The sequence below is a fragment of the Musca domestica genome, unplaced genomic scaffold (assembly GCF_030504385.1).
Source record: "Musca domestica strain aabys unplaced genomic scaffold, Musca_domestica.polishedcontigs.V.1.1 4, whole genome shotgun sequence".
NCBI lineage: Eukaryota > Metazoa > Arthropoda > Insecta > Diptera > Muscidae > Musca > Musca domestica.
Window position 1 is genome coordinate 18,207,859 of NW_026712328.1, and position 139,897 is coordinate 18,347,755.

Sequence of the window (139,897 nt, forward strand, 5' to 3'; positions counted from 1 at the left end):
AACTTTAAATACCAAATTTGAAACAATTCCGGTGAATGATGTCGCTACAATCATCAACATACCGAATATAGGGGGACTATATACAGTAAAATCGCTATAAGTTTATTGCCGGATTTCACAAATCGGAATATTAGAGCAGGGACTTTATATTGCTTTTGGAAATATCGCAGAAAAATGCAAAGTTACTAGTTTCAGAGGGACGACACGAATGTATATGAAATGAAAACGGGGACCGATAAAACTTCTTCAATCTCAATCATCGCAAGTTTCAATTATCTATCTTAATATTGCACTTTCTATTACGATCTTAAAGGATGGGCGGGCAGACAGACGGTCGTCGTGTTATCGACTATAATTTTTCTGTCTGGGTTCCCAAGAAATATTTTGTAGTGTAACAAATTGATGGAGAAATAACTGACCTCGATTATGTGTTTGCAGATATTAAAGATAATTTAAGTTTGGCTGTCCCGAGCCCTAAATCAAAGCTTTATACCTAAAGAAATCCTAAATGTTACTGGCCATTCCATAGGAAAATGTTGCATAGACTTTATAATAAAAATAATTCAGAAAACCATTGACATGCAATTTTTGGTAGATTATGTTACAGCCATGTGGGTAGAAATGGTGACCATGTCCTTCAAGGCTCTTAAAATAGGTCGGTATCTGAAATTTTTGCAGTAGGTTTTAATTCTATTGATAATTTACTACAGATACTGTGAACGAAAACCAAGGATATATAAAACGGTCAGTAACGGACGGACGAATTTAAACCATTCAGAATGGTATCTTCTAAGCAAAGGATAAAATTGCATAATACGTCAATGAAAGTAATGTTTTTACATGATGTCATATATTTTTATACCCTCCACCATAATATGGAGGGTATATTAAATTTGTCATTTGTTTGTAATACCTCGAAATATATATTCAGACTTATTAAGTTTGTCATTCCGTTTGTAATACCTTGAAATATATATTTTAGACCCCACAAAGAATATATATTATTGATCAGCATAAAATTCTATTTCGATTTATCGATGTCCATCCGTCAGTGGAAACCACTCTAGCGAAATGAAGTAGATTGATAAAATTTTACTCAAATGTATATTATTTCCGCAGAACTTTTGGTATTAAAAATGGGCCATGTTCAACGTTTTGGTATAGCCCCCATATAATGGTACCTCCCGATCCTCATTTTTTTGATGATTTTAGTGACATTATATACCGAAATTGTTTCAAAATTGGTATTTGAAGTTTGTAATAGATACTACAGCCTATGACAGAAAATTGTCTGTGCAGGTCCTAGTTTTCGTATAGCCTCCATATGATTCAGCTACATTATTCACAGATTTTTTTTTCAATTTTCGCATTTGAATATTATAATGGCTTATAACAATATTTGCCTATGTAGGTCCAGACAAGGTCGTCGTATGGACCCTAATATAACGGCTACATTCGATATTTTAAGATTTTAAAACAATTTTTAACGGATTTTATTTTATTTTGTTTTTTTTTTTTTTTTTTTTGAAAATGTCCGAATTCGTTCCAAATGGTGAAGGGTATTCAAAGTTCGGCGCGGCCGAACTTACAGTTTTTATACCCTACACCACATAGTGGTAAGGGTATTATGTCTTTGTGCATTTGTTTGTAACATGGAGAAGGAAACGAGATAGACCCATAGTTACTTTTGAGAACCTTCATAGAATCACTTTCTGAGTCGATTTATGCATGTCAGTCCGTCCGTCCGTCTGTCCATGTATTTTTGTGAACAAAATGCAGGTCGCATTTATTATCCGATTGAGATGAAATCTTTTAAAAAATATTTTTTTGGCCCAAGAACGAACCCTATTGAAATTGGTGAGAATCGGATCAAATTTAGATATAGCTCCCATATATATCTTCATCCGATTTCGGGTTAAATGTGCACTAAATGTCCACTATCAGTCCAAATTACCTGAATTTTGGCACACCCAACCGAGTTCGGCCTAGAAGCAAGTATATCAAATTTGGAGAAAATCGGTTCAGATATAGCTATAGCTCCTTAAGCCTCTTACATTCGTAATATGCACTCCACAAGAATGATATTTGGTACCAGATATAAGATACAGCCCAGAAATAGCTGTTTGTAATTTTATCGAAATCGGTTCAGATTTGGATATAGCTCCCATATATATCTTCATCCGATTTCGGGTTAATTGACCACCAAATGGCCAATATCAGCCCAAATGGCCCGAATTTTGGCACATGTGACCGAGATTAGCCTTAAAGCAAATACAACAAATTTGGAGAAAATCGGTTCAGAAACAGCTATAGCTCCCATATATATGTTTTATCCGATTTGGTGTTTAAGCCTCTCACATTCGTAATATGCACTCCACAAGAATGATATTTGGTACCAGATAAAAGATACAGCCCAGAAATAACTGTTTCTAATTTTATCGAAATCGGTTCAGATTTGGATATAGCTCCCATATATATCTTCATCCGATTTCGGGTTAATTGTGCACCAAATGGCCGATATAAGTCCAAATGGACTGAATTTTAGTACATCGGACCAAATTCAGCCTAGAAGCAAGTATATCAAATTTAGTGAAAATCGGTTCAGATATAGATATAGCAACCATATATATGTTTCATCCGATTTAGTGTTTTAGTCCCTTACATTCGTAATATTCACTCCACAACCGTGATATTTGGTACCAGGTATTAGATGGAGCACAGGAATAGCTGTTTTAAATTTTACCGAAATCGGTTCAGATTTGGATTTCTGGTTATATGTGCACTAAATGGTCAATATCAGCCCAAATCACCAGTCTAGAAGCTAATACGTAAAATTTGGAGAAACCCGGCTCAGAGATAGCTATAGTTTGTAAAATGCACGATAGAATTAGATAGATTTTGATTTTGTACCAAATATCACATAGAGCTCTGAAATGCCCTGCATAAACCTTTTTAGGAGAGCTATACTAAATATGCGTAGTGGTGTAGGGTATCATATAGTCGGCCCCGCCCGACTTTTGAGCTTTCCTTACTGGTTTCAATTTGACTTTTTATTTTGAATTTTACATTTTGTAACATTTTGTGTTTTGTTCCTGAAAGTGAAGAAAAGTCTAATTACACAATAATATTGTGGTTTGCTACTTTGATCCTAAATCTAAACATCTGTGTGGAACTTATATCAAAAAGTGGGCCTTCTAATTTTCTGTGGCAAAATTACATCCAATAAGAATAGCAGCCCATTTATATATGGGGCCATAACTATACGGTGTCTCATATGTCTCTGCAATATCAAACGTCGTAAGTTTCAAGATCCACCTAAAATATTGCACTTTCTATCATGACCTCAAGATACTGTGTTCCCAACTTTTTCTTTTTTATACCCTCTAGCATTCTATGGATGGTATGTTAGTTTTGCCGTTTGTAACTCCTCGTATTTGAAGTTCGTAATGGGTACTATAGCCTATGACAAAAATTGATGTTAGTCCCTATATAGCGGTTTTCAATTAAGTGGTAGTTTTCGGATTCTTTTTTTTTTTTTTTTTTTTTTTTTTTTTGAATAATTTCAATTTTCTTCCAAATTTATTTATTTATTTTTTTTTTTTTTGAAAAATTTCAATTTCAATTTCCTTCCACATGGTGGAGTGTACTCAGCCGGGCCGAACTTAGATGCTTTTGAACTTTTTTTTTTTTGGTGTAACAAACATTTTTACCCAACCATATATTGAAGACATAAAAGATGAATTAAGTTTGGTTGTTCCAAACGCTATGCCCTAAATCATGAGGTGAACAAAACTTAATACCTTGCAGCATGATTTCTAATCGTTAAGAATTGAAAGTTACATTTCATTTCATTGGGAAATGTTGACATACAATTTTTTGCGAAGGTTAACTTATAAGATGTGTTTAAAAAATGGTGATCACGATCTTCAAGGCTTTGAAATAGGCTGGTGAAAGCAATTTTCCCATTAGGTGTTTATTTCGATTTATAATATACTAATTTACTAGAACGAAAACTCCGAACTCTTTACCGCACATCCATGTCCAAAATGGTTTCCCAAATAAAATTCTTGTAATCTGTAGACATTTCTTATATCTAAATACAAATGCGTAACAAAACTATTTGTAAAATTTGTATTCTGCCCTTCACTATATTTACACTTCAGTTAAAATTTACATCTGCATTAGACTCCGCCACTTAATCTTCAATGAAGATGAATATAAAAAGTGTATCGATTTACTGTTTCTTGTTCAATTTGTCAGCTTATCGAATACTTCAAGTTAATTGAGGTGTAGAGAGTAGGAATCTTGACATTTGCAACTTTTTCTGAATGTTCTTGAAAGTTACTTGAGTGGAAAGCAATACTGTTGGCAGCATCACAAATCCCAGTGGTAGAGAAGAGACGTTCAATGGCTATACGAAACTTGAACGAACAAAAAAGTAAAAGAACTTTAAAGTTTTAAAATGATTTAATTATTGTACATATTGCCAACAGTGTACACATTTTAATGTGCAAAACTTTTCAATCGATTACGTTGAGAATTTAATACGATTGATGTTCACTTTGTATACATTACAATATTTATTTTTAATTTCAATAATACTATTTAGTCTTTTATAATATTTTTTATTGCTTAATATTTATTTTGAAACAAACAATTACAAAAAATATTATTTTAAACGTCAATAAAAATATTATTTTAAACTAAGATTACAATAAGGCATATAAAACACGAACATCTGATGTATTCATCTAATTGGAACGAAAGCACATACTATCCTAACCCTAGCTGAACCCGGTGCGCTTCACTGCCCCTTTTGATTTGTATACATTTTGATTTTTTTGCATTAGTTAAACAAAAAAAGAAAAAACGAGTTCAAAATTTAAAAAAGAATTATTGTAATACTTTAATTCCTAAACAAACAAATACCTCGGTCTACCAATGCGTGAAGCTGACCATGAAAAAAGCAGGAACATGCCAAATATAGTCCGCATATGCGAAGGGTTTGTCCTACGGATTTATTAATTTCATAGCAAATGGCAAGCGAGTTAGCAACATACTTCCCCGTAATAATCGTATCCTCAATTAAATTGTTGTGTAGTTTGTTACTGTTTACCTTTGCAAAGGCGTTGTGGGTCAATGCTTCTTAATAAAATCATATTTCAATCTGAACCAATTTCAATATAATTTGACAAAATTTATTTTTACCAAATTCCGTCACACATTTCATCCATATTTCATTGAAATTGGAGGTACGGATCAAATATATGAAATCGGCCGAGAATATATTTGGGAGCCATATCCAAATCTTAACCGATTTCTAATTTATTTTTCAGATTTATTTTTGTAACCAAATTCCGCCAAACATATATATTTCAATATAATTTGGCAATTTTTTTTTCGTCTCTCTGTCCGTATTTCATTGGAATCGGACATACATATAGCATTGGGTGCATCAAATATGTAAAATCTGCGAAAATATATATAGGAGCTATATCCAAATTTAAGCCGATTTGAATTTAATTTGGAAAATTTATTTTTGTACCAAATTTAGTCACTCATACCGAATTTCATTGGAAGCGGCAATACAGGGTGAGATAAAAAACTGCAACATATTCAAACGCCATAATTTTTAAATTTTTTTAAATTTAATTGAATGAAAACAAAAAATGTTGGAAATAGCATCGAATTTTAGTATAAGTTTCGATTTGTTCGAAATGGTCACCCTTGGCACGAATTATGGCCTTCAAACGGCCAATGATACCGTCACGTGCTGCCCGAATGTTGCTCTACTGTATTTTGGACCAATCCCGGCGAAGCGCTTGCTTGAGGTGATCGATACTTTGGTATTTTTTAGTTCAACCCTGTTTTCCAAAATAATGCAGACACAATAGTCCAACGGATTGGTATCCGGAGATTTTGGTGGCCATTGTGCGCTGGAAATGAAGCTAGGAACCTCATTATGTAACCATTCTTGGGTGGCGTGTGCTGAGTGCGATAGTGCTGAGTCTAATAATTTATTCAAATGGGATGGAATTTGGTACATACGACCAAATTGAGTCTAGAAGCTAGTATGCCAAATTTGGTGAAGATCGGTTCAGATATAGTTATAGCTCTCATATATATTGTTCATCCGATTTGTTGTATTTGTTACCCATTTGATGCAAAATTAATTTGAAATCAGATAAAGATATATATGGGAGCTATATCGAAATCTGAACCGATCTCGATAAAATTTGGCAAAGATATTTCTGCGCTGTATTTTAAATATTTGTTGTTACGGAGTGCATACGGAGCCGTGCTATATCAGTCTCTTTGACAGAATAAGACTCTAGTGAAAAGTTTTAATTTTATGTATATCCCTTGAAAATAAGTTAAGAATGTGTTGTTTTGAAAAACAGAGGAAATAAATTTGAATATTTTCAGCTATATGTGAATTTTTGATTTTTGAAACGATTTTAATCATGTGAATAATCTTTACGATTTCAAATAAACTAATCAAACGATCGATGTTGTTATTGGTATTTTATTATTTTTATGTATAGAAGATGGTGCTTCTTAGTTGTATATTTTTAAATTTCATATAACTACCCCATCTTCAACATGTTTTATAATGTAAGAAATTTTGTAATAAACTGCACCGATACTCTAGTAAGAAGCGTCTCATCTTGTAGCAACTAGCGGCGACTAGCAACTAAAAAGCTGTCAAAATGCATATAAAAGCAGATGGATCATAATTTTAGTCGTCCATGTTCTGAAATGTAAATCTGTGAAGTTTGTATAGGATATTTGTGCATTGAGAACTTTACGAGGTTAGATTGGAAGAACTATCCAGAAGTATAATGATCTATAAGCTTTTAGTTTTGGAAGTTCAGAAAGGTAGAAGTTTGTGAGTTCTTGAATCATTTCCGAGTTATAAACTGTTCAATTAGTATTGATGTGGGATAATAACGTAAAATGCGGTAGTAATGCTATCAATAATTCTGATGTTGAGCAGATGGGAAATTTCTTCTCACTATCCATGTTGCTGACCTTTTTTTGTAAATGGGTTATAACGGTCCATGTTTTGGTATAGCCCCGTATAAAAGTACTAACAGATATAAGGTTTTTATACCCTAGACCACACTGTGGTCAGAGTATTGCCTTTGTGTATTTGTTTGTAACACAGAGAAGGAAGCGAGTTGGACTCATAGTTATTTTTATGTTCTGTGTAGAAACACATTCTGAGTCGATTTAAGCATGTCCGTCCGTCTGTCTATGTATTTTTGTAAACGAAGTATAGGTCGTATTTATTACCCGATCAAGATAAAACTTTGCAAAAACATTTGTTTGGTCCAAGGACGACTCCTATTGGAATTGGGGATAATATGATTTAGATCTAGCTTTCATATATACCTTCGCCCGATTTGCCTTTTATTGTGCACCAAATGTGTAATATTAGTCCTAATAGGATATAATTTGGCACATATAACCAAATTTATCTAGGCACAAGTAAACAAGCTCTAAGTTCGGCTGGGCCGAACTTTGAATACCCTCAACCATTTGGAACGAATTTGGCAATTCTCAAAAACAATAAAATCCGTTAAAAATTCTGTTAAAATCTTAAAAATACCGAATGTGGCTTTTACATTAGGGTTTATACGACGACATGGACCTTTTGTCCTAAGCCATTACAATTTTTAAATGCGAACGTAACAAAAAAAATCGATTATTAATGTAGCTAAAATTATCAAAATACAGAATATCAGGAGGTACCTTTATATGGGGGCTATACGAAGACGTGGACCTGCACAGACAATTTTCTATCACAGGCTGTAGTATCCATAATGTCGCTAAAATCAACAAAGTAACGAATATCGGGAGGTACCGTTATATGGGGGCTATACGAAGACGTAGACTTGCACAGACAATTTTCCCATTTTCCAATACTATAAGTCCTGCAGACATAGTATACATTTGAGTAAAATTTTATCAATCTATTTCAATTTGTTCGGAAGCTAGAGTGATTTCCACAGACGGACAGAGGGATAGATGGACAGACTGACGGACATTGCAAAATCGACATAGAATTTTATGCTGATCAAGAATATATATACTTTATGGGGTCTAAAATGTATATTTCGAGGTGTTACAAACGGAATGACAAACTTAATATACCCCCATACTATGGTGGAGGGTGTAAACATATTCAAATATAAATATAGCTCCCGTATATATTCATCCTCCGATTTGTTAAATTCCTACACTATAGCCATAATATGCACGCCGTAACAACAACACTCGTAGAAATATATCATATAAATCTCAGAAATACTTTTGCCAAATTTTGTCGAGATCGGTTCAGATTTGGATATAGCTCCCTTTACATATCTTAACTTGATTTCAAGTTTATTGTGCACCAAATGATTAATATAAACTCGAATTGAATGGATTTTGACACATACATATGTTTCATCAGATTTTGTATTTTACTCCCTCACACCCGTAAAATACTCTCCACAACAACGATTTTTGGATACAGCATAGAAATACCTCTGTCAAATTTTGTAGACATAGGTTCAGATTTGGATATAGCTCCCGTATAAATCTTCACCAGATTTCACTTTATTATGCCTAAAAGACGTAATAGTAGCGCAAATAGGATGGATTTTGATCAATAATACGCATTCCAAAACGATCATATTTGGTATGTTTTTTCTCTCATAAATTCCCCATAAAGCGTTTATTCCTTATATGTAGCTCTACTATATATGCAAAGTGGTGTAGGGTCTTATAAAGTCAGCCCAGCCTGACTTTGACCTTTCTTTACTGGTTTTAGGTGTTTCAGTCACTATTGAAACCCGAATTTGCTGTACACTGCACAGTGGTCGAGGTTGTATGGGAACAGCGGCCAAAAATACTTTCAGTATAGATATCAAAATGAATCTTTGGTTATGGTACCATGATGGGATAAAAATAAAAAATTTGACAAAATGGATATGGTCGGTGCATGTTTTGGCATGGTCCCCCTACAACGTACCTCCCGAATAAGAGTTATTTGACCAATTTTTGTCACATTTCCACACAAGTTATTTGACATTTTACGTTCTAAAAGGTAAAAGAATAACCCTACTGAAAATTATTTGGAACGACCCGCCTTCAAGTAGAGTCCCCCTGTAAAGGTACCTCAAAAAAAGAAGTATTTTTTATACAAATCAATTCCAAGTTTTATTATTTTCACATTTTTTGTAAACCAAATAAAATAACAATTCAATATAAAATTAAATAAAAGTTGTAAATGGATATTTATAAATTTGTGCTATTCAAGTAAATCAAATACAGGTTTTAATAATATAGATTTTTATTGTTTGGTAACATTCGTTGTTCCGTTATGAAAGGGTCAGAGCTCAGAAGAAGACGGTTAATAAGGCCTGTGTTTGTTGAAACACGAGAATTTTTTCGGGTATGATTTAGTCGAAACTTTTTTATATCTTTGTTTTTAGATTCCGCGGCCTCCTCCGATAATTCCCCAATCGATACCATGGCATATTTTATAATGTCGGGTGCATGTATTAAAATTTTATGTACTGTGGGTGGAAGATAGTACCATGGATATCTATTAGTTAGCTGTTTAGCAGTTTCCAATGCAAAGATCTTAAATTTTTCGACATTAATATTGTACCCAGAAGACAATACCTGTAACAATATTGAACACCTCTCAATTACATCCTTATCAATCCCTGTTATCTCCGCAGATAAGCTCACATTTTTGAAAAATCCTCTTGCAGTATTCCCGTCGTTTGAAGATCCACTGCCTCCAACTTTTGGCTTATCTACAATTAAGCCCATTTCTTCTCGAAATTTCAATTGGATTTTTTCTTTTCTGTTTTGGAATTGATTTTTTTCTTCTAAGTTAGACCTAATTTGCCATTTTTTAATTTCTAATCTGTAAGACAAATGAAGAAAGTACTCAAAAAATCGAATATATGCATGCAGAGGCGATAATCCAAATTCATAACTATTTGTTTTAACCTCTCTTTGTAAACAGGCTTCAATGTTATTCATTATTCATTCATTCATTATTACATACCTTACCATCCACCATAGTAAGCTGTAACTTGTGATCAATGTGTAATATTTCATCTTTTCTGTTAATAGTTGTAGGATTTAATAGGCATATTTTGCCTTTGAAGTACTTTTCTTCTTCAATGGATAATTGAGTCGATTCTTTTTTGAATTGGAATCTAATAGGCCGACAGTAGCGGGTGGAGGAGGGCCGAGGATTTTTCCAAATTATTTTAGAATTCTCCGTTCCTTCCGGGTTTATAATTAGTTGAAGTGGGACATACGATGTTACAAATAAACTTCTATCATCGCAATTATTATTTTCAAACTTCTGTTTGTACTCGCTATGACCCGTACTTCGATCGAAACCCCATTTTCCTATTAGTACAAGTCTATTTGTTGGGACAACCATAATTTGATCAATTACATCGCTTTGCAGTTCCATTATACGTGAAGCGGTGTGATCTAGTAAGCTTTGTAATTCAACTTCTGCACTGGAATCATTTACAATTATTACTTCGGGATAACTCTTCTTTTTTTCTTTTAAGATACTGTCATAACTCGGCAAAAATTCCACATCTATTTTATTGTTTATGAAGCTTCTTAATAACAGATATTGGTGTTTTGTTAGGTTTGCTTCTACCATTAGCGACATAACTTCTGTTATATTTGCTGGCAAAATTGTGGGTGACTTTGGTTCCATGACAACTCGCAAATCTTCTGCAGCGGACACATTTGTTTCCGCCAGTTCAGCTATTCTCCTGCGTTTCGTTCTAGACGAGGACTCTTTAAGACTCAATCGTGGACGTCCACGTTCTCGTTCTTCCAAATGAGAATCTGAATATTTTTTTCTTAATAAAAAACATTCATATTCGGAAATCCAATCAGAATATTTTTCCAACACAGTTCGTTTCACGCTATGAGACTTTTTCCAAAAGTCTGTTATTTTTTTGCAGTTATAACTTATGCATTTTTCAAATTTATTTTGATTGGTTAATAAATATTCCTTTTCAATGCTGAGCTTTAGAGTGTCATTCACCAATTTTACCTTTTCAGCTGCTGTTCCACGTGTTGAACTCCAAATATCAAACATATGTCTTCGCGATATTTGACACTTCCATGAACAGCCTACAATCCGATCAAAATTAAATACAACAAAAATTAAACGCATAGAAAGTGTTAAATAACAAAACTGTAACACAACAACAATAAGACAAACAACAAAAACACATTCTATGTCACTAGCACTATAAAACTGACTAAAATTGCAGCGAAGTCACTTCAGTATTTTGGGCATAACATACAAATCTGACAAAAGCTGAGAGTTAAATTAGCATTTTTTGAATCTTAGGACCATTACTAACAGCGTGAAAAAAATCGCTTTGGAGGATTCAGGGGGGAAAACAACTAATACTTTAACTGAATTTCAAATTTATTGTCAAAATTAATCTTAAAAGCAAGTCAAACCATGACCATCTTCTCTATAATACACAACTACTAATCACACAAATTATTGCACCAAAAATAAGTCAATACCTTGCTTTTCAATAATTATGCCAATATTTGTCATTTTGAAATGTATTTAATTTTGTAACACAGTTCTATTTTCACTTCACTTTTGCACTGATCCCACTGATAAAAGCAACTCACAACATTTTCTCTTTTTTTACGCTATTCCCGAAGTGGACCGTTAGAATGAAGCCATGATTATTATGTTTTCTAAAAAGCTTAACCCCTTAAGAGTTCATGTGTACACATTTGACAATAAATATCTGATTTTCATTTTTTGAATTTTGGCCAATGACAGCGACCACTGTTCACTGGTAGCATATATTCCCATTATGTAAGAAACATCCTTGCATAGAATTGTCAATATAGATTTATGTTTTCCTAAGCCCATAAAACGATATCTCCCTATAATCGATATTATTATGATTTTAACGACATTATCCACCGGAATTGTTTAAAATTTCGTAATGAATGCTACTGTCTATGACAGAAAATTGTTTGAAAATTTGCAAATTCCTTTTAAATTGTGAAGGACATTCAAAGTTCGACCTGGCCGAACATACTGCTTTTTCACTTGTTATTAGTTAGATCGCATTGCTTATTTTTTTCAAGCATACAAAATTCTAGAGGATATTTGTTGAAGAGCGGTTAAAACATTCTACACTGTTATATCATCCTTATTACTATAAGTTTACTAATTCCGACGGTTTTTGTGAATATTTTTTGGACTTTTAGAAAACGTTATCCCTTCGGATTTCAATATTTTCATATGCGCTGTGGCAAAATTGTTTTTTTTATACTCTCCAATATAAAATGGAGGAATATTATAATTGTTTTTTTTTTTTTTCATTTGCAACACCTCGAAATATCCGTACAGTTACATGTATTCTGGATCATGAAAAAATTGTTTGTTTCTCCTTTGAAATTAACTTAGTAATGTGCAATTTTTGAGCCAGTGTTCTCTAAAATTGGTCGGAATCATTTCTCACAGGTCAATGTTGGTGAGATTTGGTAAATGAATGGAATGGCACTGTTCTGTGCCGAACAAGTTTCATGACTATAGCAAAGCTATGTTTCATCTTTCACCAAAAAAATCACCAAAATAAAATACATTGGGAGTCCCATTTTCCTTCGCATTCACTTTCGTATCGTTATAGGGAAACATAGCCGTAAATTTTATATAACACTAGCTGAACCCAGCGCGCTTTGCTACCCCTTTTGATTCATTTTCAAAATTCAATTCAAAATTTTAAAATTAAAATAAAAATTAAAAAAAAAATATTGCACTACTTTAATGCGTAAATAAACAAAAACATTAGAAAAGCAGTAACATGACATACATACACGAAGGGTTTGCCCTTCGGATTTATTTATTTCATAGCAAATACCAAGCGTGCAGTAAACTGCAATTTTTTGAAGTTGAGTGGCATTTCTATTGCAATTAGTGAATTCGAGATAGCAACATACTTCGCCGTAATAAGCGTATTTCTGATCTGATCAATCTGATCCGATATAAATATAATTTTAAAAAAATTACTTTTACACCAAATTCCACCACACCTTTAATATTTCATTGAAATTGGTGCGTCAAATATGTGAAATCGGCCACACATTCTGAATTTCATTGGTATCCGTCATAACATCGGTATCGGTTTGTTGCACAACATGTATGAAATCAGCCGAAATATATATGTTAGCTATACCCAAATCTCAACTGATTTCAATATAATTTGGGTGCCTCAAATTTGTGAAATCGGCTGAGTATATACATGGGAGCTATACTCAAATCTAAGCGTATTTGAATATAAATAAAATCGGTCGAAAATATATATGAGAGCTATATCCGAATCTGAACCGATTTTAATATAATTTAACAAATGTATATTGGTTTTAATTTTCGCTACACATTCCAAATTTCATTGAAATTAGAGATACATAGCGTGTTTGGTGCATGAAATACATGAAATCGGTCGAAAATATATATGGGAGCTATATCCAAATCTGAACCGATTTCAGTGTAATTTGGGAAATCAATTTTTTAGATAAAATCTATCACACGTTTCAAATTTCATTGAAATTGGGGATACATAGCGTGTTTGGTGCATCAAATGCTTGAAATCGGCCGAAATATATATGGGAGCTATATCCAAATCTGAACCGATTTCAATATAATTTGACAAATTTATTTTCGGATTAAATCCCGTCACACATTCCAAATTTCATTGGAATCGAACATTCATATTGTGTTTGAGGCATCAAATGAACGAAATCGGTCGAAAATATATATGGGAGCTATATCTAAATCTGAACCGATTGCAATATAATTTGGCAAACTTATTTTTGTTCCAAATTCCGTGACGTATTCCAAATTTGGAGACTGTATCTTCAACCAATCAATAGATATGTGCATATAAAATCTAAATTTTTGGGAGGTACCACCGATTCTGATGCTATATCTCCAGTTCCAAGTGGAAATTCAAAAATGTATATAGCCTATGTTACTTTCAGGCGATATTGCAGTATATATGGAAATTTTCAGGAAAATCTATTCAGCGGTTTTCGAGTCCATAAATTACAAACAAACAAACAAACAAACAAACAAACATACAAACATTTTCCTCTTTTATAGATATAGAAGAAGAAGAAGAAGATATATAGATTTCTTCTTTTATAGATATAGATAAGTACTAGCACGAACACTTAAAGTTATTAATATATTAGAAACAATATTGTATTTACACAATAAAATGGGCAGTTATCTGGACCTACACAGACAAATTTGTGATAAAGGGATTCTTATCTATTGCGAATTTAAAAAAAATCGCTAAAATGATCAAAATACCAAATGCCTTGCAATACCCTTATATGGGAGCTGAACAAATACGATGGAAAACACGGCTTTAAATACAAGAAAATAACAAACAAAATATCAGAAGGTATCGTTATATATGTGCTATAGGAAAACGTGAACTTACATAGGCAAGTTATACCGCAAAAGGTATAACCTAATTAAATACTAAATTTAAAAAAAAAATTGGTGGGTAAGTATTGCGAAAATCGTCAAAACACCGCATTAGTTGCACGAAAGACAAAAGTCGGGTAGTGCCAACTTTATGATACCCAACACCACTATGAGTATTTACTAGAGTCGTGTATTTACATAAACGTTCATACTGGCAATTTAGGTATTCATTGCGTATTAAGGCTTTAGAACGGTTTAAATTTGAAATCGGTTGATACTAACATATGAAAGCTATATCTTAATCAATTTCCACTAAACTTGACTGAGGTAAATGTATGTTTCATATGTTCTCTGCAACCAAATATCGTTGCTATAGAGTGCATGTTATAAGTTTCAGAATGCTTAAATATTAAAAAAGATGAAACAACTTTATTTGGCCGAATGTATGGGCCTCGATGTATTATTCACATAAAATTAGAGGGTAGTATGTTAGAGGATAGATAGAAGTAAATTAGAGGATATATATCCAAATCTTGTTGTGAAGTGTATAGTACGGATTCGGGGGACTTAGATATAAAATCGGATGAAATATATATTTGGGACTTATAGCTTAATCTTAACCGATTTTCACCAAATTTGATATAATTGATTCTAGGAGTCAATGCCAAATTTCATCCCATTTGGCAGAGGTATTTCTCAGCTGTATATGATATCAGGTACCAAATGTCATTGTTGTAGAGTGTGGGTATTAAAACGCTAAATCGGATGAAACATACATATATGAACTATATTTTGACTGATATTCGGCGCACAATAAACGAGAAATCGCATAAAGATATGTGTTGGAACAATACACAAATCTGAACCGATCTTGATAACATTTGGCAGAGGCATTTCTGAGCTTCATCTGATGTCTGGTAAAGGATATCATTGTTGTGTAATTTGTTTTATTTTTGTTCTTTTTAATCAGCAAGTAGTCGTATATAAATTTTTGAATGCACATAAAATCAAAATGGTTAGTTGTTTTATATATATTTTACATATGCTAGATGATATTTGATATGCAATCCCACTGCTCTTAGTGCTTATTCTCCACTCTTCCTATATTACCTCCTTAACCCAAAACCTAATTACAAATCCATATAAGTCAGTTGTGTTATTTCTATAAAATGTATACAAATTACAAAATAATGAATAAATTTTTTTGTTATTTGTATTTCAATGGAAGTAAATAGGAAATCCTCGTTGCCATAATGTTCATGAATTATGAAACAGCCACCGAGTGCACTGTGACATAATATACTTTTTTTCTGTCAGGATTTGGACAAAATAAAATGTATACAACTAAGATATTTACAGAGTAAAACCAATAAAAACACACTCACACAGACAAACCAACTCCACTTTAGAGACGTTAGATGAATGCAAAAGATTGACTGTGAACGTAAACTGGTTCCCGCAAAGACTTCCGACAAAAAATTTATTTATCGTTCACTTCCGATTTTGGGCGACATCAACATCATCGGCAGTTCGGCAAAGGCAGGCATTGCAAGGAGCAAGTCAAGAGGTTTCCGTTACAAAATAATCGGACAATGGGACGCCTGCGTTTTTATTGCCTTTGACAGTATGGCCGAAAGACCGCAAAATTTTAAAAACTTTTGGATTTGAAAACCAGTTACGAAAAGATGTTTACTTTAATTAGAGGCACTGTGCCTGTATGGAGGCCACACATTTTCGTCCGATTTCCAGATACAATGTGAAATTGGGGAAAACTTACAAACAATTGGCATGGCAGTGGCTTTTGGTAAGTTTAGCAAATTTACTGCTTGCATGCCGTTTTTCGATGGCTTTCTTTTTACCCACAAACTTTCAAATATTTTTTATTTTTTACTAGCTTAATATTTGATCCGGTCGAAAGTGCAGCAGGTTTTCGCAACAGTCCATGAAGTTTAAGTTCAACAACGACTGTTGTGCCGCCTGTTGCATAATCGTCTCCAGAGAAGTTGCGTCCCCCACTTACCGGGAAACTGTGAAAAGGCGTCAAATTTTATAGATTGCATTGTAAAGTGGTTTTCCTTCTTCTTGTTATGAAGTAGCTAACAAATATTGTAGATATATGGCTGATGTTATAAGGAAGCCATTTATGTTGTGTATGTGTTTATGAGTGTTGCAAATAGATATAATTTTTAATCGCTAAAATTTTCTTATAAAGTTCAGTTTTACGAACACATATATGCACAAACAATTGTGTGTTCCACATAAATTAGAAACCACCACACCGGCGAAATACAAATCTACACCAACGTATGTCATTGTCATAAGTTCAATTTGGCCGTTGCATTGCTATGTCACACTCCAAATAATTTATCGTTCATAAAAAATTGAAAAATTTAAACTTTGCAAGACTAAAGCAAATCATAATCAAGATAATTTGCAGACAACACACATAGATATGAACTGTCCCAAAAAAATGTTATTGGTAGCCTCCTTATAAATACAGAGCATTAATAAAAAATTCCAACTTCAGAGGACCAAAGATATTTGTAACGTTGTGTGATAAAATATAGTTCTAAATATGGATATTTCCATTTAGGAATGAAAGTTCTGACGGACTATTTAAAAGCATGCCTCCGTAAAACATACCCAAATTTGTACAAAAAAAGAAAAACATGCGTTAAGTTCGATCTTTTAATACCCTCCACCAAGTGATAAAGGGAACCTTTTAAAAATTGAATAGTAGGGATTGAATAATGGATCATTCTCCATTTTTGACCGTGAAATCAATTAGTAAAAATGCTTCTTAAGACCTAACCTAAATATGTGAACTACATCGTCAAAATACCGAATATCGGGAGGTTATATGAGGGCTATACGAAAAGTGGACCTATAGCGTTAATCTGACAAATTAAAAAAACGTAGGACATAAGTAGGACTAATTTCCAAAATAAAACTTGGAAGGAAAAGTGAAAAGTCGGGCAGGGCCGACTTTGTGATACCCTACATCAGAGGGAACTAATATATGGGATTTATATCCAATTCTGAATCGTTTTAACCAAATTTGGCGGAGAAATGTTTATCTTTTATTCCAAATAGCATTGTTTTGAAGTGATATTGGCCATTTGGTTCACAATTAACCCGAAATCGGTTGAAGATATATATTGGAGCTTTATCCAAATGTGAACCAAAGAAATATGTATTGTTTGGAAAATTTAATCTAAATCGGACAATAAATGCAACCTAAATGTTGTTCACAAAAATACATGGTAGACGGACGGACATGCATAAATCGTCTCAGAAAGTGATTCTACGGAGATCCTCAAAAGTCTATATCGCTTCCTTCTCCATGTTACATACAAATGCACAAGGATGAATTTTGGGAGAAATGACTACATTTACGTGAAATCCACTTATAACAGTGATATTCGGAACAAGATATCATTTACAGGCGAGCAATATTCTTGACAATTTTTCACAAAATTGGTTCAGATTTCGAGATATCTCCTACATATACCTTCGTTCAGTTTCAAGTATTTTGTTCGCCAAATGTATAATATAAGCCCAATTAGTAGATATTTGTTATTAAATTTAGCCTAGATTTAAATATTACAATTTCGTGAAAATCGGTTACATATGTTTCATGCGTTTATATATCTAAGTCCCCCAAATCCATATTATACACTCCATAACACGAATTTTCAAGGTGTTGAGTTCTTCCTAAAAACACCTTTGCCAAGTTTTGTCCAAATCGGTTCAGACTTGGATATATCTCCCACATCAAAGACGCTAGATTGTTTCATCCGATTTTATATTTAAGTATTATGATTTTATATTTAAGTATTCTGAAAGTCATAGAATGCACATACAATATAAATTTGCCTCAGTCAAGTTTAGCGATTAAAATATAGTTTTCATAGGTTGGTATAAATCGATTTCAAGTTTAAACCTCTCTAAAGCCTTCCTATGCAATAATCAAATTGACAATATGAATGTTTATTTGTCCTTCTTCGCCTTCCTTGCAGTTTACTCCTTATCAGTTATTAGCGGTTGGTGGCAATTCGGTAAGTGCTTATATCCTACTAGCTGAACCCGGTGCGCTTCGCTGCCCCTTTTAATTTTATATGCATTCAAAATTTTATTTACGAACATACGTTGGATAAAGAAAAACAAATTTAAAAAAAATAAATATTGCACTAATTTAATGCGTTAATAAACAAAATCATTACAAAAGCAGTAACATGACATGCATACACGAAGGATTTGTCCTTTGGATTTATTTATTTCATAGCAAATACCAAGCGTGCAGGAAACTGCAATTTTTTTTAAGTAGAGTGGCATTTCTATTGGAATTAGTGAATTCGAGATAGCAACATACTTCGCCGTAATAAGCGTATTTCAAATAAATTCTTGTGTTATTTTTTAGTGTTAGCCTAAGGCGTTGTGGGTCAATGGTTCTTATTAAAATCATATCCTAATCTGATCCGATTTAAATATAATTTAAAAAAAATACTTTTACACCAAACTCCGCCACACCTTTCATATTTCATTGAAATTGGTGCGTCAAATATGTGAAATCGGCCGAGAATATATATATGGGAGCTATATCCAAATCTTCACTAATTTCCAATTAATTTATCTCATTTATTATTATAACCAAATTCCGCCACACATTCTGAATTTCATTGGAATCGGTCATATATATCGTGTTTGGTGCATAATATGTATGAAATCGGCCGAAATATATATGTTAGCTATATCCAAACCGCAACTGATTTCAATATAATTTGGCAATTTTTTCTGGTGCCAGATTTTGTCTCTCGCTTTGGGTGCATCAAATATGTGAAATCGGCTGAGTATATAAATGGGAGCTATAATCACATCTGAGCGTATTTGAATATAATTTGTCAAATTTAGTTTTGTACCAAATTTAGCCACTCATGTCGGATTTCATTGGAATCGGAAATACGTATCGTGTTTTGTGCATCAAATATGTGAAATCGGCGGAAAATATATATGGGAGCTATATCCAAATCTGAACCGATTTTAATATAATTTAACTGATTTATTTTCTAATCAAAATCCCGTTACATATTCCAAATTTCTTTGGAATCGAACATACATATCGTGTATGGTGCATAAATTACATGAAATCGGTCGAAAATATATATGAGAGCTATATCCAAATCTGAACCTATTTTAATATAATTTGACAAATGTATATTTGTTTTAATTTCCGCTACACATTCCAAATTTCATTGAAATTAGAGATACATAGCGTGTTTGGTGCATCAAATACATGAAATCGGTCGAAAATATATATGGGAGCTATATCCAAATCTGAACCGATTTCAATTTAACTTGACAAATTCATTTTGGCTCCCAATTCCGTTACTTATTTTAAATTTCATTACAATTGGAAATACATGTCGTGTTTGGTCCACCAAATACATGAAATCGGCCGAAAATGTATATGCGAGCTATATCCAAATCTGAACCGATTTCAATATAATTTGGGAAATCAATTTTTTAGATAAAATCTATCACACGTTTCAAATTTCATAGAAATTGGGGATACATAGCGTGTTTGGTGCATCAAATGCTTGAAATCGGCCGAAAATATATATGGGAGCTATATCCAAATCTGAACCGATTTCAATATAATTTGACAAATTTATTTTCGGATTAAATCCCGTCACACATTCCAAATTTCATTGGAATCGAACATTCATATTGTGTTTGAGGCATCAAATGAACGAAATCGGTCGAAAATATATATGGGAGCTATATCTAAATCTGAACCGATTGCAATATAATTTGGCAAACTTATTTTTGTTCCAAATTCCGTTACGTATTCCAAATTTGGAGACTGTATCTTCAACCAATCAATAGATATGTGCATATAAAATCTAAATTTTTGGGAGGTACCTCCGATTCTGATGCTATATCTCCAGTTCCAAGTGGAAATTCAAAAATGTATATAGCCTATGTTACTTTCAGGCGATATTGCAGTATATATGGAAATTTTCAGGAAAATCTATTCAGCGGTTTTCGAGTCCATAAATTACAAACAAACAAACAAACAAACAAACATACAAACATTTTCCTCTTTTATAGATATAGATGACATGTTCATGTTCAAATATATGGAAATAATTTTTTGTGGGGTCTACAGGGTTGCCAATATTCGACGGACCCATCTGACAACGCCATAACTTTTGACAGAGATGTCACATCGCTTAATGACATACCGCGTTTGAAGCGTCAGTCGAAGCAGATTTTTACCATGAACCAACACACGCGAGCGCTCTGAAATAGTTGAAATTTACATTCAACAGAAGACGTCAATTGTGAAAACTCAACGTTCGACTGATAAGGCTCTTTCTAATCCGAAGATGCCATATAAAAGTCGAGCAATGCGATCGGCCGAGAATATCGCTGCCGTACGGGCCAGTGTTGAGAGGTCCCCAAGAACATCCCAAAAACGCCGTTCTCAGCAGTTGGGCATGGCTCGGTCCACTTTACAACGGATTATTCGCATTGATTTGCATTTGTTCCCGTACAAAATCCAATTGACGCAAAGAATGTTGCTTGCGGACAAGCCTCGTGGATTAGAATGTGCCCAAAGGGCCCAAAGGTCCGTCGAATATGGGTAACCCTGTATACAAATTAAACAAAAATACGAACTTAACAAAACATTATCAAAATTATTTTGTAAAAGCATTAGTTTTAAAATCATATATAAATAATCCGACTACAATAAAACGTTCAGTATTGTACTATTGTCGAAGTTATCGATACGATACTAGGCGTATAGAGACTTTAACAAATCCATCAATGGTCAATACAAATAATTAATATTTAAATAAGTCCAAAACATACGTATGTATGTCTCTACATATACATATGTATGCCATAAAATGACTTCTTCATTTCACGTATTCTACCCCACTTCAGTTATTTATAAAGTCGTATTCATTCAAACATATAATTATAGCTTTGTTCAAATGCCATACATTTGAATTTAATGTGGACTGGTGGTTGGTTTGCTGGGCCATTCAGTATTTTCAATATTGGAATAATTATTAAAGGTATAATTTGTATATTATATTGGAAATACATACATCATAAAGTTCACAAACCAGCAACATGCATATGTATGTGAGTGAACTATATATAAAAGTTATGAAATATCAAACGCCTACAGACAACAGCAAATTGAACTGATTTTCTGGAATTGACTCATTAAAGGTCAAACACATTTTAATGTCAAGTACACTGGAAATATTTATTAATTAGCTTATAACAAAATGAATGAAAATACCTTGTAAACATTCTTTAAGTTCCACAATGGTAATATGATTTATTACCAATTTTGACATATTAAAGCGGCAAATGCCAATTGGTAACTAAATACATACAGGGTTGCCCATATTCGACGGACCTTTGGGCCCATTCCAATCGACGAGGCTTGTCCGCAGGCAACATTCTTTGCGTCAATTGAATTTTGTACGAGAATAAATGCAAATCAGTGCGAATAATCCGTTGTAAAGTGGACCGAGCCATGCCCAACTGCTGAGAACGGCGTTTTTGGGATGTTCTTGGGGACCTCTCAACACTGGCTCGTACGGCAGCGATATTCTCGGCCGATCGCCTTGGTCGACTTTTATATGGCCTCTTCGGATTAGAAAGAGCCTTACCAGTCGAAAATTTTTCGTATAAACGCTTAATGGTGTTCTTAGAAGGCGCACTTCTCACATTTTTTTAATGTTTTAAAAGCACGTTGAGTTTTCACAATTGACTTCTTCTGTTGAATGTAAATTTCAACTATTTCAGAGCGCTCGCGTGGCGTGTATTGGTTCATGGTAAAAATCTGCTTCGACTGACGCTTCAAACGCGGTATGTCATTAAGCGATGTGACATCTCTGTCAAAAGTTATGGCGTTGCCAGATGGGTCCGTCGAATATGGGCAACCCTGTATAAGTTTATCAGAAGTAAAGAAGGATAAACAAATTTTGATATTAGACGACTTAAATTAATTTCAATGCTGCACATCCAACTTCTTGTTGTAGAAACTAACTTCCATCCTAGATGGCTTGTCCTAGATTCTTTACAGTCTCAGACATTATCTTACATCATCTTACGGCCTGTTTCTATATTATGATTGGAATGTGAATTTAAAACAACAACACCCATTCCTTGGATGTTTTTATACCCGAGCCTATGCTGTGGTACAGGTTATTATGTCTTTGTGCTTTTTTATACCCTCCACCATAGTATGGAGGGAATATTAAGTTCGTCATTCCGTTTGCAACACATCAAAATATACAGTTTAGACCCCGCAAAGTATATATATTCTTGATGAGCATAAAATTCTATGTCGATTTACGGATGTCTGTCTGTGGAAATCACTCTAGCTTCCGAACGAAATGAAGTAGGTTTATAAAATTTTACTCAAATGTACATTATGTCTGCAGGACTTTTGGTATTAAAAATAGGGCATGTAGGACACCGTTTTGGTATAGCGCCCATATAATGGTACCTCCTTATTTTCGGTATTTTGGTGATTCAAGCGACATTATTTACCGAAATTGTTTCAAGTTTGGTATTTGAAGTTTGTAATGGATACTGCAGCCTACGACAGAAAATTGTCTGTGCAGGTCCACGTTTTGGTATAGCCCCCATTCGGTATTTTGATGATTTTAGCGACATTATTTACCGGAATTGTTTCAAATTTGGTACTTGAAATTCCTAATGGATACTACAGCCTATGACAGAAAATTGTCTGTGTAGGTCCATGTCGTCGTATAGCCCCCATATAGCGGTACCTCCCGATATTCGGTATTTTGATGATTTTAGCGACATTGTTCACCGGAATTGTTTCAAATTTGATATTTGAAGTTCGTAATGGATACTACAGCCTATGACAGAAAATTGTCTGTGCAGGTCTACGTCGTCGTATAGCCCCCATATAACGGTACCTCACGATATTCGGTATTTTGATGATTTTGGCGACATTGTTCACCGGAATTGTTTCAAATTTGGTATTTGAAGTTCGTAGTGGATACTACAGCCTATGACAGAAAATTGTCTGTGCAGGTCCACGTCGTCGTACAACATAGCGGTACCTCCCGATATTCGGTATTTTGATCATTTTAGCGACATTATTCACCGGAATTGTTTCAAATTTGATATTTGATGTTCGTAATGGATACTACAGCAATGGCTTATGACAAATGTTACCTTCGTAGGATCATGCCGTCGTACATTTAACAGAATTTTTTTTTTTAAACTTTAACAGAACTTTTAAAGTATTTAAGTTTGTTTTGGAAATTGCCAAATTCGTTAAAAATAGTAAGGGGTATTAAAAGTTCGTCTCGGTCGAACGTACAGTTTTTTTACTAGTTTTTTCTTTTTTTTTTTGTAATATGCAAAAGGAATCGAGATAGACACATATTTCTTTTAGATGATATTCATAAAATCACATTCTGAATCGATATATGCAAGTCCGTCCGTCTGCCAACGTATGCAATATAAAAGTTCCATTGTTCGATTATGAAATTTCTCAAAGATCATTTGTTTGGCTCATTACTTTATTTTATTTTACACCAAATGCGTAATATACCGATAAAATTTAGCACGAACAATCGAATATATCCTGTAAATATGTTTGTTAAATTTGGTGGAAATCGGTTTAGATATAGCTATAGCTCCCATATGTATTTTATTCATCCGATTTCATATTTAAGTCTACACATTCGTAATATTCGCGCCCTAAAAATTATATTCGGTATAAGATTTCAGATACAGCCGACAAATATCCTTAACATCGGTCAGATTGTGATATAGCTTCATATCTACAATTTTGGCAGAGACTACCAAATTTAGAATCAGATATTTCAAATTTGTTAAAAATCGGTTAAGGTTTAGCCATAGCTCTCATATATATGTTTCATCCCATTTCACCCAAATCCGAATAATACACTCAATAGAAAAGATTTTCGGTGAGACACAAGAGATACAGAATCTAAAACTAGTTTTGTCGAAATCGGTTCAGATTTGGATACATCTGTCGTAATTAATACATCAAGGACGCTACATTTTTACAATTAAGTTGTTTTATCTGAATTTATATTTAAGTTTTCCTTAAATCATAACATTCACCCCATATCAATGATGTTTGGTGCGAGATGAAAATTTAACTCAACAAGCAATTCCGGGGCAATACCAACATCTTCCAGAGGATTCTTATGACAGTTTTTATGTAGCTTTTTATTACTAATTTTTTATTTCACTATTATTATTTTTCAGACATTATTATGTTTTTTTTTTTTTTTTGCTTATCTGATCTTATTTCCTCCTTATATAAAAATTGTATACCCTCTAAGGATAATACGTCGTTTGGACTCACTTGCACAACTCAAAACTCTCAACTTCGCGCAAATACACATTCTTACTGAGACTGTGCAAAACAAAAAATAGTTACATGGAAAATTCAGGATATTATGAAAGTAGAGGTAATATTAAAAGTTTACATAGCAAGGTAACCTAAATAGAGGGAGAAAGTTCCCCCTCTTCTACATTTCTTCAAATTTTTGGATTAAGATTTCTAAGAATCCGTTGATTCTAGGAATATAGTGTCTTCGCTTCTTTACCCTAAAGCTCGACAAAGGGGTATTTTTGGTGCTACATTGAAAATATGCTTAACAACTCCCTTCAAACGGGATAGTAGCAAGTTAAAATATTCTTAAATAAATATTTTATTATTATTATCAAATGAAATTATAAATCACCAAAGAAATTAAATCTCTATTTTCACTGTATATTAAAATAAAATTTGCATCCATGTTCTCAAGAAAACGGAAACATTCCCTTTTTTTATGAATTTTTCCTTTACCTATTTTGGAGATTACTATAAATCTCTGAAAAAAAATGTACATCTAGGTACAATAGTCTTTTTAAGCACATTATATTTGAAATGATTATTTGATTTTTAGATATTTAATTCGACCTTTATTATTATTTATTGTTACAAATGTAAATTTAATAAAAAACGAGCTCGAGGTCTTTGTTGTTGTTTAATTATTTATTATTTTCGATATTTCGTCCTCCAACGGAAGACATCATCAGGAACAATACTGTTTAAACATATAACAAAATTTTACAAAATATCGCCAAGCTTCGACGCCGACCTTGTGTTGTCGCCATCTGTTTTGTCACTGCAGCATTCTCTTATTGTATTTTGTTTATTATACCCTCCACCAAAAAAGGTATGGAGGGTATATTAACTTTGTCATTCCGTTTGTAACTCATCGAAATAATCATTTTAGACCCAACAAAGTATATATATTCTTGATCAGCGTAAAATTCTAAGACGATTTAGCCCTGTCCGTCCGTCTGTTGTAATCACGCTACAGTCTAAACGAATTAAGATAGGAAGCTAAAATTTTGCACAGATCTCTCTTTTGTCTGCAGGCAGGTCAAGTTCGAAGATGGGCTATATCGGTCCACGATATCGTATAGCCCCCATATAACGGTACCCCCCGAAATTCGGGATTTTGATGATTTTACCCACATTTTTCAACGGAATTGTCTGAAAATCCACACAAGGAGTTCCTTGTCGGTACTTTATACCTCGGCAGAGAATTGTCTATATAGGTCCACAATATCGTATAGCCCCCATATAACGGTACCCCCCGATATTCGGTATTTTGATGATTTTACCCACATTTTTCAACGGAATTGTTTTAAAATCCACACAAGGAGTTCCTTGTGGGTACTTTATACCTCGGTAGAGAATTATTTATATAGGTACACAATATCGTATAGCCCCCATATAACGGTACCCCCCGATATTCGGTATTTTGATGAATTTACCCACATTTTTGAACGGAATTGTCTGAAAATCCACACGAAGAGTTCCTTGTGGGTACTTTATACCTGGGCAGAGAATTATCTATATAGGTCCACAATATCGTATAGCCCCCATATAACGGTACCCCCCGATATTCGGTATTTTGATGATTTTACCCACATTTTTCAACGGAATTGTCTGAAAATCCACACAAGGAGTTCCTTGTGGGTACTTTATACCTGGGCAGAGAATTATCTATATAGGTCCACGATATCGTATAGCCCCCATGTAACGGTACCCCCCGATATTCGGTATTTTGATGATTTTACCCACATTTTTCAACGGAATTGTCTGAAAATCCACACAAGGAGTTCCTTGTGGGTACTTTATACCTCGGCAGAGAATTATCTATATAGGACCACAATATCGTATAGCCCCCATATAACGGTACCCCCCGATATTCGGTATTTTGAAGATTTTACCCACATTTTTCAACGGAATTGTCTGAAAATCCACACAAGGAGTTCTTTGTGGGTACTTTATACCTCGGCAGAGAATTATCTATATAGGTCCACAATATCGTATAGCCCCCATATAACGGTACCTCCCGATATTTGGTTTTTGATGATTTTACCCACATTTTTCAACGGAATTGTCTGAAAATCCACAAAAGGAGTCCCTTGTGGGCATTTTACCTCCTCATAATGAAGTGTCTATATAGGTCCACGATATCGTATATCCCCCATATAACTGTAACCTCCGATATTCGGTATTTTGATGATGTTAGCCACGCTTTTCAATGGAATTGTCTTAAAATCAACACAAGTAGTTCCTTGTGAGTACTTCACCCCCTGAGAGAGAATTGTCTATACAGGTCCGCGATATCGTATATCCCCCATATAACGGTACCTCCCGATATTCGGTATTTTATGATTTGACCCACATTTTTCATCGGAATTGTCTGAAAATCCACACAAGGAGTTCCTTGTGGGTACTTTATACCCCGGCAGAGATTTATTTATATAGATCCACGATATTGTATAGCCCTCATATAACGGTACCCCCGATGTTCGGTATTTTGATGTTTTTAGCCATATTTTTCAACGGAATGGTCACAAGGGGTTCTTTGTATACAAGGGGTTTTTTGTGAGCACTTTACCCACCGACAGAGAATTCTCTATATAGGTTAACGATAACGTATAGCTCCCATATAACGGTACCCCGCGATATTCGGTATTTTGATGATTTTAGCCACATTTTCCAATCGTATTGTCTGAAAATCCACACACGGAGTTCCTTGAGAGTACTTTACACGCAGATATAGATTTGTCTTTATAGGTCCACTATATCGTATATCCCCCCATATATCGGCACCTTCCTATATTAGATATTTTAAAGATTTTAAAAGAATTTTTATTGGATTTTATTTTTTTGAAAATTTTCTAATTCGTTCCAAATGGTGGAGGGTATTCAAAGTTCGGCCCGGCCGAACTTACTGCTTTTTTACTTGTTTTTCTAATCACATGTCTGTAACTCTGTGCTAGATTCTCTGTGTCTGTTTTGTAGTTTATTCGTTGTGATGTTGGAGTATTCATTATGTGTAGAGTTTCCAACATAAGTCGCTTTTGGTAGTTGTTCTCGCACTGTAGCACTCTCACTCTCTCTAATTCTGGATGATGTTGTTCGGTGGCACAGTGGGTAGAAAGTGCTGTTTTCTGTGTTGTTATTGATGATCTGTTTTTTATGTCTGATTTGTGTCCGGATAAACATGTTTTTAATTTGTTTTTTGTTGTCCCGATGTAATATTTTTGGCATTTTTCATTTTCGTTGCCGTTGCATTTTATTTTGTATATTAAATTCGATTTGTCCATAGTGTCTATTCTTGGTTTTAATTGAGTAAATAGTTTTTGTAACGTATTGTAGGTTTTTGGTGCAATTGTGTAATTGTTGTCTTCATAACATTTGGAGTTTTTAAAGCGTTCGGAAAGTCCGGGTATATAAGTGACCGATTTATAGCATTTATTTTGTTTTTCCGTAGTTTCTCGCTTTTTATTATTGTTATAGTATTGATTTATAAAAATATTTATGGTTTTTAAAGGGTAACTGTTTTTAGTCAATACTGATGTTATTTTCTTTATGTTTTCTGTATGAAATTCTTTGTCGCTAATATTTAACACGCGATTGATAAAGTTCGATGCAGTGTTCATTATTGTTGTCTTTGGGTGTTTCGAATGAAAATTGACTAATCTCCCCGTTGCCGTAGGTTTCTGGAACCAATTCGTCCGTATTGTGTTTTCTTTCCTTGTTATTAATAAATCTAAGTATGGAAGTCGGCCATTACTTTCTTTTTCTATAGTAAACTTAATGCGATGATCGTCGCTATTGAATGTTGTCAGTAAATTATTTATTGCGCTTGATTTAGTAATTCCAAAAAGGTCGTCAACGTATTTTGTCAGGATCTTAGGTCTAATATCACAGATTTCCATACATCTATCCAATAGTTCTTCCATCACAATATCGGCTACTATCGGAGATGCTGCGGATCCCATGGGAAGACCTTTCCTTTGTTGATTAAAGTTATTCTTATATCTAAAATAACGGTTATCACAGATGCAAAATTTAAGTATTTTTATAAATAAACTCTTTGAGATTTTTGTCATTGGTTCTAGCTCTTTCCATTTTTCTTCTATTATTTTCAATGCTAGTTCGACTGGAACGCTTAGGAAAAGGGAAACCACATCGAGTGAAAAGAAGCTCTCGTCATCCTGAATATTTGTTTCCTTTATTCGTTCTTTGAATTCTTTGGAGTTTTTTACATTATATTTTGAGTTAATCGTAAGTTGATTAAGTATGGACGTTATATACCTGCATCGTTTTGTTGAAGGTGCATTGATTGATAAGCATATGGGGCGGAGTGGATGCCCTTCTTTGTGAATTTTAGGTAAACCGTAAATTCTCGGGGCAACGGCCGTGTCTGTTTTCATATTTTTCTTTTCCCTTTCATTAATAAAACCATTTTTAAATAATTCGTCAACTAGTTCGTTGTTTTTCTTTTGTAGTTTGTTTGTAGGGTCCGAGCTTACTCGCTTATATGTCATTATGTAATTTACTATTATATCCATCTTTTTATCGTAATCTAATCTTTTCATGGCGACCGTTGTATTGCCTTTGTCTGCTTCACTGTTAAGTGATCACGTTTCCAATCCAAGTCAAAATCCCCCGTCATACTACATTTTTTTGGAAATCTGTCAGAGAAAGAATTATTGTACATGAAATTTCATTGTGAGTCTCTGAACAAAATAAATTTGTATATTCAATATGTACAATGTGAAAATATCATCAGTTTTTATACCCTACAACACTATGTGTTGGGGGTATTATAAGTTTGATTGGGCCAGAATTTATGTAACACCACGAAATATTGGTTTCCCATATAGGAAAGTATATATGGATCTTCCTAGCTCGCCGAGCTGAGTCGATCTAGCTATGTATGTCCGTCCGTCCGTCTGCCCGTCTGTCCGTCTGTCCATGTTAATTTGTAATCACTCTACAGGTCGCAATTATGACGATCTTCACGAAATTTAGAATGGAGGTGGGGCTAGGGTCAGAATAGAACCCTATTTCTTTTGGAGATGATCGCATAATATTTAGGGGTTGAAATGGACCAAAAACTGAAAAAATGTCGGATTTTTCAGTAGCTATACAGGTCGCAATTATAGACCAATCAACGCGGAACTTCGCATGTAGCTAGAGTTTAGGGCGGGGAAAAAGCCTACCAATTTGGGTGGTCATCGGATAATATTTAGCGGGTAAAATAGACCATATCTTTTGTGTTGAAAAAATTCAAAATTTTTCATTAAACCGCGAATATTTTAAATCCCGGCGAAATCAAAAAGCCATGACAAGGTTACTTCTGACCTTTACATTGATGTTAACATCCATCAAATCGGATATGTAGCAAAATATGTGCGATATATATGTCTATCAAAGAAGATATGCTTGAAAGATCTCTTATATGTCGAGAACGGCTGAACTGATTTCGACAGTTCTCATTAATTCCAAATGGCCTCTTGGCAGGAAAGAAAAAACGTCTAAAAAAGTTGCATAAAAATATCTCTCTAAAGATGAAAATATTGATTTAGTAATATTTTCTCATACTTTTTCAATTTTGTCATATTTTTGGCATATTTTTTCATTTTGAATGAAACATTTGGTAATATTTCTACAGCTAACAAAACTAAGTAGTTATTATATCAGGATATCATATACAGATCGCATTTATGGTCCGATCCTTATGAAATTTTGCATGGGGATAAGATGAGGGTCAGAATAGAAGCCTACTCTTTTTGGAGATAATCGCCATATATTTAGGGGTTGAAATGGACAAAAAAACTGCAAAATTGTCAGCAAGTCGTAATTATTGCTCGATCCTCACGCGCATTTGAATGGAGGTTACCGGACATTGCAAAAGCCAAATAGTTCTGGATGGCCATCCAAAAATATTCAATGTATGAAATAGTTTGCCAACTTTTGTAGACAAAATACGAAAATATCAATTCCAGTGACTTTTTGGAGAATTCACAAATACAGGAAAGACGCACTTCTGACTATTTCGTTAACGCTGATTTCGTTGAAGAATATTGTCAAATGTCTGTATCTCATATAGACGCGTTTCAGTCAAAAACCAATAATAAATGTTAATCTTTTGCCACTTCTGAGAGATTATAGGTCTTTGGGAAATATTGATTCCAGATCTTGGAAGACCATTTACGTGCAACATCTACCAATAAATTGGAAATGAGCAAATTAGTTTAAGTTCCTATTATTCGAAAATTAGAGAACGAAACCTGATGGTTTTCTTTTATTATTTGTCACAATATCTTGTGGAATTCTTTCGAGTATCTCGCCTATATAAACTGTATTATTTATTTTAGTGTTGTAGGGTATTCAACGGTCGCCCCGCTCGACTGTAGCCTTTGCTTACTTGTTGTTAATAAAACACCTTGTTTCTTTCTGGGAAATTTAGCACTTTTTCAATTCACTGCAAATGTTCTTATAATTTCACTGTACAATTGCCAGTCTGGGTTGTGAAAAAAATCAAAGAGAACTGGATAAAACTCGTTTGTAAATTAAAAACCAAACGATTTTCGTGTTCTTATCCCAAACATTTTAAGGCCCTAAAATAGTTTTGGTCATATACAATATCAATTAAATATAATAGAAGAAATTATTGTTTTTCCTTTTTAAGATGTATTTTATATTTCATTTATGTTTTAAACTTTTTGTATAAATGTTGACATTTTACATATATATTTTTGTATTTTTCTGTTTGTTTATTCAGTTGGAGAGTCACTTGTCAAAAAATGTTTGTTGTTTCCATTTTTCTGTCGAAATTCCAATTCGTGGACAAAAAGCGTACATCAGATGAGAGAGAAAACAAAATTTACTTGTGTTTGAATGCACATACGCCATTCAACATTATATCTTTCATTCATAATTTTCAGTCTTTCTAAAAAAGTATAAAATTTCATTAAATTTTTATACCCTCCATCATTCTATGGAGGGTATATTTATCTGTCATTCCGTTTGTAACTCCTCGAAATACTCATAATAGACCCTACAAAGTATATATATTCTGGATCAGCGTAAAATTCTAAGACGATCTAGTGATGTCCATCTGTCTGTCTGTCTGTTGTAATCTCGCATCTCTCGAACGAACTATGACAAACATTTTTGTATGCAGGTCCACGTCTTCGTATAGCCCCCATATGACGGTTTTCATTTAAGTGTTAGTTTTCGATTTTTTTTTTTTTATTCTTCAAGTTCTTTCGAAATGGTGGAAGGTATTAAATGTTCGGCCCGCTCTAGTGGTCAGAAGTGACCTATTAATGCATTTGTGATTTGGCTGGGATTAAAAATATTTACGGTTTAGTGGAAATTTTCGTATTTTTGTACCCTACACCATAAGGTGGTCAGGGTGTTATGTCTTTGTGCATTTGTTTGTAACAGGCAAAAGGAAACGAGATAGACCCATAGTCCCTTTTGATGATCTGCATAGAATCACATTCTGAGTCGATTTATACATGTCCGTCCGTCCATCTGTCCATGTATTTTTGTAGACAACGTACAGTACATTTATTGCCCGATCCAGAAAAAATGTTGCACAAATAAATTGTTTAACCCAAGGACGAACCCTATTGAAATTGGAGATAATCGGTCAAAATGTATGTAGAAATACGCCAATAAAAGATGAAACTACTTACAATTTATTACTAATAGTAACTTGTGTTTAATTTCATTGCTATTCAAAAAAAAAAAAAAAAAAAACTCTGGGGAGTTCTTGTCGTTGCCTCTCTCAAAGCATTCCCCCACTCCTCTAAGTTAAATAGGGGCTATTCCAAAAGTAGACCGACTCCAAAGTTCTCTATCAAATTGCAATAGGCCAACATTCTATTATTTTTAATGCTAATTTCATGTACTTTCGCACAAAGTCCTATAATATCAACAAACAAAAAAAATTAAAAAAGGAACTGTGTTACTTTAAATTACGAATCGGGTTAATTCGTGTACATAATTCTGAGAACGAACAACGTAATTGAAAGTGCGATGAGAAAATAGCATTAGGGTCAGACTTAAAGCCTATTGTTTTTGAACATGTACATTTAGGGGTTAAAATGGATCAAAAAATTGAAATTTTCTGACTTTCCAGTCGCTCTGCAAGTCACAATTGAAAACCAATCGACACGGAATTTCGTTTAAAAAGATAAGTAAGGCAGGGAAGAAGTTTAGCACTTTGAATGACAATTGGATTATATTTAGCAATAAATTGGACCACGACTTTCGTGTGAAATAGTTTGAACACCAAACAATACTACGGATTGGGTAAATATTGAGCAAATGCTCCTGGTCAAGGGCTCTATGACATTATTTCAAAAACGAAATCTTCGAAAATGGATTTGGATATAAGGGGGCTTCCAACATATTGTAGTGTCGGCCCGCGCGACTATAGCTTTTGCTTACTTGTTTATATTTTATGTTTGAAATTTTTAAATCATTGTCACTATAAATACGTACCCCCATCATTGATACCCTTACTGTATACGATTTCAATCGATCACGTAGCGAAATAATCTTTTTTCCAGAAGTATATGCAAATATGTTTGAAAAATTGTCATTTCAGTCTAGGCCGCTATGCCTACGTAATTGGTATTGTGTGCACTGATAGATTGAATTATATTTTATCACGTATGTAGTACTATACAAAATTGTTTCGCTATCATCCGATCTTTAACATTACTCATTTAAATTTAATAAAAGAAAACTATGATATGGACTACGATTTGTTCACCCTATTCTATTTGATAACAAAAAACTAAAATCTTTTCCAAAGAAATATATAAAAATAAAATATTTATTAAAATTACGTTAACATGTTAAAATTATGCATTTTAATTAAAACCTTCAACTTTGACATTTAACATTTCACCACATTCAAAACTATTTGCCACCTTTTGATTCACGCTAAATGAAAAAAAAAGATTTATCAAAACAACACTTGAACCACGGAGGGAAAGTTCATTATCACCATGTCAACAGGGCAGGGTACAAAGTGTCTAATAAACTTACCGGCCAAACAAAATGTGTTTACCAATAGCCTACAATGTGTTGTTGTTGTTGGCAATTATTGTCGCTGTGCGAACATATTCCAATTCCAAAATTGTTATTAATGGGGTTTTCGGGTTCATTGTAGATAGTTAGTTTTCTAATAAAGCATACGCATGGGTAATAAACGCACATACCTACGAATAAATATACACATGGTCCCGTCTGTTTTGAGTGTTTATTCAAGTGCGTTTGTTGTTCTTTTGCGAAACACTGATTCAAGGACATTGCTGTATAATGTTTTAGCAATAAAATAAATGATTTTAGCCCCATACATGTATGCTGTGACCAAATTTTAATTTGAAGCAATAAAGCAGCGTGCCACATGTTGTACGTGCCACATGTTGCATACCATCATTATTTAATATTCGACAGAAACAAATTTTCATTTAATGACATTGTTAGCGGGAGGAATGGGTTTTGCAAATAATTATGATGATTTATAGCAAAAGTTTTATAGCGGAGAATCAATTAAAATTTTAAATGAGGATGCGTAATGTAGACATGACTTACTACATAGTGTGGCTGAGAAACAGAGTATTCTTGATATTGAATATGTTAAATAGATTGTTGTACCTGAAATTTGTGGAAAAGCAAGTAATCTTTTTTATATACATTCTGCCATAAATAATCATTTAATTATATTAAATTCACGATAAGCATATGATTCTAAGATATTTTATACACACCTATCTGGTTGTCTGTGAGAGATCACTTTACCTTTTGACTAACAAGATGACTAAAATGGTTTCATGACTTCAAGTTTTAAGGGATTAAAAATGGGATAATTCGGTATGTAGGGTTCCTATTAAGTTTATCATTTGTTTGTAAGTGCCTCGAAGATTTATCAAAACCGTATTGAAATTTAGTGCTTCGAAGATTTATCATAACCGTATTGGAATTTAGAACTCTTAGCAAACAAATAATGTTTTGTAAGAAATTGTTAGAGTTGCTTTCGAAAATATTTTCCAATGTTTTCATTTCATCGTGGTATAGAGTATCCAAATATCGGCTTAGACAAAGTTTGTGTCAGTGTTGGGTTATTCAAGATGGAATCTGATATCCTGAAAATACTATTGACGATTAGAAGAAATACAACATCAAGATATTGGTTCTACCAGTTTTCGAGACAGACGTACTGAGTTAGAAAAATTGGCAAGCAGGTTCTTCTTAGGTTCAACATATATAAGAGCACGACAGTGTCAGCATTGTTACGGATCCTTATAAACCGAAAAACTCATTACAGGGTAATGTAAACTAGATAAGAGTTCCGTGGGTTGTTAGAAAACGCCAAAGACACAACCACATAGAGTGACAAAAGGCTATTCAACTTTCAAGAACCTACAATAGTAACAGGAATATGTAATTTTACAGTACAAAGATATCTAAATGTATTACGTAGATCTGAAGCACTGTTTTAATGTCCGAGGTCTTCCAAAATGTTTGTGTGCCCAAGGCTTTAATATACCCTCCGGAATATTTTCGAGATAATATTCGACATTTATTCTGATGCCACGGTCGATGAATACGAGCGGAGAACGACCAGCAGTTGTTAGGGCGGCCCACACCATCACCATGGCCGGCGCATGAGTTCCGGTGGCCAACCGAAGGTGCACATTTTCAGCTGACCGATAATTTTGTTTGTTTACAAACTGCTGGACAACGAATGTTTACTCATCGGAAAAACCAAATTCGGCAGTTCTCCACTTTCGGCCAAGCGAAGCAACTCTTTAGCTCTTTTGAGTCTAAAATACAATATTAACAGGAATATGTAATTTTATAGTACAAAGATCTAAATGTATTACGTATTAAGAAACACTTATGGCATTGACCATTCACATTAGGACTAGTGAGTACATTAATATCCTTCAGAATCTCCTAAGAGATCTGCCGAATTATGCCCAACTGCAATGAACTTTGAACAACATTTTTAGTTAAATTTTCGAAAAGAACATATTTAAGACGAGATGCCTCTGATGGGCACGTTAATGTATTGTATACGGACGGGCGTTTCAGTTATTTTCTTAGAGGAAGCCAACGTATCTGCCAGAATAAAATTTTCGGAGACCTGTAACAGAGGTTCTGGTCCATTTAAAAGCTTGCATTATTCTCAATCATCATTGTGTATCAACCTCTATTCTTGAAATTAAACCAGTAAAACAAAAGATTGATGGCCGAATATATGATATCTTACATTAGTATGCAGATTAAGTAGAGATTCGGGTAAAAAATAAACATCTGGACAGTTTTGTGAATATACCAACCATGGACCTGTTTTGACAACCTATCATAGCTTTACACCTCTCGTATCAAATAAAGTTGTTATGTATTGTATGGTAAAACTTTCATAAGGATTTTATTAAAAAATATATATCAGAGCAATAGATATATGGGAACAGAGTTTCGCCAAATGAAAAATTCGGATGATAGTGTAAAAATCCATCCAACTTCGGGTGATATTAAATATTTGGTGCACAATAACCGTGAAATCAGAAGCCATCTCGACAAAAATGTTGGAGAGGTATTTCTGAACTGTATGAGATATATCTTGTTGAGTGCATATTACGAAAGTGAGGGAACACGGAATCCGATGAAATATATACAGCGTGAGATAAAAAAACTGCAACAAAGTCAAACGCCATAATTTTTTTTAAATTTTATTGAATGAAAGCAGAAAATAGCATCTAATTTCAGAATAAGTTTAGATTTGTTTGAATTGGTGATCTTTGGCACGAATTATGGCCTTCAAACGATCATTGAAACCATCACACGCTGCCCGAATGTTGATCTGCGACATTTTGGTACATTCCAGGCGAAGCGCTTGCTTAGTGCCAACTTTGCTTTCCAAAATACTCCAGACCCAATAGTCCAACGGATTGGTATCCGGAGATTTTGGTGGACATTGTGCGCTGGAAATGAAGCGAGGAACCTCATTTTGTAACTATTCTTGGGTTGCGCGTGCTGAGTCCTATTGGAATGTCCGAGGTCAGCGGTCAAAATGTTTGCGTGCCCAATTCTTTAATACACCCTCCAGAATATTTTTGAGATAATATTCGGCATTTATTCTGATGCCGCGGTCGATTAATTCGAGCGAAGAGCGGCCATCGGCTGTTATGGCGGCCCACACCATCAATATGACCGGCACCTGATTTCTAGTAGCCAACCGTAGGTGCATCACTATCGCACTTACATGCTTGAATTCCACCACGAATAACATTTTTTTCTGGAAAATTATCACCAAAATGCTTTTGTACGCTTATAAATAATATAATGAGCTGTCACTGGAATAGTTTTAACAGCTGTCGGAGGTGTGGCTTAGAAATTACAGCAGTCTGAAATTGATTGCAGTTTTTTTATCTCACCCTGCACAGTGGTGTAATACTTACTTATTTTTCTAGCTAACATCATATTTTTTCATTTATTATTGGTACACTTGGACGCAAAAAACATAATTCATCCGGGAATAGCCAGGTCGTAAGTCAAAGAACATTTCGATACGTAACATATACAGCAAATCAGAAGTCAAATATTAAAAGGTAAAATAAACTTTAAGTACCCTCTACCATATGGAATGAATTTTGAAATTTTCAAAAAAAAAATCCGATAAAAATTATGTTAAAATTTTAAAAATACCCAATATAGCCATTATATTGAGATCTTTACGAAGACGTGGGCCTGCATAGGTAACTTTTGTCATAAGCCGTAACAATATGCAAATACGAAACTTAAAAAAAATCCTGTGAATAATGTAGCTAAAAGCATGAAAATACCAAATGTATAGGAAGGTACCGTTTTATCGGGGCTTTGCGAAGACCTGGACCAGCATAGACAATTTTCTGTCGTATACTGTATTTCTTTAATTCTTTGGTTCCTCTTCTATTGAGCTTACGATCTCGCCACTTGGGTAAAAAATGTTTTTTATCATAGAAGTTATTTTTAAAATAACTTCTGGGGAGAATATCCCAGACAAAAAACAAGGGAACTGATGAGGATTGGTGGCTCTTTCCGAAACCTAGGTATTCCCTGCCTTACCCCCTGGTAAACATTACCATCGTTCTCCACTAATAAACAAACGTTGTTTTTATAAAAACAACAATAAAGGGATAAAGCCTAAACATTTTGCAACAACAGTGATTACATATATATACATTGTTATATCTAGAAGTTTTATTTCGATGAGTAACGAACAGAATGACGAACTTAAAATACCCTCCATAAGGTGTAGTAACATGTTTAATATATTTTATTTCATATTTCCTGTGTGAGTAATCAACATTCATTCAGAAGACTAGGCCCATCTACCGGTCGTCTGCCTGGCTGCTGCGCACTATAACTCTGGAGGAGTGTAATGGTATCGTTGTAAATCGTAATAGTTTCGAATTCAAAGATAGACCACATTTGTCCACTCCCATCTTACAAACACCAATTGGAAAATATCAAAAAATATAAATCTTGTTTAGTTTAAATTTAGCACATCACATTATTTATATGCAACTTAGGTCTTATGCGAAAATCGACAATGCCAACAAATTCAAATGGTAACGTTTTTATTTTACATTTTACATTAGTTCCAAAATACCAAAATCATTACAATATCAGGAAATACATTTTTATTTTTATATAATTTTATTCGTCAACATATCTGATGTACATATTGAATGTAATCAATTAATGATATTTTTACTTCTTGAACTTTGATTTCATCTTTTGAAAAGAGACATATATCCACTTTTCTGAAATATATATGTACATAAATTGATCATAATAAAGTTTACACAACAAGGTGTTGAGTAGTGGCCTGATTCGAAAATGCATGTGTCTGTAATTAAAGCTATCCTGGAATTCATTTCAAAATAAAAAAAACATTCACCACAGAAACACCAAATTTCAATGATGCAACAAACTGTCATGGCATGGAAATTTTTGGATAAATGGATGCGGTTTTCCTTGTGGACGAATGTTATGAATGCATGAAAAGAAAGAAATCAGGTTTCTGTCTTAAGTCTTTTGTTTTTCTTTTTCTATTTCTTTCAGTCATCCGAGCGTATTTTTTTGGAACCCAAAGTGCTTGTACCAATGGTAAATTTTTGTTCGTTTTTGACAAATTTGCACAAAATAAAATCATCTAGCCGTTGAACACCAACATATACGCGAGCATGCAATTGTACTATATCGAATCAATTGATGTACTTGCCGGGTGGGTTAGTATGTGCACAGTCTTGTATCCATTTGTAGCTTTAATGTCTTGTGGCTTTGCTTAACTGTATGTATCTGTGTATGTACGTTTATATTACAACACTTGTAAACCTCTTAACATAAAACATGACACATGCTCCAACAAACACACACATGCACACCTGCATTTTGACGCACTCGACAATAATTTGTATCCAAGGAAACTGTCTAAGCAAATTTTGGGAATGAAAAAATAAAAAAACTTAATATACATAAATAAACAAACAAACAAAAAGACGTTAAAAGTAGGCAAAAAATTAAAAATATTTTATTAAGAGCAGACAGAGATGAGGTTGTAAACTACAATCATCAACAACAACAATAACAAACTCAACAAGTCATAAAGATCATCATTTATGGTAGCGGGAGCGCAGTTGTACGGGGCCTACTTTATAATTAGTTTTCAATATTTATTTATTTTATTGAGTCATGAAATAATTGCATTGAAATAAAATGTAATTAGACTCATGTAGGTCTATTCGCATAGCGTAAATTAGGAATCGATTTCATGAGAATAATAATAAAACGTTGATACAGTTTATGGCGTTGGAATTGTATTCTTTAAATAAACAAATTTTTAGAAGTTATTTCATTTCGATATTCACAAAATCGTAATCAATACAAATAATTAATTAATTATTATTTTCGTTTCCAAGACTTGTTTTCTAGAATTGTTTTAATAACAATTCCGAAAATTTCTGTATTTACTGCTATTTGAAACATTTGTATTGTTAGCTTTAATATCTTACAATTGTTTTAATTTTTTCATTAATTTTCGTTATTATAGGATTATTTTCACAGTAAAGCCAATCCAAATGCATTATCCTCAAAGACTCAAAATTTATGTTGCAGTCACTGATTGCTACCAACATCATGATTTGATCCAGTCAAAGGGAATGGTCACTTTGCTTTTAGAGTTTTTGATATGACGACTTTGGTGAAAAGTAAGCTCTTTTAGTGTCGAGCATCACACTCACTTATTATTTTTGGAGATTTGGTGTTAAACATGTTAAACTTCTGTGGTGCGGTATTTCTTGATCTCTAATTTTATCACATTTGCTGGCATTTTTAAATTCTCACTTCACGTGGTGAAAAGTATGACCGTCGAATTTTATAAAATGTTCATGTTAATATCAGTATCTCAAGACGTTGCAGATTTCTAAAATGTACTGGTATATAATACTGTGTACTACAGAAAATGGAAAATTGGAACATCGATTTACATCAACATATCTTCAAGTAAAATATGCTATTCTTGTAGTTGGTCAACTTTCAGTGTGCAAGGAATATATATATAGACTCATATATATGATCTGATTTTTCCTAAACTCTAACCTCATGCGAGATTTCGTATCCTTTGGTTTTTATTGGTGACCTTTATAACGGCTGCAAAATCAGGAACATTTTTAGTTGTTGGTCCATTTCAACCCCTAAATATATTGCGGACATCTTTGAAAACAATAGGCCTAGTTCTTAAGAGCCTAACTCTACCCTAAAATTTTCGTGAGGACCGGACGATAATGGCAATCTGTTTATAATAACCCCACCCTGTAAGGTGAAAAAATATTACAAAATATACTCTTAAATATTTTAAGTCAAATTGAAAAAATCGCATGCGATAAAAATATGAAAAAATAAAAAAATACTACAAAATCTTTATTGGTATATTTTTAGCTGATTTTTTTCGATTTTCTTCTTTTATGCCAAGAGGGTATTCGGAATTGACAAAATTTGTCAAAATCGGTCCAGCCATTCTTGAGATATAAGCATTCTAGCTACCATACCCTTCCTTGGTATGTATACATTGTATATATTTCGCTATATATCTCCGATATATTTACTATCGGCATCTATGTAACGGTCAGAATTGACCTGTTCGTCTATTTCTGAATTCGCCGCGATTAAAAATATTCGCGGTTTAATAGATTTGATTTGACTTTAACACAAATGTCATGATCTATTTCACCCACTAAATATTACCCGACGACCATCAAAATTGGGAGTCTTCTGCCCAGCCCTAAGCTCTAGCCTCATGCCAACTTCCGCGTCGAGATCCTGTCATAAGCTGTAGTATCCATTACGAACTTAAATACCATATTTGAAACAATTCCGATGAATAATGTAGCTAAAATCATCAAAATCCCGAATATGGGGAGGTACCGTACCGGTATGGGGGCTGTACCAAAACCTGGACTCACATGACCCATTTTCAATACCAGAAGTCCTGCAGACATAATATACATTTGAGTAAAATTTTATCAATTTACTTAATTTTGTTCGGAAGCTAGAGTGATTTCCACAGATAGACAGGCGGACGGACATCTCTTAAACGACATATAATTTTATGCTGATCAAGAATATATATACTTTATGAGGTCTAAAATGTGTACTTCGAGGTATTACAAACGGAATGACAAAGTTAATATACCCTCCATATTATGGTGGAGGGTTAAAAATCACCTAATATTCAACATTAAAGGGGCCTCAGTATTTTCTGTTAATCTACTCACTTTAATTACAAATCCGCCTGTGAATATGCGCCACACACTAAATTTAGACGCGTGCCATAAACACACTCATTAACGTGTGTTTGTTCGATTTTCAGTTTGTACATGTGTGTGAGTCTAAATTTTCAAACATTTTTCGCTTTGTGGTGGCACGGTAAACAGATTTTCTTTAAAAGACGCTGATTTTGGTGGAAAATCGTTCAAATGCTTTTTAGACATTAAACGATCAACAACATCTTTAAAACGACTCAATTGAGTATGAACTCAATTTAAAAAGACAGAAAACGAAACTAAAATATTAAAGTCTCAATATTAAGAGATTTTGAGTGTTGGCTCCCCTCATTCCAAAAGTGTTGTAAAGAAAGTGAAAAGAAAACACACAGAAAAAGACTCACTCGAAAAAGCTTGGGATAGGTTGAGCAAAGTGAAATACCAAAAACATAATTTAAGCCCAATCATTGTTGCGATCATATGCCGCCGGTTTGAAACGGTAAAAGTCGTAACGACAACGTCAAACGTAACGGACGTGTTGGTAAGCGCGTAGACGTCGAACAAAAGAAACGAATAATTGTCGATAGTTAAACGGAAATTACAAAAAGAAGCGCAACAGAGAAAAATTAAAAAATAAAGCAAATATAAATTTAACCAAAAATCAAGCCACAACACAGAGCAAACACAATGAAGGTGAGTATTTGGAACAGGATACTGCAAAAGAAACGGACAGAAAATCCGAGAAATAAATAAAAAACCAATTGATAAAGACCAAGGAAATACCAAGGTGCAAAATAATTGTTTAAACAATCCCTATTCCCAATGTCTGATCATGGATACCAAGAAAAATCAGTGAAAGTGAAATGGTGATAATGATGTTTTAAATAAATAACACGACAATGACATTGTGCGTATGTCACGAATGTTTTTATTTACTTTAACTAAAAACTAAACAAACTGTTTATGCTGCCAACTTGATGAAGAAAAGTGACAAAAAATCAAATTCATAGAAGAAAAAGAAATGAAATAAAAATCCAGAAAGAGAGACCACAAAACTTAAAACTTTTGTTATTGACTTAAGCGAAAATTGAAAATAATCATTGATTTTCTGTTTCCATTCAACATTTTGCCAACATTCATTTCATGGCTGAAAAACAAGTTCAAGTGCATTATTATGTTGTTGAGGTTTTCCATTTCCTTTTGCCTCTTTCTCCTCTTCCTCTTCGGTGGCAAAAATGAAAGAAACAAAAAAAAAACAAGAAATTGCAACTCCATTAAATATGGATTTTATAATGGACGAGTTTTGGTCAGGTACATCAACCCGTTTTGTTGCATTCACCATCATCATCGTTATTATCATGAAGTGAACGCAATGGTATTGGGGTTTGCTCTCTGTTTTGTCTTCTGTCTACCACTTTCCGTTTCATTCGGCCACTCAACAACAACAAATATCAACGTGAATGTGTAGTTCAAATGGACGTGAGTGGTTTAGAAATTATGTAATGCTACCAATTCCAGCTCAGTTGTTAGCCGATGGAGAAGAGACCCTCCGATAAGCCAATGCAATCGAATTTCATGACTAAAAATTTATGCAAAATAAAAAAAAAAAACAAACAAAAACTTCCGAAATATTTCAACAAAAGAAGACCAACAAAGCGTCAGACGCATAGTGTGCAAATAAAAAATTAAATAAACACCGGTTTTAATGTTGCAATATTGAATGAAATACCCAAAAGTGATTCCAAATCCGTTACTAACAACAGATGATTCAGATTATGATCATTGATTGAAATCATCAGCTGTATTGTTTTTGATTTCCCGCCTTAAAACTAGTTCGTCTTTATAGCTTCCATTCGATATATGACATCAATAAAATGTAAAAAAGGTGTATCTTAATTATATTAATTTCAGTATTATAAAAGTTTTGAATTTGAAATATAAAACCTAAAAATAAAATAAAATATATCTCAAAAATGGAAAATGTTTCGAATGGATCGAACGTATTTCTATTAAAACTTTTGCTATATTGCTACAATTTGGTATTATTACATGATCGAGCAAATGTCGAATGACAATTTATTATGAATTCTTATTACCTTCACAAAATACTCAGGATGTCACATTATTTAAAAACTGAAAAATATCATCAAATTTCAACTTATAAATGATCCTGCATAAATTACCCATCAACTAAACAGCTAATTAAGTACGTTTTAACCCAACAATTCGTAACACAGAGAAATAATGTCTCTGGCTCCGAATTTGAAGTGAACGTCCGTCTGGTGCAAAATCAATCAATATTTGCCCAATTAGACAGATATATCGGACTCAACTAAGTATTGACTACCCATTTTTTTACGCATACTGAATAATGGAGAGTATAGGACAGGATATAGTTGGTTTAAATGGCGTATGTTGCAACTTCCATAGCTTTAATAATGGTATTTCGCATGAAATTTCTTAGTTCAATTAAAGTAGATTTTGAGCGTGCACATTACAAAACAAGAAAAAAGCTGTACGTTCGGCCCTCCACCATTTGGAACGAATTTGGCAATTTTCAAAAACAATAAAATCCGTTAAAACTTCTGTTAAAATCTTAAAAATAAATCTTAATCATAAATAATAAAAATGTTGATAAAATCAAAATACCGAATATCGGGAGGTACCGTTATATGGGGGCTATACAAAGACGGGAGGTACCGGAAGAGGTGGACCTAAACAGACAATTTTCTGTCTTAGGCTGTAGTATCAATTACGAACTTTAAATACCAAATTTGAACCAATTCCGGTGAATAAATTCGCTAAAATCATCAAACGTTATATGGGGGCTATACGAAGGCGTGGACCTGCACAGACAATTTTCTGTCTTAGGCTGTAGTATCTATTACGAACTTCAAATACCAAACTTGAAACTATTCCGGTGAAAAATGCCGCTAAAATCATCAAAATACCGAATATCGGAAGGGGACAATACCTAAACGTGGACCTACATGGCCCATTTTCAGTGCCAAAAGTCCTGCAGACATAACATACATTTATGAATCTACTTCAATTCGTTCGGAAGCGAGAGTGATTTCCACAGACTGACGGACGGTCGGATATAGCTTAATCGACATAGAATTTTATGCTGATCAAGAATATATATACATTGTGGGGTCTAAAATGTGTATTTCGAGATGTTACAAACGGAATGACAAACTTAATATACCCTCCATACCATGGTGGAAGGTATAAAAAAAATATTTTTTGTGGGACACAACATAATTGCAACATTTATTAACACTGAGAGTAGCTTTCCAACAAATATGTTAATTAGAATAATAATAATTCTATGGCCCAAATGGACCTCAAAATAAGTACAGGGTGAGATAAAAAAAACTGCAACGAAGTCAAACGCCATAATTTTTATATTTTTTTTCGGAAACAGCATCCAATTTTAGAATAAGTTTAGATTTGTTTGGATTGGTCACGTTTGGCACGAATTGTGGCCTTCAAACTGACAATGAAGCCGTCACACGCTACCCGAATGTTTCTCTGCGATATGTTGGCCCTTTGGTATTTTATAGTGCCAACCTGGCTTTCCAAAATACTCCAGACACAATAGTCCAACGGATTGGTATCCAGAGATTTTGGTGGCCATTCTGCGCTGGGAATGAAGCGAGGAACCTCATTTTGTAACCATTCTTGGGTGGCGTGTGCTGGAGGCGATGGTGCTGAGTCCTATTGGAATGTCCGAGGTCTGCGGCCAAAATGTTTGTGTGTCCAAGGCTTTAATACACCCTACAGACTATTTTCGCGATAATATTCGAAATTTATTCTGATGCCACGGTCGATTAATAGGAGCGGAGAGCGACCATCACCATGGCCGGCGCATGAGTTCTGGTGGCCAACCGAAGGTGCACATTTTCAGCTGACTTCTTTGGCAAGTAAAAAGGATCATTTTATTGGTTTTCTCATCGGAGAAAACATTCGAAGTAACTCTTTAGCTCTTTTGAGTCTATTTTCTTTCTGTGGCGGTGTAAGTTCTTGCACTTTTTGTTTTTACCCCGAGCTCATTTTTTAATATTAGCCGAATGGAATATTGCGATATGTTCAGCTCACGAGCAATTTTTCGGCCATTGCGAAACAATATAATGAACTGTCACTGGAATAATTTTAACAGCTGTCGGTCGAGTGGCTTGGAAATGACAGCAGTGTGAAGTTGGTTGCAGTTTTTTCATCTTACCCTACTACAAAAAAACTACTTATTTGTCGATTTTTTTTGTGGCTAGGAAAAACAACTTATTTTGAGTGGTGTGCCATTATTTAGATAATGGGTTAGTAATCCGATTTGTAATCAATACTTTTGCTGTATTAAGTTTAAGTTTGTCGAAACTTAAATAATGAAAGAGGTTACAATTTTCAAAGCAAACGAATGGAATTTAGCATAGATGTTTGTAGCATTTGCAAGATGTTACGGGCTACATCGATCCACTCTTTTGGTGTAGCTATCACTACTGTTTTTCAGTAGTTTAAAGGCTTTGGCCATTATTTCTAATTAACTCAACTTTAATTTCCGTTTCGGTTCCTCAGTGTTGTTGTACAGAACTCACCATTACTTTTATGTCCTCCGCCGTACGATAAAGGGTATATAAAATTTCTCATTTGGTTTGTTATTAAACAGTCATAAGTCGTTATAGCGATGTTCATTTGTCACATGTTATAATGACGCTATCTTTCGAACGAATTCATGCAGCCACCTATAACGGTACATATTCGGATTTTTGATGATTTGAGCCGCAATCTCCAAATAAATAGTCTAAAATGTAATTTTCGTGACAGAACATTGTCTATGTTGATACATGCATGGAACAATCATAAGGTAGGGTAGAGCTACCAGCTGATTACAATTTTTTTCTAAGTGTGTCAGACTTCTTATTTTGTATGTATTTATTACTTTGAAAAATAAAAACAAAATATTTTCAAAATTAATGATTGGAAGACGAGTACATTGCGGGACGCGCATTGAAGCAACTCGCCAGTTTTTCCATATAATTGAAATATCATGTTTTGAAAGAAAATGCAGGCATTTCATTAATTTTTCGCGCTGCTTAACTGATTTAAAAAATGAGGAAAAATATTAAATAAATAAAAATATTAATAAATGAAAACAACAAAAACAAAACAACAGCCTCAGGGCTGTATTTCTGTAGTTCTACCTCCTTATTGAACCATGGGTGCATGTGTTTCTATAACCCCAATTTATCAGTTTCTCCCGTTAATCGGTATTCTTTAGATTAGATTAAGATATAGCTTACATATTTTATCTCTATCCAATTTACAGATTTTGACATTTTCTGACATAATCTTAGATATCAAGTACTTTAAAATTCTTCTACCGGCTTCTACCCGTGAACTCCAACCTCTTGTAAAAATGTCCGTTGTTTGGTATATTTCTGTGAACTGCAAAATCACGAAATAATTTCGAATTTTCCACATCCAATATTTTTAGTCTTGACATACATTTCGGCCAAAATATGCATATAATGCGATCTTCTGAAAGCAGGACAAAAAGTCATCTTTTGTTTTGAAGTTTTAAATTGCGAACCCCATTTTCATAAGAACGTACTTTAATATTGATGTGTGAATTGGCCACAAAGTTTTGAATAAGAACATCTATCATTCTGTTTGTAACTCATCGAAATAATAATTCTAGACCTAACAAAGTATATATATTCTTAGCCCTGTCCGTCCGTCTGTTGTAACCATGCTAGAGTCAAAACGAATAATGATAGGATAGGCAGGTCAAGTTCGAAGATGGGTTATACCGGTCCTCTATATCGTATAGCCTCCATGCAACGGTACCCCCTATATTCGGTATTTTGATGACTTTAACCACATTTTCCAACGCACAAGGAGTTGTTTCTGAGCATACCCCCTAGGAGATTATTGTCTATATAGGTCCACAATATCGTATATCCCCCATATAACGATACCTCACTCACCTCACCCTGGAAGAGAAATGTCTATCTAGGTCCACGATATCGTATAGCCCATATACAACATCTGGGGACTACAGCCTATGACAAAAAATTGCGTATACAGGCCCACGTCTTTGTATAGCCTCCATATAACGGTACCTCGCAATATCCGGAACTTGATGATTTCAGCGACGTTATTCACCAGAGTTGTTTCAAATTTCGAATTTAGAGTTCGTAATGGGAACTGCAGTCTATGACTAAAAATTGGCTGTGCAGGTCCTGGTCTTCGTATAGGCTCCGTATATTAGTACCTCCCTATATTCGGTATTTTGATGATTTTAGCTACATTATTCACCGGATTTTTTTTTTTCAATTTTAGTATTTGAATATTCTAATGGCTATACTCTATATTTTTAAGATTTTAACAGACTTTATAGTGGTCGTTGTCTTTTTGAAAATTTCCAAATTGACACCAAATGGTGGAGGGTATTCAAAGTTCGGCCGGCCGAACGAACTGCTTTTTTACTTGTTAAATACTTTAATATTGGTGCGTAAAATGGCCACAGATTATTCATTCATTTCTGGCGTAAAATTCAAAAAATTATAAGTTCTATAACAATTTTTAGTAGTTTAGCATAGAAACAACAAGACTGTTGCTTTTCTCAATAAAAATATTTTTCCCTGAAGATGACTGTCGAAGACAGTCGAAATATCGGAAAATAAAAATCAAAATTATAAAAAGAAAACACTGATGTTTTTCAATTGACCTTAAGCCAAAATAAAGTTAATAGGAATTTTTAGTTTTGCAAGGTATCACAAAAGGACTTATTGACTCCAAATGTTCTGAAACGTTTTCGTCGAAAAACATTCAAAAAATATCGTTTATAACCATAACAGCTACTGACTTTAATAAGGCTGAGGCCTCGCTACCATAGACGTATCAAAATATATATTCACTTGTAACTTATTCATATTTCTTAGAGTAAGAAGTAATTTTTTAAAAATTCGCAAGAACTACTAGAAATTGTAAGAAAGGCAATGTTTCCGATTACTGTTTTAAATGAGTACCTTTGTGGCCAGGCAGTAAAGTAGAGAGGTAAACGCTGTATATTAAATGGAAAAAGTTCCCACATTTGTAGCAGATATGTCAACATCAGAAAATATCCGGCTATTGTAAATGCGACATATACACATATCCCACAACAATCACCTGGACGAGCAATTAAAATCAAACATTAATTAATATTAAATAATTATTTCGCTCAGCGGATACACCAAATTGCATAGTAGGAAATATCAAAACAAACTGTTCGCTTTCGTATATGCGAACGAGGAGAAAACTCAAATCCATCCATTAACTGTTCGTGAGGTTTTAGTTGAAGTGCAAAAAACCATAGCATAACCATATGACAAAATAATAAACAAAATATGTTTGTACGAGTATGTAAATAACAAGACAACCAACCGGGTACACCACCACCAACCACTCCCTTAACAAGAGAAAGCGTTCACAAAACAATGGACGAAAGATGTAAAAAAGCCAATTCGATTAAATTAACAGATGACGTCTTTATTCACACATTCCGGCTGAAGCGATGATTTTAGCTCCACCTACTTTAAAGACAGCACCTACTCAAGTTGCTAGAAATTATTTTTTTATCATTAAACCGACTGAATATATCTAGCCAGCGGCCAATTCTCACGATGTCAAATTAATGTTGTGTTAGGTTAGTATCTTAAATGGGTACCCATAAGAGTTTGTACATTTCCGTTGACAACGGGTTCTTGTATAGGCAACAAGCTGACACATTTTGGTTGCTTAATTTAAATTTATGCAGTAGTTGGTGAAGATTGGAGATGAGAAAGAGAGGAGGAGATAAAACTCACAAAAATAAAATATAGACTAAACCAATGACCGGGTCATTTGTAAGTCATAACATTTTTGTCATTTGCCGTTGACCTGTGAAATGCTAAGTTGACATAATCGCGTGTCATAACAAATGAACGAGAGGAAGTGACCAAATAATTTGAATGACAACACACATACACCCTACACCAAGTGTTTAAGGTTGAGAATTCATACCAAAACAAGTAAGCAAATGCTACAGATGTGCGGGGCCGCTCAACAACACAACAATATGTTAAAAATCTCCTTATGTCCAAATCCATTTTGGAAGATTTCGCTTTTTGACCATGGAGATTTGTCCAATATTTACGCACTCCGTCATGCTGTTAGTTATAGCTAAATATAATCCAATGGTCATCCAAAATGCTAGACTCCTTCCCTGCCCTTAACTCTCTTCTCATGCAAAATTCCGTGTTGATTGGTTTCAACTGTGTGATCAGGAAATTTTTTCTGTTTTTGGCTCATTTGAACCCCTAAATATTTTGTAAGAGGCCCCTCTGTATCCCTAAATTTATACTCATCTATATTATTTGCTTGTCTACGATATTTGGCTACATTCGTTAACGAAATCAGCATGAAAAAGCCAGAAGTTTGCCATTTTAGTATTTTAGATTTCCCATGTTTTTCGTTTCGGTAGAATGGAAATGTTGGTATTTTTTCACACAAAGGTAGTAGCGCACTCTACTCGATGTCCCAAAAATTACAAAATATACATTTCAATTTTATGAGTCAAACTAAAAAAATCGCATGCGATAAATAATATGAAAAAAAAAATAAAATAACACACACAAAATACTACAAAATCTATATGAACATCATTGTTGGCTTCTTTTTATGCGATATTTTTAGATTCTATACTTTTATGCCAAGAGGGCATTCTAAATTGAGAAAATTTGTCAAAATCCGTTCAGCCATTCTGAGATATAAGCATTCTAGCTAACTTTTAACATTATATATCCGATATATTTACTATCGGCATCTACGTAACGGTCAGAATTGACCTGTTCGGCTATTTGTGATTTCGCCGCGATTAAAAATATTCGCGGTTTAATGGAAAATTCGACTTTTATTTAACACAAATGTTATGGTCTATTTCACCCACTAAATATTACCCGAAGACCATCAAAATTGGAAAGCTTAAGCCCAGCTCTAGGTTCTAACCCCATGCTAACTTCCGCTTCGATTGGCCTGTAAATGCGACCTGTAGAGCAACTGAAAAATCAGGAAATTTTTCAGTTATTGGTCCATTTCAACCGCAAAATATTATGCGATCATCTCCAAGAGCAATAGGCTTCTTTTCTGACCATAACCCCACCTCCATGTAAAATTCCATAATTGCGATCCGTAGCCTGATTATAAGTAAATGCATGACCTATATAGACATTTTTGTAAGGAAAAATTCTACCTTATTTGAACCCGAAATGTCCAATTGTGACACATCCGAGACACAATCCCAACTACTGTGCCAGATTTAAGAGATCTACATTATTACATTAATATTGTAATAATAATAATAAAATCCATATATTTTGCAATTTGAAGAAATTTACATTTTTTTACTAAAATATACTGTAAGGTGACATTTGCTGTTCTTAATATCCTAGCAAACAACGAAAATAAACTATATGAAACGTTTACAATAGTTTCGTTACGTATTTTCTCAAAGTACGAAACACCCATTCTAAAGTGCGATACCCCACAACACTACAATATAGTGTGATACCCCACAACTACTACTACAAATATTGGAAAATCTCCTCAGGCGGAAAATTTTAGTTTTTTTGTCCATACAAATCCCTATATATACATCTTCAAAACTATATTCTTCTATTCTGACCCTAACCCTAACTCCATGCAAAATTTCGTGAAGATAGGACGATAACTGCGACCTGGATATAATACCCTTAACGTATAGTGTTGTAGGGTGAAACACTGTTACAAAATATAGAAATCAAAATTTTAATTCAAATATGAAAAAATCGAATGCTATAAAAAAAATTATAAAAAAATATTTACTTCTTAATATGGATATATTTGTGCGATTTTCTTAGATATTATTCTTTTCTGGCAAGTTGGTAAGAATTATCCAAACCAGTTCAGCGGTTCTTGGCTTATAAGCAGAATAACTAACATGAATTTCTTGTACATATCGATTGTATCTATATCCTATATTTTTGGTATCAGCACACTGTTAAGGTCAGAAGTGACGATTACATAAAAGTGATGATCTATTTTATCTGCTAAAAATTGTCCGATGACCAAACAAAATTTTAGGATTCTACCCAGCCCTAAAATCTAGCTCCAAGCTAAATTCCGTGTCAATTGGTCTATAATTGCTTTTTTTTTTGTTTTTGGTCCATTTCAACCCCAGAATATTTATTGACCATTTTCAGAAACCATAGGGTTTTATTCCAACCCAAACCCCATCCGCATTCACAATTTCGTGAAGATCAAGCCAAAATTGCGACCTGTAGCGAGATGAATAATTAACACGGACGGCCAATACTTCGAGGTGTTACATAATTTTTGGTCAAATCAAACTCATATAGGGTTTTAGGGTATAAAAAGGGACTATATTTTGCAATATTTGCAAGCGATTCCATGCATATTAACTCACAGTCGAAGTACATTAAGGCCATCGTATTGTTTGTGAATTTCTTGCACTGAATTGTGATTTGGTTTTGTTTAAAGTAAAAAATGATTGAAAAACTTTAAAGTTTCGTGACCTCGTGTGAAAGGTACATGGGTTCACAAATTTATATAGCTTCCACAGAAACCTATTTTGCTGAAATTTAACATAAGTGTAAATTTAACAGGGTAACGAATAGATATGCCCTAAATTGTCAACATCGGAAATATTTTTGATATAGCCCCATACAACCGTTCACCCGATTTCAAAATTTTGACGAAATGTTTCAACAGATTTTGATGAAATATGGAATCTTTTTTTCTTGCAAAATATTATAAAAAACTACCAATATTTGATATATCTCTCATATTATTTTCCTTTACATTTGAAGAATTAAAAGGTTTAACAGAAGTTTTGAAACATGACTAGGAACCAGAAATGCAGATATATGCAGGCGAAACCAATTTTTTCCTGATCTACTCTCCTTTTCAGTATTAAGAGAAAAAGGTTTGATAGTAGTCCGGTATAAACAAGGAAGTAAAACTCAACCTCTTTTAGCACCATACTGTAAAGAAAGACTTTAAGAGATTTGGAGATATTTGCTCCAATTAGAAGAGAAAATGTTAATATGCCATTGAGTGAACAATATTCCCTTGGTGTAATATCCCTTTGGGGTAATTTACAATGTATACTTTAAGTTTATTTAATATTTCCATTTGTTAATTTATAATTAAATGGAATTTAATTGTCTTTTGGCTTATGTTAGTCCTACCTGTACTAGTTTAGCTAGACACAAATCTTTGGGGAAAAACATTTCTTAGAGAGCAGTATCCTACATTAGGACAGGTTTTTGATGTACAGCTACCAATTATTTAAAAAAAGCTTAGTAATCCGATGCCCAAAATATATATAGAAGAAGACGAAACAGAACAGTGGTTAGAAAAAAACACAACCAGGTGTTGTGAATTCATTACCCATTTAATGTCAAATAAGGTAAGGGCGCTAAACTTTCATAGAAGGTCAAACAAGACTGTTGCTTTTCTCAAAAAAAAAAAAATATTTTCTAAAAGATGACTGTCGACAATATCTGAAATATTGAAAATAAAAATCAAAATTATAAAAAACAAAACACCCATCTTTCATTTGACCTCAAACCAAAATAATGTTATTAAAAATTGTAAAGATATTTATGTTTTGAATATTTCCTTTCTCTATGCATGTAAATATCTTTAATATTTTCACACCGGTGTTCTAATTTATATTTTAACTTTAACATCAATCCCAAATAAACATTTAGTTTTCAATAACTGTCCTAAATTGTAAAGTGTACTACAGATTCGCCCTATTTCACATTATAACATTGCCGACCAGCCATTATGATAATTCAATCAAAAATAAATAATATATGAACCCAACTTTTTGAACTCTCATATGTCTTTGACACAAAGTGGCGCACAATTTTGGATTTATTACATAAATAAAATATGACCATTTTTAGCTTCGAATGATTTGATTTTGACACACTAATTATAACATGGTAAATTTCCATTTTCACAGTAGCATGTCGAACGGACCGCACCACCCATCAAAGAGAAACGTGGAAATTGTTTTGAATTTTTCAGGGTATTACCCTGATTGTCATTCTATTGAAAGGAAAATCCAAAAATATTTGCATGCATTTCCAAACGGACACACACATACAGCAACAATGGAAACATACGAAAGAGAAGATAACAATCGAACGAACCACTTTGATTTCAATATTATCTACTGCGATAAATGTTCAATTAAATGCTTCGCTTGAACTATGGAACCATCGAACCGTAAATTTGTGTATATTTTTGTGAATTCATTCATTTTCATTGTTATGAAATTTTAGCATACCTCTATGGAGACCATGTGTGAATAGATACATATAAAAGTATGTTATAATAGCATATTTTAATAAGGTTATTTACAATATATACAAATACATAATTCTGGCCCAAACAACTGCATAATAATATATTAGTCTGGAAGTCAGAAATTAAGTATTTATTTAAATGCAATTTGGCAACACAATTCTAATAATGTTGAATTTGTCTGTGGGGTTTTTTATACTCTCCACCATATGCAAATATTACTTATTGTGAAATCAGTTACCTTTAAGTATTGTCCTAGACAATTATCATAATAATTTGTTGCTCATAAAGTTTAATATGTTGTTGAGATCTTCAAACTCTGTGGCAAACATTATATGAGCGCCTCATTTATTCTAAATTTCACATTGTAGCTACCCGGGTTGCAAATGTGACCTTAAACATATATAAAATGAGGCAGTAACACTTATTGTTAAAACTATTTAAGGTAATGGGAACAGGAATTTCATTTTGTAGCAGACTCAATTGCTAATTGTGCAAAATACCGACCATCCAAAAATAAGCAGTAACAAGTAAAAAAGTAGCTACGTTCGGCCGGGCCAAACTTTTAATACAATTTACAATTCGCAAGGGACTTGCAAAATATGAAAAAAATCCATTGTAAATGCCGCTATAAAATTTCGAATATCAGATTTAACGTTTAAATGGGAGTATAAGAAAACCTGAACTTTTACAGTCAATTATCTGCCAGAGAAGGAGCTGTCTATAACACCAAGTTTATGATAATTCTGTTGTAGCTAAAATCACCAAAATTAGGAATATAAGGAGGTATAGTAACATATATGTGAGCTATACGGAAATGTGGACCTGTATAGGCAATTTTCTATAATAAGAGGTAGTACCCAAATACCAAACCTGAAACAAATCCGATGAAAAATGTTACACAAATCATCAAAATATCTGGAGGTAAAGCTACATGGGGTTTACACTAAACCGTAAACCTATACAGCCAATTATCTGCCAAGGATGGTGGTGCCTATTACGAACTGCAAATACCAAGTTTGTGATAACTCCGTTGAAATGTATGTATAGGCAATTTTCTGTCATAGGAAGTAGCACTCATTACGAACACTTAATTCCAAATTCTAAACAATTCCGGTGAAAACTGTGACACATATAACCAAAATTCTTTCAGACCTAAATCTGCCCTAATGTTGCACAGAGGTATTTCGGCGCATTCCTGGCGAAGCGCTTGTTTGAGGTCATCAGCACTTAGGTATTTTATAGTGCCCACCTTGCTTTCCAAAATACTCGAGACAAAATAGTCCAACGGATTGGTATCAGGAACCTCATTTTGTAACAATGTTTGGGTGGCGCGTGCTGAGTACGATGGTGCTAAATCCTGTTGGAATGTCCAAGGTATGCGGCCAAAATGTTTGCGTGCCCAAGGCTTTAATACACCCTCCAGAATTTTTTTGCAATAATATTCGGCATTTATTTTGATGCCACGGTCGATTAATACGAGCGGAGAGCGATCATCGGCTGTTAAGGCGGCCCACACCATCACAATGCCGGCGCTTGAGTTCTGGTGGCCAACCGAAGGTGCACATTTTCAGCTGACCTCTTTGGCAAATAAACATGATCATTTTGATTGTTTACAAACTGCTGGACAACGAATGTTTTCTCATCGGAGAAAACCAAATTCGCAAGTTCACCACTTTCCGTCAAGCGAAGCAACTCTTTAACTCTTTTGAGTTTATTTTCTTTCTGTTGCGGTGTAAGTTCTTGCACTTTTCGAGCTTTACCTCGAGCTCATTTTTCAATATTTGCCGAATAGAATATAGCGATATCTTCAGCTCACCAACCATTTTCCGGCAACTGCGACACGTTTCGATCAAGTCCATTCTTTACTTTTCGAACAATTTCTGCTCATGTTGCTGTTTTCTTACGTCCACTTCCTTGACGTCAGGCTACGCTACGAGTATCACGGTAACGAGCGATGGTACGAGACACATTTAAATGCTGGCATGCTCTAAGGATAGCCACTTGTGGTTTTCCAGCCAAATATAAAGGAATCACAATATCACGCTTGAATTCCATCACGAATAACTTTTTTCTGGAAAATTCTCACCAAAATGCTTTGGTACCCTTGTACACAATGTAATGAGCTTTCACTGGAATAAATTTAACAGCTGTCGGACTAGTGGCTTAAAAATGACAGCAGTCTGATGTTGGTTGCAGTTTTTTCATCTCACATTGTATATAATTGGTCGTTAGTGCCAAATTCCACCCAATTTTACTAATATTACACTATTGGTGCACAACAAAAGGCAGATCGGACGAAGATATATATGGGAGCTATATCCAAATATGAACCGATCTCGATGACATTTGGGAAAAGTATTCATATTCTGTATTTCATATACTTTCCCAAATATCGTTGTTACCGAGTGCATATTACGGTTGCGGATTACAAAAATATCAAATAAGGTAGACAATATAAATGGGAGCTATATCTGAACCGATTTAAATCAAATTTGGCATACTTATTACTAGGCTTAATTTGGATGTGTATGCAAAATTCCATACTATTTGGGTTAATATTACACATTTGGTGCACAATAAAAAGCAAACCGGACGAAGATATATGTGGGAACTACATCCAAATTTTGACCGATTATCTCCAAAGTCAATAAGGTTCGTCCTTGGGTCAACCAAATGACTTGTTGAAAACTTCATCTGGATCGGGCAATATATGCGACCTGTACTTTGTTTTCAAAAATACATGGACAGAAGAGCATGAGAAAAGCAGGAACATGGTAGATTTAATCCGCATACACGAAGAGTTTGTCTTTGAGATTTATTGACTTTCATAAGGAATTCCAACCGAAGAGGAAACTGCAATATTTTCAAGTTAAAAGGCTTTTTGTAGCTACCGACTTAGACTCATTTAAATTGTGGTGAAGTTCTCTTTAGTGCTACCATTTATTTTTGTACCAAATTCCGTCATATATTTTAAATTTCATTGGAATGTATCTGTATCTGTAATAGATATGTGCATATAAAATCTAAATTTTTGGAGATACCTCCGATTCTGATGCTATATCTCCAGTTCCAAGTGTAATTTCCAGAATCTATATAGTCAATGTTACTTTCAGACGATGCTGTAGTATATTTGGAAATTTTCAGAAAAATCTTATCAGCGGTTTTCGAATCCATTAATTACAAACAAACAAACTTACAAAACATTTCCCTCCTTTATAGATATAGATGTTGTATACGGAATGATAAATAAACTAAAACCTCCGTATTATTGTGGGAGTATAAATACAAAAGCAAAAGGATTGAAGTAGCACTTGTGAGAATTTGAAAGATTTCAATCCTATTGCATTTGTGTTTATACTCCCACCATAATTTGGAGGATTTGTCATACCTATCATTTATGAAGACCATATTGGTTATATGATGACCATATTTTTCTCGCCAGCTGTTGACTTTTAATGTAAAAAGTTTTCCGAGGTCTTACAAATGCCTTATCTTACAAATCTTATACAAAATATGCCCTATTTATATTGGATAAATATCCAATTATATTATTATTTAATATAAATTAGAGCCCTTGGGTAAATTTTTTATGCAAGTGATGCTGAATGCATATTACATGTTTTTTTTTTTTTTTGGTATTTTCTGCAGAAAATTGAAAAATTACCAAGATTCTTAAATTTCTACATCATTTCTATATGTGCTATTTATATATAGTACCAACAATTATGACGCATTTCTGATTGCGTCTGACAAAAAAATAAACGGCCGCCAATCATTTACAAATAATAAAGGAAAGGGGAATGGTGATATAGACAATTTATTAAGTCTTTGCATGAAAATTTTCAATTGTGTAACAAAACGCTCGTTAATACTATTCAAACGAAACACTTGTCATAATTTTAATGGCACTCATACAAATGCGGTTTTTACAGGCATACATATATTCGTACAATTAATATTTGTCGTTGAGTGTTTCGCTATTTGGCAACAAGAAGTATACCCAATGCAAAAGTGCTTCTTGGTTACATTGGCAAGAGTTTAAAATTGAGTCAGGCATGAAAATGTATTTGAATATGGACTTCGGATATAATGATTTATACATACAATGTTATACATACAATCTGTTATACATACAATGTTTAACATTATGTGCAATGTAGATATTTCTAGTACTAATTACTTGATAGATCTTTTTCATTGAATTTTGCGGAAACAATGCAATCGGATATTGGTTGTGTGTTTGGAATAGTATTTTAATTTAATGAACGTTTAATTTGAGATAACTAAAAGCCTTTAATATCCCCTTTTTTAGTATTTATTACATTTATATAATGAAAACTATTTTGTAGAGGAAAGCTAAGTTTTTGTAAAGAAGCAAAATGTACAACACCACCATGCAGTGGAAGAAACTTATGATAACTTGGCTTTGCATACATAATGTGATCTCTATAGTGATTATACCACTCTGGATGTTTTGAGGTGTTATAGATGGTACTAAAAAATCAATATATCCCTACAAGTTTTTCAAGTTCCGTCATATTCAATATTAATACCTACGATTCTTCAAGTTACAAAATACATGATTTTTTTGAAAACAATTTGAAAAAATCTTCAAAATACCGAATATTAGGAGTTATACATATTTGGGGGCTATACGAAGACGTGAACCTGCATACGCATTTTTTGTCAGAGGCTGTAGAACCTATTACGAACTTCAACTTCGAAAATTGTAATAATTCCGGTGAATAATGTCGCTTATATCATCAAAATACCGAATATCGGGAGGTACCATTATATGGAGGGTCTACGAAAACACGGACGAACATAACCCATTCAACCTGCCTACTGGCAAAATATACATGTATGCAACATGTGATTAAAAAAGACAGAAGGGCATCGCTAAATCGACTTAGAATGTTACGCTGATCCAGAATATATATGCTTTTTAGGGTCTAACACGATTATTTCGAGGAGTTACAAGCGGAATGATATGTGAAGTGAATATATCCTTCATAGAATGGAGGGAGGGAACGGTTCCGCGCAAAGAGAAATGTGGTATTTCGGAAATGGTCAAGGCCTGGGGGTATACTAAAGATATGGTTTGATATTGGCGTTATAATTGAGCAATGTCCAATTAACATGCTCCTTTTCTTATTCAGGTAATGGCGTCCTCATTCGCCGTACCAAATATGGATTTATCAACATAGTCTGTCAGCACTAATTATCTCTGGTCATCACCTAGGAACGAATGTCAGAAATCATGAGAGATTCAAATCCAAATCTGGTCAATATCAAATCTCGTACCAACTGTTGACATGCACACGTTAAACACCTCCAACTTTGCATGTCCCCGCCTAACAATTTACTTTCATACCATTCATGTGAGGAGAGAAGTACAAAAGGGACACTAACTCATTCATATAACAGAACCAGTCTAGGAAATGTTTACAACGTTTTTCTAAAATAAAAAATGCATCGAATCTTATCATTAAGCACAATATTGGCAACGATAGACGTTCATTAAATTTTCTCCTTACGCACTTCAGTGATAAAGATTTAAAAATAATAATTCACATAATTATTAATTAATTCACATTATTCTCAAGCTATAAACTTTTGAAGAAGTTGAGATAAGACAATATATTTATTTTTTTGAAACCCCTTCGACAGAATCAGCGCTGTAAAAGACCGTTAAAGAGCGTTACTAGGAAATGGGACCTATTTTTGGAATAATATTTATATAATGTCTTTCACAAAGTCAATTTAAAACACCGAAAAATTCATATTTGTTTTTTTTTAATGTCATAAATTTGGCAAATCTAAATTTCACTTCAACTCAAACACTTGGCATACATCCCAGGTTTAACGCATCACAGACAACAATTAATGACTAGCTAACTGTTGAAAGCCTTTCTCAATGAATTTCAACAGAAATTCGCTCATAATGTTCTCTACGTGACTGAACCAGTTAAAAATGTCATTCCATCCACCTCTTCACCCACCGCAATGCATTTACAACGACAGACATTTAATGACATAACGATGACGGAGACACTTTAATTTGTTAATAAAATTCAGCATTGCAATAGCAACAATGTTTTTAACTCCGCTTCTTTCTTTTTTTTCGTATTTTTCAGTATTTACAGCTGTTACTGGCGCTGACACTAACGTTGCCTCTGCTAACACACACATATCCTGCAGCCGAGGAAAAATCTCTGCCCCTGGACGACGTTGGAATTGTGGATAACGATGAAGCTGCCAGTGCCAAAGATTCACAACTGCAAAAACGCTCGGGCAGCACTGATTATGCGCTACATTTAAAATCCGGTTTGCTGTCTGGTCTGGGCCATGCTTCTGCCTCGATAGCATCCAGCAGTTCGGGGGGTAGCAGTAGCGGTGGTTATGCATACAAACCCCATGGAGATGGACATCATGTAAGATTATTATTTTTTTTTTCGGTTTCATTTGTAAATGTGAAACGTATGAACGAACCAACGAATGACATGTTAATTCATTTTGTTCCACTTTTTTTGGTTTTCTTTCTACCATTGCCAGATACATGGTCATGTTGAATTCGATCCATGGTCTTTGAAAAAGACAGTCTTGAACACCATTTTCCAAGCGGTGAAGGCGATTACCGGCGGTGTGACAGCTCTTAAGGGTCAACTGATTAAGGGCAGTGGTTATGCTCTGAGTGCCAGTGGCAATTTGGTTGCAGCATCCGGTGACAAGGTTACCGATGTCGGCAAGTACATTATTAATTCGGCCCAATCCAAACTGCACCCCATACCCAGCGGCCATGGCGGCAGCAGCCACGGTGGTGGTGGCGGCGCCTTCGCTAAATTTGCCTCCCTATCTGGTGCTTCGTCCGGTGGCAGCAGTAGTAGCGGCAAGCCATCTGGAGGCGGTCACGTTGTGCACACTGAGAGTAAGTAGAAGTTTTGCATAATTTACGAATGAAAAATGAAGGTAATTAGAAATCAATTTAACGCTAATTAGAAATGAACGGTATTTAGCATTTTCAAAGAATTTACACAGCAGTTGAGATTTTTTGAGGATAATTGAAAAATGTTTGCTCATGCAGAGTTGACATCATTTGTGAGGAATTTCTTTAAGGAATTAAATTTAACAAAAAATGTGACATTTGAAAGAAAATATAGCACTCTCATGTACAGTAATGTGTCATTCCATGTTCCGACATGAAATGATGGATGTGTTGGAAAAGATACAAATATATTCATTAAAAGATTGATGTGAGCAGACAGGAATTTTTTTCTTAAAATAGATATGGTTTGTGGTTGTTTTTAAAATAATTTTCGTTCCAATTTCCAAAAGAGTTTTTTGAACGTATACATTCTCTTAAAAATTAACAATATGACTAACAACTTTCGGGTGAAAGCCAATTCCATGCCAATATGCCAAGAACAAATTAATAATGAAGATTTTAAATGGTTTCCATTTTCTTTTATTTATTATTGCAAAGAATATAAACTAGAACTAATTATGTTAAAGTTTGAAACTGTGTAGAACTCACATCATTTATAAATTTGATGAACATATGACGAATATACATGCAAATGTGACTAATGTGGAATAATCAGAATCGATTACCGGAATGAAATTGTAATTTTTTAACTGTCTGTCGATGTTTTGACACAACTTAAGATAATAAATGATTTATCCATTTTTTGACTGGATAAAAATACGGAAATTGTATTAAAATGTGTTTAAAGTCCATCCAATTTATGATATTGAAAATTAAATTTTTAACTGTAAATTTTCCTTTTATGGACATTATTATGATGCTGGCAGTGAACCCACGTAAGAGTTGCACCCGATTAAAGGTACAGAGATTTTTTTAAACCTACACCACACCGATCAGTTATCATGTTTTTGTGCATGTATTTATAACATGGAGAAGGTAGCGAGATATACCCATTCATTTTAATGGTCTGCATAGAATCACATTCTAAGTCGATTTCTACATGTCTGTCCGTCTGTCTGTCCATGTTATTATGTTTTTGTGCATTTATTTATAACATGAAGAGGGTAGCGAGATATACCCATTCATTTTAATGGCCTGCATAGAATCACATTCTAAGTCGATTTCTACATGTCCGTCCGTCTGTCTGTCCATGTTTTTCGTGAGAAAAATGCACATTTATAATCCGATTTGGATAGCGTTTTACACAGGCAATTTTCAAACGCAAGGACGAACCCTATTGAAATGTGAAAAAATCGAAACATCGAAATCTTGTTCGGATATAGCTCCCATATGTATTTAAACTTCGTAATGGGTACTATAACCTATGGCAAAAAATTTCATATGCAGGTCCGCATCTTCGCAAGCCCACATATAACGATACCTCACGATATTCGGTATTTTGATCGGAATTGTTTTAAATTTCTCATTTAAACTTTGTAATGGGTAATACAACCTATGACGAAAAATGATATATGCAGATCCAAGTCTTCATATAGCCCATATATAAGGGTACCTCCCTTTATTCGGTATTCTGATGGTATTCGCGACATTATTCACCGGAATTGATTCAAACTTCGTATTTAAGGTATTAATCGCATTAATCGGTACTACAGCCTACAAAAAAATTACTACAATTACTTGTGCGCCACGTCTTCGTAATGCCCCCATATAACGGTTTTAATTTGAGTAGCATTTTTTGACAGAACCTTTTGCAAATTTCTTCAAAACGGAGGAAGGTATTGCCTCCGTCAAATTCGGTGAAAATCCTTTTGAAGTGGAATATAATTCTCATATATTAGTTTCTTTCGGTTTCAAATTATAACTACTATGCATTCAAAAAAGTTTAATTGTTGGTATGATCTACTACTATTAAATTCCAATATAAACTGTTTTTGTTACGGGTAGCTGTACTAAATATGCATATTGGTGAAGGGTAGCAAATAATCGCCCAGCTTTCGACCTTTCTTGTCTGATTTAACCTTTTTTCACAGTCGTTGCTATTTCACATAACGGCTCCATGTAATTTCACTATATTGGATGTACTTACCAACGAATAAACTGTTATGTTCTCAAAAAATATTTGTATAGCCACAATAATGGTACCTCCTGATATTCGGTGTTTTGAGGGTTTCAGAAACAATTTCCAAATTTCTATACACTGAGAGCTCAAAATGAACAAGTAAATAGTATTTACGTTCGGCGGGTACAAACATCTGATATCCTCTACCATTAGGGAAAGAAATTCGTTTTGTCGAGCCTTCGTATTCGATCGTTATATATTGTTTCTGGCATAACAATTTAAACAAGATAACCTAATGGATATAAATCCAAATTAAGAAAACATATCCCATTATTCCAAAATAATTTGTTTGTTGAAAATTTCTTGAAAAGAAGGGCAAAGGCCATTAAAATACCAATATGAAGAAGTAGCGGTATATATTTAGCTAATAATACGAATCCATTGCAAACAATTCCACCAAATATGTTGCTATTATCACAACACCAAACATACGATACACAATTATATGTGGGTTATGCCGGAACGTGGACCCATCTGTATAAATCTCAGCCAGAGAGAATACTACCCTTTAACTACTTCATATATGGAATAATAGGGGCTAGAATTATCGGGTATACCATTTTATAGAAGCTACACGAAAATATGTTCCTATCAAAAACAAGTAAAAAAGGAGTGGTGTCCGGGCTCAATTTTTGACCAAAAGTTCAGACCCAAAATGCATGTGTACTAAATTTCAGCACTTTATCAAGCCTGACAGATGGACGGACGGACATGGCTAAATCGGATAAGAATTTAAAACTGATCATGAATATATTTACATTGTTTGGTCTAAAATGATTACATCGATGAGTTACAAAAGTAATGGCAATCTTAAAATACCCTGCATATAATGGTGGATGCTGTAAAATATTTTTCAGAGGGATTAATTCCTGTAAAGAGACCACATATCGAATGTCAAACAATTCCATTGAAAAAACAGCAATATACCATTAAAATACAGAATAATTAAGGTTCCGTAATTGGATACTATGAGAAAACGTGGAACGATCTAAAATTTTTTCCAGATACATCATTACAAACAACACAAACATTAAGCAAACAATTTCGCAGACTTATGAACCCACAATATGGTTAGCTTCCAATATATAGAAATTTTACCTCAAATATTGTATCTTATAGTTTCTCGGTACATTCTGACTAATGACGTGTTAGAAGTGTCAAAGTCAAACCAAAGTGCTCTACATTTTTCAAACCATTCAAGCCATCCATCCATACAAACCAAAAAGTATTACAGTAAAAACAGATAATTTCACGACATTTTAGGACCTGCACCTAATAGTTTAACGACACAGTTGTTTCATCCAAGTTAAAAAAAATGTTCCTAACTTTATTTCAAATTGGATGATCCGTTAAAAATTACTACCTGAAGCAACACCCACAAGAAGCCTACTCAAATATTTGAGACACAATTTTTTGATTGTATAAATTTAGGTGTTTAGCAATTATCTCTACTTGTCAGAACCTTTTAATTGAAACTCAATTTATAATATTCTGATATCATAAACAGTACTACCTTTAGAATACTATTCGATCTCCTTACAAGAATTAAGGATATTAAGAGAAGTTCTAAGGATATGCAGACATCTGATATTTATATACACCCAACAAAAAGTACGCTTCTTTCAATAATTCCAGTGCCAAAGTTTTGAAAGATACATTGGAATAAATTTTTGTTTCTCACATGACAAAAAAACATTTCATCATCCCAATATAATAATTTGTTATTCCGAAAAACGTTTAATGACCCATGTTAGGAATAAAATTTTATTTATTTACCACTTAAGACGTTGCGTTCCGCCAAGCAAAGCTGTTCATAAACTACTTTATGGATTTCTTCTACTTCAGCTGCCTTGGTTGGACGGTTGGCTTAAAGTCTTACCAAACATGCAGTGTCCGTAGCACACTTGTTTCCTTACTTGTCAAGAGAATGCTAAGCTCCATAGCTCCATGCCGTTGGTCGCACTGAGTACTACGCTGTTGTTGCTTATTTAGTGTGATGTACATTGACCTAAACAAAACCACATCTAATGATGTGCTGAGTTTGGTGGAGCTATACTGGTGCTCTAGCCACCACATTAACAGAAGTACGAGCATGCTGGTGTCGTTAGATTTCAATGACAACTTTCCAATCGATGACAGCATTTTGTGGAGAAACACGCACACACATTTAAATTTCTAGTTTGGAACATGCTGCAATAGTTCGGTGTTTTTTTTTTTTTTTTTTTTTTTTGTCCACTCTTGATTGCTAATACGTAATAGGGTCCAAATATGGTGGCTACTGGAAATACTATTTTTCTTAACTAAATATAAAAAATGAATTTGGTATTCTGTTGTTTAGTTTAGTAGTATTTAAGGAATAATACCCTTTTCATGGAATATATGAAAATTTTCCATTAACAATATTTTATCACGTAATGTTAGTTAAGTTATTTTGTGTTTCATACAAAATATGTAATGAGTTCACTATGATACACATCCTTTCAATACACTTCCCTTGAAACGAAACGAATAAGATTAAGCGATTTCATTTGAAATGTGAGTGGGAAAATTTAATTTGTTGTGAACAAAAGCTGTTGTGTGGTGAAACAGGGAATTCAAATGGAAAACATTATCACGTTTTCGTTTGCTTTAAAATTTTAATTCATTGTATTTTGAAACAAAATTTTAAAATTAAATAATATAATAATATAAATTGAGACATTCAGAATATTACACTACAGCATATTTTTATACCCTCCACCATATGTAGTATGGAGGGTATATTAAGTTCGTCATTCCGTTTGTAACTCATTTAAATAATCATTTTAGACCCAACATAGTATATATATTCGTGATCAGCGTAAAATTCTAAGACGATGTAGCCCTGTCCGTCTGTTGTAATCACGCTACAGTCAAAACAAATTAAGATAGGAAGCTAAAATTTTGCACAGATCTGTCTTATATCGAAGATGGGCTATATCGGTTCACAATATCGTATAGTCCCCATATAACGGCACCCCCGTCATTCGGTATTTTGATGATTTTAGCCACATTTTTCAATGGAATTGTCTAAAATTCTACACAAAGAGTTCTTTGTGAGTACCTTATCCCCTGGATGAGAATTATTAATATAGGCCCACGATATCGTATAGCCCCGATATTCGGTATTTTGATGATTTTGCCACCTTTTCTAATGGACTTGTCTGAAATTGCACACAAGGAGTTCCGTGTTAGTACTTTGTCCCCGGAAATTGTCTATATAGGTCCACAATATCGTATGTCCCCCATATATCGGCACCTTTCATATTCGGTATTTTTAAGATTTTAACAGAATTATTAATAGATTTTATATCATTTATCTTCAAACGATTTCGGATTAATTGTAGACCAAATGGCCAATATCAGTCCAAATATCTGAAATTTTGGAACATCCGGCCGAATTCAGTCTTAATGAAAATCGGATTACATATACCTATAGCTCCCACGCATGTGTTTCATCTGATGTGGTGTTAAAGTCTCTCACATGCGTCATTTGCACTTCACAGCAAGGATATTTGATACCAGACATCAGATGCAGCTCAGAACTACCTCTGCCAAATTTTATCGAGATCGTTTCAGACTTTCATACACCTTCGATAGACATCCTCTTTAGATTTTACGGTTATTGTCCACCATATATGTAATATCAGCGCAAATTAGATAGATTGTTTCACATTCAACCGAATTTTTCTATTTTGTGAAACTCGGTTAGGTATACCTATTGCTCCAATACATAGTTTTTAATATAATCCTTATCGAAGTTATGTCATGCTCTATTCAGCAATGTTATTTGGTACTAGAGGTACAAAAGCCTCCGTCAAATTTGTTGAAAATCGATGCAGAGTTGGATATAGTTCCCAAATTGTAGGTATCATATAGTCGGCCCGCCCGACTTTTCACCTTTTCTTACTGGTTACTGGTTCATTGACATGAACCAAATAGGACTTTGACCTTCTGGTTGGGAGGTAACGAAAGAAATTCGAAATCAAAGTTTGATAAAAATATTAAACTGCACCAAGTCTATACAGAATCGGAAATTCTGTTCAAAACTTATCGTTCGCATCAGCTAGCCAGGAAACCCCAAAGAAAAATAATCTAACAGTGTTAAATAACACGATCTTGACGGCCAATTTTGCTCTCCAAAACGCAACATAACACAACCGGGAAATGACTGATGTAATAATTGAATTGTTTCTCCGCCTGTAAGACACGTGGTGCCGTCTTGTTGAAATCACATGCAATCCACATTCATTTCTTCAATTCTAGGCAAGAAAAACCCGGTTATCATTTTACGATACCGAATTAATTGTTTACGCATGACCTGCCTCATTTTCATAAAAAAAAGGTCCAATGAATGCTCCAGTCCAAAAACCTGACACGTTGAGGATGCATTTCTTCTCATGAATCAATCGAGGACTTTCTTCGCCCCAAATGCGACAATTATGCCTATTGACGAAGCCATCAAAATGAACGTGGGCCTCGTCACTGAAGATAATTTTATCGGCAAAACAGCATTTTCATTTTGTCTCTCCAACACGCAATTAACGAACTCCCTTCGCTGTCCACGCTCCATTTTTACTAACTTAGTACCTTCTACTATCAAATTAAAATAATTGTTCAAATATCAGATAATGACACTTTGCCAAAATTTAAAAATTGCGTTCTATTTGGCACACCATTTATTTAGCGGGTGAATTTTGGTGAAACTATTGTGTAAAAAAATTCCAAAATTGCTATTCAACCGCAAATCTTTTTAATACTGATTGTCACTTTCCAACGAAATCAATATAACATTATTGCTGACATGCTGATTTCCTTGCATTATATAGTTTGAAATCGAAGCACCATAAGCTCGACGGAAGCCGTAAATGTAAGGCAATTGTCACGAAATTTGGCATTGTCTTGCGGCTTTGATCATATTCGAACGGAGAAATTTAATAATGACCTCAAACAGAATTTTTGAATTATTTTAAACCTTTAAAACCCAAACCTAATATTTAGAATGATGTTTAAGTAGTCCATTTGTGTATTCCAATATCTCGAGGGATTCGTTCATTTCAGTTCAAAGGATGTGTTGCTGTAGTGCTGAGCCCCGCCCGACATTAGCCTTTGTTTACTTTTTTTAGTTCTTATGATCATTAATGTTTTTTCCACAAACAAAATGATAGGTAATTGACACCGTAAATATGATAAAATAATAAAGATGTAAATCGTCCAAATTTGGATTCAACGTTTACAATAAAAATTAAAATGTTGATTTTTATTAACTGCCATATTATCTAGTGGAGTATCTCTCCTATCAGTGACAGTTAAAAAACATTGAAAATTGTTAAAAACACCGTTATATCATAAGCGCTAATTGAGTACCATTTAGAGGTATCCTTACATGTCACACAACACCTGTCACAAAATGTATCGAATCGAAATCATAACACTTTCATCAGAAAACAATTGCGATTTTCAATGGTGTTAAAACTTGCCTTATTTGCAAATCTTGTAGTTCAGTAGTTATGGTAGCATAAATGCAGCCGCTGTTTAAGCCGACAAAAGTTAATAGACCTCCAGAGTGTCGCCTCGGTTAACCGCAATTAATTGATTCGCCATAAAGCGCTGCATTGTAGCAGATTGTGAAACATGGACATATCCAATTTAATAATGAAAAATCCCACCAGTTTATTGAAAACTATAAAAAATTGTCGGTAATTTATTTTTTTCTGCTGGTTGTTGGAAAATTTCATGTATACTCCTGTATATAATAGGCACACAACTACAGTTCACTTCAAATGATAATACGAAATGAATACATACTTCCAATACATAATTGCATTTTACTTGCTATGACTCTTAAACGATTCGTGTTTTTTTATAACTTTAACATTTCTTTGTTTTGTTTTTTTTTTTTTTTCTATCGATAGGCATAACCTCTTACGAGATTCCAAATGGACACAGCAGTTATGGTCCACCATCGAAACCACCAACTTACAGCAGTGCCACACATCAATATCTGCCACCATCGGGTGGTGGTTATGGCGGTGGTCATGTCGCATTCGAAGAGCCATCCAGTAACTACTTGCCAACAGCCTATGGACCAGATGGTATGTACAAGAAAATGGGAATGCATAATTTTTCAATGACTATTTCCTTTTTTGGATTTGTGGTAAAGGGTTATGGTGATTGGGTCATTGTACTACAACGTTTTAAACGATTTAATAATTTTGTATTTTTTAATATAAACCTCAAGAGAATTGATAATTATTTAAGTTTTATTATTCATAAATAATTAAAAATATTATTTAAGCATGTCATTGAATACGTTAACAATAGGGGTATTCATGAACACATCAAGATGAACACATGAGATGAAATTTTCCACAAATCATCAGTTGTGATAATCTATCCAAATTTAAATATAGCTCCAATATATATCATTTATTTTCAATTTTAATTGTACGCCGTATGTGTAAAATATTTACTACCGAATTCAGCCCACAAGCAAATACTTAACATTTGGTGAAAATCGGTTCAGATATAGCTATAGCTCGCATATATTTGTTTTATCCGATTTTAGGTTTCTTGTTGCAGTTTTTTTTATCTCACCCTGTATTATTTGGTGTTTAAGTCCCTCAAATTTGTAAAATGTACGATAGAAAAATAATATTTGGTACCAGATATCAGGTACAGCCAAGAAATAGCTTTTTTTTAATTTTATAAATATCGGATATCTCATGGGGCTTAGAAATTGCAATATAAACCTTTCTTTTACGAGAGCTCTACTAAATATGCATAGTGTTGTAGGGAATGATACCCCGCCCGACTTTTGAGCTTTCCTTACTGGTTTTCATTATGTTCCTTTCAAATGGTGGAAGGTACTAAAAATTTGTAACCGCCCACCTTTACTGTTTTTTTTTTTTTTTTTTTTTTTTTTTTTTGTGTAATTAAAGCTTTCTTATATTAGTTCCTTCTGATTCCAAATCAAAACTGCTCTGATACCGTCATGCATATTGAACAAAAGGTTCATAGTTGGTATGATATACTTCACATAAGTTCAGAAAAACGTTTATTTTTTAAAAGTAGCTTTTCCAAATTTGCATATTGTTGTAGGGTATCAAATAGTCAACCCGCCCGACGTTTGGCCTTTCACATGTATAATATGTGTAAAACAATGTAATAACAATAATTGTCCTATATGTAGAACTGTGTAAAATCTTCAGGTTACCCATCCTAATTTAACATTCTAATTATTTTTTAGAATTAGAATTATCAAAAATTGAAACTATAAACCCTTCTTTAATCTATCACTACTGATCTATGGAAGGAATGGATGGAAAGTGCCGTCCAATGAGTCGATAATTCTATCATGAATACCCTTAATAAGCAATAGCCTTATGTAAGTTTGTATACACATTTGTATGTTCTGTAAATATTATCGTAGTTGTAAGTCTTCCATTAAAGTAAAATGCAATACATGGCGACAATTTATTGCAAATGTGTACGTTTTTTGTAAATATTAAATTTGTTATGTACATTTCCCATGGCTTAAATTTTACCCATTGTAAATGTTTTTTTTTTCTTCTGCATAAAATATGTAACGATAATGATCATTAACCATTTAATTATTATATCAAATTTTCATTGATTTCATTTGTATATATGTATTGTGATGTTATTTTCCTCAATTTCATCATCGAAGCTGTCATCATCAGTTTCAAACACAAAATATCGTGTGGAAAATAAACGTAATCATGATGCTTCATATTGCGGTCTAAACTTATGTATTTCGTGTATCCGGCAACGGAAGAAGAAAACTTCCGTTGCAGTCGAAAACACATTTACCCCGGCTGCAATTGCAATCTTGTCATAACTGTCAACAAAATGATGCCTCTGTGAAAAGTAAATCATTTATTACTCAGCTTTAAATTAAAGCTACTTGGCGCCCTAAGAGAGGCCTTTAAGCTCATTGTGGAGCAGAATTAACTTGTGTCATGTATATTGATTTCACATTTAACATTTTGTTTGGATATGTGTTTGCTAACGTTCATATCGGAAAGATTGGGAATATTGTGAGTATGCGAAAACGTTGACGTGTAAAGACACTTTTGTCCATATACCACCTCCATTTAGGAAGCTAAAGTGATTTAACAGACGGACGAACATGACTAGATTTCCTTACAATGTTATGCAAATCAACCATAATAAAATCAAAGAATAAAGACAGAATAAATGATGTATAAAAATTAAAAAGTTTCAGTCTAAAACTCATACATAAGCCGAGATAATGGTGGATGATATGGGTAATAAAATGGAAACAATAGCAGAGACTCTAGGGCTTTTGATGGACACACATATGGGGTTTCAATCCAAAGATGGCACATTGACCATTCCAAATCGTAATTAGACCTATTCTAACAAATGCCTCAGTAGTCTAGTGAACAGATATGGTCAATAAATGAAATACTAAAATATTACAGAAAACCCAAAGAATGTACAGCTTAAGCATTTGCGGTGCAATGAGGACAACACCAACTAGGACTTTAAAGACGATTTTATATGAACACCCAATAGATATTCAGATAAGGTATGAAGCGGCCGTCACGGCTATAAATCTAAAGCCGCGTCACGTCTAGACTCAAAGACAAGAGGAAACAAGTAAAAAAGTAGGTAAATTCGACTTTTAATACCCTCTACCATTTGGAAGGAACTTGAAAATTTTCAAAAACAAACTTCCGGAAAGTACCACTTTAATGAAAACTGTTATATGGAGACTATACAAAGGCGTGGACCTTATACAAAAAATTTTGTCATAGGCTGAAGTACCCATTACGAACTTAAATATTACCGTTATATACGGGCTATACGAAGACGTGGACCTGCATACGAAAATTTTTTCCACAGGTTGTAGAAATCATGAAATCTCCAAATACGAAATTTTAAACGATTCCGGTGAATAATGCTGCTGAAATCATCAAAATATCGAATATCGGGAGCTACCGTTATATGGTGGCTATACGAATTTTATACAAAATGTTTTGTCATAGGCTGTAATACTTTAAATATGAAGTTTGAAAAAATTCCGGTAAAAACTGTCGCTAAAATCATGAAAATACCGAATATCGGGAGGTACCGTTATATGGGGGCTATACGAAAACGTCGACCGATATGGTCCATTTACGAACTTAGCCTTTTTACTGGTAGAGTATGCATGGATGCAAAATTTTAGCCTTCTATCTCAATTCGGTCGAAAGATGGCGTGATTATAACAGACAAACAGACAGATGGACATCGCTAGATCTTCTTAGAATATTACGCTGATCCAGAATATATATACTTTGTAGGGTCTATTATAAATATTTCAAGGAGTTACAAACGGAATGACAAAGTTAATATACCCCCCATAGAATGGTGGAGGGTATAAAAAAGTGTTCTATTACTGGGTAAAAAAGAGATTATTGCGGTAACAGGCATCCTTACGGGATACCTGGGCCTACAAGCTCATTTTTACAAGGTAAGATGTGCATATAACAGCATAGGCACAGCATGCGCGGAAGATGGAGCTTTTTCTCTGTCAATACCCAGCGTTTGCAAACATCAGATCCCAATTTTAGGGTACACCTTCATACTAGACATTAAGGTACCAAGGGAATAGAGTCGATGTATATTGTTTTTTGGCCGCAAAGAAATAACAATGTTCAAAGAGTGGACTAATCCCAATAATTTTGTCGAAAGTTATCTCAAGAACAAACAGGACAAACACAGGCACGGATCCGGATCTGGATCCATATTTTTCAGAAAACTACAACCCTAGAACAACATTTTATATTTTGATACTATTTTTTTAATTATGTCATGTAGTCATGCAAAATGATTATCCTTTTTCGTGGAAATTGGCTTATATTTACGCCCTCTGTCGTGGTATTGGGAATTTAGGAAATATTTAAAAAATTATATTTCTTTTCCAATGTCTGATTATATGATTGACATTCAGCATTGAATATTTTTGTGTTGGAATGGAAGATTATTCTATATTTTCTATAACCATCAACATGGCAGGCTTTATCCCAATGCAAAACTCCGACTCAGTTTGTCGAGATAAGATGATTTGTACCTTACATAATGCGTCTAGGACCAACATTTCGAGGTGTTACAAAATGTTTGCCCCAAACATACTTAAAATATCCCTCACAACATATTGTTGCGGGGTATAAATATTTCGATTTTTTTTTTTTTTTTTAATACGCCTTCTTGCTGATTTAATTTTAATTAATTAATTAAAATAAATTAAATGTTGTAATTCGACAAGAATATTGCATGAATCATTACCACGCTGCAATTGAATCTTTTGTTCTGTTTGAATGTTATGCTTTTGTTTTCAACAATCAAAACCAATTCGTTTCATATCTTTACTGTCTGTTGAGATCTCTTCCTGTCTTATACATTGTTCAAATTGTGTTTTTAAATGTTTTACCTCGAAAAAGGCCTTTTCTCAAATGAGTAACAACTAACTACTTCCACAATGCACTCAAATGTTGTATGAACGTCAGACGTACGTATGAAAGTGAAAGCAATTGTAGACATTGAAAGACTGTGCTTGTGTCTACAGTATAGACTGCCGGCTATTAGCCTGTCTCTCATTGGATGCCTTACCAATGTGGCTCTCACCAGAGTAGCTCACTCTGCGGTAGTTAAACGAAGAAGACGGCTGAAATACTCTACTCTTCAACTTGGCTACTTGTGAATGTTCAGTTCAGTGACGTATGCCACCTTACGTGTAAGCATTGTTCGTGCTTTGCCTCAGTGAATGAAGAGTGGTGCCAGATGCAAGACTCTCATTTATTGTGCGGCTGATTTTAGCGGTTGTCTGTTAATTTGCTTTGAATTCGGTTTTTTTATTTTTCATTTGTTTGTCTTTGGGTGTGTATCGCTAAGTTAACTGTTAAATTTTTGTACAAAAATAAATTTATAGATTGTTTAAGCCATATGTGGCGGTTTAGCCCCATTGAAATTCGGCTAACAGCGCTTTTTTATAATTCATTCGTTATTGACTAATCTCTTGTCCGCCCGTCTGTCTGGTCGAATATTATGCAATTTGTTATTTGTGATTTCGTTTGGAGTTTAAATTTAATCAGGCATTTCCTTGTAGATTTTTGTGTTTGTTTTTATTTAGCGCGCTTTAAGTTATAAGACATGTGTAAATTTGTTACATCATAGCCGTGTGTGAGGGACACACATGCAAAACTTAGAAGACCTTGAAATTATATTTCAAAGAATTTTAATATATTCATGACTGGGAATTAATAAGAAAAAATTGTACTATGTGATAGGTTTTAAAAAATAAAAGAAATAAACACATGTATAAGCAATTGTTGTTAAATTCTGCTGATAGCGTAAATATATTTTCCTTTTTTGATTCTCAGCTCGAATTACAAACAGTGATAAGAAATTAAAAATAAATAAGTTAGATAAGTATATGGTTATTTTTGTTAACTTTGTATGGGAGGTTCCAAAAGGAGTTAAACGCATTTCGACTAATTTACATTTTCAACCAGTAAAGAAAGTCTTAAAGTTGGGCGGGGCGGACTTCATGATACCCTGCACCACTTTGCTAATTTAGTAAAGCTCCACATAACAATTAAAAGTTTTTATGGGAGTATTCAATCATACACGCCATGATTATAATTATAAATTAAAGTTCAAAGGACTAAATATGCCGAAGCATTTGTATATTTTAAATTCGGACTGGTATTGCCCATTTGGTGCACAATTTATTTGAAAATGGATAAAGCGATATATGGAGCTATATCCAAATCTGAACCGATCTCGATAAAATTTGGCAAAGATATTTCTGAGCTGTGTTTGATATATTTCCCTGAATATCGTTGTTACGGAGTGCATATTACAGCTGTGGGTAACGAATACAACAAATCGGATGAACAATTTATATGGGAGCTATGGCTATATCTGAACCGGTCTTCTCCAAATTCGACATACTAGCTTATAGACTCAATTCGGTCGTAAGTACCAAATTCCATCCCATTTAGGCAAATATTAGACGTTAGGTGCACAATACAAGGTAAATCGGACGAAGTCATATATGGGAGCTATATCCAAATCTGAACCGATCTCGATAAAATTTAGCAAAGGTATTTCCGAGCTGCATTTGATATATTTCTCGAATATAGTTACTACGGAGTGCATATTACGGCTGCGGAGGACAAAAATAACAAATCGGATGAACAATATATATGGAAGCTATAGGTATATCTGAACCGATTTAGATCAAATTCGGCATACTTATTTTCAGGCCTAATCTTTATGCGCAAAATTCCATACTAATCGGTCTGATATTAGACGTTTGGTGCACAATAAAAGGCAAATCGGACGAAGATGTATATGGGAGCTATATATAAATTTTTACCTATTATCTCCAATTTCATCATGGTTCGTCCTTGGGCCAAACAAATGGTTTGTGCAAAATTTCATCTGGATCGGGCAATAAATGCGAACTGTACTTTGCTTACAAAAATACATGGACAGACGGACGGACGGACATGCATAAATCGACTCAGAATGTGATTCTATGAAGATCATCCAAAGGGCGATGTCCGTCCGTCTGTCCGTCAGTATGTTGTAATCACGCTATTTTTCGAATGAATTGAGATAGAAGTCCAAAATTTTGCACACATTTTTATTTTTCCAGTAGCCAGGTTAAGGTAAATGGGTCATGTAGGTTGACGTTTTCATATAGCCCCCATATAACGGTACCTCCCAGTATTCGGTATTTTGATGATTTTAGCGACATTTTTTACCGGAATTGTTTCAAATTACGTATTTATATTTCGTTATGGAAACTACAGCTGTGACAGAAAATTGTCTATCCTGGTCCAGGTCTTCGTATAGGCCCCATATATCAGTACCTCCCTATATTCGGTATTTTGACGATTTGAGGTACAATACCCATCGAAATTGTTTGAGGTGTGGTATTTGAAGACAGAAAATTGTCTATGCAGGTCCAAGTCTTCGCATAGCTCCGATATAACAGTACCTCCCTATATACGATAATTTTGATGATTTTAGCTACATTATTCACCGTTTGTTTCAAGTTTCGAATTTGAATATGGTAATGGCTTATGACAAACAATGCCTATGTACGTCCACGTCGTATAGACCCCAATATAACGGCTATATTTGCTATTTTTAAAATTTTAACAGAATTTCCTAAGGATTTTATTTTTTGAAAATTTTCAAATTCGTTCCAAATGGTGAAGTTTCTTCAAAGTTCGGCTCGTCCGAACTTGCTGCTTTTTAACTTGTTTTCCTCTTGAAATGATGCCCTTTAGTGGTCAAGATATCAGAAGGAGTCGATCGATATACATCATCTTTGCACTAGCATTAATGTTGACATGTTAAAAAAAATTGGAATGTGCATAGTTTGAGGCGAATAATTTTGCAATTATGGGTTGTTGTGGCTTTTACAAATATTGTGTTTTATTTAACATTCATCTTTTTTTCTAATTTGTTGTACTTTTATTTATGAATTTTTTTCTCTATACCTGGTGTTGGCATAACTGTTGGAATACATAAAGTTTGAAGAATGTCGGCAATTATTTTCACAATTTTTGGGATTTATGTTAATTGAAGGAAGATACAGGAAGGGGTGTGTCGATATTATTCATATCTCGATCTAATTAAATAAAAAAAAACAACTTATTGTGTTTTTATAAAGTTTATTTGACATAATAAGACTCCAGTACAGAATTGTATTTTCCTAGTTTCCTTGAAATTGAGCAACCTTTCTTATTGAGCCATGTAAGCACCTATCTTCGAGCTTGATCTAAGTTTGACAAGCATATTACAATGTGAAAAGTTTGGACCAAAATTGATACACCCTTTGGAAGTTTTAGCCAGCCAAAGAGACAGGTTTTGATTTCATCATCACAACCATTTCATTATACCCTCAGCCATATGGCTACAGATGAGAATTTCATTAAGGAGATTTTGTGGATCTAGAAATGTCCGCCTGCTTGTCAACTTTCGAAGGAGTCCGATGTGATTTGGCCCAAGCTAGATGCATTTCTGTCTAAGGTTCAGAATTTTCAATAAGTATTGGAAATAAGTAAGAAATGTTTTCAATCACCTTATCTGTCAATACCTCCTTAAACCATAGATCTTGTGTGAACATTGCACTTATCGACACACTCCTTCTGGTACCTCCTCCCACAAAACTATGTAGGTCCAGTCTTTATAGTACGTTCTTGAAAGAAGGTACATATAAATGGTCAAATGCATAGAATATATATTCTCAATTGAAATATTGAAAAATTCTGGCAAATATCTCAACATCTCATTCGTGTTCAGATGTAAATAATTTTTTGTAGATGTAAGACTTGAAACAACCCTCTAAGCAAGCAACAGTTGTACAGTGAATAGTGTGTTCAACTACAAATCAAAAGACTGCCAAATCAATACCTTAGTACCTTTCTTGAAAGCTATTTCAAAAGAGTTGCTACTCACTGAACCAAATTTCCTCACATAAGTCCTAATGACCTGAATTTTGGTATATCTAACCAAATTTAATTTAGAAGCAGGTACATCAAATTTGTAGAAAATCGGTTCAGATATAGCTATAGCTCATATGTGATTTAAGTCCCACACATGCGTAATATGGACTTTACAACAATGATATTTGGTACCAAATGTCAGATATATCCCAGAAATACCTCTGCCAAATTTTATAAGGATCGATTCAGAATTGGATATAGCTCCCATATATATCTTTAACCAATTTCTGGTTAATTGTGCGCCAAATGGTCAATATCAGTCCAAATGACCTGAATTTTGACATATCCGACCGAATTCAGTCTAGAAGCAAATACAACAAATTTAGTACCCCAAATCGGTTCAGATATAGCTATAGGTCCCATATATATGTTTCATCCTATTTGGTTTTTAAGTCCCATTCGACAACAATGATATTTGGTACAAAATCTCTTATAGAGTTCAAAAATACTTTTGCCAAATTTTATCGAGAACGACTAAGATTTGGATATAGCTCCCATATATTTCCTTAATCCGTTTTAAGTTTTAATGTGCATATAATGGCTAATATCAGCCAAAATGGAGTGAATTTCGTGACATACGTTTCCATTTTGTGGAACTCTCCCTCAAATGTATTTAAAATCGATTCTGAATTGGATATTCCTTCTATATATTAGTTCCCTCTGAAACCAAACTATAACTGATCTAAAACCAAATATTGGTAGGTGGTATGATCTACTTGAAATAAATTCTTTTATTGCGGGAGCTCTACCAAATATACACAGTGGTGTAGGGTATCATACAGCCGACCCCGCCCGACTTTTGAATTTTCCTTACTGGTTTTCAAACAAATTAACGGTACAGTATTCCAATTGGATAATAATTACTACCTGTAATTTTATTACAAAAATATATGAACAAACCGACATACGGATATGGATAAATCGACTCGGAATGAGCTTATAAGGTCATTAAAGGGATGTATAGATTTAACTCGTTTCCTTACAACATGTTACAACAAATGCGTTAATACCTAATACCCAGTATGGCGGAGTGTATAGAATATTCATGTTATACCCTCAGGCATATGGCTTTAGATCGTGTCTCATCGAAATAACGGTTGTAGAGCCTGTGTCAAAATTTGCATAGAAAATAATCTTTATGTTTGTGTCGACCCACTCCATAAAATGCGAAATAGGCATTCGAATTTCTTTAAAATTTTTTTTCTTTACAAAGCTATGGTGAAGATGGTAAATATGGGTGCACTATTTTCGGTACCTCCTACATAAACTTTGTATATCTCTTTCTCTAAATCAAAGATCTTATCATAATATTGGTAATAAATATCTGATTTTCTTTAATGTTGCATATCATATCAATTGAATTGGAACACGTTGCCCCAATATATATGGTACCTCACGAATCTCATAAAAAGTATAGTCGATATAGTCGAAATCGGGCACGTTGTACTATAAATATCAGAGTTAGTTCGGATAAAAAGTGGGTAATACATAAAGGGTCACCATTTTGAATAATCATAATGTAAGTCAAAATATATTTTAGTAAACTGTCGGCAAAAAGGGCTGATATTTTTAAAATTTTCGTAGCATTAAAAATTCACCCAAAAATATCATGAATTTCACTCTGGTGTAGGTTACGCACACATTTTTTACAGCATATAAATCAAAGCCATTATATATTTTCTAAAATCTCATTAAACTAAAATTAAATAAAAAAATAAAAAAGATTTTAGAGTTATTTCTCTGAATATATTCAAGCAAAGCCAAATTTGTTTATACATATGTAAATATTATTTTATGATAATTATGTATATACATTTACGTACGCATAAGAATAACTAAGTTAACTTAAACGGCAGTTAGTATGTAAGTAATAAATATTCATCAAAGGAAATAATACAACAATTATACAACACTAACATATTCATATAAACACTAGCTCATACATATATTTGTATGTATATTTATTACAAATCAAACATCATGTTATATACACAATTCTTATTTTATGGAGTTTGTACAAAAATTAACTAAAGAAGCTAAAATTTCAAATCTTTTAAATTAAATTTCTATAGTGCTCGCAATATTTTAGATAGAGAATTAAATCCATGATTTTACTCATGGAATGTTTGGCACATGGTGGAATTATACCTTTGACAACATTTCATTGTCAGAATATATATTCTTAGATAAGGGCCTAATGCGATATCCAGCCCTACTTAATGCCCGACGTACGCCTACGATGTTTTTTCTCGACAAAATTTGCTGTTAACGTCTTATATAAATAGTATCGACCATAAAATTTTTCAATGCTTAACAAATTTAACTTTGTAGATAAAGAAATTCATTAAATAATTGACATCGTAAAAATAAAAAATAATAAGAAAACTAGAAATAATTTAACCCTTTTAGGTTTAATTTTTAATAAATTTTTTTCCAAATGAACACATAAAAAATTCTCAAAATTTAACCCATAGTTCAAAGAAGCTTATTTTTGTATTAATATTTTCTTTATTACTTTTCAATCAATCCTTAAAGGAAATATTACATAAAATTACACACATATATACATACATCTAACATTTGTACATACATATTTACAAAACTAACGAACTAAACATTAACACTTGTAACACATAAATAAAAAAAACGTTTTTTTAATACCATCAAACTAAATGATATGTCTGAGATTCTTTTCTTTTTCAAACTTTTTCACTGCATATGCTTCAACAACAAAACATGACATTGCCACACAAATACACAACACACATCTTTTTACAATACACCACTTCCCACCCAATTGAGCAGCGAGCCATCAGCATAACCATTATGTGGCAGCACCACCTACCGGCCAAGAATTCAATATTTATGGACGCCATCAGAAGCTGAACGACGAGGAGGCGCGCAAGGCTGCTGTTCAATTGCAGGAAATCTTAAATATGCTGCCTGATGGGAAAACTGAATACACTGCCTCCAAGACTGTGGCCTTGGATCCCTCAAGTTTTAATACCGGTTATGGAGGGTATGGCCAAACCGGATCTGGAGATCAAGTTGATTTAAATTCCCTTGGATTGCCAACCAATCTGGGTCAATTGGAGTCACTTTCTCACACCGAATCTATAACGGCTGCATATGCTGCTGATATTTACCATCAAATGCAGAAGCAACAAAAACTCAGTCCCGAAGAAAAGTATTTGCAAAAACATCCCCAAGAGGGCTATGATTACAAGCCAGCAAATAATCAAAATTCTGGCGGTTACAATTACAATGCTCCAACAGGAGCGGGTAATTCCCCCAATGATGCTCTAAAAGATTTAACCCCCATCATCGCAGCTTTGGAGGTGGCCAAACGTCAAAACCCAGCCCAAGCCACGGTTTCGTATGCTGTGGAGAAGAATGTCCACAAAGTTCCTCCAGTAAATAAGGGCTCGCCATTTATACCACCAGCTGTTAAGAAGACCAAATATATTTACTATCCACCCACACCATCCAGATATCAGGAATTTCACACTAACGAATATAATAAGCCGGCCTATAACGGTCCCTACAAAGTGAGGCGACACATTCCCGACACTCAAATGATGACACGCCGCAAACGCAAGGCACCTTTATTCAAGGCCCATGACTATGGAAATCAGGAACATTTAATATACAATCCCATAATGGGGGAGTTTTAGAGGAAATTTTCAGAGAGGGAGAGAACCCTTTTGTATTGTAGTGCCTAGTCTAAGTCAATAAGTTGTACTTTTGTAGATTCCTGTGTTGCTAATATGCATTTATTTATTTAATTTTTTTATTTATTATGTAGAACATACTACACATCTATCGACGCACATCTTATATTTCATTAATAAATCATACATATTATTTATTTATTTATTTAAAAAAAAAATATATTAAAAAAATATATTAAATTATAATTAAGCATTTACGCAATCCAAAACGAATGAAATACTTGCACACACATTTTATCAATGGAATATTTTTTATTTATGAAATTTGTTATCATTTTTGCTTTTCGCACAAAAAGTATTTATTTACACCCTTTTGTTATATGTTGCACAATGTTCATATTTATATGATTTTTAACTTTCCCTTTTTTGCACCACAAGCTTTGTTTTGTACGTATTTTTTTCCAACGCTATTCTTTTAATTGTGTAAGTGATCTGACCTTTGCATTGATTTGGTAAAACGTTTGAATTTTCATGAAATGCGCAATTATCGATTTTAGCGTGGGAAGGAACTGATCCACGAATCTTGGAGAAGTTAATCAACGCACAATAGAGGCTGTGGAGGAATGTTGAACCCATTTGAATTTTTATCGGCTGTAAAGTGTCTGCATATGAATCGTTGTTACCTATTTCATTATTAAGATTAATTTTTTACTCAAATAAAAACTTTGTTCCGTATTTAAAATTACCGATTTACGAATTTTGCTTTAAATATGTAATTACTGAATATAGTAGTGTACACTGCAATTAAGTGTGCAAGTGGTATTCCAAATGTAAGAGGTATTTATTCTGGCTAAGCCATCAAATCAAACAAATCGGGGGGAATTTACCCACATTGGCCGATTCTTCTTGTCAAGACCTATTTGATATTGATGTCAATTGGAATTACTCTCTTACATTTTTACTTCATATTCGGTATTTTCATGATTTTGGTCGATTTTTTTCTCTTACTTATCAAAAAATTGGTATTTAGATTTTGTAAAGAGTATGTTTTACTGTAGCCCTCATGTAACGGTATCTTCAGATATTAGATATTTTATCGATTTAAGCAAAATAATCTAAGAGATTTGTCTAAAATACTGAATTTATAGTTCGGAATGGGTTCTAACCCCGGTGATAGAACATTGAATATACATAGGTCCACGCTTTCCAATAGCCCCCACATAACGGACCTTCCCGATATTCTGTATATTGATTATTTAGTCATATTTTTTTTCGAAATTCTTTCAAATTTGTTATTTACAGTTTTTAATATGGGTTTACCTCCTGTGGCGTTGAAAGGGCCACGTTTTCCTATAGCCCCATATAACAGATCCTCGGAATTTTGACGATTTAGGCCTGTGGAATTTGTTTAAACTTCGGTATATGTAGTTTTGTAGAGTTGGAAGGATAAATATTAAAAAGAAAACATAAAAGAGCAACATAATATAGTTTTTAAAAGGTCCATAATTCCATTTAACTTTAACTTTTATACCCACCACCATATATTAAGTTTGCCATTCCATTTGCTACATTTCGAAACATACATTTTAGACACCACAAAGTATATATATATTCTTTATCAGCAAAAATTCTATGTCGATTTAGCGATGTCCGTCCTTCTGTCCGTCTATCCGTCAGTGGAAATCACTCTAGCTTCCGAACGAAATGAAGTAGATTAATAAAATTTTACTGAAATGTGTATTATGTCTGCAGCACTTTTGGTATAGAAAATGGTTCATAGCCATCATGTAATGGTACCCCCCCCCCCCCCCCCTCTCCTTGTCGGTATTTTGGTGATTTAACCGACACTATTCACCGTAAATGTTTCAAATTATTATTAAATTATTAATTATATTAAATTATTAACCGATTTTTTACAAGTTTCGCATTTGAATATTGTAATGGCTTATGACAAAAGTTGCTTATACAGGTAAACGTCCTCGTATAGACCCTAATATAACAGCCATATTCGTTATTTTTAAAATTTTAACTGATTTTACTTTATTATTTTAATTTTAGTTTCTTTGAAAATAGCCAAATTAGTTCCAAATGGTGGAAGGTATTCAAAGATCGGCCCGGCCGAACATACAGCTTTTTTTACTAGTTTTTCATATACTGATTACTCTTAATTGAAGTAATATAAGAGCAGTGCTAAATTCGAAAAAGCCCATATACACTTTTCATTCCCTCAGCTATATGGCTGCAGAGGGGATATATAATTTGATACAGGCAAAACGAGACTATTCGAGATAAAGTTTTTAAACCTAGGTCTCTTCGGCCGTTGCTCTGGCTGGTGTTACGCACAATAGCTCTCGAAGGAAATATCCGATTTGGTCCAAACTTGGTGCATCGTAATATTATTGTCTAACTTAAATCGAGTTCCAAGTTTGACAACATAGGTCTATTCCTTCTGGTACCTCCCCCACAAAATGCCAACATTTTCAAAGAAAATAAATTACCGCAATTTTGTGCAAATTCCAATATTTTTGTCAGTACTCGTGTGTAGGCCCACTGAACCTGGTACTTCCCCACAGTGTCAAAATACTGGATAATTCTTGCTGATAAAATTGCATAATGTGCAAACTCAAAATTGCTTCCTACACCCGCTCTTATACATATATTACATTGGAGTCAAAACAGTTTGATATCAACTAATACAATTTACCAAAAGGAGCCAACTATATTGTTGATTATCGCACTTAATCTAAACTTCCTGTAAGATATTTATATCAACATGCAAAAGTTATCTATGGGGACTCAATCTGCTAATCGAACCTTAATGTGAAACAAATCGGACTATAAAACAATTATTTTTACAAAAATATGTCACACAAAATAAATATTTATTTTCTGGAAATTAAAAGTCAATAAGTTCCTATATAATGACTTTTTTAGTTCAAAGTCGGAAAATAAGTTGTTATTCGATTTTTATTGGTAAAATTAACAGTTTATTTCGTGCATCATACTCTTGTTTAAATAATGGGTTGGTAACCCAATTTGTAATGAGTATTTTTGCTGGGAATTATTTCTGATGGTGTTCATCGTATTAAATCGTCTCTTCTGGTTGGTAATGGGGATTGGTCTACCATCCATATTGTACCATATTGTACTTCGTTTTTAGCGGATGCCAAAAGCATATTTAGGGGCAGCCTTTGTTATGTTGTGGAGTTGGATTATTAGCCAAGAAATTGAAGATTTTATGTAGATCCTGCTTATAACCAAGAAGGAGGTCATGTCCATAGGTGGGGCCTTCAAATAATTTTCCAAACTTATTTGGAGACGTCCACTTGAGGAATGATTATGCAACCTGCAGCACTTAGTACACCTTTTTCATATTTTTATGTAATTCTTTAAAGACAAAATTAAGACCCATCATCGATTAAATCAATTTATAATATTTTTTATTTAATTATACCATTCACCATACATAGTATCGAGGGTATATTAAGTTCGTCACTCCATTTGTAACTCATCGAAATAATAATTTTAGACCTAACAAAGTATATATATTCTTGATCTAAATTCTAAGACGATCTAGCCCCGTCCGTCCGTCTATTGTAATCACGCTAGAGGTAAAACGATTAAGATGGGCATTTTTCACAGTTCAGTCTTTTGTTTGCAGGCAGGTCAAGTTCGAAGATGGGCTATATCGGTCCACGGTATCGCATAGCCAAAGATATTCGGTGTTTTGATTATTTGTATTTTACCCAAATTTTTCAATGGAATTGTCTGAAAATTCACACAAGGAGTTCCTTCTGAGTACTTTGCCCCCTGGAAGAGAATTGTCTACATAGATTCACGATATCGTATAGCCTATGTCCAAAAACTGTGTATGCAGATTCACGTCTTCGTATACCCCCCATATAACGATACCTCTCGATATTCGGTATTCGAATGATTTTGGGAACATTATTCACCGGAATTGCTTCAAAATTTCGCATTTGTAATGGGTACTACGATAGAAAATTGTCTATGTGGGTCCACGGCTCACATATAACCGCACCTCCCTTTATTTAATATTTTGTAATATTAGCGGCATTGGTCACCGAAATTGTTTCCAGTTTGATGATATTAGGGAAATTTTTTACCGGAATTGTTTCAAATTTCGTTTCCAGAGTTCGTAATGGGTACTACAGCCGATGACAAACAATTACTTATGCAGAAACACGTCTTCGTATAGCCCCATACAACGATTTTCATTTGAGTGGTTATGTTTCGACCGATTTTTTTTAATTTTCAAGTTCCTTCTAAACTTAGCTGATTATTTACTTGTTTTTTCTATGATTTATTTATTTTTTGCTTTCAATCTTTTGGATAAGTTTATTCTAAGCTCAATGTTATCTAAACATTTGATTAACACTTTAATATGGGCCGCCTTAAAGTATGCTTTTCAATAATCTTTTTCTGCAGATATTTAAAATTTAAAATGATATTTTATTACTTACAAACGATTGCATACTTTTAGTCGTTCTTAAAAATTGTACACTTGTTTATGTGTTATGTTCTCAAGAAGGTTGTGTAGAGTTTATGACATCCTTTAAAAGTTTTAAAATTTGACATCATTGGATAAATGATATTGAAAAGTTTTGTTATATACGAAAAATTTTGATTGCATTAAAAATTTAATTTCAAATAATCGAAAAATACATTTAAAACGAATTTCGGAATTTCAGACAGGCTGAATTTCAAAATATTAAACTGAGAATATATTTATCTGTATGATGGCTTATGGGAAATCACTATAACAATTTCATAACTGTTTTACTATCCGCCAATGGACAACTTTGTCTACACTTACAGTTCTTTTGAGTATATATTGTGTTATTAAGTAAATAAAACACATCATGTCTGTTTGGTTACATTTCCAGCTGTCATTTTTCTTCTGCTTTTTCCAGCAATTTCTAGTTATGATGTATTTTGCAGGAAAACTGTAAAAGTCAAATAGATGAAATTCATGCAGAAACTTGTAAGAAAACAGATTTTACTTCCGCAGAAAAAACATAGCACGTAAAAAGGCTGTACACAAATAAAAAAAAACAATAAAGGAAGAATTCCAATCCAATTCTGCAATTTTGTTCTCCATAAATCAAAACATCTAGGTGTCCGAATTTAAAAATAGAACATTTTTCAAACTTTCTTCCACAAAAAAATCATCAGATAGTCAAATAGAAAGAAAAAGAATTGCAATTGTTTGCTGAAAGATATTTGTCCCGTAAGAATTTTCAAACTACCTATAAAAGAACTGTCAAAATTTCTCTACATAATCGCTCTCTTTAATTTAACAGACTTCCAGTAAAAATTCGCAACAATTGTTACAAATTTTGACTACTCTTGTTATTTTATTTTTTGCTTTTCAATAAGCAGCTTTGTTGTTTGCAGTAGCAAAAACGCTATCCTGTTAAAATGTAGATAAATTGTCGACAAACTTTCGAAAGCTTTTAAGTTTTCAAAACACAGAAAATTATATCATCATAGAATAGCAAGCAATGTTTTTACTTTTGTTGTTGAAGAGAAATACCCAATGTACAAATGTAATTTTTGATTTTTCAAAATCTTCATTTGTTTATTTTATTTTTGTTACAAAAACTAAACAAACAAAACTTTTCATCAATAAAGGATACAAATATGTCTGCTGAATTAATTTAGGATTTAGAATTCTCTAGTTGTCAAAGTTTTTGTTTGGATTCTATCAAAAAAGAAAATAAATTTTGGTATTAAATTATGTATTGTATTTGTTTTAATTAAATACCAACTAATATCACTCGCCTCATCCGTTTAATTTAATTACATTTATTTTCTTTTTGTTTCTTTTTGCAGCTTATTTCTATCAGTAAATAAAAAAATCCTTGCACTCCAGTTCCAAAAGTCTGCTGTTCGCACTCCCCTTAGTACCCATCTTGAAAAAATTTATCTAATCATAAAATTAAAAGTAATTAAGCATGGTTTGTGTATCCGATAGTACGATCAACGACTACATCGACATTATAGTGTTAAGCCTAAAAGTATGCAACAAGTTTATGCCATTTGGAAACGTTGTTTAGCTATTGGCGATTTTAGTATTAAAAGCAACATATGAGGAAGAAATGATGGATAATTATTATACATTAGTGTTATTTGCCGACTTGATTATCACATCCCTTCAGTCTGATCCTGTTCCAGTTCGTTTGTTACGAGTTAAGTATTTATTGCATCCAGTTTCCTATTGCAATCTTCCTTATATGGTTATAAAATTATGTTTTGTATTATCCTTTTTAAATAAATAAAACAATTTATTTTGTAAAAATATTTTGTAAATTTTTATTTTCTCTGAACAGAAGGTAATATCGGTTTTATTTATTTCAAACTCACTATCGAACACCATATTGTTATTAGTAGATAAATAAGCTCATCACAATTTTACTTACATATTGAAATAATTTGCATATAAAAAATAAGTATAAGAAACTAAATGTTGCCAACATACATACGTACACTTATTACTTTACACACTCTAAAAACACTGTGGTGCAGGGTATTATGTCTTTGCGCATGTTTTAAAATTAATTTAATTCCGGATATAGTTAGCTAAAATATAATCCGGAAAGTCTTTCAAACATATATAAATTAGACTCTAAATTTAAAACAGAAATAAAAACAACTGCAATTTTCAGTAGTTTTTCTAACAAAATGCAGTTACTTAAAAAGAGAAAGTTCAAAAAAAGAAGTATTTCCGAAACACAACAGAATTTTTAGAAGTAATATAGTCGAAAATCACTTCTGTGCAAATTTTCGCAGCGTTTTCCTTGAAGACAGTCCTAAACTAAGAAATTAATTAAAAGGGCTTCTGGCAGATAATTTGCTATAATAATTGACTATATATTTTTGAATAGCCCTATATAACTGTAACGCCTTATGTTCGGTTTAAATTTTAGCGGCATTGTGTAACTTACATTTTGCAAGTTTCTTCCGTTCCAACAGTTTTTATTTTTTATACCCTGAGCCATATGGCTAGTATATATCAGTGAAAGGATAGTCCGATTCTACTCCATCTTTGCAAATCCTAATATTTGCATAAGGGCTATAATATCGGTTCGCTCCATCAAGTACCGCCCCCACAAAGGGTCCAAATATTGAATAATTATAACTCATATAAAATGTGATCTAAGAGTCCGATTGTCTTCAATTCCGGACCATTTCTTCTAGTACCTCCCCCACATATGGTTGAAAATTTTGAAAAACGAAACGCTCAAACAAAGCGAAGTAAGCATCCAGTAAATTTCACACATACAAACATTTTTGCTAACACAAGATCTGTTGTGAAGATGTTATATATCTTCGAATCTCTTCTGGTACCTCACCCCCAAAGAACAATTTTCAATAATTTTATGAGTCATAACTTGCGAATGATTCTTTACAGCTTGGTATATCTAAATATTTCTCTCAACCAGAAACGCGAGATGAATATGGATTCGCATAAAATTGGATATAAATGTTCGATTTTCTTGTAATTTCTCTATACCTACATTTTAATCTGTATTGGATGAAGTATGAAAAAGGGATACTTCAGTCTATTATATCTGGTACCTTTAACATTTTATAAGGATTACCTCATATCTAATACAAAGTGAGGGAAGTAACCATTTATTTATTTAGCTCCGATACTATATGGACAATATTGGCCCGTTCCTTCGGAACCTACATCGTAGAGGGTTAACAATTTGAATAATCATAACATAATTCAAAATATATTGAATTCATCGAACATTGGCTGATTCCAGATGTATCCCTTCATCCAATCCCAAATTTATTAACATTTAATACTAATAACCAACATAATCTTGATCTCCCCAACCTAGACACCAACAGTGATCCAAAATTAGTACCATTTAGTACTTTTCTAACAATTATAGTAGCATTTCGAAACCCCCCAAGATCTCCATACCAGGTAACAACCGAGACCTCAATAGCAAATTTCCGAATTCCAGATTCATACATTTTCTCAATGTCAAATTTAGTAACAATTAGCCCTTTTTTGAAATGTTCGAGCTTATTTGCAAGACCGTTCTATATCCCAATTCCATAGAAAAAAAATTCCAATATAAAATCTCACCGTTTCAGATCTATCGTTTCTTCCAATACCAAATTTAGTTAATTTTACTTCTTTTCGAATATCTAAATTTCCAAAACCAACTACCCTTCACCCACTACCCAATTTAGAAATTCTGAATATACCAATAAAAATAATCATTGTACATATATGGAATTGCAATATTCTGTATTTTCATTGAATGAACGATTTTCCACATAAATGAGGTATAGAATTCCCAAAACTTCAAAAGGAATTTATGATTTTTCATATCAATTAATTAAAACATATTTTTTTTTAATTTCACCACAAAAATGGCAACGTCCTCACAAAATACTTTATTGAATAAACAATGGATTTAGTTTTTATGGTAAGATTGTCTCGTACACGAAATATTGATGATCAACTTATATTTAAAAAAAAAAATATTAAACTCAATAACTGTAAACACAACATAAAATCTCTTTGATGACTCTACAAGACCGATTGATTGATCAGCATCAATCATTCAACCAACACGACGTTTCATCCCCGTCTAATAATAACCAAATGAAATGTCATGCAATGGCTGAGATGTGCCCTCGGGAAGAGCATAATCACGTGCTAGCTGGTCTAGCAGACTGCCACCACCTCCGCTGCTGCGACTTTGAGGTTGAGGCTGTGGATAGCGGGGTTGTTGTACAGGAACGGCTTGAGGAACTGGCCGGGGTGCTGGCGAGGGTCCGAATTGGAATGGTTCCAGAAGAGGTCGACCCCCCGAAGCAGGTCCCAGAAAACCTTGGGCACGAGCACTGGACGGAGATGGAGTCTCAGGTGCTGGGGCATAGACGGGTCGTGATATGCGGAGATTCGATGAACCACCAAATGAGGTGCTCTGTGAGTAGTCCGGTTCAGGTCGTGCCACTTTTGGAACTGGAGAATAAACAACATCTGTGGTACGTTGGGCACCGGGTATTTGAAGTCTGGGTGGAGCAGGTCCTACAGATTTTGGGGCGGGGATACTTTGGGGAACATATTGGGGTCTACGTGGAGGCTCTGGTTCGGATTCTTCATCCTCATACTGAACGTATTGTGGTTGAGGACGGGGTTGAGGTGGAGGTGGCGGTGGTGGAGGAGCAGGTCTGTACTGAGGTTGGGGACGATTAATGCGCTAAAAAGAAACATCGAAGTTAAAAAAAAATTGCTATTTGGCAATATATCGGGTGCTCACCTGTGGCCTTTGTGGTCTATTTACGGGTTCCTCTTCATAATCGGGCTCTGGTTCACGTCTAGTTTCGTCAACTAATGTGGGCGGTGCCACTGTTATACCCTCACCGGATGGCTGGAATCCATATTTGTTGGCACCATATTCGACAACTCGTACTTTGCCAGTCTCATCAACATAGCCGTATTTACCTTTAACCTCACCGGTGGCCAATTTGGTTTCTATTTTGAATGAACCATCAGCACCCTCGTAGCCATATGTGTAGGAACCATCCTCGTTGTGTCTAAAATTAAAGAAAATCAGATTTAAACATTTTCCAATGTATATTGCATTTATTTTACTTACTTATTAATTTGCTTTAGAATGGGTACTGGTGTTGGCCTTGGCACTTCTTGGGCCGTGTTCGGTCGCAGTCTTATGGGTGCAGGTCTTGGTGTATTTTCTTGATAGTCTTGATAATCTTGTGCACACACTGTGACACACAATATTGATAATATCAGAAAACGTTTAAGCTGAAATGACGAAAAAATATACCCATGATTATGTGTTAGAAAGTTACAAAACGGCACATTAAATTCAAAAAACTAAATGCATAAAATCTTTATTTGAATCGCGACTACGACTCAAATGGTCCAACCGCTTAGTTCAATACATATATTAGTTCACGTATAAATGCTTTTATGTTGACTTCCAATGTTTCAATTGAAGAGGGCTTGTCTAGGCGGCCAATTGTCCTGTCTCAAACGAGAAATAACATTTTCACTACATTCACCTCTCAATAAGACCAATGTTATAGACCCAGTTTAAAGTCTTTGACAGTACACTAACTAGACGTACCCATAGGTATTGAAATAGAACAAGGAACACAAATACGATTAATTAAATAGAACAAGAAATACCAATAGGGTTTACCAGAGTATTCAATTGGATATAGTCCGAAAGATGATTTTATTTGTGTTATCCGGAAAACACCTTACGTTGTCTTGTTACGATTTTATGGTTACCAAATTGGTGTTAAACCAAATAGCTATGGAAAGTACGTTTTTGGAAAAATGCACATTTCCTGAGAATTGACTAGACTTATTTTCAACACTCTTATCATAGAAGTACCAATGTTGACATAAATATCTGACTTTGTCTCGAGAAGTGAAAATTAAGATATAATGTAACTTTAAAGAACTTTGCTCATTGTTTATTGTTGCAAAAAACAAAATACATTTGAACAATTTTTCTATCGATAAAATTTGCAGAACTTAAGAAAAATTTAAATCCCATCCGCAAGTTTATTAAATATATTGTTATTATCTGAAGAAAACATTTTTGTTTGGCCTTCATTTGTATTTAAAACAAGTAAGCAAAGGCTATTGTCGTGCGGGGCCGACCTTGTGATACCCTACAACACTACAATTTGGTATAATTTCCCTTATGTCCAAATCCATTTTTGAAATATTTCGTTTTCTTTTTTTTCGTTGTGTATTTTGGATATCGTCTCTAAGTTATTTTCAGCGTTTCGGTCGAATGGAAATGTTGGTATTTTTTCACACAAAGGTAGTGATCTATTCTATTTGCAGTCCTAACATCTAACTTCATGGGAGATTTTGTGTTCTTTGGTTACTATTCGTGACTTTTATAACGGCTGCAAAATCAGGAACATTTTTAGTTGTTGGTACATTTTAACCCCTAAATATATTGCCGACATCTTTAAAAACAATAGGCCTAGCCAGTGTTGCCAACGTGGAAACTGCATATTACACACAGAGGCTGAAAATATTACACATTTGAGGAAACATTACACATGTATCAAATTTTTTTGATAAAATTTAATTTTTTTAACGAAAATAACTATATAGCCCAAAAATAAATATAAATTCATTTTATATCAAATCATAGCTAAAAAATATAATTATGTATAATTATATAATTTTGCTATTATTTTAAGTGCTTTATATTAGTTTGCTTAAGTCTGGGGTATCCCCTATTGGCTTATTATCTTCGTATGACTCTCCATTCAAGACAGTACTGATTTTCAAAACGAAACAGAAAGTTTGCAACATTAGCTGATTGCTACCAATATCATGAATTCATATCGGCGAAGGGTGTGGGCACTTGTTTTTTAGTCTTTTTGGGCTATTATATTATATATTATATCTGTTAAAAAAAAAACACTTTAAGTGTCGAGCAATCTCCAGTGAATGAGAATCATACTCACTTCTTGTCATACTCTCCTATTGCCTTTCCAGAAATGAGCTTAATATTCTTTCTGTGGTAGCATTTGGGGAGGGAGGAAAAAGTGTTAAATTGTAAAACAAAAAATTACACATGAACTAGCTGGCCCGGTCCGCGTTGCCAGCCCGTAATTTTAGTCTTTAATGCTATTATATCATCCACCTTGAAAAGGAGGGTATATTAACTTTTCATTCCATTTGTAACATCACTAAATGTTCGTCAAAGACCCCATTAAATATGCATATATATTCATAATCAGCATAAAACTCTAAGTCGATTTGTCTGTCTGTATGTCTGTTTGTTTAAATTACGATACAGCCCACATTATTTGACGTATAGCGTCAAAATTTAGCTGAAAATTTGTATTGTGTATAGGATGGTTTGTATTGAAAATGATCTATCGGTTCACGTTTTGGTATAGTCCCCATATAACGGTATCTCTGGAAATTCGGTATTTTGATGATTTTTGCCACATTTCTCCTCGGATTTGTCTAACACATATAACGATACCTACCTATATTGGGTATGTTGATAATCCACACATTTACGCGTATAATTGTTTCAAATTTGGTATTTTAGAAGTTTTGATAGATGACAATCCTTGAAGTATAATTTTTTACTTCTTTTTAAAGTAATATGAACCCATAATTTCCATATATTTTATCATAATATAATTCAAAGACTATTAAGCAAATGTCCGGTTCCTTAAATCATATGATGGTTATACAAAACGTGATCAGTTTTTGCATAGATGGTTTCTTCCCAAATTACCAACATTTGCCGAAATTAGTATGAAAATATGGTTAAAATGTAAGATATACTTGAAATCGGGTTGAATCCTTATCCGGGGGTTATGGCCCATATCATGAACTGCAAAAGTGATTTAAGGTATCGTGAAAGTTTAGGAAGAATTTCTGAAAGAATAGAAATCCTTTTCCCTTCATATTCGGTATTTCACTGATTGCAGTCCCAATGAATTTTGCATATTGAGTTCTCATTGGGCGGATTATTGTCATGTGATAGAAGTAGGTAGGTCCACGTGTTGAAATAAGCCCCATAACGTTTTGTCGGTTATTTTTGCTTATTTAAATGTGTTCGCATCTTCCAGCTGAAGCACGATGTAGATCCTGGAGTTGAAAGCTAAATGCAAATTTCAGACATGAAAGATCGCCATTTAACATCTTATTGCGTACTATTTCATTTTTGATATTATTCATTCAGAATTCAAAACAATAAAAAATGTACACTTCTATATAGTTTTTAAATTTAAAAAATTTCACACCAAAAGGTTTTATATTTTTATTCGCATATTTTACTCAATTTTTTTTTGCAAGATTCCATTCCGAAGTTGTATGAATTGTGAAAATCCGTCAAAACGTTCTTGAGTTATAAGCATAGTAACTAATAAACAAATTGAAAAAAAAAATCTTCAACTTGTTCGCTGGTTTTTTACAGCCAATATTTAAATGTCCTTACGAAGTTTGGACCTTACTATTATTTTGAAATCTGATTCCATGGAAAAAATGTTCTCAGTCTTTCCCTATTTTAGAGTTTTTGCAGTGCAATATGCTCTTTTTTGATTTTTTAGCAATTTTGGTTTGACCACGTTAAATTATTTTGGCATCATCTATTCAGTTCCGCCACTCCATAATTTTCGTCGTTTCTACTACCCAAAAAAACTACACATCATATTAGAATACAAAAAAAAAAAAAAAACACTACAAATGTACATTCCGAAATAGTAAGTCAAAATGAAAAAAAGCATGTAAAATAAAACATTACTATTGTACACTTCAAAAGTCTAAATGAAAATTTTAAAATTTCACATTTTTACGCGATTTATTGGATTTTATCCTTTTCTGCCAAGAGACAATTCCGAATTTGTGTAAATCGTTAAAATCAGATGAGCGGTTCTTGAGTTATAAGCGTAGTAACTAACACAACTTCCTTATATATAGACAGATTAAAAGTATACGTGGTCAGTTCCCTGGCGCCCAAAAAAAGTCCTAAGTTTGGAGGGAAAGTCAACAGTATCTCGTGTAATAATTTTCAAACCGATATCTTCATTATCTGGCAAATATACAGATTTTAGATAAATCAAGATAGTGGGCGTAAAAGTAGGCGTGGTCAATATTATTTTCTTTAAAAACCTAACTCGGGGTATGACGAACGTTTGTATAAAAAATTATGCAAATCGGTCCAGGCGTTTTCAACTGATTCCGTTACCAACAAACAACAATTGATTTTTATATATATAGATTACACATGAAACTAATTGCACATGGGCTACACATGCAACAAAAAATTACACACGATATGTGTAATTACACAAGAGGTGGCAACGCTGGGCCTAGCCCTTTTGAGCGTAACTCTACCCTTATGAAAATATTTGTGAGGATCGGACGATAATTGCAATCTGCATATAAAAACCCCAACTTGTATTGTAAGGTGGAAAAATATTACAAAATATACACTTCAATATTATAAGTCAAATTGAAAGAATCGCATGCGATAAAAAATATTAAAAAATATCACAGAACACTACAAAATATATATATTTCAGATTTTATACTTTTATGCCAAGAGGGCATTCTGAATTAACAAAATTTGTCAAAATTGGTCCAGCCATTCTTGAGATATAAGCATTCTAGCTAACATCCCTTTCCTTTGTATACATAACGGTTAGAATTGACCTTTTCGTCTATTTGTGATTTCGCCGGGATTAAAAATATTCGCGGTTTATTAGAAAATTTGACTTTTATTTAACACAAATGTTATGGTCTATTTCACCCACTAAAGCTCTAGACCCATGATTACTTCCGTCGATTGGTCTATTATTGCGACCTTTAGAATAACTGCAAAATCAGGAAAATTTTTTTTGGTTCATTTCAACCTAACTAAATGTTATGCGATCATCACCAAACGCAATTGGCTTCTATTCTGACCATAACCATTGTCCATGCAAAATTTCGTGAGGATCGGGCCATAATTGCGACCTGTAGCTTAATTACAAATTAACATGGACAGACGGATGGACGGACATACATAGCTAGATCGGCTCAGCTCGGCGAGATAGGAGGATCCATATATATTTCATATTTACTCTATTTTCACATATTTTTAGTTAATTATTTTTTTTGGAAAACCACTGATATGGCCATGAATCTTTTAACATAGTTTTTTTTTAAATATTTCTACACAGATTTTACAATTGACATCGAAGACCACTGTTATGTGAACATAGTGATACCATACATATTTACATACATTTGTAACACTATAAGTAATGTGATGTTGACTTGACAGTGAATAGATGTGTCCTCTTTACTTTTATTTTTGTTATGTTTGCGGTTGACATTCAATAACGGGTTTCGTATTTCAGTAATATGACATTAATTTAACCATAATAACAAAAACATATCGAGCGGAAAGATTTTACTTCCGCTCTGTGTGTCAGTAAGCTGAAGCAATGCTTCACAGAAGATGGGAAAGTATTACCTAGTCAATTGATGAGTACACCTAAGTCTGTTTTTACACGGTCTTTTTGTACACGGTTTTGATATAACACGGTTTGAAAATTGAATATTTTTAATTTATTTACACGATTTTATTCCATTTAGCACGATTTGAAATTTTATGTACTTAAATTTTTCACAAAAAAGTATTTATGAAAGAAAAAAGTCTGAAACCATCGAATTCCCCTTTAGCGCGTACAAACAATTTTTACTGGTCAAAGCAAATGTGAATAGCACTATGTGCATACAATAAAATTTACTGGTCAGAGCAATTGAAACGTGTTAATATTTTGTGAACTGTTAATGCAATAAGACGTGTTTGGTAAAGAAAAAAATAAAAATTCTTGTTTTTCACTAATTTTAATAGGTTTTAGAGATTAGGAACAAATCGCCCATTTTTGTATAAGATCAATGTCTTTTTTACACGGTTTTTTTTTACACGGCTTCTTCTGGAACCAATCTACCGTGTAAAAACAGACTTAGGTGTATACATAATATTTAGGAGATGGTATATGGCCGAGACCGAGTCGATTTTTTTTTATTTTCCAAGACAAATAAATAGTTTTTCTTTTTGGCATTTGCGGTTAAGCTATTTTTTTATTTTCACTCAATGCATTTATGCAAATAGTAGAGTTAGAAACTTTAACAATTTATTAAAAGTTGTTTGAAACTGTAACATTTCACTTCCTCCATCAACGGTGAGTAACATACTTATATATAGATACATATATACATACATACCTATGTATGTAGTAACTTCTGTGCAATGCAATATTAGCATTTTATTGAATTCCTAACATGTGGGTGCATGGAAAACTTTAAGAGAGACATGAATTGAAAACATATGGTTGCTCAAACGAGGGTTGCAACGCAAGTTGTCAAAAGGTCGTTAGTTATAATGTGCTCATTATTAGATAAAAATTGAGATTAACCAACATAAACAAATTTTTAAAATTTGTAATTTATTTGTAATTCAAGAACTCCATTTGTGAATTAAAAAAATCAAGTAAAACTCTTCGAAATTCTTTCTTCAGGAAATCATTAAAATCACAAATAGAATTTACAATAGGATAATGATATATATTGGAACTATATCCAAACCAGATCCGATCTTTATGCATAAAAATGCAAACAGTATCTGATATCTAGCACCAAATATTATTCTTGTATATTTGCGAATTTGAGAGACTTAAACACTAAATCGGATGAAACATACAGGGTAAGATGAAAAAACAGCAACCAACTTCAGACTGCTGCCATTTCGTCCGCTCGTCCGACAGCTGTTAAAATAATTCCAGTGACAGATCATATATTGCTTACAAGAGTACAAAAACATTTTGGTGAGAATTTTCCAGAAAAAAAGTTATTCTTGATGGAATTCATTCCTTTATATTTGACTGGAAAACCACAAGCACTCCAGCATTGAAATGTGAATAAATCTTTTGTGTCTCGTACCATCGCTCAATAAAGAGTTACTTCGCTTGACTAAAAGTGGTAAACTGCCGATTTTTTTCTCCGATAAGAAAACATTCGTTGTCCAGCAGCTTGCAAACAAACAAAATTATCGTGTTAATTTGCCAAAGAGGTTAGCTGAAAATGTTCACCTTTGGTTGGCCACCAGAACTCAAGCGCCGGCCATCGTGATGTGGTGGGCCGCCATAACAGCCGATGGCAATCGACCGTGGCATCAGAATAAATGCCAAATATTATCGCTAAAATATTCTGGAGGGTGTATCAACGCCTTGGAGAGTAGACCTTGGACATTCCAACAGGACTCAGCACTATCGCACTCATCGCGCCACCCAAGAATTGTTACAAAATGAGGTTCCTCGCTTCATTTCCAGCGCACAAAAGCCACCAAAATCTCCGGATACCAATCCGTTGGACTATTGTGTCTGTAGTATTTTGCAAAGCAAGGTTGGCACTAAAAATTAACAAAGTGCCCATCACCTCAAGCAAGCGCTTCGGGCACCGTGTGACGGTTTCATTGGCCGTTTGAACGCCATAATTCGTGCCAAAGGTGACCAATTCGAACAAATAGAACGGTACATCCACACTATTTAACGTACATCTTCGTATTGAAAATGAGGTATATTGGTTTAATTCGTATAGCGACCTTATAACGGTACCTCCCGATATTTGTAATATTTTGATCAAATTGTTTCAAATTCAATATTTAGAATTTATAAATGGTTTAACTCCTATGACACAATATTTTCCATATATGTGCTCTGTTTATTATAACGCCCATATTACCGTATCCAGCATTCTGATCTGGCATACGATATTTGGATAATTTTTCTACGGAATTGTACGAAATTTAATATTTACAATTTTGTAACTAATTTTTAATTTGTTATTCATAATCGGTTTCACCACCTGTTCTAGAATATTTCCCATATTGATCCAAGGTTTCCATATAGCACAATATATAACAACCCATGTACATATGGGCTCACATTAAGGTCACATTGGTTTAAAGTGGAACACCTTCGAATATTGAATTCTGATACTGTTATACGTACATGTTTTCTTTAGCTCATGTTAGAGGATATTGAAAGTTCTTTTACTTTTTTAACCTTAAATTTGGATTCAGAATTACCCTAAAAATTTAGAACGCCTGAAAGTCAATATACTTAAATAGTAACTTCAAAGAATAATATGTAATAGGTATTGAAAAAATAATATCGTTGTTCCCATTATTAATTTTCAAATAGCATCAACTGTACCAGCAATAGCACAACTGACCTCGTAAAATCTAATACTTCTACATCTGTTTTTTCACATAAAAGTACCATAGTGTTAATGTATTCCTCCCCTTCGTTGCTGGCCAGCTAGCATTTTCAAGTTGTTTGTTCGGGTTTTATGTAATTAAATATTCACTGTAATGAATAATTTTCTTCCTGAATGACATTGATCACGATACGCGGCGTCGGTGTTGATTGCAGTTTCTGTTGGGTGTTGTCGAATAACAGAGCTGTCATTTTGCAGTTGTGTTTGTTGTTTTCTTGTTTCCATTTCTATTCCAAGTCATTGGCCAACAAGAAAAGTGAAAGGGCGGATGATTAAAACGCACATTTCACAAAGATTGTTTACAGCTTGAAATACTTGGCAGAGAGTGAATTTTATTATTTCTGGTGTTACGTTTTTATTCAAAGCATTTGCAGTCGTTTAACAAAGAAATACGGAATGTCTGCAAACAAACAAAACGGCGAAACATTCTCTTCTACAATGAGGTCAACAAATAAACGTCCTTGTAGAACAGTTAATAAATTATATAGTTGAACATTTTTTATACACTAATCACTCAGTCCGGTAGTGGAATTAGTTAACATTTAACAAATCTAGACATTCACATTTGTATTGACGGCAGTGACCAAACTGTTGCTTTTATGGTATTTTAGAACATCTAAAAACCATTTACTTTAAATGGATTGGCGTATAAATTAAATTGAAAGATTATATCAGATTAGACAGCCGTCTGCTGGAATAAGCTTTAGTGACAAATGTGTCTCAACAAATTGTGCAAACAGAAATCCGTTGATTATGAATCATTCGCTATGCTGTTCTTGCCGAGTTTGTGTAACTTACAATCATAAGAAGGACTTTAGGAAGTGCTAAACAGATCGAATTTCCTATTTCTTTCTAATATTTGAAGCCCTTCAAATAGATACAAAATATTATATTAAACAAGTAAAAAAGCAGTAAGTTCGGCCGGGCCGAACTTTGAATACCCTCCACCATTTGGAACGAATTAGAAAATTTTCAAAAAAATAAAATCCAATAAAAATTCTTTTAAAATCTTTAAAATATCTAATATAGGAAGGTGCCGATATATGGGGGGGATATACGATATTGTGGACCTATAAAGACAAATCTATGTCTGCGTGTAAAGTACTCACAAGGAACACCTTGTATGGATTTTCAGATAATTCCATTGGAAAAAGTGGCTAAAATCATCAAAATACCGAATATAGGAGAGTACCGTTATATGGGGGATATACGAAATTGTGGACCTATATAGACAATTCCGTTTCAGGGGTAAAGGGCTCACAAAGAACACCGTCTGTGGATTTTCAGACAATACGATTGGTAAATGTGGCTAAAATCATCAAAATACCGAATATCGCGGGGTACCGTTATATGGGAGCTATATGTTATCGTTAACGTATATAGAGAATTCTCTGTCGGGGGGTAAAGTGCTCACAAATAACCCCTTGTGTGCAAAGAAACACTTGTGACCATTCCGTTGAAAAATATGGCTAAAAACATCAAAATAACGAATATCGGGTGTACCGTTATATGAGGGCTATACGATATCGTGGACCTGTATAAACAATTCTCTCTCAGGGGGTGAAGTACTCACAAGGAACTACTTGTGTTGATTTTAAAACAATTCCATTGAAGCGTGGCTTACATCATCAAAATACCAAATACTTTGGGGGTACCGTTACATGGGGGCTATACGATATCGTGGACCTGTATGGACAATTATCTGCCGAGGTATAAAGTACTCACAAGGAACTCCTTGTGTGGATTTTTAGACAATTCCGTTGAAAAATGTGGGTAAAATCATCAAAATACCGAATATCGGGGGTATCGTTACATGGGGGCTATACGATATTGTGGACCTATATAGATAATTCTTTTTGAGGAGGTAAAATGCCCACAAGGGACTCCTTTTGTAGAATTTCAGACAATTCTATAGAAAAATGTGGCAAAAATCATCAAAATACCGAATACCGTGGGGGTACCGTTACATGGGGGCTATACGATATTGTGGACCTGTATGGACATTTCTCTGCCGAGGTATAAAGTACCCACAAGGAACTCCTTGTGCGGATTTTCAGACAATTCCGTTGAAAAATGTGGGTAAAATCATCAAAATACCGAATATCGGGGGTACCGTTATATGGGGGCTATACGATATTGTGAACCTATATAGATAATTCTCTGCCGAGATATAAAGTACCCACAAGGAACTCCTTGTGTGGATTTTCAGACAATTCCGTTAAAAAATGTGGGTAAAATCATCAAAACACCGAATATCGGGGGTACCGTTACATGGGGGCTATACGATATTGTGGACCTATATAGATGATTCTCTACCGAGGTATAAAGTACCCACAAGGAACTCCTTGTGTGGATTTTCAGACAATTCCGTTGAAAAATGTGGGTAAAATCATCAAAATACCAAATGTCGGGGGGTTCCGTTATATGGGGATGTACGATATTGTGGACCTATATAGATAATTCTCTGTCGAGGTATAAAGTACCCACAAGGAACTACTTGTGTGGATTTTCAGACAATTCCATTGAAAAATGTAGCTAACATCATCAAAATACCGAATATCGGGGGTACCGTTATATGGGGGCTATACGATATCGTGGACCGATATAGCGCATCTTCGAACTTGACCTGCCTGCAGACAAAAGAGAGATCTGTGCAAAATTTTAGCTTCCTATCTTAATTCGTTTAGACTGTAGCGTGATTACAACAGACGGAAAGACGGACAGAGGGACAGACGGACGGACATGGCTAAATCGTCTTAGAATTTTACGCTGATTAAGAATATATATACTTTGTTGGGTCTAAAATGATTATTTCGATGAGTTACAAACGGAATGATGAACTTAATATACCCTCCATACTTTTTTTGGTGGAGGGTATAAAAAAATTATATATACAGGGCGAGATAAAAAAAAAACTGCGACAAAGTCAAAAGCCATAATTTCTTCCTTTTTTATAATTTTATTGAATGAAAGCAAAAAATGTCGGAAATAGCGTCAAATTTTAGAATAAGTTTAGATTTGTTCCAATTTGGTCACCTTTGGTACGAATTATGGCCTTCAAACGGCCAATGAAACCGTCACATGCCCGAATGTTGCACTGCGGTATTTTATCCCATTCCCGGCGAAGCGCTTGCTTGAGGTGATCTTGCGATATATTCAGCTTACGAACCATATTTTGGCCACAGCTACGTGGGTTTCGATCAAGTTGCTTCTTTACTTTTCGAACTATTTCCGTCCATTTGGACTATCCTGCCTATATCACGGTAACGAGCGATGGAAGGAGACAGAAAAGATTTATTCACATTTAAATGCTGGAGTGATCTAACGATAGCCACTATAAGAAATAAAGAAATTACAGGCTAATATAAAGAAATCACAGCCTTGAATTCCATCACGAATAACATTTTTTCTGGAAAATTCTTAACAAAATGCTTTTGTACGCTTGTAAACAATATAATGAGTGGCTTAGAAATAACAGAAATCTGAAGTTGGTAGAAATTTTTTCATCTCACATTAAATTCTGTATTCTTATTCTTTATTTTCTTTTGAAAGTTTCGATCCATGATTTCACTTTTGATAAAAATGGACTCTGTTAACCTAAGTTTAAGTATTATTATATGTGGGATCTGCTCCTTTCTTCAAATATTGGATCTGCTCATTTTTTTCAGGTGTTATATTTGACACAGTCCCACACAATACCCCTTTTATATTTTAAAGTTTAAAAGATTCATTTTCCAGACAAATTGGTAGTTGAACGTTGTATTTTGAAGATATCAACATCAATTTGTCAATTTGGATTCGCATTGAAATTATACGATTGCTGTTTACAGAAACAATATATTTTAGTCGTTTGAAGGTCTTGAAGTAGCTACTATTTAATATTTTGAAATCGTAGCAGGTGCGACTTGTCATCTCAAAAACTGTTCAGTATTTCCCAAAGTGGGTCGCTAGAAAGTATTGTATGCACCCCGAAATCGGGGATGGCCCACAACCTTCTTCAGCTACACACAATCGAAAGCTCAAATACTACCTCTGTTTTTTTTAAATTCTCTGTTTCCGAAATTCCAGAAAACTCAAGTTTTGAATGCCCAATATTAGCCAGATTATCTGTAAGTAGCGAGTTACCCCATCTTATTTCATCTGCTAATATTCTCTTGTATTCATACTTACAAGCTTACGACTATGATTTGACGAGCGAAAAAAAAATCATTGATAAGTTTTTGAAATTACATAAAAACAAAGTCTTTACAAGCTTATTCGATTTTTCTTTTAACTTCGTACAACGCAGTACGTAAATTACATCTAGTATGAATATGAAACTCGTCGGTCCATTCCTTCTGGAAACTCCCCCACAAAAGTTAATTCTAATAATAATTCTTCAAACGTGTTGTATTTCAATATTTCAATATCAACCAAAGATCTAGATCTTCTAAATATAAACATTTTGAAATACAATTAATCGCATACAAATCAATCTTCAACTTCGACTGATAATCCTGCCAGGTTTGAATAATCCCAGAGATCGTGAACCTATGTCCACTAAGAGTCGTTCTCGCGAATATGCGTATGGATTTAGTTGCAAATCTTTTCTATTTTTTTGATTTCCATCCATTCCATGAATCCTCCCACAAACATATATTTTAGCAAACTTACACTTATAGAAATTTAAAGACTGCATCTTATGGTCTCATCAACATTTGTTAGATACAAAACGTGAGTATTATAGCCAATCAATAAGACTTTAAGTTGGGCTTTTCAGTCACGATATGTGCTTGGAAACAAGTGCCAACTATGTACCTCCATACATGTATTATTTTAGCGACATCTAATGCTCAACATATCTTGACATATAAATTTCTACATGTATACCTCAATGCAGCTGCAGGAATTTTATTAAAAAAATGCAAATTTTTGTTTGAAATATGCACACTTATCGGATTATCCCATCAAACAGGCCCCATGTATATTAAACAATTATTATGTGATGATTAAACAATTAGCTGAATGTTCATTTTTCGTTGGTCATCAATTGAATTGAATCAACCAAATCATCATCACGCCGCCAAAAGCATTCAACCATAAATCTTGCCTTTGGTTCAAGATTTTCTTGTAAAGCCACAACGTGGTGCTGACACTGCTACAGCTACTGTTGGACAAGTTAAGAGATATCTTTGTTTTTTTTTTTTCGTTGCTACTAAACACCGGCACGAAGTACATGGGAAAATTGCAACTTTTTTCTGTTTACTTAACTACTTCAATAGCCGCTTTGAATTGAAATAACATATAAACAAAATCTAAAAATTCACATCAATAGACCTTTCACTTCAATGGAACGCTTCAAGTTTGCGCTATGAGTGCAAAACCATTGGGTGCATACCACTGGCGGCAAGACCGGGGACTACCTGGAGACCAAAAGTTAGCTGACTAAAACGTCGCGGCCAATCACTGCTAGGCCAAATGAATGAACGAACTGATGCTGGGTCCACTGAATGGACCTTTCGAACGCTTACTCTTTGGCTATTCTGTACGCAATCATTTTTCTGTTCCACATGACAATGTGCAATATTTTTCAACTATTTTTCAAACTGCAAAACAATAACAAAATCTTTATTTATTTTTACCACAAAAATTTAGTATTTTTTCATTTTTGTAGACCTAAAATTTTGTTGGCATTACCAAACATTGCCTTTTGATATTTAGAGCACATTTTAAATTTTGCCACAGCATTATGCAAAATTTATTAATTTGTAATACATTTTTCGAAAAGTTTACTGGGGTAATTGTTAATAGCCGGTTATTGGAATCAATTTGGTTGAAATGTTTGGCTAACTAACTTGTATTAATGCAACCAACTTGGGCTACAAGTTTTGTAAGTTACAAAAAACAAAATCAAGCATAAGCTAATAACTCTATTTAAATAATTCACACATATTTACCAAGAACGTACACTCAAAGTAAAAAGTTAATGTATTATGTATAATGTCGGTGGATCATTTCACGGAGCTCCTAATCAAAATTCGTGCAAAAAAAAACTAAAAAAAAAAAACTGATGATGGATGGATCCTTACTGAAACATGCTTAATTTCAAAAAGGGAATAACCTCAAACAGAAATGTTTTCCGAATCGGCCTTATAAATAAATGGGCGCTATATCCCATTTTTGCACCACTTTTTTCTTTGGTTATTCAAAATATTGGCCCTTTGTGGGGAAGGTTCCAGAAGGAGTGGTCCGCTATATCCTATTTTTACACCAAATCTTGGTTTGATGGAAATATTGGTTTGAATAGAATCGGAAGCTAATTTCTCATTTTGTGCCATGCCAAAGTTTTTTTATACCTTCCACCGATATTCGGTATTTTGATGATTTCACCCACATTTTTCAAAGGAATTGTTTGAAAAACCACGCAACGAGTGCTTTGTGGGTAGTATATACATCGGAAGAGAATTATCTATATAGGTCCACGATATCGTATTGCCCCCATATAACGGTACCCCCCGATATTCGGAATTTTGATGATTTCACCCACATTTTTCAACGAAGTTGTCTGAAAAACCACGCAAGGAGTACCTTGTGGGTACTGAATACCTCGGAAGAGAATTATCTATATAGGTTCACGATATCGTATAGCCCCATATAACCTACCCCCCGATATTCGGTATTTTGATGATTTTACCCACATTTTTCAACGGAATTGTCTGAAATTCATTGTGAGTACTTTATCCCTTGGAAGAGTATTATCTGTATATATAGGTCTACGATATCGTTAGCCCCCATATAACGGTACCCCCGGTATTCGGTGTTTTGATGATTTTAGTTACATTTTTCAACAGAATTGTTTAAAATTGTACACGAGGTTCTTTGTGAGCACTTTACCCCCTGACAGTGAATTCTCTATATAGGTTAACGATATCGTATATCCCCCATACAACGGTACCCCCGATTTTCGATATGTTGATGATTTTAGCCATATTTTCCTATGGTATTGTCTGAAAATACACACGAGGATTTCTTTGTGAGCACTTTAACCCCTGAAAGGTAATTGTCTATATAGGTCCTCAATATCGTATATCCCCCCATATATCGGCACCTTCCGATATTAGATATTTTAAATATTTTAACAGAATTTTTAATGGATTTTATTTTTTGAAAATTTTCTAATTCGTTCCAAATGATGGAGAGTATTCAATGATTTTACCCTTTATTTCGATGCGGCACGTTTGGTCGGATGTATGGCGTGTTGATAGGTTATCGTTAAAAACCATATCTAGAACGTTCATCTATAGGAGTCCTTATTAAGAAAGTGCTAATACCTTTAAGTTCTTCATAGAGAGATCAAGCTCAAAAATAATCTTGAACCTAGCAAAACCTGGGAGCTTTATGAGCCAAATTAGTAATTTAAAGGTAATATAAACCAATTCCCTTCTGCACTATCAGTTGTTTACAAAGCAAACAATTTTTGTTCGTCATTTCCAAGTTATGAGTAACGTCGGCCCAGAGTGTGCTCAACCGACTACAAAACCGAAGGTTGTGAGTTCGGGATTCGGAATCAGTAAATTAAGAAAAAAAAAAAACAAGTAAGGGAAAGTCAAAAGTCGGGCGGACCGGCTATATGATACCCTGCACCACTATCCATATTTAGTAGAGCTCTTTCAACAAAATAATTTATTCAATGTAGAACATACCACCTATCAACATTTGGCTTTAGAGCAGTTATATTATGATTTCAGAGGGAACTAATATATGGGAAGCATATCCAATGCTGAATCGATTTTCATTAAATTTGAAATAGACATTTTATTCTTTTATACCAAATAACATTGCTATAGAGTGCATGAGATTGATTATATTAAAAAATGTTTATGGGAGGCATATCCAACTCTGATTTTATTTCCACCAAATTTGACGAAGGCATTTTTAAACTGTCGTACCACAAGTGACTATCGGTAGAGCACTCCAGCATTTAAATGTGAATAAATCTTTTAAGTTTCGTACCATCTCTCATTACCGTGATACTGGTAGTGGACGGAAGAAAACAGCAAAATCAGCAGAAATGGTTCGAAAATAAAGAAGCGACTTGATCGTAACCCGCATTGCATTGGCCGAAAATTGGCTCGTGAGCTGAACATATCGAAATATTCCATTCGGCAAATATTGAAAAATGAGCTCGAGGTAAAGGCATTGAAATTCCAAAAAGTGCAATAACTTTTACCGCCGCTTTGCTTGGCCGAAAATGGTGAACTTCCGAATTTGGTTTTCTCCGATGAGACAACATTCGTTGTCCAGCAGTTTGTAAACAAACAAAATGATCGTGTTTACTTGCCAAAGAGGTCAGCTGAAAATGTGCACCTTCGGTTGGACACCATAATTCGTATAAACCGTGGCATCAGAATAAATGCCGAATATTATCGCGAAAATATTCCGTAGGTTGTATTAAAGCCTTGGGCATGCATACATTTTGCCCGCAGACCTTGGACATTCCAACAGGACTCAGCACCATCGCACTCAGAACGCGCCACCCAAGAATGGTTACAAAATGAGGTTCCTCGCTTCATCTCCAGCGCACAATGGCCACCAAAATCTCCCGATACCAATCCGTTGAACTATTGTGTCTGGATTATTTTGGAAAGCAAGGTTGGTACTAAAAAATACCAAAGTGTCGCTAACCTCAAGCAAGCGCTTCACCGGGAATGGCCAAAATACCGCAAAGCAACATTTGGGCAGCATGTGACGGTTTCATAGGCAGTTTGAAGGGCATAATTCGTGCCAAAGGTGACCAATTCGAACAAACCTAAACTCATTCTAAAATTTGATGCTATTTCCGACATTTTTTGCTTTCATTCAATAAAATTTAAAAAAAAAGTAAAAATTATGGCGTTTGACTTTGTTGTAGATTTTTCTCACCCTGTAGGTGATCTGTATTAAAACCTGTGTCTGTAGAAGACCTGTTGCAAGTATTATATTGACGGCAGATCCTTAACTAGATTTATTTAATTTAAATTACTCTATTAGATCTTCTATTTATATAGGGTCTGGGAAGACATTTTGTGACAAGAATCCCCAGTAGGGATTTTAATTTGTGCTACAAACAGACATTTTCAAGAAGGTCTGCTATCCATAAAAGATTTGCTAAAGCACTTATATCAATGGGATACCACTCATAATACGATTGTTAGAACTGGCTAGACTTCATCTACAACATCATTCTCTAACCTTGAATTCAATTTGCTCAATTCTGAAAATTAAGCTTTCGAAAAGAACTAAAAAGTAGTGAATTTCTATGAATAACACTTATTGGCTATGACTTTAAATAATTTATACTGTAATTTTTTCTGGGTGTGCCACTGCATAACCGTTCAACTGGAAAATCAACTAACATACCGCACTGGTTCATTGGTGGTGTGTTGTTAACTGAAATTGGGTAAATAAGTGTAACACCGTTCCATTAGACACGATCGCAAGTGGCATAGTAACCGATGACGTTTACTAAATAAGCCGTTATAGAAGTACATACAATACATAACACAGCGTACATACGTTCTCGTTGTTATGTAGTCGAACATAAATGCAAATTCACTTTTCAAACGAAGTAAAACAAAAAGTGGAATTAAACGAATACATAACAACTGAAGTCTATGTAATATTCCCACAGATGCTGTAATAAAATCCATTGACAAACAAAGTTTGAGAGTTTAATGGCATCTAAGCTCTTCAGATAGTGATTTTTAGTTTTCCATTCGACACTGTTGTTAACTTTGACCTTTTGGTATGTTGCGACGTTACAGTCACCATGTGCGCACTCTCAGCGAGAAGATGAATGAATAATGTCACAGATAAAAAAAAACAATTACCCAGTTTCTGTCGTTGCTTAAAGTAAAATGTTTTTTTTTTGTTGATTTTTAATAAGGTTCTCTTTTTTAAATTAAGTTTGGATATTTTCTTTTACAAAATTCTTGTTTTTTTTTCTATTTGTGAATTCAACATACCACGGGCATTTTTAACACTCAAATCGTTATTTTAATTTTTGCTATTAATTAATTATTTTTGTTGTTCTTTTGTTCCATTAAACAAAGAAGAAAACTCCTTTTGTACACTCCGTTTGTGGTTCGCGTATCCACAACCACCTCCGCTTGATTTTTTTATTTGAACTTTGAACGGAACTGCTGAACTTCTCTTGGAGTGTTGTAGTCACTTAAGTTTGCGGCTATATATGAATGGCTTGAGTTGTTTCTTTGTGCTATGCACCCGATCGCTTCGGGTCGGTTCTCAATGACTTTGTAAAACTCCGCGTTTGGACTGAACGGCTGCAAAAATAACTTGGCCTTTTTATAGTTTGTACTTTATTTGTGTGGCTAAGAAAATAAGAAGGAAAAGAAACGTTTGAGAGTTGTTGGTGGTGGTGTTGCTGCTGCCGTTAGCTGTCTAGCGTGCTGACTGGATTGACGGTGGTACTGTCGGTTATGCTTCATATTGTCGAAGAAACATTTTCCCGTTGCTGCTGTCATTTCTCGTTGTCAACAACAAAGACATAATAATATCTAAAAAATAATATAAATTGTGTTTTTATTGATTTTAGACAATAATTATGTTATGCTACAATTTTTGCAAATGTTTTATTTCTATTGTTGTAAGTACATTTACTGTATTATTTTAAAATTGAACACAATGTTCAAATTGCATTCTTGCTCATGAAAATTATGCAAAAGCTTTTTGCAGAGAAAAATATGAACTCTCTTTAAAAAGCTTTTTTTACCTTTTCTATAAATATACGAAGGTAGTTTCAACAATAACATAGAGATATATAAGTATGTCATTCATATGCGGCAGGGTAATCTATATATTCATAAAAGAAACTTAATTGATAGGTGACTGACTTACAGGCAGATCGTCAGTGCCAAAGTGAATAATTTCAGTAGTTGGATACGCACTAACAAAATAAATATGCCCATTATATTATGCTGGGGCTATAAAGCGGATCAGACTGATTCTATTTTTAAAAACCTCACTATATTTTATATATATATATTGTCTTTAGGTTTGTAGCATCTCCCATTGTGTGCGAATTCAGAAATATTAGGATTTTGGTTCATTACATAACCTTAATAGTTTGCGATCATCTCCAAAAAACAATGAGCTTCTATTCTGTTCCTAACTCTAAGCAAAATATGGTGAGGATCCGGTCATAGTTGGTACCTTTAGTAATTACAAGTTAACATATGTCGACGGACCGAGAGACACACTTAACTAGATCGATTCGCATCGCATGATAGGAAGATTGATATGCATGATCGTTGGTCTAATACCAATCTTTCGAGGTGTTACGTTCTTTTTAGTCCAATCGGCTTACAATACCTCCAACACATTATAAATTAGGGTATAAAATCGCTCAATACTACAGTATTACGAATATGTTGGTCTTATATTTCTAAATTGATAAAGTAAAACAATCTGGTAAATATCAACAACGAAGATTTTAGTTAATTGAAGTCATCGCGAGCACATTGTGAGTTATTAGGAACGTGCATAAATAAAATAAAATAAAATTTCAAAAAAAATCGGTTGACATAGGACTAAAATCATCAAAACATGGAATATTGTGAGGTACAGTTATATGGGGGTTGTCCAAAACATTGACATGCACAGACATTTGTATCTGGAGGATGTGCTACACATAACGAAAACTGTGGCAACAGTCGTCAAAATATCACATAGGTACAAATATATTGGGGTATACCAATATGTGGAAATGTTGAAACCAATTTCAGTTACACTAATTTCTAACATAACGCGCACCAAATACAGATTTTGAAGCAATTCCATTGATAAATGTGATATATTTGATCAAAAGTAACGAATGTCGTGAGGAACAGCTTTATCAGGGACGCACGGAAACGCTACTGCAGCAGACCAAGCATATAAGCAAATCTATATCTTTAAAGCTCAATTTTTGTATGTGTGTTATTATGTTCACATATGTGTACAAGTTCATACAAAAGAATATTTTGAGAAATTCTTCCAGAAAAGTGGAAAAATTGGACATATATAAAATTGTGTTTATACCTTACACCACACTTCAGGGTATTAAACTTGCAAAAACATTTGTTTGGTCCACGGTCGAACATATTGAAATTGGAGATTATCGATCAAAATTTAAATATAGCCCCCATATATATCTTATTTCGACTTGCTTTTTGTTGTGCACCACATGTGTAATATTAGTGCATATATAATGGAATTCGGCACGTAAAGGGTGAGATAAAAAAAACAAACAAAGCAACAAAGTCAAACACCATAATTTTTACATTTTTTTAATTTTATTGAATGAGAGCAAAAAATGTCGGAAATAGCATCAAATTTTAGAATAAGTTTAGATTTTTTCGAATTGTTCACCTTTGGCACAAATTATGGCCTTCAAACGTTGCTCTGCGGTATTTTGGCCCAATCCCGGCGAAGCGCTCTCTTGAGTTGATCGACACTTTGGTATTTTTAGTGCCACCCTTGCTTTCCAAAATACTCAGGACACAATAGTCCACCGGATTGATATTCTGATATTTTGGTGGCCATTGTGCGCTGGAAATGAAACGAGGAACCATTCTTGGACGGCGCGTGCTGAGTGCGATGGGGAGTCCAGTTGGAATGTCCAATGTCTGTTTGCGTGCCCAAGGCTTTAATACACCCTCCAGAATATTTTCGCGATAACATTCGGCATTTATTCTGATGCCACGGTCGATTAATACGAGTGGAGAGCGACCATCGGCTGTTATAGCGACCCACACCATCTCCATTGCCGGCGCTTGAGTTCTGTTGGTCAACAGAAGGTGCACATTTTCAGCTGACCTCTTTGGTAAGTAAACACGATCATTTTGTTTGTTTACAAACTGGTGGACAACGAATTTTTTCTCATGGGAGAAAACCAAATTCGGCAGTTCACCACTTTCGGGCAAGGGAAGCAACTCTAGCTCTTTTGAGTCTATTTTCTTTCTGTTGCGGTGTAAGTTCTTGCAATTTTTGGAATTTCAATGGCTTTGCCTCGAGCTCTTTTTTTAATATTTGCGAATGGAATATTGCGATATGTTCAGCACACGAGCCACTGCGGCGCGTGTTTCGATCAAGTCGCTTCTTTACTTTTCGAACAATTTCTGCTGATGTTGCTGTTTTCTTCCGTCCACTTCCTTGAGTATGGGCTACGCTACCAATATCACGGTAATGAGCAATGGTACGAGACACAAAAGATTTATTCACATTTAAATGCTGGAGTGCTCTAACGATAGCCACTTGTTGTTTTCCAGCCAAATATAATGAAATCACACTATCACGCTTGTATTCCATCACGGATAACTATTTTTCTGGAAAATTTTCACCAAAATGTTTTTGTACGCTTGTAAACAATATAATGAGCTGTCACTGGAATAATTTTAACAGATGTCGGACGAGTGGCTTAGATATGACAGCAGTCTGAAGTTGATTCTGTGCAGATCATACAAAGAAACTATGATGCTAACTCCCTTCTTTCTCTATATAACAAACAAATAACACAATAACCTGACCACAGTGTGGTGTATTAAAAATAAATTTCATATTTATATAGTTCAAACTTGGCCTATCGAAATACATTTAAATAATTACTCTTGTGATGTATGAATTCGGTAATTTCAACTGTCGGGCGGAGAGGCAAACGATTGTAAATTAATCGACATCTAATTGTACTCTGATTAGGAAAAAGTACTTAAACTAATATTTTGAGGTGTTGCAACTGAATGACCAAGTAAGTTTGGACAAAACTAAATCCATAAAAACGAACTGAAAATTTCAATAAACTTTACAATGTTAAGAACTGGGATTTTCTACAATATCGAGTTGTTGATACTTTCTCATCCCTAAAGGAAAACATTTATTGTCCCCGAAGGCTGCAAATATGAATTTAAATTTCAACAGATTTTGAAAAAAAAATCTATATACATGTTTTAAGATTACATGACAATCAGAAGAAAAAAATTGTACTCAAGTGATTGCTATGTCCCATCTTGGAAATTATTGTACCATAGATCCAAAATCCAAATACCTAGAATCGGCACTCCGAAATCTTTCTTATTAACACAACATTTCACGATAAATATATGTCATTTTTTAAAATAAATTAACGCACTTAGAAATCAATTATATTCACTCAGTTTATTCATACGCACATTTTTTTAATATCCACTTCACATTAAATAAATAAATGTAAATATTTACTTAAATAATATATTTTCTAATTGCATCAATTAAAATAAATCAATTATGCAAATTGTAAATTATAACTATCAAAGTTCATCCTCTTGTTGGTTTAAATATAACAAAGGTCAGTCTTTCAGTACAACGGTTTGTTCAATTTTAAATGTAACTGATTATTTGTTTGGTTGTGTTTAGCTAATTGCGTAAAATAAACAAAATTATGGCGAATTGATGTAGTGGCGGTAATAACCTCAACATTGTGGTCGCCGTATTCATGGTCAGCCAACGACAAATTGCACTCAGCGCACCCACGCAATAAGCGGTGACCGAATACAGATACAACAATATTTTCACTATCGCGATTCACAATTAAACACAAGCACGCACTCAATTAATTATTTGCAGAATTTAATATCACCATGCCTCACATCTGGCTTACCTGGTAATTTTGCTCACCTATCGCTATGCAGCAGGTCGTACGTATAAATATCAAAATAGTGTGTACATATGTACATACTTACATATATACTTATATGTATACATTTACTTTATTGAAACCGTATTACCAGTTAATTGAGAATCGAAATAATCCGTATTATACAACTCTGATGCAAAAATATTGATTTCAATTTGCATAATTTTCATTTTAAATCGAAATTAATAAGAATTCTTTGTTTTCGCTACAGCCTTATTGCCCAGCATCAATAATTAATAGTACGTATATAATACTTCCAACGCACTGATTACGGAAATTTTGATAATTTAAAATAAAGGCGAATTTTAGTTGTTAATCGAAACAGCCAACTAATGTGAAGCAAAAGTATTGAAAACACAGAACGTTTATCATGCACCTGTTTAATAATTGCATGAGCAGTAGATTGTTCATCAACTTATTGTTACAATATCTAGAAGAGAAAAGGCAGATAAGTACGGCAGGGCCGAACTTTTAATATCATTTTTTTTTTTTTTTTTTGGTAGAGTACAACGAAAATGTTGGCTTGAACAGCCAATGAATGCAAATATCGAAGGTACAATTATATACGAAGACGTGGTCCTATATTTCGAACATCAAATGCTAAATTTGAAATAATTCTGAAAAAGCCGACACAAACCATCAAAATGCCCAATATTTGGAGGTACAGTTATATATCTATACTAGCTGAACCCGGTGCGCTTCGCTACCCCTTTTGATTTTATATGCATTAAAAATTTTATTTACGAATATATGTTGGCTAAAAAAAAAAACAAATTTAAAAATTAAAAAAAAATTATTGCACTACTTTAATGCGTAAATAACCAAAACCATTAGAAAAGCAGTAACATGACATGCATACACGAAGGGTTTGTCTTTCGGATTTATTTATTTGTGCATCAAATATGTGAAATCGGCGGAAAATATATATGGGAGCTATATCCAAATCTGAACCGATTTTAATATAATTTGACTAATTTATTTTCTAATCAAAATCCCGTGACATATTCCAAATTTCTTTGGAATCGAACATACATATCGTGTATGGTGCATAAAATACATGAAATCGGTCGAAAATATATATGGGAGCTATATCCAAATCTGAACCGATTTCAATTTAATTTGACAAATTCATTTTGGCTCCCAATTCCGTTACTTATTTTAAATTTCATTACAATTGGAAATACATATAGTGTTTGGTCCACCAAATACATGAAATCGGACGAAAATGTGTATGGGAGCTATATCCAAATCTGAACCGATTTCAATATAATTTGGGAAATCAATTTTTTAAATAAAATCTATCACACGTTTCAAATTTCATTGAAATTGGGGATACATAGCGTGTTTGGTGCATCAAATGCTTGAAATCGGCCGAAAATATATATGGGAGCTATATCCAAATCTGAACCGATTTCAATATAATTTGACAAATTTATTTTCGGATTAAATTCCGTCACACATTCCAAATTTCATTGGAATCGAACATTCATATTGTGTTTGAGGCATCAAATGAACGAAATCGGTCGAAAATATATATGGGAGCTATATGCAAATCTGAACCGATTACAATATAATTTGGCAAACTTATTTTTGTTCCAAATTCCGTTACGTATTCCAAATTTGGAGGCTGTATCTTCAACCAATCAATAGATATGTGTATATAAAATCTAAATTTTTGGGAGGTACCTCCGATTCTGATGCTATATCTCCAGTTCCAAGTGGAAATTCAAAAATGTATATAGCCTATGTTACTTTCAGGCGATGTTGCAGTATATAAAGAAATTTTCAGGAAAATCTATTCAGCGGTTTTCGAGTCCATAAATTACAAACAAACAAACAAACATACAAACATTTTCCTCTTTTATAGATATAGAAGATGAAAACTTTAGCTTTTATAGACAGTTGTATGCTAGGATGTTTCCTACACACTGCGAAAACAAATTGTCTTACTGAAAGTTCGATCTAACATTATTAGTAAATAAAACACTCAAAATATCATAAGATATATGGGGGATATACCACAATTTCTACTGACCTAAAATCTGTATAATTTTGTCCAGAGTGAAAGTTTGTCAACCCCCTTCATTCCCTATGGAAGATCGAGTGATTTTCACAGACGGAGAGATAAACGGGCCGACATGGTTTAATCGACGCAGAATCTTATGGTGATCAAGAATATATATATTGTTTGTGGGGTGTAAAAAGCTTATTTCAAGAAGTTATACGCCAATGGGATAATTTATATACAATTGGACTTTGAAGTGGTCCCAACCCGTGACAAAAATCTAAAACCGGGATGAAACAAATTTTAATTTTAGCGCTGCAAATATTTTCGTAACATATCAAATTTTCACATTCCATAAACATTTTTGACTTTTAAAATTGTTCGTTATTGGTACTACAGCCTATAACAGAAAATTGACGATGCAATACCACGTTGTCGTATAGCCCCCATGTAACGGTGCCTCCCCATATTCGGTATTTTTATGATTTTAACGATATTATACACGGGAATTGTTTTAAATTTCGCATTTGTAGTTAGTTATGGGTACTACAGTCAGTAACTGAGAACTACTTATGCAGGTCCACTTTTTCCTATATCTCCCATATAACAGTGCCTCCCTATATTAAGTATTTTTGATGTTTTGGCGACATTATTCATCAGATTTATTTTTATACCCTGCACCATAGTATGCAGGGTATATTAAGTTTGTCATTCCGTTTGTAACACCTCGAAATATACATTTTAGACCCCACAAAGTATATATATTCTTGATCCGCATAAAATTCTATGTCGATTTAATGTCAATGTCAGTCCGTCCGGTATTTTGATGATTTTAGAGACATTATTTACCGGACTTATTTCAAATTAAGTATTTGAAGTGCGTAATACATACTACAGCCTACGACAGAAAATTGTCTGTGCAGGCTTATGACAAAAGTTCCGTATGTAGATCTACGTCGTCGTATAGACCCTAATACATTCGGTATTTTTAAGATTTTAACAGAATTTTTAATGGATTTTAATTTTTTGAAAATTGCCAAATTTGTACCAAATGGTGGAGGATATTCAAAGTTCGGCCTATGACAAAACTTGCCAATACAGGCCCACGTCTTCGTATATATTTAACGGTAAATCCGTATGTTCGGTATTTTCATACCCTCCAAAATTAAGCAGAACAATTTGTATTGTGTCTAGGATGGTTGGTATTGGAAACGAGACATATCGGGTTTTGGTATAGTCCCCACATAACGGTACCTTCCGTTATTCGGTATTATTCGGAAGAACATCTCAATTACCTTGCACTAAGCTTGAACATATAAAAAATAGAGATTTTAAACCCTTCATCTTGAGGAAACATTTTCGGTGATGTTAATCTTGTGTAGTCCTCCAATGATGTTAGTTTTAAGCCAGTGTTTAGAATCAAATCCCAGAATAACTGGTCGAACAATACCTGACATATGGATTCTGTTTAAGACGAAACCTTACGCTGACAATTTCCTGAAATTAAATTATGACTGAAAATTCGGCATGACAATCTTCTATCATTTATACAACAAGTTGCGATATTGCCGATCTTCATTTATTGTCGATACTTTGAAACAAATTCAATCATATCATAATCAAACATTACTTGACTTATGAGGCTAATGTTTTATTTGTTATAGTCTTCCTGACTTTTCTACCCTCTAAGAGGTCTTAAAATGACAAAATATTTGGTGAAGAATTAATCTAAATTTCTTGTTAGCTGTGCGCTCATGTTTAAGAAAGAATTTAAATTTGACAATTTATAGACAGAGAAAAAGATTGTAATTGTATGATTGCATTGAACTTTAAAATATTACATGGTCCTACTCTCTGTGCGCAGGTGATGAATAAATCAAGAAGAAATTAAAAGGTGCAACATTGTTACAAAACTATCTTATTCTTGCTGTATTGGAGCGAGCTTAGGCGTTATTTTTGACATTATTACTCTTAATGTTTTTAAAAATACTAGAAAGTACTAAACAGTATGGTGTCAATAATAACCGATCGCTTGGTTATGTAAATCGGGATTTTTTAGTTAAAGCGTTTGAAAAATATATTTTTCTTTGGGTCAGATCTAGTAAGTAGATCGAGTTTTAGAACTAAAATTAGGTATGAGAACCGTTTAAAGAGTCTCGGTTGGAAATGAGAAAAATGTTCATATAAAAAATTCAAAGAGGTACTAAAATCCTGGGATTTTTAAAATTGACTTTAGATTGTGGAGGTAATTTTCGAGCAGACATGATTAAACTTCTCATTTATATTATATTTTGGCGTTTTAAATTTTTATTAAGAAAATGTATCTAAAAAGTGTAGGAAATTTGTTAGTCTATTTGTGAGGCAAAATAATTGAATATTTTATACGAATTATATTAGTTACCATTAGAGGTAGAGAAAAGAGCCCGTTTCCCCACAAAAAATTACAATCACTTTTAACACCTTTTGAAAATACCAAATTAAATATTTTTATGAAATAATAATAATCGATTATTCCATTATATTTACTAATTCTTAGAAGTAAAAGTTCTTTAGACACTTAAGGTCACCAAACCAATTCTGTTATTTTATTCTTTGAACTATTATTCGTTCGTTTGCCAATTTTTTTGTAATGAATCACTTACAAGCCGCTGGTGATTGTAAACTCAGCTAACGTGTGCTTTAGCAAAGTGGGTGTTTTGGTTATTCGAGTTTTATTGGACTCCGGTAATGTTAATCCAACCAGTCAACATCATATCACGTCATGAACTTAACGAGTTTTAATAAATGTATGGATAAACGGGTTAAACACATTTTTCTTGTTTTTCCTCTATTAAAGAATATATGACGGGCTCCATTTCAGGATAGCCAATTATGAAAGAAAACAGAGTGACAATTGTAATGTTAATAAACAGAAAATAATTTTGATAGGTTTAGAAATTTGGTTTAAAAAAATTTCAAACAAAGAACATTAGGTTTGTAATGACCTTATCGCTTATCAAATTTATTTTCATTTTGTTGCTACAAAAACTTTGAATTATATGGTCACTTTAGTATACGAACACTTATTTCTGAGAGCAAGTAAAATGTTTTTTAACGAATGAATATGAAATTAGTTGGTATATGATTTCGCAAAAAGTTTTTTTTTTGTGAACAAACCCTTCGTGAACGAAACCCTTCGTTCATATTTTCAGAATAGTCGAGATAGTGAAGTTGTGATAGAGAGAATATAAGTTATTTGAGGAAGTGAAACTATTTGAGAACAAAGAGATACTCTCATATCACAGTAGCTACTGCTTAACTTAAATTACTAAATTAAGTGAACTTTACATAAAAGAAATACCAAACAGTACCCTATTTTGAAGTAATCCATAGCTCTCTCCAAAATTTCGACGCCTTATATTGAATGTAATATAAATATAGCTGAAAATATTGGGGTCCCTTTGTATATGTTATATACAAAATTTCAAATAAGATTGGCCTGAGTACTAAAACCATTTTGGGATTTTATACATTTACCGAATACTATCAAATCGACTTTAAACTTCACACAGACAGACTGACAATTGCTCAGAGTAATTTTAAGACAAATTTCAAGAAAAATGTGCGAAATTTGCTGAAAAAATATTTTTTAAATTTTGATGACATTTTGTATGGAATATATTCAGTTTCCATTTTTTTCTGAGACTAGATATGAAATGAAATTTGATTTAGAAGATTTCTTCTTTGGCACATCAATTCTTTTATACTGAGACTTATTACTCAATCGGAAAGGTGGCTCAACTTCAAGAAACTAGGAAAAATATAACTCTATATCGTAGTCTTATAGTCTCAAATATACTTTTAGATATGCAACATTTTTTTAACAAATCCCAATCAATGAGAAAAGCGAGCCATAAATGGAATGTTGGGGTTATTCCAGTTTTATCCCAAAATTGTACTAGTTGCAACTGAATTATTTTATGTTTTATTCCAAACAATACACACACAAACATAAACTGTGTAAATTTTGATCGAATGGAAGCGCCAAAAGAAAAAAAATATTTTTTATATCATTGCTCGATTGTGAGGAAATTTTGCGCAAATAATTTGTTTGGCCCAAGGACGAATGCTATTGAAATTGATGGTAATTGGTCCAGATCTGGATATTTATTGTTCACAAAATGCTTTATATAAGTTAAAATTTTAGCAAATACGACAGAATTTTGCCTTAAGTTAATTTGTTAAATTTGGTGAAAATCGGCTGAGATAGCTGAGATAGAATATATACGTTTCATACTATTTGGTGTTTAATGACAGGGACATTCGTAATATGGGACATTCGTAGTATGCACTCCACAACAATCATATTTTGCACCAGATATAGCTCAGAAGAAACTTCTGGGAAATTTTTTCGAGATCGGTTTACTTTTAGATATAGCTCTCATACAAATATTTATCAAATTGCAAACATATTGTTCGCCAAATGTGTTATAATGGACCAAAATGGGATGCATTTTGGTAGAGCCAAATTAATCCTAGAAGCAAGTGTACCAAATTTGGTGAAAATCGGTCCAGTTATAGCTCATATATATATATATATATTATGAGGATTATAAATTTTTTTTCTCTGTCATAACCCCCATAATGAAACAGGGATTATATCCATGAAAAACCCCCCATCATAATGAGTAGGTTCAAAACGAATGCGGACGGGTGTGCGAAAAATAATGAAATTTTCTCTTCTGGGTATGTTCGGCACAGGCTATCGCGAACCAAAGCTTTCTAAATTTTAAACTTTTTGTGAGTAGACGGCCTTCGGCCGGACTTATTCCTTTAGTTATGTCCCGCAACGGCTAACACAAACCGAATTCTTCTAATTTTTAACCTTTATGTACATTTTAAACTTTTTGCTCCTCTGAGTATATCCGGCTAACGCGAACCAAAGTTTTCTAAGTAGTTGGGCTTCGGCCGGACATACTCCTCCAGGTATGTCCCGCAACGCCTAACGGAAGCCCAAGATTTCTAAATTTTAAACTTTTTATAAGTAGGCGGTTTTCGCTCGTTGCAACAGCGGCTAACACGAACCAAAGTTTTTTAAATTTATTTCATTTTGTAAGAAGCCGGCCTTTGGCCGTGGCTTGAGGTTTTCTTCGGTATGACCCACACCAGATAACGCGGACCTAAATACTACATTTAATATTTTTGTAAGTAATCCCCACTTTATAATTGCATAACTGCAATGGGGATTATTGTAGGGTGCCAAATTATACATCAAGGACTGTACATTTGACCAAATAAAGTTGTTTCATCCGATTTTACATACACAATCTAAAGCCTTAATACGCAGTTAAACATTCATGGTGATTTTGGGTGTCGCCCAATTTTTGTCTTTATTTACTGTTTTTTTTTTTTTTACAAGACTTAGGAGAAACATAAAATCCAAAAATGCACGACTTTAACTCAATAATGTAAAAGGTTATCTATTTATAAAAATTAAAGTTATGTTAGTTACTACGCTTAGAACTCAAGAACCGCTGAACTAATTTTAACGATTCAGACAAATTCGGAATTATCTCTTGGCAGAAAAGGATAAAATCCAAAAAAAAAAATCGCGTAAAACTGAAAGATTTCAAACTTTTGATTTTGGCTTTTGAAATGTACAATAGTAATGTTTTATTTTGACAATTTTTTTTATTTTAACTTATTATTTTCGAATGTACATTTGTAGTGTTTTTTCTTTTTAAATTCTAATATGATGTGTAGTCTTTTTGGGGAGTATAAAGCGACGACAATTATGAGGTGGCGAACCTGAATAGATGATGTCAAAATAATTTATCGCGGTCAGACCAAAGTTAAAGAATAAATACTTTTTTAACATCCCTAAAAAATAAAAAAAAACGTTTATCGCGTTGAAAAAATTCTAAAATCGGGAAAAATAGAGATAATGTTTTCAATGGAATCGAATTTCAAAATAGTAGTCAGGACCAAACTTCGTAAGGAGATTTAAACATTTGCTGTACAAGTTGAAGATTTTTTTCACATTTAAACAAACAAAAATGACCAAGCGTTATGGAACTCATTTCAGAACGTGAAGAAGTAGTTCTTTCACATGACAATAATCCGTCTGATGAGAACTCAAAATGCAAAATTCATTGGGAGCGTAATCACTGAAATACCGAATATAAAGGGTGAAAAATAGAAGTAAGAAAAGTATTTCTATCATTTCCGAAATTCTTCCTAAACTTTCAAGATACCTTAAATCGCTTTTGCATGTCATGATATGAGTTATTGCCCCCGGATAAGGGCACAACCCGATTTTAAGTATATTTTACATTCTTACCATATTTTCATACTAATTTCTGCAAATGTTATTAATTTGGAAAGAAACCATCCTTGCAAAAACTGATCACGTTTATCATCATATGATAATGGTTAAGCTATTTTCGCCACCTTGGACCCTTTTTCATGTTTTTTGGTCCTTTTTGACATCTTAATTTCTAAGGAGAAGAAACCTTCTTCGTATACAATTTTCAATTTTCGGAGTAGGACCCATCTTGGTTGTGACAACATTCATCAATTGATTTGGCTAAAAAATTGTATTTAGGCTATTCTGGGGTAAAGAAGCGTCTAACAGGTAATTCTTCTCATAGGCATTTATTTAAGTATAGTCCCCACTTTATGTGTACACCCAAGTCCACGTCCTAACCAATGTGTTGTCAGAAAAGAACATTTTGTATTCTATTGTAATTCTCAAGAGAATATTGGTTGCGAACTTAGATCTGGGATGTACGTCTATACGAAATAAATTCGAAATGACAAACTGAAGCTCATTCAGTCGGAAATGGTGGCAGAAACATGAAAAAAATGACGAGAAAGTAGCACGGAACACAACATTTGTTTCATCGACATAGAATTATACAATAATGAAAAATGTGGCCTTTTATGGGGTCTCCAACGCACAATTTAAATGACCAAAAATTAACTCCCATCTTACGGTAATGGATGTAAAAGAGTAATTACCTTGAATTTTCTGAAATCATTCTGCCCTTAATAATGAGGTGGACAAAACTAAATACCACGCAGCACGGTATTCTATACGTTGGAAATACAAACTCCAAATTGCAATTCATTTGAATGCAAAATGTTGCTAATCTCTTTACAATACCAACAATTGAGCTGAGTTTTCACACGGGGCTATTATAGATGTTCTATATCATATAGGTTTTTAACACTCAAGCCTATGGCTGATAAATAAGAGCTATTCAAAATATCTAAAACCAACGGTAGGTTAACATCTATTATAATTTTTGCCATAAATATTTATTTCTATTTAGAAATTACTTAATTATAAAGAAACAAGTTAAAAAGCAGTAAGTTCGGCATTGCCGAACTTTGAATACCCTCAAACATTTGAAACGAATTTGGAAATAAAATCCTTAAACAATTCTGTTAAAATTTAAAAAATACCGGATATAGCCGTTATATTGGTGTTTATTCGACGTGGACCCACACAGGCATTGTTTGTCATAAGCCATTACCAAATTCGAAAATATCGTATATAGGGAGGTACCGTTATATCGGAGCCGTGCGAAGAACTAGACCAGCATAGGCAATTTTCTGTCATAGGCTGTAGCATCCATTACGAACTTCAAATACGACATTTCAAACAATTTCGGTGAGTATTGTACCTAAACTCGTCAAAATATCGAATATAGGGAGGTAATGGTATATGGGGCATATACGAAGACCTGGACCTGCATAGACAATTTTCTGTCACAGACTGCAGTTTCCATTATGAACTCTAAATGCGTAATTTCAAAAAATTCCGGTGAATAATGACGCTAAAATCATGAAAATACCGAATATCGGAAGGTATCGTTATTTGGGGGCTATACGAAGACGTGGACCTGCACAGACAATTTTCTGTCTTAGGCTGTAGTATATATTGCGAACATCAAATACCAAATTTTAAACAATTCCGGTTAATAATGTCGCTAAAAGCATCAAAATACCGAATATCGGGGACACCGTTATATGGAGGCTACACGAAGACGTGGACCTGCACAGGCGATTTTCTGTCTTAGGCTGTAGTATCCATTTCGAACTTCAAATACCAAATTTGAAACAATTCCGGTGAATAATGTCGCTAAAATCATTAAAATACCGAATATCGGGAGGTACCGTTATATGTGGGCTATATGAAAACGTTTTCGTACACGACCCATTTACGAACTTAACCCGCCTACTGAAATATATATATATACATACATACTTTTTTGTCTAAAATGATTATTTCGATGAGTTACAAACGGAATGACGAACTTAATATACCCTCCATACTATGTATGGTGGAGGGTATAAAAAGTTATATCGGAGCCGAGTTGCACAAAATGGAAACGTACGTCACGAAGTTCGCTCCATTTGGGCTGATATTAGCCGTTATTTGCACAATAATCCTGAAATCGTAATAAGGATAAATATGGGAGCTATATTCAAATCTTAGCCGTTCTCGATAAACTTTGGTGAAGGTATTTCCGAGCTTTATAAGTTATCTAGTACGAAATATCATTGTTGTCGAATATATATTAAGAATTAGGGGAACTTAAACACCAAATCAGATGAAACACATATGTGGGAGCTCTAGCTATATCAGAACTGATTTTCACCAAACTTGAATTACTTGCTTCTAGACTGAGTTTGGTGGGAAGTACCAAAATTCAGGTCATTTGGACTTATATTGGCCATTTGGTCCACAATTAACCCGAAATCGGTGAAGATATATGGGAGCTATAAATCGACTCAGAAATTGATTCTATGAACATCCCCAAAAGCAACTATTGGTCTATCTCGCTTAATTCTCTCTTAAAAAAAATCAATTTTTCTCCATCAACTCTTTTCTTTAAGTCGATTTAACGATGTTCGTCTGTGTGCCTATGTGTCGGTCCGTCTGTTGTTCGGTATTTTGGTAATTTAGCGACATTATTTATCGAAATGGTTTAAAATTTCGTATTTAAAGATCGGAATCGGTACTACAGCCTATGACGAAAAATTACTTCTGCATACCCACGTCTTCGTATATCGCCCATACAACGACGCCTCCCAATATTCGGTATTTTAATGATTTAGCAACATTTTTTACCTTTAAACCTTCTTTTTTACGATTTTTTTCATATTTTCAAGTTCCTTCTTAGCGGTGGAGGTCGCTTTTTTACTTGTTTTTTTTTTGCACCCTCAACCTTTCTGTGGAGGGTATATTAGCTTTGTCAATCCGTTTTGTAACTCCTCAAAATATTCATGATACCCCCAACCAACATTGTATGCATAGGTCCACGCTTTGGTCCTATATTCGGTATTTTGATTGCTTTTGTCACATATTTTCACGGATTTGTCTAAAAATTGGAATTAGTTGGTCATAACAAGTTTTAGATCCGATCTTAAAGTTTTTTACTTGTTTGTTAAAAATATAACTGTGAAATACTTGCACAGTGTGCGACTTAATTAATATACGACAAACTCGGTAACCTCTTATAAAAACACATGCTGGCGTGAAAAAATAGAATTTGCAAAGACATTAGGAAAATACTAAATTATGATTACAAAATGACTTTTAAGCCATCTAAACATGTAGCCACCCACCCTAATATCTTACTTCAATACATTGTTTTTCTTGAGTGAGTAACAACAAAACTGTTTCAAAACTAATATTCTCTGCGGTTTTAGTTTTTCTTCCAGCAGTCTATCTGTACCAACCACATCACTCGTCTGCGTCAATATAAACAATGCTGTGACCAAATCAACATCAAACTGTCCGCATGGTAAGTCAAGATACGTATGTAAGTATATGTGTGTGTAGCATTAGACTGGGTGGACTGAAGAATTTACTGCTAACAAGAATTGGTGAATTGTTAAGTGAAACTTGTTTTCATTTTCTTTCGTTGTTGTTGTTGCTGCTGCCGTCTTTTCACTATTGCCCAGTTTTAAACTACTTACAGAGTACAACCATAATTGTCTCCGGGCAATTTGTTTGGGTGTGTGTTATTTATTCTGTAGCATGGAAACAATATTTCACAGTGTCCGTCTTGGGTGATCTGGTACCATGCACTGACGGCATTCGAACGAGAGCTTAAGCAGCAACGGCAGCAGTTCATTCATACGCAACAACGTTGACGCTCGTGTGCTCGTATTTTAATTACGCATTCTTTGCTATAAATAGACATGGAGACCAGGGACAGACAGCCATACCGACAAACATACTAACATACCATGTGAATTTGCAACATTTTTATTTTGTGTTCGTTACTACCATTCAATGTTCTTCGCTCAAGGTTATTCTATTGTCTTAGTGTAAATGTCGTAAATAGTCAGCAAATGTTTCCTTGTTGGTAGTTGAAGATAAAGACATTTTTGAATTAACAAATTCCTGAATAACTGGTCAGAAGTTTGAGGAAGCATTGGTTATCTGGTATTAAAGAACACGCAGGTGTTAGCATTACTTTTTTGGCATTCAAAAAATGTAGTTCAGCTTTTATGTCTATAATAATTCAGCATTAGCAATAAGATAAGATATATGTTTTACTCCATGCTATACTAGTTACAGATATGCGATGACGCTTCTTAGACATTTTATTAGAAATCGTTTTTTTTTTTTAAGGTTGACGGAAACTTTTCCTTCAACTAAATTTTATTTATGGCTTAGACAATACATGCAGAATAGCCAAAAACAGATTGGAATTCTTTCTCTGCAATTGTCCTGCTTTTGCAAACCTCAGTTGCGATCCTAAATCTGAGTCGCATCAGGGTAAATCAATGCAAATATGTTTCAAATTTTTTAAAGGGCACTGGTTTTTTTTAACACGGTTCTTACCGCGCCTCTCTAAAAGGATATTCTATGACCACTCTGGAAACTAGCTTACTAACTTTGATGTTAGCCGCTTAGACTTCATGAGACAGGACGATTCTGTAATTTTCTGACAAAAAAAAAAAAAAAAACGAAAAAAAAAACAAAAAAACTTTTTTTAAGTGATTTCTGAAATATATGGATCTGTTTAATATGTTGACAATATAGTTTTATTACTACTTTTAAATTTGGAAATTTGTGCATATTATGACTTTGCGAATGCTTAATATAAATCGACTAAGCATATCTGAATCTTTTTGGTCTAAACTTGTAGGGCTTATTCTAATCGGAACTTGATTCAACAACTTAAGATAAACAAATTTAATACTCTTGGTTTACAAATTATTGATTTTTGAAACTATGTACTGTCCTCTGACTAACTGAATCGATAGCTGGGAATACCTGTATTAACTGGCTCTCATTAAGTTGAGTGACCGCGAATATTAGCAAAGAACTTACCCATTGTGAGCTACTTATCCGAAGTCGAATATTTTTATTTTATATCATAGAAGTCGTGGACATCTGCTACCGAAAATCCGAATGCAGCCATAAATCCTAGCACATACATTGTAATTCCTGATTACCTTCAAGTCGTCGACGACGATTCACCAAATTCCCTTTATATTGGCTGTAGGCTGAACATTATCTCTGATTAGTTATACTTCATCAACAACCACCGAATATCTTTCGTGAACCAGTCGACATTGTCGTCGAAAATCGGGATACCAACACTAGTATCCCGTTGACTACGAACACCGAATTCGCGATCGTCAATTACAATAGAACAACTTTTTTTGAATTCCCGAGCATCTCTGAAATCAACTCGCCATCATATACATTTTATTCATATTATCGCAAGTAAATTGTAACACGAGTAAATTGTAATTTAGTATTTAATTCAACAAACCATTCGATTTAAGCCCGCAGGAAAGGGATAAATCAACTCTTCTTATTTCATAAGGTTTAGTAGATCCGTGTGGACATCCTGGCTATAGTTGAGCTTACTTCAGCTGACAAGAAAACCCCATTACAGTCGGACCGAATATCACAACACAAACAACTGAAACAGGTAAGGGAAGGTCGGAAGTTGATCGGGGCCGGCTATATGATACCCTACACCACTATGCATATTTTGTAGTGCTTCTGTAACAATTTGGAATTTATGTGAAATAAATTATATTTACTACAAACCGTATTTGAATGAGTATCACGGCTCCAAAGCAGATATAATTTGGCTTTTGAGGGAACTTATATATGGGAGGTATAACCAATTATGAATCAATTTTCTCCAAAATAGACGGAGGCTTTTTAACCTATCTTACCAAATAACATTGCTATAGAGTGCATGATATCACTTCGAGGGATTGTATTAATATTATATATTGGAGCCGATTTCAAATTTCCAAATACAAAAAATTGGTTGAAGTGAAAAAATCTATCCAATTTGGGCTGATGTTACATATATGGTGAACAACAACCATGATATCGGAATATCGAATCTGAACCGAACTCGATAAATTTGGCGAAGATTTTTCTGAGCTTTATAAGATATCTGGTACTAAACATCATCCCTGTGGAATGCATATTACGAATGCGAGGGATTTAAACCCCAAATCTGAACCGATCTTGAGAAAATTCGAAACTGTTATTTCTGTGTTGTATCTTTTTAGGGTGAATTCGGTCAGATGTGCCGAAATACATCCTATATATGGAGGAAAACTACACATTTGATGCACAATAAAATTGAAATGGCTATATCTTAATTTGAACCGATTATTTCCAATTTCCAATGTTGTATGAAAAATTTCGTTTCCATTAGACCATTCACAAAAATAAATGAACAGACAGACGGACGGACTCAGATCGACTCAGAAAGTGATTCTATGAGGATCCTCAAAAGGAGCTATGGCTCTATATTATTATCATTTCAATGTTGCAAAAAATGCACAAAGACATAATAACCTGACCACAGTGTGGTGTAAGGTATAAAACACATTGCTTATGTAGCCGAACTACCGTGAAAAAATCACCTCGGTTGTTACGTCTACAAAGAAAACTGTCGCATTTAGGTGTCGGAAAAGCCTTTTCATCTTCAATATGTGGCTTACGGTATTTCGGGGGTTATTGTACATTCCATTTTTATACCCTCCACCATATGGAGGGTATATTTTTGTCATTCCGTTTATAACTCCTCGAAATACTCATGTCAGACCCAACAAAGTATATATATTATTGATCAGCGTAAAATTCTAAGTCGATTTACCCATGTCCGTCTGTCTGTTGTAATCACGCTATCTTTCGAACGAATTGAGATAGAAGGCTAAAATTTTGCACACGTGTTAATTTTTCCAGTAGGCAGGTTAAGTTTAGCTACATTATTCACTGGAATTGTTTCAACTTTGGTATTTGAAGTTCTAAATGGATACTACAGCCTATGACAGAAAATTTTCTGTACAGGTCCACGTCTTCGTATAACCCCCATATAACGGTACCTCCCGATATTCGGTATTTTGATGATTTTGATGAATTTAGCGACATTATTCACCGGAATTGCTTCAAATTTGGTATTTGAAGTTCGAAATAGATACTACAGCCTAAGACAGAAAATTGTCTGTGCAGGTCCACGTCTTCGTATAGCCCTCATATATCTATACCTCCCGATATTCGGTATTTTGATGATTTTAGCGTCATTATTCACCGAAATTGTTTCAAATTACGTATTTAGAGTTCGTAATGGGAACTACAGTCTGTGACAGAAAATTGTCTATGCAGGTCAAGGTCTTTGTATAGGCCCCATATATCAGTACCTCCCTATATTCGGTATTTTGACGAGTTTAGGCACAATACCAACCGAAATGTGTGAGATGTCGTATTTGACGTTCGTAGTGGATGCTATAGCCTGTGACAGAAAATTCTCTAAGCTGGTCCAGTTCTTCGCCCAGCTCCGATATAACGGTACCTCCCTAAATACGATATTTTGATGATTTTAGCTACATTATTTACCGTTTTACCGTCTATATTCGGAATTTGTAAAATTTACAAAAAAAAAAGAATTTTTTTATTTTATTTTATTTTTTGAACATTTCCAAATTCGTTCCAACTGGTGTAGGATCTTCAAAATTCGGCCCGGCCGAACAAACTGCTTTTTAACTTGTTGAAAATGAGGTGAACTGATCTATTGAGAGATGATTAATGATTTTTTAGTGTCGGAGTTGGATGGTATTGATCTGACTATGGTATTGATTGACAAGTTTACTTTTAATCTCACGGCGCACAGTGTTATTCAAGCATTGTACAAATAGTTGGGGGCCTCGAAGCAAGAAAAATGCAAAATGTTGATAAAAATCGATTTATTTTTGGTCAAAACTCTCATATATAAAACTCTCATTATTTGTTTGATTTCTTTAATATTTCAGACTTGGATATAGCCCCTATATAAGTTTCACAGGTTTAGATATAACCCACACATCGAATAAGGAATCCCCGCTATACTTTCTAAATTGTTTTAATTAGGGTTATGTTCATGGATATTAAATTAATTTAGATTTTTCCAGGAACATGTTTATACCAAATTCTTTTCTAGAGAAGCACTTCCCAACATAGAAATCCAATAATTCAGCATACTTAAAAGAATTGCATAAATACAACACTAAAGATTTGATATGCTCTCACTTTTGCCAATGCTAACTGCTGCATATAAAGTTGAACTGGAATTTTTCCAGTTTAGACTTATGCAATACTGACCAAAACAAACAAAATCAGAAAAAAAAAAAACATTCAGTCAAAACACAAACCCGCTAGCTATAAAACAAAATCAAAAAACTCCACACCACTCCGCAAACCATTTTACTAACCAAACACCACAAAATATTCTCTGCTTACTGACCAAAGCGTTTAAAACTAAGACCACCCTATTGGGGGCGATACTGCAGCAGTGGACGGCATACCAGTGAATTAGAGTATTCTTGCAACTTGCCACAATGGTAAGTTGCCGGGGCGAAGTGTCTGAGCGTTTTGTTACTCTTAAAAATCATAGTTGCCATAATAACAATTGGCGATATGTATTTGGATTCAGTTTCTATTGTTATTGCTCTACTGACCAATATAGATGGTAAATTTTGTTGTTATTGTATAAAAATAAATTTAAATGCTACGAAAATACTTCCATGGATCTGAAGCGGAACAATGGTGTCGATTTGAAAGCCAGTGATTTATGATTTAGAAGTTTACTCCAGTTCGGTTATTGTTCACTCTTATGATATGGATAACATCTCTAATTTACATTTTAAGTACAATCAAAATAGTACACTGCCGCTAAAGTTCAATCGAATCGCAATCGCAGCACTAGTACGGTAGGAGTTTATGTTATAACATTATATAATAAAACCAAAGTGTTGCTCAACCCGTTGAGGTAATTAATTACAAAATGATTTTAAGAAATCTTCAGAGAATAAGAAAATAATTTATTTAGCTGAAATATTAAAACAACAAATTTAATATTGATTTCTTTGGGGATTGGGTTCTCCAATACAGCCAATTTCGTTGGTCAATGCCCTTTACAATCATATCGAAACGTGTCCCATTTTCAATTTCATAAAACTTGAAGATATAGTATGACTTTGAGCCAAATTGCAGTAATCTACGTGTGAATGTTTAACAGAGCCGTACAGATGGAAATGTTTGAATAGTCTTAGAATAAAATATACTCGTACCGTATCCGGAAGAAGAGGAAGACCTTTGAACATTTATCAAAATTATTTGTTTCATCATTTGTTTTCCATTCAATTTGGTCAAATTTTTATACACTCCACCATTTTATGGATGGTATATTAACTTCATCATTCCGTTTTTAACAAAGTATATATGTAATGGATGAGGGTAAAATTATAAGACGATCTAGCAATGCCCGTCCATCTGTCTGTTGTAATCATGCTATCTGGGCCATGTCGGACCACCTTTTCGTATAGACACCATATAACGGTAGCTCCCGATATTCGGTATTTTGATGATTTCAGCTACATTATTCACCGGAATCGTTTCAAATTTCGTATTGGGAGATCTTAATGGTTACTACAACCTATGGAAAAAATTCGTATGCAGGTTCACGTCTTCGTATAGTCTCCATATAACAATTTTCATTTAAGTGGTATTTTCCGGGATTTTTTGAAAGTTTCTTCAAAATGGTGGAGGGTATTAAAAGTTCGGCCCGGCCGAACTTAGCTGCCTTTTCACTTATTGTATTTTAATTCTAACAATGTAGAAACGCTACAAATTTTCCATATAGGTTAGCGTACGACGCCGAAGTACGTGTCATTCTGTTTGTAACTCATTGAAATTATATTTTTAGACCTAACAAAGTATATACATAGTTCCGAATTATGTAGTGGCGAAACTGAATTGATGATGTCGAAATAATTTAACGCATAAACTTTTTTTGAATCACTCAAAAATAAAATCATTGCAAAAACTCTAAAATCGGGAAAAAATCATTAAAGACTACAAGTGCGGACAGGCAACTCGGACCGGGTCAGCTAGTTTAAAATAATTGAAAATTTAATTTTTCTTCAATGATATATTTAAACAGAAATCTAATTATGACGTTTGTTGTGATATCTAATGTTTGTTGTTAGCATGCAAGACTCTTTTCTGTCCAGTTTAACAACTTTTAGACGAAAGATTTTTCAACTACAGTTTGTCGATAAACTTGCAGTATACATACATACGTGTATACGTACATATGTATCTCTATGTCACAACTCCTGATTCAGATACCCATGGCATACAAAACGAAATTGCTCCACCCATCCGTCCATTTTGTTTTTCGACCAAAGCAGACCACTCACCTTTGAGTTCATTCAACAGTTAAATTCAAAATCGAATCATTTGATTGTTTTGCCAAACTAAAGTTAGTTGTTAGCATTCGTTATTCTTGTTCAAATTGTATTATACATTTTCTTCATATTTGCCATATTGAATTATTTTTTTGTAGAAATGTAAGCAAACGCTTGGAAACGAAAAGTAAATAAGCAAATTCTTCGAAACTGTTGCAGGGACATATGGATACGAGACAATGACTGTAACCAGCTTCACTTTTAGTTAAACTGGGGTCTGTATTCGTATATATGTGCATAAGTGAGGATATTATGAGTTCAGTTTTCCCAAAATCGACAAGAAATATTTTCCCCGCAGTTTGATATGTTAATGTACATTTTTTGTTGATGTGCTCTTAAATGAAAACAAAGAGTGTGTTCATTCTTTTTGAAAACTGATATTCCGCACGTACCCGGTGTGCTTCGCTACCCCTTTTGATTTTATATGCATTCAAAATTTTTTCTTAACCTATTTCAATAAAATTTGACAAAATTTACTTTTACACAAAATTTACTTTTAAACAAAATTTCGTTAGACCTTCCACATTTTATTGAAATTGGTGCGTCAAATATGTGAAATCGGCCGAGAATATTTGGGAGCTATATCCAAATCTTAACCGATTTCTAATTAATTTGTCAAATTTATTATTGTTACCAAATTCCGCCACATATTGTTGTGTGTGTCGTGTTTGGTGCATAACACACATGAAATCGGCCGAAATATTTTTATGGGAGCTATACTCAAACCTCAACAGATTTCAATATAATTTGTCAATTTTTTTTTTTTTTTTTGGTACCAGATTTCGTCTCTCTGTCCGATTTTCATTGGAATCTGAAATACATATCGCATTGGGTGCATCAAATATATAAAATATGTATATTAAATATGTATATATGGGAGCTATATCCAAATCTTAACCGATATCAATATAAATTGACAAATTTATTTTCTGATCAAAATCCTGTCACACATCTCAAATTTCCATGGAATCGAACATACATATCGTATTTGCTGCATCAAATAAACGAAATCAGTGCAAAATATATATGGGAGCTACATCCAAATCTGTACTGATTTCAAAATAATTTTGCAAATTAATTTGTGTACCAAATTGAGTCAATCATGCCGAATTTCATTGAAATCGGCCGAAAATATACATGGGAGCTATATCCAAATGTGAACCGATTTCAATATAATTTAACAAATGTATATTCTTTTTAAATTCCGTTACACATTCCAAATTTCATTGAATTTAGAGTTTGGTGCATCAAATACATGAAATAGGCCGAAAATGTATATGGGATCAATATCGAAATCTGAACCGATTTCAATATAATTTGGCTAATGTATTTTCTGATCAAAATTGCGTCACACATTGCAAATTTCAATGGAACATACATATCGTGTTTGGTGCTTCAAATGAATGAAATCGGCAGAATATATACATGGAAGCTATATCCAAATCTGAATCGATTTCTATATAATTTGGCAAATTTAGTTTTGTTCCAAATTCCATCACGTTTTCCAAATTTGAAGACTATATCTGTAATCGATCCATAGATATGTGCATTTAAAATCTAAATTTTTGGGAGGTACCTCCGATTCGGATGCTATATGTCCAGTTCCAAGTGGAAATTCAAAAATTTATGTAGCCTATGTTACTTTCAGGCGATGTTGTAGTATACTTGGAAATTTTCAGGAAAATCTGTTCCGCTGTTTTCAAGTCCATTAATTACAAACAAACATTTTTCTCTTCTATATATATATATAGATATATATTTATACAGGGTGAGATGAAAAATCTGCAACCAATTTCAGACTGCTGTCATTTCAAATCCACTCATCCGACAGCTGTTAACATTTTTCAAGTGACAGCTCAATATATTGTTCGCAAGCGTACAAAAGCAATTTGGTGAGAATTTTCCAGATGGAATTCAAGCGTAATAGTGTGATTTCTTTATATTTGGCTGGAAAACCACAAGTGGCTATCGTTAGAGCACTCCAGAATTTATCGCTTACCATCGCTCGTTACCAAGCCCGACGTCAAGGAAGTGGATGGAAGAAAACAGCAACATCAGCAGAAATGGTTCGAAAAGTAAAGAAGTTGCTTGATCGAAACCTGCGTCGCAGTGGCCAAAAAATGGCTCGTTAGCTGATTATATCGCAATATTCAATTCCAAACAGAAAGAAAATAGATTCAGTTTTTTATCTCACCCTGTATATATACCGAATGAATGAAATAATAAGCGAAAAGTTCGGATTTTTAAAAACAAAATTAAGAACAAAATGACAACAACAAAATAATTGGAATCATTATCAATTTATGACAAGACAAGTTCTCTGAGCGATCCTTCAGGAAATAGACTTTCCTTTTCAAAATGATGCCACAAAATTGTTCTATCATCCAATTTTTTCTTTTGTAAGATAACATAATTACTAAATTCAATACTGATACAGATAGGTACCAATAACTTCCGCAGGCCCTATGTAGGCAGAGGGAACTATATCTAGTAATGTGTGGAACTTCATTTCAATTGATCGAAAATTCCACATTTGTGCCATTGTTTAAAAGATACTTGGACGGATTTGTAAAAATTGAGTCAGAAAATATGAAATTACCCCTACATATCATGAACACTTGCTTGACTTTTAGTATAATTTAGATTTCGAATTCTATGAAATGTAGTAGCATATCGTATTATATGTTTGGGGTTTATACAATAATATGGACCTATATAATATATCTTTGTAGATTATATAGCAAGTTTTTTTCAAAAGTCTACCCAGAAAATATATTCACTAAAAATTGTAAAACAAACAGCATTTTGCTGTATATAAGGTGTTACTTTGTGGCCACTAATTTTAGCCACATACTTTAACAAAAGCGTTTCATGTTGGGTTTTGGGTTTGCAACACCTCGAAATATTCGTTGAAGAGCCAAAAAGTATACATATTCCTGATCACAATAAAATTATTTTGCGATGTTCTTCTATCTGTCTCCTGAAATCACGATAGAATCTACATTATTCAATCTATAGATTTGAAATTTGACACCAAGGTTTATACTATATGCATTGGTAATGATTGGTAATGAAAATAGGCTGTATTGGTCCACGTTTAGGTATAGCCCCCGTATAAAGGTTCCTCCCGATGTTAGGTATTTAGAAGGTTTCTACCACAATTTCCAAATTGTGTTAGAAGCTGAAACTTGACAATTACTGCTCTAGGTAGGAATGTTTTCACCTTGCAAAAAATGTTATTTTCCACTAATTGGTATAGCCCCCATTTAACGGTACCTCTGGATTTTCGACATTTTGAAGGTGTCCGCCACAATTTCCAACCTAATTAGATGATATGGTCTTCGCTTTTTTGGGTTATTATACCTTCCACCATACTATGGAGGGTATATTAACTTTGTCATTCCGTTTGTAACTCCTCGAAATACTCTTATCAGACCCAACAAAGTACACATATTCTTGATCAGCGTAAAATTCTAAGTCGATTTAGCAATGTCCGTTTGTCTGTCTGTTGTAATCGCGCTATCTTTCGAACGAATTGAGGTATAAGGCTAAAATTTTGCACACATGTTTATTTTGCCGGTAGGCCATGTAGGTCCACGTTTTCATATAGCCCCCATATAACGGTACCTCCCGATATTCGGTATTTTGATTATTTTAGCGACATTATTCACCGGAATTGTTTCAAATTTGGTATTTGAAGTTCGAAACGGATACTATAACCTGAGACAGAAAATTGTCTGCGCCGGTCCACGTCTTCGTATAGCCCCCATATAACGGAACGGTAAATTTGGCACTTGAAGTTCGTAATAGATACTACAGCCTATGACAGAAAATTCTCTGTGCCATATAGCCCTCTTAAACGTACCTCCCCATATTAGGTATTTTGATGATTTTAGCGACATTGTTCACCGGAATTGTTTCAAATTTGCTATTTGAAGTTCCAAATGGATACTGCAGCCTGAGACAGAAAATTGTCTGTACCGGGCCACGTCTTCGTATAGCCCCCATATAACGGTACTTCCCAATATTCGGTATATTGATGATTTTAGCGACATTAATCATCGGAATTGTTTCAAATTTTGTATTTGAAGTTCGTAATGGATTCTACAGCCTGTGGCAGAAAATTTTCTATGCAGGTCCAGGTCTTCGTATAGCTCCGATATAACGATACCTCCCTATATACGTTATTTTGATGATTTTAGCTTCATTATTCACCATTTATCTCATGTTTTGAATTTGAATATGGTAATGACTTATGACAAAGAAAGCCTATGTAGGTCCACGTCGCGTAGACCCTATGTAATGACTATATTCGGTACTTTTAGGATTTTAACAAAATTTTTAACGGATTTTATTTTTAGACAATTTCCAAATTCGTTCCAAATGTTGGGGGGTATTCAAAGCTCGGCCCGAACTTATTGCTTTTTAACTTGTTTTTTATTTCAATTAAAAAAGATTGATATTCTAAGTTAACATATTCTACTATTTTCATTACTTCATTCATTTTACTTTGATATATATAGTGACAGAGGGTATAAAAAGTTCTTAAATACATTAATATGCATTTTTAGCCGAGCTGCTTATAAAAAAATAATGTTTATATTGGAAATATGTGTAAAGTAAGCAATAGCAACTATTATGTTTCTTAAAAGAGGGGTAAGAAGCCGTTAAATTTTAATTTATTTTTAAATCGGACAGAAATTATACAAGGGTATTTTTTTTATGTTTTTTTTTTATTTTATTTTAATCGATTCCCATTAAATTTGACAGTGTTAGTGTACTAAATACATACTTTTGAGTGGGGATGAGTCGCAGGGAAAATCTGGCAATATAAAATATTCTAAAATCTCATATTACTCAGCCGCCGTAAAATATCACATATGTACAATTCGGTTATGTTGTGCGCTGACGCATACGGTGATGTGTGAGATAATAAGGTTGTGACCCACACTCATATATATCGATGCGCTCAGTAGTTAATATGTTTGAATGAATATGTAAAACAATCCGACATTTAGCAATTCACGGACATTATTTAAGATAGATGTCTGAAATTTTGCACTAAGGTATACATTATTCTTAAGATTATTGATATTGAGGAAGGTATATCAGTCCGTTTAGGTATAGGCGCCAAATAATTCCACTACCTGAGACTCATTCTGAATATTTCTGCCACTCCCGACCGAATAAGCTCTAATATTTAGATTTGAGATATCTTTTTCGTCAATAATTGTGTATCAATGGCTCACGGACGTCGTTTCAAACAAAATATTTTAAAATTTACCAGACTAATTTTGTGTATTGTTTCTCTGGTTGTGTCTAACCTCTGTATAACGGTATCTGCATATTTTAAGTAATGTGATGCTTTGAGAAGCATTTTCCAGTCAAATTAGAATTTTAGTATTACAGTTTTAGCTTCTTAGAGGATATTAGCCACCATTTGATACTGTTCTCTTATTGGGCAATAATTGGATTTTCTTCGCTTTTTGTAACCTACAACACTATGTGTTGGGGGTATTATAAGTTTGATTGGGCCAACAATTATGTAACACCTCGAAATATTGGTTTCCCACATAGGAAAGTATATATGGATCTTCCTATCTCGCCGAGCTGAGTCGATCTAGCTATGTATGTCCGTACGTCCGTCTGTCCATGTTAATTTGTAATGATGGAGGTGAATGGAGGTGGGGATAGGTTCAGAATAGAACTCTATTGTTTTTGGAGATGATCGCATAATGTCTAGGGGTTCAAATGGACCGAAAACTGCTCTACAGGTCGCAATTATAGACCAATCGAAGTAGAACTTTGCATGGTTCTAGAGCTAGGGGCTGGGCAGAAGCCTTCCAATTTTGATGGTCATCGGGTAATATTTAGTTGGTGAAATAGACCATAGCATTTGTGTTAAATAAAAGTAAAACTTTTCATTAAACTGCGAATATTTTTAATCGCGGCGGAATCACAAATAAACGAACAGGTCAATCCTGACCTTTACGTAGTTTCCTATAGTAAATATATCGGATATATATAGCGAAATATATACAATGCATATATACAAAAGAAGGGGATATTAGCTAGAATGCTTATATATCAAGAATGACTGAACCGATTTTTCAATTCAGAATGCCCTCTTCGCATAAAATATAAAATGTAAAAAATCGCATTAAAATATGTCGATATTGATGTAAATATAGATATTGTAGTATTATATGACATTTTTTATTTTTTCATATTTTTTATCGCATGCAATTTTTTCAATTTAACCTAATATTGAAGTGTATATTTTTTAATATTTTTTCACCTTACAACACAGTTTGGGGTTTTTATATACAGATTCCAATTATCGTCTGATCCTCACGAAAATTTTCACAAGGGTGGGGTTAGGCTCAGAAGGGCTAGGCCTATTGTTTTCAAAGATGTCCGCAATATATTTAGGGGTTGAAATGGACTAACAACTAAAAATCTTCCTGATTTTGTAACCGTTATAAAGGTCACAAATAGAAACCAGAGGACACGAAATCTCGCATGAATTTATATTTTAGGACAGCGGGTAGAATGGATCACTACTTTTGTGTAAAAAATACCAGCATTACTAACAGGCGATATCCGAGACACACAAAAGGCGAACTTATGTCTTTTTATGCTGATTTCGTTGACGAATATAGCCGAATATCGTAGACAAGAAAATCATATAGTTGAATCTAAAATTGAGAACCAAAAAGAGAAAAAAATCCTGATCACATAATTGAAGCCAATCAATACGCCGGTGGAGAGAGCACGACGGAGTGCGTAAATATTAGGCAAATGTCACTTATCAAAATGCTAAGATTAATATCTGGGCAGTGCTCCGTGACATAATTTCAAAAGCGAACTCTTCCAAAATGGAGTTGGACATAAGGGGGCTTCTAACATATTGTAGTGTTGTAGGGTATCACACGGTTGGCCCCGTGCGGTTATAGCCTTTGCTTACTTGTTTAACATGTATTCTAAAACAAAAAAATATTAAAAATGTGCAATTAAAAATTAAAAGCAAATTTTAAAACAAACTCATGCGGTATAAAAATTTGACAAAAAATAAAAAAGAGATGGCAAAATATAACAAAATTATTTAAATTTTTATTTGCGTATTTTTAA

General features: G+C 33.8%; 2 protein-coding genes across 2 annotated transcripts; one reads left to right on the forward strand and one right to left on the reverse strand.

Annotated features, from left to right (window-relative positions):
• Positions 1 to 41,970: 41,970 nt before the first annotated feature.
• Positions 41,971 to 81,679, forward strand: LOC101890838 (uncharacterized). Its single transcript, XM_011294735.3, has 5 exons — positions 41,971 to 42,451; positions 60,295 to 60,591; positions 60,713 to 61,085; positions 69,156 to 69,335; positions 80,601 to 81,679. Exons 1-5 carry the CDS (start codon positions 42,446 to 42,448, stop codon positions 81,467 to 81,469), a joined length of 1,725 nt encoding a protein of 574 aa, XP_011293037.1. The 5' UTR covers positions 41,971 to 42,445; the 3' UTR covers positions 81,470 to 81,679.
• An 8,187-nt stretch (positions 81,680 to 89,866) lies between these two features.
• LOC101889988 (uncharacterized) lies at positions 89,867 to 109,843 on the reverse strand. The gene is made up of 4 exons (XM_005184747.4): positions 109,292 to 109,843; positions 91,120 to 91,286; positions 90,781 to 91,057; positions 89,867 to 90,720 (listed from the first exon to the last, which is right to left on the reverse strand). The coding sequence occupies exons 1-4, from the start codon at positions 109,298 to 109,300 to the stop codon at positions 90,106 to 90,108; spliced, it is 1,068 nt and encodes a 355-aa protein (XP_005184804.2). The 5' UTR covers positions 109,301 to 109,843; the 3' UTR covers positions 89,867 to 90,105.
• Positions 109,844 to 139,897: the final 30,054 nt, after the last annotated feature.

Bases quoted from the DNA above. Each gene is read 5' to 3' on its own strand.
- LOC101889988 (XM_005184747.4), bottom strand. The intron at 91,058-91,119 runs GTAAGTAAAATA...CTTTAATTTTAG, and splicing joins ATTCTAAAGCAAATTAATAA to ACACAACGAGGATGGTTCCT. The intron at 90,721-90,780 runs GTGAGCACCCGA...GTTTCTTTTTAG, and splicing joins ATAGACCACAAAGGCCACAG to CGCATTAATCGTCCCCAACC.
- LOC101890838 (XM_011294735.3), top strand. The intron at 60,592-60,712 runs GTAAGATTATTA...TACCATTGCCAG, and splicing joins CCCATGGAGATGGACATCAT to ATACATGGTCATGTTGAATT. The intron at 61,086-69,155 runs GTAAGTAGAAGT...TTCTATCGATAG, and splicing joins TCACGTTGTGCACACTGAGA to GCATAACCTCTTACGAGATT.